Source organism: Thamnophis elegans, chromosome 5 (assembly GCF_009769535.1).
Source record: "Thamnophis elegans isolate rThaEle1 chromosome 5, rThaEle1.pri, whole genome shotgun sequence".
NCBI lineage: Eukaryota > Metazoa > Chordata > Lepidosauria > Squamata > Colubridae > Thamnophis > Thamnophis elegans.
The window spans coordinates 44,592,715-44,695,930 of NC_045545.1; the positions used below are offsets into that span (position 1 = coordinate 44,592,715).

The 103,216-nt window shown below is 40.0% G+C and overlaps 2 protein-coding genes across 4 annotated transcripts; both read left to right on the forward strand.

Moving 5' to 3' along the window:
• Window positions 1-62,056: 62,056 nt before the first annotated feature.
• Window positions 62,057-63,704, forward strand: KCNA10 (potassium voltage-gated channel subfamily A member 10). Its single transcript, XM_032218663.1, has one exon. The coding sequence runs from the start codon at window positions 62,057-62,059 to the stop codon at window positions 63,596-63,598; it is 1,542 nt and encodes a 513-aa protein (XP_032074554.1). The 3' UTR covers window positions 63,599-63,704.
• An 8,050-nt stretch (window positions 63,705-71,754) lies between these two features.
• LOC116509650 (adhesion G protein-coupled receptor E3-like) lies at window positions 71,755-102,941 on the forward strand. 3 transcript variants are annotated; one of them, XM_032218898.1, is made up of 15 exons: window positions 71,755-71,852; window positions 72,926-72,961; window positions 73,626-73,757; window positions 75,001-75,077; window positions 79,708-79,879; window positions 94,621-94,743; window positions 95,451-95,647; window positions 96,091-96,249; window positions 96,646-96,840; window positions 98,003-98,238; window positions 98,407-98,467; window positions 99,299-99,390; window positions 99,549-99,717; window positions 100,848-100,946; window positions 102,293-102,941. In XM_032218898.1, exons 1-15 carry the CDS (start codon window positions 71,819-71,821, stop codon window positions 102,353-102,355), a joined length of 1,845 nt encoding a protein of 614 aa, XP_032074789.1. In that variant the 5' UTR covers window positions 71,755-71,818; the 3' UTR covers window positions 102,356-102,941. The 3 variants fall into 3 exon arrangements, with proteins under 3 accessions (XP_032074789.1, XP_032074790.1, XP_032074791.1); XM_032218899.1 differs by lacking the exons at window positions 75,001-75,077; window positions 79,708-79,879; XM_032218900.1 differs by lacking the exons at window positions 99,299-99,390; window positions 99,549-99,717; window positions 100,848-100,946.
• The last annotated feature ends 275 nt before the right edge of the window (window positions 102,942-103,216 follow it).

Below are 103,216 nucleotides of genomic sequence, written 5' to 3' on the forward strand. Positions count from 1 at the left end.
TTGCAACATATATACAACATCATGTATGTATGTATGTATGTATGTATGTGTGTGTGTGTGTGTGTGTGTGTGTATATATATATATATATATATATATATATATATATATATATATATATATATATATATATATATATATGTAGGTCTCTAGTTGTTCGGGTTTTCTCCCGCGTAGAATTGGAGATGTCTTGGCGACGTTTCGACGAAGTCACATTCGTCATCTTCAGGCTGCTGCTGACTACTTCAGGTTTGGTGTTTCCAGGAGTAGTGTGGAAACACCAAACCTGAAGTAGTCAGCAGCAGCCTGAAGATGACGAATGTGACTTCGTCGAAACGTCGCCAAGACATCTCCAATTCTATGCGGGAGAAAACCCGAACAACTAGAGACCTACATACTAACACCCGCGAAAACCTCAGAAAACATATATATATATATATATATATATATATATATATATATATATATATATATATATATATATATATATATATATATATATATATGTTATATTTGTGCTGATAAATAAATAAATAAAGGGAGATTAGTATAGATCTATTTCAAGCTATTTAGCTCTCATCAGCTAGCCATACCCTTGCTGGGAATCGAACATGTGCTCTATTGCCTCTTAGGCAGATGTGTTAACCATTGAGCTACAGAGCTCGACTCCTTATTAGCCAGGCCAGGGTGAAAGGTATATATTTAAAGTCACAACCCCTGGTATGCCCAAATATGGGAGGAAGATCACACTTCCATTCTCTGTCCTTCGGCTCGTCACAAGAGACCATCCAGACAGAAACCCAATATTTTTTACTGTTGCCTTTTTGTTACATTTGTTATATTTGTGCTGATAAATAAATAAAGGGAGGCTAGTATAGATCTATTTCAAGCTATTTAGCTCTCATCAGCTAGCCATACCCTTGCTGGGAATCGAATTTTATATATATATTATTGTAACATCCTGATTCCAAAGAAACACAATTACCAACCTAATCCAAAAGGAGACACTCCCCAAGAACCGAGACACAGAACAGGACAACGGCATCGCCCTCCTCCCTTGCACCAAAGACACCACAGATAAAATCAGCAAAATTATCCACAAACACAATATCAAAATTATCTACAAACACAATATCAAGACAACCTTCGGCACTGACCAAAAAATAGCCAACATCTTAAGAAACCCCAAAGACAAGATCCAGCTAGAAAACCAAGGAGTCTATGAAATACCATGCAAAATCTGCCCTGCAACATACATTGGACAAACTAATAGGAGAATAAATGTACGCATTGCAGAACACAAGAACACAGTCAGAAAAGAAGAAAAAACTTCCTCCCTTTTCCAGCACCTTAAAGCAACAGGACATGAAATTGATTTTGAAGGAACCAAATTAATCTCCAAAACTGAACACTTCAACAAGAGAATAATAATTATAAAGCCATCAAAATAGAGAAACACCCCCACGAAGGCACCAGCCTGAAGATGGTGAGTGGGACCTCATCGAAATGTCGCCAAGACAATCTCAATCTTACACGGGAAAAGACCCAAATACAATAAGACCAGCATACACACACACACACACACACACACTCCATGTTATTTGAAAGCTAATTAGCATATTTACACAATATAAAATAAGCAACAAAATTTGCAGACTAATTATTGCAACAAGCAAAAATACAAAATCTGCCTCAGTTTATGCAAAATGTCTTTCTACCTTATACTGTGCAGTGGTTGCTCATAACCAATGAGCTTCATAGCTGAGACCAGCTAATTGCCCACACTTGTGATAGGTGACCTACTTTTAGAGCATTTCCTTCCCCAAGCTCTTCCTTCCTTGCTATCAATCACACCAAGAAGACATCCCCACTTCAATCAATAGTGCTCATATCTGTTGAAAAGGTATCTCAGTTAAAATAAAGATCCACACTTATAACATCTGTGAACCAACTTTCACTTACACAACTCCACTTTTCTTTCAGACTCTCTTGTCCAGTGAAGCATTCTGAAATTCTGCAGCAAAGTTATAATAGGAATCTGCTATACAGTACAATAGATGGGTATCAATGATTATAAATAGAGGACTTGATTCTATTGTGAGTCTAATAGGAACCATATCTTTCACATTGCGATCAGTCACTTCTTATGTAAAACTGTCTTTTCAAATGTGGTGCTCAACAGAAGTCTTAAACATCAACTCCCATAATGCCAACCATGTCAATCATGGATCAGAAGGCAAAGAAGAGCTGAAGAAGCTTCTTGGATAAGAAGCAAAACATCTTCAAAATGAGAAAGTCCTATTGCCTTTTGAAAAAGCACCTTTGGGATAACATCTTGAATGTTCTTATGCTACTTAAAGTTGAATTATACAATATTTTGTATTCATCCCCAGAAGATGCTATGCAGTTTGCAAGACCAGAAATGTATCACTTGTCTGTGATACTATCAGGGCAGCCTCTGTCCATTTCCTAGGAAAGAAAAATCCTCAGCTCCATAAATTTAGAGAAAAGTACTTTTACTAGGAACGAACCGAAAGCAAGAAATTCCAGACAAACCAGACAAATTCCAGACAAGTTCTGAGGCAAAGCACTTCAGAAACTTAACTTAAATTTAACTTAACTTAAAAACAGCAATCCTGGGGGAAATGTACCTGCTTTAAGATGTCATAGACAGAGGCTACTTTTACATCCCTCGGTGTTTCTTTGGGTACTCAAATGTGAAGCACTGCATAGACCTACTACTTATTGTTCGCCTAGTACCCATCTCATTTCTGCAAACCACTTTTAATATATTGTCAAAATGATCCAGAAGTTGAATGCTGTACAAGGTTGCAATGAGAAACCTTTCTCCTATGTCTATTTTTGGACAGACAGATCAAATGTTAGAGAAAAACCCTACATTTCTCAACTGCCCTCATGCAATAAGACATTTCCCACCTATTTACCCTTCTCTGCCCTTAAAGAAAGGTACAGTACAATCATCTCAGTCAAAGTAGCAATTGTGTATAAGGGCCACTATGTCTAAAAGATAAATGTGATGGACAACTTCTGTTCTTATCTGCTTCCTGCTAACACTAGAGGAATACCTCTAGTGTTAAAAGGGGCAAAACAAAATGCCACTGTAATCTCTTTCACCAAGAATAACAGAATTAGGGAGTTGGAAGGGACCTTGGAGGTCTTCTAGTCCAACCCTCTGCTGAAGCAGGAGACTTTATACCATTCCAGACAAGTATCTATCCAGTCTCTTCTTAAAATATTACAGTTATGAAGTACTCACAACTTCTGAAGACAAGCCATTCCACTGGTTAATTGTTCCCACTATCAAAAAAATTGTTTTTATTTTTTTCTGGATAATTTGGGGTTTTGGGGTTTTGCACTTTTTATCAGTTTGAACCAAATCATCAGGGAATCTGTGGAATTGGTATTTAATTTTTTTAAAAAAGATTTTCCCTTGATGGTAGCAGATTATTTTCATCTTGTGGCCTGCAAGTGTTGTATTTTTATACATTCTGTCAGATCCTTGTTTTTCTTGTTTCATTGATTCGTAGTTCTTGGATTATTAGATTGAGACAATACTGTTATATACTTTTTTGAACCCCTGAGCTTTTATATTTATAGCTAAAGGAATATTTCTATAGTTTACTTTTCTTTTTAAAAAAAATAAAGTTCAATTTTGTTTATAACCTGTGAGATTTATTTATCTCCCAAATGGAGAACAACTGATACTTCTGTCTATATGCCTTGATACTATATATCCAGGAGGTGGAACTATAGCAATTTCATCTCCTTCCCCCATTTTTACCTAATAATTGCCAGACCCTAACATAGGATAAATTCTCTCTCATGCACTAACACTATGGAGAAGGAGACAGTAGGCAATGGCAGTGAAAACTACCAAGATGTTACTTCAAAGGATAGGAGGTAAGAACAGAATGTGAAGAACCAGAGAGCTTCAGTAAGGTAATTTGAGACCTCCACGCTTCCATCCCACAGATTTCACCTTGCCATTACAATTACAAAGGAAGTGTCAAGGAAGAGGTTACATGTTGACGTTGATAAGCATCTTGATGTATTATGAGGATAAGAATGTTCATTCTTCATGATTAAGTGGCTTTGAAGGAAATGAGAAAACATCTTGACCTTTTCACTGGATGCTTTCCTGCTTGTTGATGATATTTTTAAAAAGGCCTTTGTTAGTATATGTGATTAAAAGTGACAGTGACAAATAAGAGATCTTGCTTTTCCTGATACTTCTGATTTCATGATGATCATGATATTATCCATTCAGTCAAGTCTGACTCTTGGGATATAGGCAAGGTCGCTCCATATCTTCTCATCTTGCACCATTTCTTTGAGTTTTTCTATAGTCTGGCTGGTATCAACTTTTTTTTTTCAAGTTCAAAAGTTTTATTTCTTTTAAAACAAACATTTCATCATTCCTCAATCAGTAAGACATCGAAGTACAATTTTTTGTGTGTCAAAATAGTTCTAGTTTACCACCAAATTCTTGTCTAGCCTAATGTATACCCCTCCCTCCCTCCACCCTCCACCCAACCCCCCCTCCTCCTCCCCCCCCGACTTCCCAGAACCCGTACACGGTATGGATTTTTAACAAACACAGTCTGGCTGGTATCAACTTTGATGGTGTTCTTTGACGTCCTGGTTTCCTTTTATTGCTAACTCTTCCAAATATGATTACTTTCTCCAGTGAATTCCACAGTGTGACATGGCCAAAGTAAGTGAGACATAATTTTGTGATTTTGCTGTCATGTGCTCTAGTTTGTTTGTTAGTTGCCTTTGAAATCCAAAGAATACACAGGAGCCTTCTCTAACATCATAGCTCAAACGAGGTGATTTTATTCCTGTCTTGCTTTTTTTTAAAGTCCAACTTTCACAACCATAGGTAGCCACAGGGAACACAATAGAGTGAACTAGTGTACATTTGGTTGCCAAGCGGCTGTCCTTGCTTTTTTATATTTGTCTCATGTTCATCATTGCTGTGTGACCCCGTGCAAGCCAACATTTTATTTCTGTGCTGTGTTCGCCGCTTTGAGCTATCCGTCATCCCATGAAAGTGACTTTTCCCCCACATTCTATTTCTTCACCATCAATTTCCATTTTGATGTTTCCCTTCCTTGCCCTGGTCATGAGCTTGGTCTTTTTGATGTTTAGAAAGAGGTCAAAAATTTCCCTTTCTTCTTTTATTTTCTTGATCAGATGTTCCAGGCTTTCTTTGCTGATTTCAATCTTTTAGCAAATCTAATCAAAATGTTCAAGGGTAGGGAAACTGAAAACTTTTGTGCCACAACTTGTAGATGATGGTATGGTCCCCAGAACTAGTATAACTAATGGAAGGCAACCACATCTTTTGAAGGTGAATTGCACTATTGCAGAAATTGTGTTGCTCAGGGTTTTATCCTGTAATAGTTTGAGTTAGGTAGAAATGTAATCTGTAGTTTAAAAGACCATTTTCTTTTATGTGTGATATTATTCCACTGTGATTTTGGGTCTACCTGTAAAGGTAAGTAGGAGTAGGAGGCACACTTCATCCATAACTCAGTATTGATTATCTTCTGATTTCAAAAATCCACAGATTTAAACTAGGTACAAGATTTCCCTTTATCTTTGCAAAGTACAGTTTGGGAAAGTATTTCCAACTTCTGTTACCTGACACCTTTCAGCTTTGAATATTTATCTAGACCAGGGAAACATATTAGGACCATGGGTATAAGAAAATAGCACCCTTTTGCCATGCTTTACTTTAGTTTTCTTTTCTTTTTGCAACCCTGTAATCCCTTTTATTGGGTGCAGTAGGGGTGACTCAATGGAGTTGAGCGTTTACTAGCTGGACGCCCTTCCTGATGCCTTCCTGGAGTTCACAACCAATATTTTATCTTTGCATCCTGATAGAGAAACATTTATCGGTGCCTAGGATTGAACTCTCAGCCTCCCAGTTGTGAGGCGAATGTCTTCACCTCTAAGCCATTGTGTCACTCACCATGCTTTATTTTGTGAATATAGAAGTATGTTTATTTACAGTAGTTGTCTAGTCTGAATATAGAGCAGCAACATTTACCCTCTGTCATCCAGTGCCTTCCAAAACTGTATGATAATTTAACAAGTGTACTTTTTCCATCAAGGGAAATACACATTTCTGGTGTTTATTGGTCCTTGAGAACTTTGAACAGATATCAGATTAAAGGTTGCAAATCAAAGGACAAGCCATCCTGGGGCTGTATTCATCTCAATCCATATCACAGCCACGGAAACCAGCAGAAAGAATTTACCTATTAACTGGTTAGTGAATTTCCCCCAACATATTTCTACCCCACTTAATCCGAGCATCAATTTAAATAGTGAAAACAAGAAGGAGTTATCTAGAGATATTCATTCACAATAATCAGAAATGGCATCAAAGGCTATCAGCTGAGAAACTGTAAAACAGGGACACAGATTTTCAATCCAATCGATCTCTAAGAGAGGTAGCATTATAAGTGATTCAGCAGTTCACCATGAATAAAATATGAGGCTTGGCCATCTGCAGCAGCTTTGCCCTTAGCTACCTTGAGTTTCATGTTTAAGGTCTGGGCACCTGCAACTGTCGCATTGGAACTAGACTCCAACTGCTGTGCTTTACACATGAGAGGAGGAGGAAGAGGAGGAGGAGCTTAATTTCTCTCAGCACCTGCTTCTTTTTTGGAAGAACTGCAGATTGCTGAGCATTAGATTTGACTTTTGTGGCTTCACATCTACTCTTTTTCTCTTTGGTTGGCTTAAAAGGTGAGTCAAGGCACATTTCTAGGGGAACAGAGGAGTCGTACTTCTGATTCAATGTGTATCGGAGTATGTATTTCCATACAGGATGTTCTAGTTCTGATTAAAACCATTTAAAATGTATACAACCAATTTCATTGTACAATGACAATAAAGGCTACACTAAGACAAAGACAATCAATGGTTAGAATAAATATGAAAGGAAAGAATACAGTTTTCAGTGTTGGGAATTGAAAATACTAATTGTATTACATCCAGAATAGGCAATATCTGCTACATCACAGATATTTTCTATTTCAGTTTCATCAATCACTGCCAGCAAGAATTTATGGGAATTATAGCTGAAAAATCTAGAGGGCACCAGAATGGTAGTGTCTGTATTTAGAAAACTCCAATTTCTTTCAAATGACATAAGCTGATAGTCTACTCTAGGTTCAAGAAATATTGAAGGCTGATTTTCTGTCAGAACATCTATGACTATGTTTGTACAGAATGATTGTAAAGTAAGGTGACCATCAAGGGAAAAAAAGAGAAACAATAGACAATTTGAGTCAGTAAGATTTATTTTTTTCTCTTCTCCACCCATTACACTTTCCACAGGTTGTCTACAAGTTCTGTAACAAGAACAATACCAAGTTTAGATCCTTGGTTTGTACCTCTCAAGTATCTGAGTATGTTCTGGCATCTCTAAGGGACAAGGAACAAGACTTCTGCCTAAAACTATGGAAAGCCACAGGTAGCCATGATCGGATCAAAGCTGATGAAGATGGATCATTGGTTTGACTTGGTACTAATCATCTTATGAAGGGCATTTGTAAAAGAGATAGAGATTGTTACTATTATTAGATTTAGATGGGCCATTTTGCAGATTTGGGGCCTTTAAGAACTCCATCCCAGTTAAAAGTCTAATAAGAGTAACATTTCCCAACATGCTTTCTGGGTACCTGTTTGATTGTTTTTAGAGGTCCTGGGACTAATTGTTCAGGGTGGAAAGAACACTGCATTTTGTTGTTGGAGAAGATTCTTGAGAATACCATGGCCCAGCCAAGAAAACAAACAAATGGTTTATTAAATAAATCAATCCCAAATTCTCATTTGAGGCACAAATGACCAGTCTTAAATTATCTTTCTTGGACACATTATGCAGAGACTTATCTCTCTGGAGAAGGTTATAATGTTTAGAAAGGTAGAAGGAAAGGAAAGAAAAAGATGACCAGCAGCAAAGGGGATGGACTCAGATTAAATGCTGAAAGATGCACCTGAAAGACCATGTTAGGGGCAGATTTAGTGGTGAAAATCTACCTATGTGGTCACTAAAGGTTGTCACTGACTTGATGGCTAATAATCAATTAACCAACCAACCGGTTGATCAATGAGAGTCAAGGAAAGTAGCAACCAGGAAGAGATGATACACAACAGAAGAAAATGGTTGAGTGTCTTCTCCTGTAACAATTCTGGACTACATCTCCCAGACCATGGGCCCACATGGCCACCACTGCCTGGGAATGACTGCCTTGTCCTCTAAGATATCTGGAGGCAACAGGTTGGATGAATATACCTTAGAAAAATTCAAATAGATAAATCTATATATGCTCAAAAAAATCTTCCATCATATTTCTTCAGGGTTTCTACTGGCAGTGTATTTTTGGAACCATAAAAGCACTTTGATCTTCCTATCCTGTTACATATTGTATCCTCCTTTGATGCTTTCATCATGCCAATCCTGTTTTCAGAGCTTCTGGATGCCATAAATAAAAACTGGCCCTCTGTGCAGTTTTCATTAATGCTGCCACCATAGCTGATAGATGTCATATTTATGCAATTAATAATTATTCCTTAGTACTGTGTTTCTCAGCCTCAGCAACTTTAAAATGAGGGGTTCTCAATTTTGAGGATTCCCCAGTCAGTATTCGCTGAGGAATTTTGGGAGTTGAAGTATTCATATCTTAAACCTTCTGAGCCAGAGAAAAACTGGCCCAATACTGACATTGTTATGGTTATCATGTCTATACTACCTGGGCCGTGGTGGCGCAGTGGTTAGAGTACAGTACTGCAAGCTACTTCTGCTGATCACCGGCTGCCAGCAGTTTGGCAGATCGAATCTCACCAGGTTCAACATTGACTCAGCCTTCCATCCTTCCGAGGTCAGTAAAATGAGGACCCAGATTGTTGGGGGCAATAGGCTGACTCTGTAAATCGCTTAGAGTGGGCTATAAAGCTCTGTGAAGCGGTATATAAGTCTAAGTGCTATTGCTATTGCTATTTCTACAACATTTTAAAATGTAACAGTTTTTATTATAAAAAAAACTTCTTAATGGATGGATAATGCGCTATACAATTTCTCGTGTGACTCTTCATTGCACCAGAGTGCCTTTCCCAAATTAATGCTTTGTCATTTGAAGAAACTGTAACTCATTTTGAAGAAAAGTACCCAGCTTATCCCCAGCACTGGATCTCTCTTCATTTATTTATTAGGCATAGAAACAGGATTTTTTTTTTACTTCAAGTCTGTCTCAGTTTTCTGCTTTTCTATTTTGCTACTCTTAACTGATCATGGTATTGTGGTAAATCATCCACAGGATCATTACAACTGTTAAGCGACTTCAGTGTTCCCCTATTGCCTTTATTTGTTAGAAGCCCCCTGGAAAAGTCAGTAATGGTGATCATGTAACCATAAAGACATGATCATTTTCCAAATACTTGGATTTTGATCATGTGACTATGGGGATGCTGCAATGGTCATAAGTGTGAGGGGCAGTCCTAAGTAACTTTTTTAGCACCATTGTAACTTCAAACAATTGTTAAATAAATGGTTGCAAATTGAGGATTACTTATAGCAAGAACTCAGATTCTATTTCCTTGCACTTTCCCATCACTTTCATGTATTGTTGGACAATGTAATGAAAATGATTCTTTATGCTTACAGTATTTTAGCTGTGACTACATATGCTAGAGTTTGGTAAATTGCTCGCAGTTAAGGAATAAATAAAAATGCAAGCCATTTAGAAAAAAACTGCTTTGTCCATCTCAGTTGGTGTAAGTTCTGGTGGGAGCTCTGACAAAACTGTAGAGTTTTGCCTTAGTGCTTTGTTGGTCAGTTCATGCCAGAGTTTGGCTGTTTTAATTAACCCTTTGGAACCTAACATTATAAGCATTTTGCTGTCTTTCTTAATGTTCACCTTTTTTTGTATCCAATCCACAACCACATTAATGGCCAACACCATACATGTACAAAGTATTCCATAACAAACCCAATTAAGCTTTGTAGAGTTCTCAGCTGGACTGCTTGTGGAGGAGGGAAATCTCCATCTGGTAAGCACGATTCTTGGCAGCTTGCCCAGTTGTCCCCCTCGAATGGAGCTGACATATAATTAATTTATTATACTGGTCTCTATACAGTGTTGGAGATTTTCTTCCTGAGATCACCACAGTGAATCCAACTAATGGTAAGGACAGGATTTTGTGTAAATGACTTATAACTATGACTGGATAAGTTTTATAGCCTTTCATCTTTCTCTTCTCCCAGCCAGTTAGAGACCAGCAAAGGAAGTTTACATAATCAAAGGATTAAATGTCTAGCAGGTATTAGGTGCCTACTAAGAAAAAAAGAGGAAAAATAATTACCTAATGAGGTTAGCATGGAAAATTTGTTACCTGCTTGTGAGAGTAAATAGTTTGTCTAAGCAGTCTCTTTTCCCGGTGTTACTTTTAAAATGCTGGTCAATTACAGGATAAGTAGAAAACAAGAGATTGAAAAAAAATCTTGATATTTCCATATTGTCACTAAGAAATCATCATGGATAGGGTCATGAAATCATCAGGGAGTCACATATGATTTGAGTGAGATTAACTTTTTCACTTATATGATCACCCTAATTCATTTGTCAGATTATATCTCAGTTTTGCTCTAGGAGCTCAAAGTGGCATAAATATTTCTCTCTCCTTCCCTATATTCTAATAACTCTGAAAGTAGGCTGGGAAGAAGGGTAAAACAAATGTTCCTGCATGTACGTTCACAGAGTCATATGTGCATATGCACAAGCAATAGATATAGTTATTTATCAGAGGTCAAAATACTTTTATAATTAATTTGATTATTAATTTAAGTGGGAGATGGTTGGAATTTCACAAGGCATTTCATACTTTCCCCCCTAGTCATCAGGGTAACAGATTTTTTTTAAGGCAACAGATCTTACAGAAATATTTTCAGGCAGTGCTTGAGTTGCTAATGCAACTTTCCCTGACTGTCATGTGATATATTCTCCAGGATGTACAGTACTTTCTGCAATGCTATTTAAGCAAAGAGACATGTTTTATTTCACTAATGAGCATGCAGAACACTTCCTATTCAGTGGCATTGACTCTTTCAATGCTACGTGAAGCAGTAGCCTTTTTTTAAATAAAACAAAAGACACGTTCGTCAGGAATCCACATTCTTTAGAATTTGCAGGGTTTTTGTTTTTTTTAAAGGCTGGAACTTTGGAATGCTGGCACTACCAGCAATATTTTATTTAGATGCTTAAGTCTCTCTCCTCTGAGGAAGCTCCTTATTAAAGTTTCAAAAGATGATTACAGTTCAGAGTAGTTTGGATCAGATCCAACCCTTGAGCCCTGCCTATTAAAAAGAACAAGAAGCCGATGCATTTTCTTCCCGACTCTCACAAATTCACATTGCCCATTCTTTATCTGCCCTACGCTTCCACACAAATAATGCTGAAACACAGTTGAGACCCCCAAACCTCTAAGGCAGAGACTGCATAGCAGTGCTTGAGTTGCCCCCGTCCTTTTCTGAAGGAGTTAATGCTGCCTCTGTACTGCAGCTGCCACTGCAGTCAGCAATGTTCAGGAATGTTCTTCCCTTTGCTATCAGCAGTAGAAGCCCTGCCACCTGCTCAGAATAAAATGCAAAGTCATGGGCTCAGCAGGAGTTGTCCCATGGAAAAAAAGAGGTGCAGAGATAAGATTGCAGGATAACATCAGAACTGTGCCAAGATGCTTTGCACCCTTTTTTTCCACTGTGCCCGTTCTAAGATAATCTTTGCCATTGTGTGAATGAACCCAGCACATATTTTACTCACTGCACATTTTAAAAAGCTTTGAATGCATTGTCACCAGTGACATGCAGTCAGGGGAGGCAGGGGAGGCACAGCCTCACCACTGTCAATCATGAAAAGGAAAAAAATATAAACTGGAAAAGGTGAGTGCTAAGGTTAGGCTAGCTAGCTGCTGCCACACCGTGAATGACTGCCTGTTTAAAAAAGCCTCTAAAAAAGCACCCTCTACTATGAGGCAGGAGAACTGCATGCCTCATCTAGTCTGACTTTTTAGGTGCTCGAGCAGAATTAAACGACGGTTAAAAGCCCCCAAAATCCTGAGGTAGTTGAGGCACGCAGTTCTCCTGCCTCATAGTAGAGAGCGCATTTTAGAGGCTTCAACTCTGTCATTCTGTTTAAAGCTGCAACGTCGCGCTCACTCTTCCTTCTCTCTTTCTCCATTTCTGATGCCCCCACCCTCACCCCATGCTCCCTCTTTTCCTTCCAATTTCCTTTTTTTCTTTTTTCGTTAATAAATGCAATGCTCAGGCATTCTCTCCTCTCCCGTGACACCCCACTGACTAAAGCACTTTCTTTCACCCGCCTGAGCTCGTGGCAGCCCACCTGAGCTCTGTCGCAAGTGCAGGCGGGCAAAAGAAAGTGACTTTCTTTTGCCTGCCTGTGCTCGCGGCAGCCTGCCTACGGCAGCGCTCAGGCAGGCTGCCATGAACACAGGCAGGCAAAAGAAAGTGCTTTAGTCAGTGGGGTGTCGGGGAGAGGACTGCCTCACCAGCCATAAACCTCACCGCACGTCACTGATTGTCACTCACTGTTCTTTTCAAGGATCCTTGCCAGTTAGTTGTTATGTATTTTTCCTCTTCCTTCTCCACTCATGCATTGATTTAGGAGGAAGAAAAGGCTATATTTGAAGGAGGGGGTCCTTGCCAGAATATTGCATTAGTCAAATTTCTCTATATTGTTGCTCTCCAGAACTGTTGGGAATATTAAGAAAACACTGGAATGAAAAAGTCAGCTAAACTCTTTAAGACGCTACAAATTGCTTTGTCTTTTGGGTCAACCAACCTTAATGGAGACCTTGCTGACAGCTATAATATAAATACTAGCTCAAGAAAGATTTACTGTTATGTAGGTTTGTGTACTAAACAAGCAGGTGTTGCATGTCCAACAAAATTAGGAACAAAACCTCTTCTATGCTAGAGGACATTCATGTGATTGCAGAGAATTTACCTTACACAATTCATCATCTGCGGCTCCTTGTGACTAGCCTCTAGCAGAGATGTGACCGTTGCATTCACATCACCTGTTTAACAGATATTATTTGTGTTCATAGATTTACAGATTATGTTGTGTGTTCTTGGAATTCATATACTTAGCACAACACTATTGACATTTGGTGGCTTTCCATAGCTCTAATTCCATGTTAAAATAGCAATACTGTATGCCTGGTCACTCTTCAGAAGTTGCAAAAGAAACTCACCTGATAGATACAGTCATTATTGTGATGATAAATTTACCACTATTGCATAGGCAGTCATTCAGCTGGGCAAGGTGACTGGGGAAAATGGATTGAATGATGAAAAGTTGGGTACCTATAAAACCAACATATTCTGCAGCCAACAATCAAAGAGTTCCAATATGGATCCACTTCAGTTTTCAAAACAATTGCAGCATATGGTACAATTGAGCCCCATAAAGACAGAAAAGCTGCACTAAATACATAGCCAAATAAAAATTGAAAGTTTTTTTTAAAAAATTTCAATGATGGTCTTTTGAATCCATGGTTGACCTGAAAGGATGCTTGAATGAAACTGATCTTGACAAATTTCACTACAAATACAGTATATGACAATGTTTGTTATTTTCAAACAAGTTCATACAGATTGAAGCTTGAGCTATTAATGGATTTCACCTTGCTTTAAACCCCGTGACTGTGTGACACTATTCAAAGGAGCCTGATCTAAATATCTTGAGATGATCAAACAAAGAAAGAAACACGGAATCATGGATTAATTCATACGTGATAAGGGCTAGAGACACATTTTCAGCATTTTCACATTTACATCAGCAACTTCCATGTAGTTCCATGCTATACTTTTCCAAGTCAAGAAAGAATGAATCAAATCTACAGATTTTATGGCTGCTGTTCATGTCTCCAAAGCTTGGTAATTAGTCAGTCAGTCAGTCAATCAATCAATCAATCAATCACTCAACCAATCAAGAATTTTAGATATTGCTGAATCATAAGGTCCTTTTCATAGTCACTCATATATCCTAATCACTTTCTGCTTGGATTACTGTAATATATTCTCTATGGGATTACCTTCGTGACTATTTGCTAGTTGTAGCTAATGCAGAAAATGGCAGCAAGGGTCATGGAGGTTGTGTGCCAGTATACCCAGGTAATCCCATTGCTTAGAGAGGCCGCATTGCTTGTTCATCAGCTCCCAGGGTAGGATTCAAGGTGCTGGTTGTCATCTACAAAGGACTACATGACTCTGGAATTGGTTTGAAGGTCTGCTTTTCCTGTATTCATTTACCCTGCAATGAGATTGAATAGGAGCAGCTCCTACCAGGTCCTGTCCTTTCGTAATGCTATCTAGTGTGGTCTCAGCAATAGGCTTTTGGAATAGCTCTGCTGCCGCTCTGTTTCCCTTCTAACAGAGATTTGGTTTGTCCTTTCTATCCTGGATTTCAGGAAAGCTGTTCAGACCCATGTATTCCATTTAGTATATGAGGAGGAAATGCTTTGATGGATAATAGGATCACAACCATATATCTGATTGCTATTTTTTTATTGATGTTTTATTTGATGATGAGATTGTTAGCTGCCTAGAGGCTTCTAGAACTGAGCATTATGGAAATTTAGCAAGTAAATTATGAAATAAGTAGGATGACGGCAAATTTAAAAAGTCAAACATACAAATATGATTTGCAACTCAAATGACAGGCTTGCAGGAGCATATCAAATGCTCAAACTTCAGTCTGGCACTTTCTCCATATTTTAGACAGGGAGTATATATTGTTATATCACTGTTATTGATAGCTTTTATTTTGATGGATTATCACAATAATAGATTTTATATTCCCCAAGTGTCACCATTGGAATTTTCTCGCTAGGAAAAAAACAAAAGAATTAGAACTTTCTCACCAGAACTTCCCCTTCCTACCACAATTATGATGGCTGCTATTTCAAAACTTTCAGTTCAAGGTCTGGGAGAAAGAAGTGCTGGCCTAAATAAATTATTTCCTGGCAAGTATCGTAACTTTAAAGTCAAGTCTCTGGAAAGTGATACTAAATCATTACCAAGAAAACAAAAACAAATGTGCAAAAGTGCTCATTAGGAACTGAGCTCAGTTCAAGAAATACCTTAGGTTTAGACATTTGGGGTTTTAGGCAAATGATTTTCTCTAAGATGTAGAGTTATAATAGCAATAGCACTTAGACCTAGCTATCGCTTCAAGTGCTTTACAGCCCTCTCTAAGCAGTTTACAGAGTCAGTGTATGACCCCCAACCATCTGGGTCCTCATTTTACTGACCTTGGAAGGATGGAAGGCTGAGTTAACCTTGAGCCAGTGAGATTCGAACTGCCAACCAAACTATATATATCTATCAGGCATGAAATGCTCCAATCTTCGCTACTGATTCAGAACCAGTATGCGCAGAGTGTCTGTGATGAAGTCTGGGTGGGTGGGCGGAGCCTCCCACCACTGCCACTACCGGTTCGCCCGAAACGGGGCAAACCAGCGGAATACCACCTCTGGTATCTGTAGAGAAAAAGTATTACATATAGGTAGCCCTCAACTTATGATCATAATTGAGGCCAACATTTCTGTTGCTAAGTGAGACAGTTATTAAGTGAATTTTGCCCCCATTTTACCACCTTTCTCACCAGAGTGGTTAAGTGGATCACTGCAATTGTTAAGTTAGTAACCCAGTTGTTAAGTAACTGTGGCTTCCTCATTGAATTCGCTTGGCAGAAAGTTACAAAAAGGGATCACAGGACCCTGGGACACTGCAATGAGGAGTCAGTTGTCAAGTGTCTGAATGTTGATCACATGACCATGAGGGTGCTACAATGGTCGTAAGTGGGAAAATGGTCATAAGTCCCTTTTTCATGCCCTTGTAACTTCAAATGGTCACCAAACAAACTTTTATAAGTTGAGGACTACCTGTATCTACAGTACTATACAGTAATAACCACTGTATGATTAGGTAATGTTCAGAGGGCAGTTGTGGAACCCTTTTCCAGGAACTCAAAAATATGATTACGTTTTTTTAATCTCTCCCAGCTCATAATCAGAAATACTTTGAAGCCAATAGAAACTGTAGATATTTGGCAGAAGAGCATAATTATCTAGGATAAGATTTTACTGCAATAGAGGTCACCTGAATCATTCATTCTATTTCTACAGCGTATGTTAAAATGCAGGAATACATCGCCCAATGCTATTGGTGTTTTGAAGCAATAGAGTACAATTATGCAGAATATTTGATTGACGTCTCTTGGGTTTGAACTTGGGTAGTGGAGAGCAAGTAATATTTTAGAACGTAACACTATGCTATTTGTGGAGATTGCATTGTGGGAGTAAGGAAATCTCTTTTACTATAGGGACCAAACAGACTCACAGTTTGAGCAGCATGATTCGTATTGTCCAGTGACAGCTTCCAGACAGATAATTTCAGATCTCCGATATTTTCCTCCTTTATTACACTGTTCTGGCAATCAGTAGATTAACATAATACAGATCTTTTTTGTTTGAAAAATTACATTTTTAAAACATTCCATTTGATAATGAAATGAAATCCAGTAAGTAACTAAACAATCAAATAAAATATTTACATATTATATTTAAGTGATTCAAGCACAGCTCAAAAACCAAAACAGAAATACGTGCAGTTTATCATTTTACAAGCAAAGTGATCTCCTGATGCCAGTTATTCTGTTGTCCCATCCCATCCCAGTCCAATTCAATGATGGTTATGGGCAAACCATTTTGTCTATGCCAAATGTATCCTTTGTAAGCATTCTTTATTAATGCATAAACATAGGGAAATACTGATACACCATAGGAGCAATTATGGTGCTCCAGAGTCCATTTCTCATTGATCCAAGAAACTGCAAATAATTTGTGGTGTGTATCATTGTCCCAAAAACATTGCTCTTTTTCTTCCTCTCTCCTTCCCCCAACTGTTCAATTTAGGGCTAAAATAGATGTTCCACAAGCAAATAAAAATACCATAATAAATGCAGACATTAGCAAGATATCTCTTTGTGCCATTTCTTGTTTACAAGCAATAAGATAACCAATCTGGAGGCCATTTATTGGAAAAGAAAGATGTGATTGCCTTTAATCAATTCTAATATAAGCCATAAGAGTATTGACTGATATATGACCCAGATTGCGAATGGCAACTTGCAATACAGGATATTATGTAAGAAAATATGGTGCAATTTATGTATTGTTGGGTAGACCAGTGATCCCTCATTAAAAGTTTTTTAAAAAAAATTGGGTCAAAGGTGGGATGAAAAATATTACTACACCCCTTTCCTGTATTATTATTTTTTCCTAATGAAGGCATATTTCTCAAACTATCTTTCCATGCAGTAGTAAAAACACAAACATGCTTTTACTTTTTGCCTTTTAGAAAGAAAGCAGCCAAAGCGTGTAGTTTTGAGCAGAAAAAATGGCTAGAGGCCTCCTCCTACTCCGTTTATGAAATGTGTTGCTTCCTGCAGCTGCGTTTCCTTTCTGCACAAAGATGCAGGTCATCTGTCATATTCATCTAATGCGTCCTTTACTTTGTCATTGTCAATTTGGACAGTTTTCAAGTTCTGCTCTTTAAAAATCAAATCAAATTGCGCACATTTCCTTTCCTCCATTTTAGCAGATGACCTCTTGTAGTGAGTATGGAGGATGGCCTTGAAGGCAGAGGAAAGATCTGTTACCAAGGCAACGCTCAGATAAACAAGGCTTGAACCCAGGTTAAGCAAGTGAAATAAAGCCCTCCCCTTCTGTCCATCATTCACAAAGAAGAGGGGGAAAGGGAAGCACTTGCAACAGACTTGCAAAGCTCTGTTACTATAACTATTCTAATAAAAGTAATTTTAAGACTGTACAGGGTGCCTGTTCTCCAGTTTTGTCTACTTTATAGGGCTGACACTTCTTGATTAATTGCATTATTTCATCCAGTGTAATCTGGCACGATTTGTAAATATTTCTTAGTTCACACTTATTTTAAACAAAATAGAGGTCGCTATGACTCTGATGCACAACCCACATTCACTCTCTCAAGTGTCAGCTGTTCATCTTTTTCTAATAATGAAATAGGACCTGATATTCAGAAGAACACAATTCACATAGAATTCCAGGCTTGATGAATACAAGTATAAAATAAAAAGGGAATAAATTTTCTTTATTTATTAAATTTATAAGCTACCCATCTGACTTTTGAAGTGACTCTGACAGCTTGCAAAATTAACTGTTGTTTTGCCTAATTACGTTTTGCTATCCAAAAAATTCATTGACCAGATCCCTTTAGGCAACTGGTATTTAACAGTTTTCCATTAAGCAAAATGTACATACAAATACAAGAAAAAAATTGTGGGGGATTATTTTTTTTTAGGTGAAGTACAGCAATTTACCACCACCAAAATTTTTCTTATCTCGTTCAGGCCTTGTTGGCTGGGAATCTGGGGAGATGCAAATTAACACATGTGAAGGGTTGCAGTTTGAGGACACCTGGCTTGACTCATTCTAGAGCTTCTGCCATCCTGCATCTTGTACAAAGCTGCATCGCAGATGAGTAAAAGAAGCTGAGGCCGAAGGGTTCCATGCAGCCCACGCAAGGCTGTCCATAAAATTCCTCTGAAAATTTCATCAAAATATGATTTAAAATATATATATATATATAACAGAAGAGAAAAATGATTAGCCAAGTAGATTGAAAATGTACGGTATGCAACCAGAGGCCATTATGCAATGTATACACAGTGCAAGGTATAAAACTGCCAAATTAATCTTCATTGAATTGATATAGTATATTCTTCATAGTAAGCCAGAAACTTTCTTCTACAATTAATTGCCATTCATTGAGAATTCTGGCCAGCATAGTGAATTCCATGAGAAGTTACCAGCCTATAAAATAAGGCTCATAAGTTTAAGGACAATATAAATTTAATCAAATTAGATTTTGTCCTTTCCCCTTTAACTCTTGAGAAAGAACAGTGGGAACAAATAACTTTTAATCATTCCCATCCCCTCCTTGTGACTGGAGGATTCTTATTTCCCTGTTTCCATATCTACCTTTAATAGTATTATTCTCCATCTGTTAGAGAGAATTCTCTAAATCCCAAGATAAGCTGCCTTCAGAAAACTGGCCATAACTTTCCTTCTTTCTTGATTTATTTTCTTTCTGTAACTATAAGAGGCTTTTCTAATTTAGACAAAGAACCACTAATGTAACCAGTAAATGAAACAGAATTCCAGAAGAGCTTTAAGTGCTCAGAGGAATTGCTCAATCCAATTGTAGCAGTCCAAATTTCCATCCTTCATTTTGTTTTCTGTGTCTCAGGGGTGGGTTTCTGCTGGTTCTGACATGTTTGGTAGAAGAGCTTCCACAAATCTACTGTACCAGTCAGAAGAGGTTCTACCGGAAGTCGCCTGCTCACTCACCCCGCCCGTTCAGTTGCAGCTCGCTCGCTTCCCTGCCCATCTGCACTAAACTAGCGCACCCCGCCGCTCAATAGTCCAGCCAATCAGTGAGCGGGCTGGAGTCAACCCACCCACCTCTAACATCCGTTTAAAAGTGTGGCGCCAACAGTCAACATTCCTCTTTTGAAAACAGTCTTTCTTGTTCCTGAGCATCTGTCACATCGTGCTTGCTTCCTATCTGTGTCTCTTCTTTGTGCAGGTTATTGGAGCAAGGTAGTGAGGTGGTGGTGCAGAAGACCGACAAGGCAGTAATCTTCCCTCTGTAAGTAGTTGTCTTTATTATTTTGTGTGGTTTCATCCTAATGCAGTGCATGCAATGGAAGAGTTCATTTCTGTGTCTCTTCTTTGTGCAGTCCATTCATTGGAGTCAGTGATACTGAAGACTGGCAAGAAAAGTCATCTTCCTTCTGTAAGTAGCTCTTTTATTGTTTTGTGTACTTATTTTAATCTTACTGTAGTTCATCCATTGAGGCAAAGAATTCAGTGACATCGTCTTGACCACTCCCACACAGTCACATGACTGCCAAGCCACTACCATCCAGTCACATGACTTCCAAGCCACTCCCACCCAGTCACATGGCTGGCAAGCCACTCACACCCGGTCACATAGCCAGCAAGCCACTCCCACCCAGTCACATGGCTGGCAAGCCACTACAAAAAAGCAGGCCACACCTACAGAACAGGTTGCAAAAAATTTTAAAACCCACCACTGCTATGTCTGTGTATGTAGTTGAGACTATTCCAGTGGATTATTTAAAATATATCCTGTATATAAAAGGGTGAAGAGAAAATAGATCAAGATCTAATGTAGTCCATTTGTTTATCAATAGCAACAATAAAGTTAAGGGTAACCAGAAATCTTTCCTGTGTAAAAGTTATGTGTTCCATTCAGTTTTGATGGATGGGTAATTTTGCTCAGATTATGTAAGAAGGTACCTGGGCTTCTAAATTGTAAGCATATGCTTTTGCATTAGTATTTGCATCAATTGATACCTATGATCTTGCTATTAAAATATGGGGTTTCTCTTGCACTAATATAAATAACTATCTATAATATTACTAACATTCTCATTGTTATGATGCTGAATGATGCATCCCAGAGGAACAATTTTTGAAGTAAGACATTTCAAATGGGCCAATGTTCAGAATGAGTCCAAAATCCATGACTCTTGAGAGAATGAAATTTGGGGAAATGATGTCAAGGTGTCATGATGTATACATGGAAGTAGTGTGGAAGGGAGGGAGGGAGGGAGGGAAGGTGTAGAAGAGAAGGCAGGGAGGCAGGGAGGAAGGCAGGCTGGCAGGCAGCAAAAGGGAAGCAGGGAGAAAAGGAGAGGGGAGGGAAGGAGAGAGGGAGGGAGGGAGGAAGGATTTCCAATTTTATCTGAGATTCTTATTAGAAAATTCAATGGGGAAGCCAGCAGGAAGTCAGAAGTCACATCCGTTTTCACTACTTTTTTGACAAATGTAATAATTCTGCTTCTCTGTTTAGATAAGTAAATATCTCTGAAACAATAGCCCAACAGAGTTCAGGTTGTCCAGTAAATATTTGCATCTGCCTCGCACAAGGCAGAAGATCACCCAGCAGTTTGTATATTTTTAAAAAAAACAATAACAGCCTTGAAATAATTAGATTTTAGAATGAAAAAAGCTAAAGCTATGGTATGCAGGTTATTAATGCATTCATCCACAGAATTATAGAGCTAAAAAATGGTTGTTTAAATTCTAGATAGAGGCAGATTGTTGGATAACCTTATGCAGCGGTGTGGTTATCAGATAACACAAGAGAGAACATTAAAATGTCATGAAAACTGGTGGCCCTGATTTGAACCTTTTAGAAATTAACTTATTCGGTTTGGGCTTCTGAGATGCTATCTTGGGTATCACATATATTCATGAACCCATTCTGACCCTAGGGGATGTAATTTTCGAAATAATGTTTACATTAAAATCAGGGAACCACTATATTCAAGCAGCAGCCTGGGCTCTTTTAAAATCATTTAAACATCACTAGCACTTTGAATTCTTTCCATATGACCTGCCCCAGAGGCTGGCATGAAAAGGCATCTGTTGTGGCTTACATCACTGCAAGGGGCTTTTGGCGAACCCCCTGGGCCATGTTGCTCATCCTTGCAGCTGCTGCCACAGAGCCTCCAAATAGAGTCAAATGTTGGGAAAGAGAAGTCACATCCGTCACTTGCCCTGTTTTCTCCCACTGGGTAATTATGTAGTTTGCAGGAACAGATTTCATATTTTTAATGTAAGCATTATTACATTTTTCAAACCCTTTTATTTCTAGTAATTAATATTGCTACTTCAGCACATCTTACAGAAAAGTCCAATGATAATATATGTTTATTTTTACAAGAGCAGTTTTGCCAAGGCAATGAAGCTCTTTTTAGCATCATGCAGTTGATACCAGGTCCACTTACCAAGAAGGCTTCAAAAATACTGGTGCTTTAATTTTGCCAGTTTATGATGACCTAGATTTTGTTTGAGATATTTCCTCCTCGTCTTTGGTGAATGATGAAAATCATCCTCCTACTAGCATTTCTCTCTAGAAGAGACCTTTCAATAATGAGTCAAATTCTGTGGAATTTGTCTGTTTTCCCAGCACTAATCCTCACCTCTTCTCTTTTTCCATGTTTCAATTGCTCAACAAGCCTCAAATATTTCACGTACCAAATATATTTACCTTTGGTCCTTCTGTTTTCTCACAGTACATGTGTCAATGTGGTCTCTTGTGGCCACATCTGATCAAAGAATGTCACTAAAATTGCCCATCTGCTTGTGACTGTAAAAGAGCCTCTGTGGTTGTAAAAGTTCATGTGAAGCCACTGAAGTAGGAAAGCTTGCTAAAAACGTAAGGGAAGATGGTGAGGAAGATGATGAAATAAAAAGCAACTCTATAGTGCAAAACAAGTAACTGAAATAAATTGTAACCATCTTGCACAAGCCAACCATTCCTTAATATACTTTGAAATAATAACAATAGTAATTATTATTATTATTATTATTATTATTATTATTATTATTATTATGTTAATCTTTGGTGAGATTCACAGCCTTTGGGGCTGGTTGGTAGCTCAGCAGCTCAAGTCCTAACCAAGGACCTAGGAACTGTTAAGGTAACGTCGAGGATATAAGCTGTTCCAAGTAGGGTGGTTTTTTGTAGAATTACTACTACTACTACTACTATTACTATTATTATTATTATTATTATTATTATTATTACTATCATCATCATCATCATTATCATGTGCCATCCCATCTGAACTTTTGTGATGCTCATGTCATCTTATTTGGCATTGTATTCCTTCTTGCAGATTGTCTAAACTTCATCCAAACTTCATCATTCCTATCTATAAAGGTAGCACAACCTAGTTATTCTAAACCAGTGAATTCATTTAGTGATTCTGCTGAGCACGATTAGCCAGGATTCTAGTACAGGAATCCACCCTGCTAAAATAAAATTGTCAATGTCAAGATAAAAGGAAAGGTATGAATAATTCAACTCCCAGTCTTTTTTACTCAGCCCTGCTCTAAATATTTTAATAGTTCTGTGCTAGGGGATATCTAGTTATTTTCTCAGGCAAGATACACAATCTATAAGTAAATGATGAGAAAGGAATCTTCTAATACAATATGATGGAAGCAACAATCTTTTCCATTAAATTATGCCACAGATCTAATTTGGGAGATTTTTGAAAATAATGGATGCTAGGCTAAAAACTATTGCCAACTCTAACACGTTGCTTTCATAATGATCTATTGCTTGATCTCCCCATTTATTTTATGTTTAAGAAGACAAAAAAGGCACACTCAAAAGCATTAATTGGATTATATCATGATCAATGCTCATGTAGCTGTTTTCCTCTACATGGTGCCCCCTTGTTAGGCTGCACTTTAATTCCTAGAATTTCTCCCCAGAAATTCAAGAGGCCAGAGTAATGGGATGAAATATTGTTCCTTTGTGACCCCATAGTATTGTTTTTATCTCTGTTCCCGTTGGTTTCCGTGGGGGAGTTAATTATGGCAGCTTCAGTCTAGAATAATTGAAGGGCTTCATCCTTGATTCTTTAAGAACTTTCATTGGAGGTCCTGAATTTCCTGGTTGTACATATTGCTACCTGAGCACAGGAAAATGGAGCACTGTCATTTTCTCCAATTTCATTCTAAGAATTGTGAATCTAGATTGCTCTATTTTTTCACCATAATGAGAATGTAATAAGAGGTTAAGTGTGTATTCATATACCAGTGTAGAAACTATATTTTTTCTCTCTCATGTAATCATTGGAATTATTTTGATTGCACTGTCATAAAAGCTCAATAAGAATTAATAAAAGTTATGTGATTATTGCATTGCCTTGATATTCTTATATTTTTTTAAAAAACCCAGCATCACATATAGAGGTAATTGCTTTCATGGACACACATGCAAGGACACACAATTTCCCTGCATGATCATTTATTACAAATAATTATAATATTACAATGAAGAATCTTTAGTTGTATGCATGCTGCTCAATGTTAACATAAATGCCCCCCTTTACACCTCTTTCAAACCAACAATCCTCTGTATCCAAAATGTGGACTTTGCTGTTTTCAAGAGAGTGATCTTTGTCTTTCAAATGCAGATGGACAACTGAATCTTGTCCTGATGGGTTTGATCTTCTATGTTGTGCACTTGTGAAGTGGTTGTTTTGTTTCACCAATGTACAGATCTGCACAAAACAATCTTAGTTTAGTTTAGTTTAATAAAATTTATATGCCACCCAATCCCGAAGGACTCTGGGTGGCTTACATAAAAGACAATTTAAGAAGTAGTAAAAGTTTAAAAATCTGTACCTATTCTCCATCCTACCACCCACCCACCCCTGCCACCATCACAACTGATGAAGTTTCTTGGATGAGAAATGAAACTTCTTCCTCAAAGAAAAAAAACAATCCGGTTGTCTTTTGAAAAAGTACTTTTGAGATAATTATGACCTGGATGACTGATAATCTCCACAGACGAACTGAAGACTGTAAGTATTGCCAACTTTTAATTAATTAATCCAAATGGATAAACATCAATTGAAAAGAAACATGAAAAATCATGCATACCTCAATTCTTTTCAGCAATGGTGCTTTGCATGATGTAGTGATGTGGAACAGCAAAAAGTTACATTTACTGGAATCACCACTAAGGAAAGAGGAAGCTTATGCTGAAATGTAGTGCATCTATTATTATCTTTTCCCCCTATGTAAATTGGAATGCCATTCTCTGTTCTTTGCTTTCTCAACCTATTTGGTCTATTTTTGGCAATGTGTAAGGGGCCAACCCAGCTCCAAAATCATATTTTTCTGTGCTGAAAAGAATAGAGACATAGAGGCACATGCGCATGTGTGTGTATTAAGAACACGTTTTAAAACAAATTTTAAAAGAAAGATTTTTAAACCTTTAAAAAATGAAGACAACACAGTCCACATGTACAAGAGAGATAGGGCTTTGATCAGTTTGATCAGTACCTCTTTGCTTTGTGGGCCTGTGGATGTTTCTGAAATCATGTTTTTCTAAACATATAATTTTATTGAATTTTCAAAAATGAGAATAAAAGATATGTGAGCAAGAAGGGTAAAATTAGGAAAGGAAAAGGCAGGAAAAAAGCACAATAAAGTACAAAGAGCAACAAAAGAAAAAAAAGTAAAGAGCATAGAAAAGATATGAGTTTTTTTGTACTGACATAGAGAAAAACACATCAAGTTCTTATTTATTTATTTGATTTCTATAATTGCTCATCTCAACAAGTGACTCTTACTCTAAAGTTCATATCAACATTATTTCTATAATCCTATATAATTCTAATCATCAAATTCCAAAATCAAAGTTTCATTTTTTCGAGCTTTTCCTAAAAAGTCCAAAAGTAGTTTTTAGTAGAAATAAATTTGGTTGAAGCCTTTTCTTTAATCAAAGTTGTCAATTTTGTCATCCCCACTAGATCCATTCTTCCATTGTAGGTATTCGTTTGCACCTTTGTGCAAATGGAAGTTTTCCTGCTGGTATCATATATAAAAACAAAGTTCCATAAGATCTTTCAATCAATTTGCCCATTAACCCCAAAAGAACCCAATTGTACACAATACAGTTACTCTACTTTTAAAATCTCCTGAATCAAAATAAGTATTTGATACCAATATTCTCTAGCTTTTGGATATACTATACCCGAGATGACGAACCTATGGCACACATGCCGCAAATGGCACGCAGAACCATCTCTGTGGGCACATGAACTGTTGCCCCAGCTCAGCTCATCCTTGCATGCGCATGCGCCTCCTACTGGTCAGCTGGTTTTCCGGTCCCTGTTGCACATGTGCAGGAATGGAGCGCAGCGCATGCATGGGATGGGCGCATGTGCATGTATGCAGGGAATTGTGGATGCGCATGCACAGGGCGCATGCAGGAGTCATTTGTGTATGCACAGGGATGGGGGAGTGCAGGGGGGTCTTGTGCGCATGCACTAGATGCATGTGAGGGGGGTTGCACTCGTATGCATGAGGGCAGGCCGCGTGCGTGTGTGTGCGTGGGCATTGCATTATGGGTGTGTGCGTGTGTTTTTGGCACGCAGCGACAAAAGGGTTAGCCATCATGTACTATACAATTGGATCAATGGGAGAGTATGTGGAAGAAATGTTTGAGATTTACAATGAATTATAACCCTAAAGAGAACTTTTATAAAATGATGTGTCTCTGGTATTTGATACCAGATAAATTAACAAAAACACTCTATATAGTGAAACTTCAAATATTTGCTGGAAATGTAATCAGATTGAAGGTACTTTTTTCATCCTCATGGCCATGTAAGAAAGCTGAAATCACATATTTTTGTAAGCTCCTATTTTGTCTATGCTGGCTGGGAATATTGGGTGCTGAAATCCAAGCCATGGAACGTTTCCAGAGTAGTCTTGATTTTGTCTCTGACATTGAAGTACCTTTCAACAGGCTCCTATCTATTGAAAACAAAGGAAGATCAAATTTTGATCAACTTATTTTAAATTGCAACTTGTCAATGAGATCACAGGATGAAAGAATGAAACCAAATGAATCAAATACCACAAAGGCAAAAGTGCATTCTTGGGTTCTCATTGTTATCTCTTGTCATCATTAGTCATGCTGCCTGGTAACAAACCAGAAGATCACTAGCAGATCAGAATGCAAATGCCCATAATGGTGATTAAACACAGTAAGCAAAGATGGAAAAGACCTGAAATTATCTTGGACACTAACAGAGAGGAAGAAATATTAGACTGTAGGCGGAATAGTTCTAGGTTGTCCAGGCAGGTCCAAAATTTCAAGCCTAGTGGCATAAGGAATTCTATTGCGAGCAGAAGGGTGGAGTACTCTTCTTGTGAAATACCTCTGGACTCACTCAATTGTATTAATGTCCAATATACAGTGTGGATTCCAAACAGATGAGCTGTATTCAAGAATTGGTCTGGCAAAGGTTTTGTATGCCCTTGTTTGCAGTACAACATTACCAGAGAAGAAGCTTCGCAAAATTAGGTTAAGTAATTATGGATCACTTAATGGCATCATTTTCTTTCTGCCCCACTTTTCATGTATGTTCTAGTGTGTCAGCATTGGTTGGGAGTTTGGCTTTAAGAGGAATAGGAGGGAGGGAGGAAGGGGAAGTATAGATTCTAATTCTCTGTTTCCTGAAACATTTGTCTCTGAGGGGTCCGTGGCACTTTCTGAGTTTGGTTGTTTTCTTGCAGGTGTTTCATTACCCAAACTAGGTAGCATCATCAGTGCTAGTGATAGCACTAGCATTGATGATGTTACTTAGCTTCGATAATGAAACATCTGCAAGAAAACAGCCAAGCTGGGAGAGCACCAAGGACCCCACACTTCAATCTTGAGCTACAAATATTTTCCTTTGTTGGTACACTTGTCTTTGATTTTCAAACATGTTGGGGTTTTAACTTCATAGTTGAATTCATATTTGATATCACATACTCCCAACCAAAAGACACGGTTTCCTTTTGACTGCAGTGGACTGGACCTTATTTTGTGCTCTTGCTATTTATATTTTCAGTTCAACTTTTCACTGATTATATATCATCACTTGTGTTGACACACCGAGAGATGCTTTCTTGTTACAGACCGATGTACTTTGGGGTTTGAGGATGAGTGAATGACTTTAGTAGAATAATTCCTTCAAAGAGACCAAGACTGTTGAAGTTTTTTTGTTTCTTTAATATGTGTAAATATATTTACAGGTATTAGGGGGAGAAAGCAGAACAATATCCATCAGTGTGTACAATCTTCCTAGTACAGTAATGGCGAACGAAAGGGGAGTGTGCACGCACACGGGCGGTACCAAGTGGCGAAAAGGGAGCACTTCATGCGCTTGTCTGGGCTGCGACCAGGAAGAGGAGCTGCCCAGAGGACATTTGTGTGCTGGAAAATGAACTTCTGGTTTCTGGCATGCACATGTGTGCTGGCCAGCAAGTCTTCCAGTTACTGCCACGCATGTGCATGTGCTGATCAGCTGGCTGGCGGGCATGCTCATGCTGGAAAACGGAAGACCAGCTTCTTCTGGTTTCCAGCACTGCTGCACGCACAAAGGCCAGCTGATCATTGTGTGTGCATGCACACCAGAAACAGGAACAGGAAACATCGTGCATGCCAGGCGACATGGCTCCATGTGACACTTCAGGCATGGTTGCCATAGGTTCACCATCATGGCCCTAGTAGAAAGTCTCTCCTTTCCTCCTGTTATGCCCAAGGCACCCACTTTCTCTATCTCTCTCCCAGAACTACTTGCTAGCAACCATCAACTCTGTTTTTAACTACCATTTCTGCCCCCTCCCATAGTTTCTTCTTCTTCCTCCCTGCTGCCCAGTTTTTCATTAAGAGATAAGAAGGGAACTGGCCAAATTATTTTGGAGAATGTTTCAAGGCTTTCATTGTGCATCTTTTTTGGACCTTGTCAGTCTTCTCTCTGCATAGACATTGCGAGATGCACCTCTGTCTGGAGCTTCTGTCCTGCTCTTCCAGGTCTGTGGCTTCCCTAAGATTTCGCGGTGCCCCTCTGCAGGCAGCCAGCTCTCCATCTGCTTTGGGTTTGGGGTGAATCACATCCCTCGGCCTGGTGTTTACTTCTCTTCACCTGGGAAGCCTCCAAGCAAAGTCTTCAGACCTCTTCTCCCTCTAGAGCCAGGAAACAGCAACTGCTCTCTCCAGTGACCCGGTAATTCACAGCCAGTCTCTCTCCAGCCACCAATTTCCTGCACAGTCATTCCAAAAACACTTTCTGCCTTGATGCCTCAGAGCAGCACAACTCAAAACTTGGCAACGTGTCTCCCTTTCTTCTCCCTCCATATGGTTCAAATCCCCAGAATTTCCCATAGCAACTGAAGAGGTGGTTTCCCCCCAGGGCTGTAAAACCCCAAGGCTTGCAATATTACATCTGGCCAATGAGAATCTTGCTTCCATCTGCCCCACAACAGTCCTGGCAAAAAGCCAGGGCAGCTCATCTGTTCTCCTAACAGCACAGATGCCCTCCAAGGTCATACCTAAGGTGACCAGACATCCCGATTTTGGCGGGACAGTCACGATTTCTAACAATTTGTCCCATGCCCTTTTAAAAAAGTCCCGATTTTCTGGCTTCATGTTGAAAGCCCAATGTATTTGCTTAAGAAATCCTAACCGGGGCAAGACAAAAGACACTCTGTCTAACCTCTCTCTATGTCTCAGTACTTTCATTGAAGATATTAAAACGTTAAAGCAAGAAAATGGAACTCCCTTTTACCTCCTTTTATAAGAAAAGATGACCCAGTACCATAGAGCTCCAGGAAATACTTTGGCTAGAGAAGTAGCAACTGTTCCTTTCTGGATTTCCCGGAGGGGAGAGGCACAGAGATTGGAGGTCAGCTCGTGTGGGGAAAATGGTGGCACGGTTTCTTTGAAAAATATTTCCCTGGGACTAATTTCACCATTTTAATTTGCTCAGTTCTTTGTATTAACATCTACATCATTCTGGATTGACTTGGAGTGCCTCCCTACTGGTAAGTGAGCTGGGTTTTTTTCTTTTATTTTTTTAATGTATTTTAAAATAATATTATATTTATTGTGCATAGGATTTTTTTAAATAGTTTTATTCTGTGTGGATTCTTTTTTAAATCGTCTTAGACTATTTAAAAAAAGATTCTAGCCAAAATAAATTGAAGTGAAACCATTTTTAAAAATTCTATGCACAATACTTTGAAATATATTGTGCATAGAATATTTAAAAATAGTTTTACTTCAATTTATTCTGTGTGGAATAGTTTGAAATGTTTTACTTCAATTTATTCTGCGTGGATTCTTTTTTTAAATTGTCTTAGACTATTAAAAAAAAAGATTCTATCCAAAATACAAAATACCAGCTGCAGTTATTCATTTAACAACTGTGGCAAGAAAGGTGGTATAGTGACCTGTTCTGACCCCCCTCTTCGCTATTACACACACGACAGTCAGACAAGGCCTACAAAAGAATGTCTCTATCAGTCCTGGCTCAAGTTGGCTGCGAACTCAAAGATAAACGTAGATAAAGTCTCTGGCAAAAAGTCACACAGCAAATGCAAAACAAAAACTCCTACAGCAAACCAGGTTGACAGAAAGCAAATCACCCATCCAAGTGCCTCTTCGAATCAGGCTCTACAGAAAGCAAATCACCCACCCAAGTGCCTCTTTGAATCACAAAACTGAACTCACGAACAAACCACGATGAACCACGAACCACGAACGACAAACGACAAACGTTGACTTCTGCAACTAAGGCGTGGCACCATCCGTCTTTTATCTGCAGAAAACGACCCTAACGAGCAACAGCTGCTCATCATTCCTGCATTCCGACGCAACTCACAGCAAGCTGCTGCTGAATCACAGCACTATCCCCCACCGCAGGACCCTTTCCCTGGGTTCCGATGGTCTGGATGCAGTCGGAATGGATTGTCTATAAGATGGCCCGCACTCATTTCCTATGGTGCCTCTTTTGTGATTCCCAAATATCTGCAGGAATAGTCCCCTTGAGCCAAGACTCCACAGGTATCCGGTGGCCACCACGTCTCCTTCCGCCCTTTGCGGCGTCGACACCCCGTCCAGGGTCCTCCACCCTCTCCATGGCCGACTCACCAGCCCCTGTATTGTCAGAGTCTGGTGGCCACTCTAACAGCTCCAGCCGAGCCCTAACACCCTATCCAGGGTCCTCCACCCTCTCCAAGGCCGACCCACCAGCCCCTGTACTGTGGGAGTCTGGAGGCCGCTCTAACAGCTCCGGCCGAGCCCTAACACCCTGTCCAGGGTCCTCCACCCTCTCCAAGGCCAACCCACCAGCCCCCGTACTGTCGGAGTCTAGCGGCAGCTCTACCGACTCCTGCCGGGCCACCACACTATCCCCCAATGGGGAGCCCATCCCCCAGTTCCGCCGCTCAAAATGCATCCCGGAAGGGTTGGTGACGGCCCCCATGGAACACAGTCCTAGACACTGGTACCCCACCGATATCCTAGAAACAAAGTCCAGTGCTGCGGGGACCAGGGTTGACAAAGGCTGGAATCTTGGCGAAGCCCTCCTCGCAGACCTGGCCCATTGGCACTGGACACATGACTCCATGCACCTCCGCACGTCATTTCTCAAATGGGGCCACCAAAATTGACAGGAGGCCAGGCACAATGACTGGAAAATACCCCAATGTCTCGATGCAGAAGCGCCATGAACTTGCGAGAGCACCCGTCTACGGATGTGCCCTGCGGGAACATAGAGCTGGCCCCGATACTTCAAAAGATCCCCTTCCACAGTCCTACTTCCGCCTTTCGTCACTCCACCCAGTCGTCACCCCACTGCACATCCCGTATCAGAGACTGTATGCTCACGGGATGACATATGGCAGCGCAGGATGCAACGGGTAGAACAGTCCGAGGTGGAAGCGAGTTCGCAGGGTCAGAGTTCTCTGCTTTACTAGGCAGGGCATCTGCCCTGGGATTCCACACACCCTGAATGCATGCTACCTTGTGAGAATGGGGTATCACGGCCACACAAACGTGCTGGTTGTCCAACACGATAGTTCATTGCTGAGGGACGGCCGCAGTCTGCGCAACCCTTCTGTTCTTCTTGGGGAAACTCCCCGCCAGGTGTCCAAGATCCCCACAGTAGAAGCACAATCCCTCAGCACGTCGACTGTCCATCTCTGTACGTGACACCTGAGGTCTGACATCATCCAACTCCATGGGCTCCTCCCAGTCCACTGCAGTCTCTTGCTGAACCAGCATGCTGGTGGTCTCCTGGAATGCACGGCGAGGCCTTCGCCTCTGCAGCCGGGCGTCCATCCGGAGACATAAGTGGACCAACACGTTGAACGTCAGTGGCCTGTCCACCCTCGCCAGTTCATCCTGCAAGGCCTCAGACAATCCATCTTGAAAGGTGTCCATCAGAGCCGGTCCACCCCACGCTGAATCCTGGCCACGCAGCCCGAACTCACTAACATAGTCTTGTAATGAACTACTCCCCTGCTGCAGTGACTTCAGACGTCTCATTGATGTTTCCCCCTTAATAGGCTCTTCAAACATCCATTTAAAGTATTGACAAGAACCCTGGAAGTCATCCAACAAAGGGCTTAGCCAAGTCAACAAGGGGGTAGCCCAACGGGCAGCTGTGCCCGAGAGCAAACTGATAATAAATCCCACCTTCGTCCGGTCAGTGGGAAAGTCCTCCGCTCTCAAACTCAGGAACAGCTGGCACTGTCCCAGAAACGCGGCAAACATGGCCCGACTCCCATCATATCTATCCAGCATGGCCACTGGGCACTTCCTCCTCAGCCTGGGGAGGGGGGGGGGGGTTGCAGCTCTCTGCAGCTGTGCAATTTGGTCTACCAATATCGCCATCTGTTGGGCCAGTGGCCTATTTTCAGCCTGTAATTGCTCCATAATTAATTAAATGCAGGTTTGTCCGGGCAGAAGTCAAACTGTTCTGACCCCCCTCTTCGCTATTACACACACGACAGTCAGACAAGGCCTACAAAAGAATGTCTCTATCAGCCCTGGCTCAAGTTGGCTGTGAACTCAAAAATAAACGTAGATAAAGTCTCTGGCAAAAAGTCACACAGCAAATGCAAAACAAAAACTCCTACAGCAAACCAGGTTGACAGAAAGCAAATCACCCATCCAAGTGCCTCTTCGAATCAGGCTCTACAGAAAGCAAATCACCCACCCAAGTGCCTCTTTGAATCACAAAACTGAACTCATGAACAAACCACGATGAACCACGAACGACAAACGTTGACTTCTGCAACTAAGGCGTGGCACCATCCATCTTTTATCTGCAGAAGACGACCCTAACAAGCAACAGCTGCTCATTATTCCTGCATCCCGACGCAACTGCTGAGTCACAACAGTGACCAAAGTTACAATGGCATTGAAAAAAGTGACTGATGACCATTTTTCACACTTAGCGACCATTTTCACACTTAGCGACCATTGCAGCATCCTCATGGTCACGTGATCAAAATTTTGATGTTTGGCAACAGTTACAATTTATATTTGTAAATTGTAGCTATGTTGAAGTAAAATAAAATATTACAATACTATTTTTGCATTGTATGAAAATTTTTGTTGCTCCGTATAACATTTTTAATCAAACCCCCCCCCCCCCGCTCCCGGTCAGAGGTGTCCCTCTTTACCAATCTGAAAATCTGGTAACCTTAGTCATACCTGAGCTGCTTCTCCTTGCATTGTTTCATTCCTTCCACCGCCCCGCCCCCGCCTGCCCGTCTCCTGGCTCCCACCAGCAAAGCAACAGCCAAGTCCAGGAACAAAGCCATATAAACTCTTCTCCAGGATATCTGTCTCTACTCTGGCCTGCCAGTCTCCCAAATTGTACCCATCACCATCGTAATCAAGTCTAGTCATCTTGCTGCTGATTATTTTCATCTTTTCCATCCTTCCCAGCCTTATGAACGTCTCCAAAATGATCCAAAGGGCAGACTTTGAATAATATACCGAAAATGAGCCTGGTTGTTTGCATCTGGAGTGATTAATCTAGATTATTTTATTCTATGATATGTCTTGGCAATCTATGGTTTTTGCAAGAGTATTCTCCAACACCCTAACAATTCAAAAGTGTCAATATGCTTTCTACCCTGCTTCTTCAAAGTCATACTTTTTGCTCCCATACAGCATCATGAGGAAAACTACTTGCATAATTCTGATCTTGTAGATATCAACATGTCATTGCATCTCAATATCTTTTTCAGGGCCTTCATGATTACTCTGACAAGTTCTAGTATGCAGCATATTTCTTTATTGTTGGTTCCTTTATTGTTGACGTTGATCTTGAAAGGCAAAAAGTCTTCACCACTTCAATGTCTTTGTTGCCACTTCTAAGACTGGTTGTTCAATCTGTTTGGCCTTCTTTATATTTAACTGTAGTCTCCTTTATTTTATTGTGCCCCTTGAGCAAGTGATTGATGTTCTTTCCTTCAGTTTTAAAGCCAAATTCATTTTCTTTCAACCCAGACTCTCTCAATATATATTTATCATACAGATTAAATAAATAGCGAGAAAGCATGAAACCTTATTTCTGCTCTTTATTGGAGGATATACAATAGCAGAGATTCACAACAAGCAGGTGCAGATTTTTTTTTTTTTACAATGACTGAAATTATTTTCCAGTGTTTCTGCACAATATTGAAACAGACAGAAAAGAAACAGCTCTTGTATGTGTAAAGGAGAATGGGCATTTTGTCTTCTGTTCAACAGATCTGCCACAAGAGGGCACCATACATTCATATAACTCAGATAAAATGCATGGAATTTAGTTTAAACTAGCATTGCTCAATCTCAGGAATTTTAAGATGTATGGACTTCAAGTCCCAGAATTCCTCAGCCAGCATGAAATCCACCTATCTTAAAGTTCCTGAGGCTGAGAAACGTTGACAAGCATTAGCATAAGACAATTTGAGAGGATTCAACGCTCCTAGTGACTTCCTATACTTCTGAAATCAATTGACTTTTAAAATAAAAATATGCATGTTTAAAAAGCATCCAAATTATTCTGAATGATGCCTTTGCGAGTCTTCAGTTAGTCTTCAGTCACTAACTCCTGAGGTAATATCCCAAAGGTTTTTTTTTTTTCCAAGAGACTACTGGACTTTCTTGTTTTTCTTTGAAGACGTTTTGCTTCTCATCGAAGAAGCTTCTTCAGCTCTTGGATGAGACAACCATGACCTGCATCACTGAGACTCTCCATAGACATCTTGAGGTAATGGAAACAGCATAAAATGGATGGCCCTACAGTGTCGATAAAGGCATATGCTGCCTGGCTCTAGTTCATTTACTGTGATTGTTCTTGGTACTCCCTGGCCATTACCCATATTTGTGTGGCTGTCTGTTGTGTTCGGTGTGGATAGAGCTACTTGGGCTTTCCAGCCCATAGGATATTTCAAGAGACTATAGGGATAAATTGGCTGGAAATTCTGGGAATTGCAGGTCCAGGATGGATGGATGTCAGACTGGAGAAGGCTGATCTATGCCTATATGGTCATCCCCCAAAGATGCTGGAGAAGACAATGGCATTTCACTTAGTGGCAGAGCGAGAAAGGGTCTCCTCCAACAATCAGCAAAACATCTCAGTGCAATGTGTCTGTTGCCACAGGTTTGCCAGAGGGTGGAAATTTGTCTAATTTTTATTAACATTAATAAAATAACTAGAGGCTTTTGTATTGACTTTAGCTAGATTAGCTGTACCGTTGCCTTCAAGGAGGAACCTTTCTTTGACATATGGCAGCAAGAGTTAGACAGGTCAACCGCAAACCCTCCATAGGCTGACCACAAACGTCTCTTACAGATTAGCTGGCAGGATGCAGCTTTAACATTGGGCTAAGATAGATTGCAAGCGAGCCCATTACTGCAGGGCTGGCAACCACCCGGCCCACGGGCAGGATGCATCACGCACTGGCCATGCCGACACCAAGTTTAGCGAAGGGGGGGGGGGAGTCCCGATACGTCACATGATGCTGCTGTGACGGTGTGAGTTGGACACCCCTGCATTACTGGAATGAAGGAAGTGTTATTTAGTTTAAGGAGTGGTTGGGGTGTTTGGACAAGGGTCTGGGACAGAGGTGGGTTCTTACTGGTTTGGCTGAATAGGCAGTAACTCGGCTGGACATGTGACTGAACCGGTTCCATCCTCGGCAGCACCATCTTGATTTTCTGTTCTGCACGTGTGCAGAACAATCTTCATTGAAAAAAATGTAATTTCCCCCTTTTTTTAATGCTGCGCGCGCAAATGTGCACACGCACAAAACTTTTCAGGCACCAAACCAGTAGTAATGCCAACAGGAACCCACCCCTGGTCTGGAGGTGAACAAAGTTTATCATTAGCACAGTAAAACATATCTGGGATAGTCAACTTATATGATAAGGAAGTGATATTAAAGTATTATGGGAAGATTTTTCTTTGTGACTGTCATGTAATTTTGTAACCAATGAGCAATTTCTTACTTTTGTTTCCTGTAAGTAAATTGTATAAAAACAACTGTGCCTAGTTTTCAGAGCATTCCTTTGATGTGAAACTCAAAGGATTCCTCTTCTGCTTCTGTACAGAAATAAAAGAATTTTGTCTTTCCTTGACCCTGCGTGGAAATTGGCTTCTTCATAGGTTCCTGTACATCCTTATGGCTTATAGGCTTGTCTGTGGTTTAATGGCCCTTAAAAGGTAAAGGTAAAGGTTCCCCTCACACAAATGTGCTAGTTGTTCCTGACTCTAGTGGGCAGTGCTCATCTCCGTTTCAAAGCTGAAGAGCCAGCGCTGTCTGAAGACGTCTCCGTGGTCATTTTTACATGTTTTCAAACTGTTAGGTTGGCGGAAGCTGGACAATTAACGGGAGCGCACTTTGTTACATGGTACTAGGGATTTGAACCGCCAAACTGCTGACCTTCCTGATCCACAAGCTCAGCATCTTAGCCACTGAGCCACCGCATCCCCTTCTCAATGGCCCACACACTTACTGCTCCATAAAGTTCCTTCTTCTATTGTTTCCCCTAATAGACCCAAATCTTGCCATCTTGTTATTTTGTCATATATCCTTAGTTAACTTTGAAAGATCTCAAAATCTAACAGATCAGACCTGCTTAGTATTTGGATGGGAGACCACCAGGAAATGCCAGGACTGTATTTTATCTATCTATCTATCTATCTATCTATCTATCTATCTATCTATCTATCTATCTATCTATCCCTCTCTCTCTCTCTCTCTCTCTCTCTCTCTCTCTCACACACACACACACACACACACACACACACACACACACACACACCATCCTGTAAGAAGGCAAATGCAAAGAAAACTAGATTGGCACACTTATCAAGTCACTTAGAGTTGCATTTAACTTATGGAAGACTTTTTCTCACCCATAAATTGTGCTTCTTTATTAGGCCAGCCACTAATGTAGGGCCAAAATGAGGGGGGGGGGGAGGACCTGATAACCGCCACACCAAACTGTCTATCTATTTTGCATGTTTTAACGTATATCCTATAATTATATTAAAATAGAAATACAATGTGTGAGGCCATAATGGAGAAGTATTTAATCTAAATGACAAAGATTGAAATGTTGGTGTTATAAACAGCTTGGACAATTTTAGCCATACTTTAAATACTTACATTTGAAATGGGATATGGTACATCCCTCCAATAACACATTTCCAACATTTTATTGTTCTACTCATTTATCTCTAAAATACTAAAACAAATATGTCAATATATGGGAGATGGATACATGCAGTTTCTACAAATCAAATCAGTACATATTAAACATCTTCATTTGATCTTTTTGCAAATTAAGTTATTCAGCAACAACATAACATCCATTTCTTTTCTGTCCTTAATAAAAGTGTTTCCTTTGTATTGAAGCCTGAATCCAAGGACGAGGCGTCAGACTTGCTGAGGTAAACGGAACAGCTTTTTTTTTCAAAAGAAGAAGCTCAAGGCAACTACAGAACAGTTCAGCACCTTGCTCTGCTTGACAGATATTTATACGGAGCTGTCAAGCAGAGCAGCCAATGGCAGCACAGTAAAAAGCCCTCTTCCAGCCAAATGCGTCTTAGCCAATAGGTGCGAGCCTTTGGTTGCCGGGCTGTCAGTCATATGTCAAGGACTTGCGGCCGGTTGTAAGACGAGGACTAAAGACCGGTTGCAAGTCGAGTTCCTAAATAGTAGCTCTAAATCAGGGGTCAGCAACCCACAGCTCTGGAGTTGCATGTGGCTCTTTCATATCTCTGCTGCAGCTCCCTGTTGGATCCACAATTGATAGAGCTTTCGAGGAAAAAGGATGCCATGCTAGGAGGAGACTCTATGGTGGGGGAACTGTACTTCCAGTTGGCTCTAGAATTGAAGGGGTGGGGGTGCTTCCGGTTAGGACCTTTGTGGCTCTTTGAGTGTTTAAGGTTGCTGATCCCTGCTCTAAATTGTCGCTTTAAAATGTGATGTATTTGTTTCCCAATCAAATATTTTACTAAAGAGGTTTGTACTCTCTGGCTGGCCCAAATAAACCTTGATTGTTTAATGAAGTACTTAAACAACTAACCTTAGACATCCCTTAAACTGAATTGATTGTATTAGAATGGCAATTACTGCTACATTGTAGCTTGGTTGGCTTCATTTATGACACCAATTAAACAAGCACCAAATGTTAATGTTATTTGTTCACTCTTTATGAGGTAGGGTGAAACTCAGATAATGTTCATTGCCAGGGAACTGCAAAAGTTAGGAAGTTGGGCACATCTATTTTCCCAGAATCACTTCTGCACTTGTGCATAAAGTGAAACTGAATTGAAGTTGGAATGCATTTTACAATATTGAGGATTACTTTTGAAGTTAGGGTAGCTTTACTGCAGGGGCCAGGATACTGATGCTATGCCAACCAGATGACAAGTCTTCTTTGCCTGCTGCTGCCAGACTCCCTTCTACAATTTGGTCTTGGCATTGAAAACCCTAAAGCCAATGTAATGTTGACTGAGGCAAGGAAGTTCCAGATTCAAGCTTGTCATGGAGCAAACTAAGTAAGTTTGGGTCAGTTAATATTACTCCATCTGTTGTGAAGATCAACTAAAAAGAGGCAACCTTATGTGCTGCATAGCACTTCTGTCCAGATAATAAAAGGGAAGATGGCTACATGAACTATTTGAGACCATGCATATAAGAAGCCAAATTGTCCAGGTTTTAATATTTGCTACAGTGTGATGCTGTTTTGTTTCCTTCCAAAACAAATTGGAATGAGAGAATGCCAACATGCCCTGTGGGGCAAAATGATGGAATGAGGGTGTTTCAAGTGACTGTAGTCAAAGTAAGTTTTTTGTCTGTGTTCAAATTTTTTCCCCCTTATATCTGGCAAGCACTGAATTTGTTTTGATTTCTTAATTATTCATTATGATGACTGCTCTTAATATTTTATACTACTTTGGAAACTATAGCATAGTTTTTACTTTATTGTGTAAACCCTTTTAGGAAAAAATATTTTGAAACACAGCCTGAATCTTAGATATTTGAGAAAATAATACTACTCCTCCTCCATTTTGGAAAAGATTATGGCTGACAGTAATATTTAAACATCTGGCAGACTGTACCAACAACCATAACAATACAAATCCTTTAAATAAAATAAGACTTTCTCATTACTAATACCCAAAATCTTAACATCATCCAGGCAACTCTGTATCACAATCTTACTGTGTTAGAAACTGGAATGATGTAATAAGGTTATGATGGTCCTTCAGAAGGAGCAGTGTAATTATTAACGGCACCCTGTCAATTTGAGGAGAGATGGTGTCTCTTCAGGGTCACAGCTGAGTTCAGTATTAATTACTATATTTTGAAATGAAGAGGAGAAGGAGAAGAGGAGAGAAGGGTTTGTTTCCCTGGTGATATTAAGCTGGGAGGATAGCATGGCAGATCTTGTTGACTGAGAATTAAGACTGAAATGAAGCTTCTAAGAGATTGTCTGTCCTACCAAGGTGAGGCCTAGTAAGCCAGGCCAGCTCTAGACTCTCTAGGCATTTTCTCTTCTTTTCTCACACAAAAATGTAATTTAGAACATAGAATCATAAGGTGGAAGGGATCTCAGAAGGGATCTCCAACCCCCTGCTTAAGGCCAATTTCCCCCAAAGAGTCACAGTTCTCTAATTTTCTGTTATTTTTAATTCTGATTTTTCTTCAGCTGACTAACTTTCTAAAATTTGGATTAACTCCAACCAACCAATGAATTGACCTAAAACTAATGCAGATTTTAAAATTTAAATTACTGTCTATGGTAATTGGGGCGAGCCTGCTAGCCAATCTTACCCCGGGTACCAAAATGTCTAGAATGATTTCTGTAAGCATTTTTTCCTATGTCTGACCAATTCTTTCTTTCTCCTCCTGACAAGGCAGAGAGATTAAAGATGAGAGAGTAAGTAGGTATACAATGCAGAATACACATTGAGCAAAGCATATTTGGGGTTGCTGATGGCTGCTACATTCTTTTTGACATGTATTCCCCCTGTGTGCCTGTTTGTTCTGGTATAATCTCTTCTTCTCCAATGAATATAAATACAAACATAAATTCCCTTCTTGCTAATCTGGAGTGAACACATCAAAATGTAGGGGAGTGAGGTAAATGAAAGCAGCCACAGATATGTGATTTCCCATTTAGCAACTGCTTCACTTAACAACAGAGCTACTGATCCCTATTGCGATTGATAAATGAGGACTACTTGTATATTCTGGGGAAAATAATTTAATTATTGGGTACAAACCGGAGCCTTTAAAAATCCATGTTTGCCACAAATTAGAAGGCCCAGTTTTTATTTAAAATGCTTCCCTTTCTTTTGCAGCAGCTGCAGACACAAACTGGAAGACATATTGATTTTATGATAAAACAGTCTTGAATGCCAGGGCATTTAAGCTATCATCTTATTGTGCCATGCTTCATTTTAGAAAATAAATTTACCTCTTGCTCTTTTTATTTTCAAAGCACTTGAACCAATGAAATATAAAACAACAGTAAAACCTGATCAAGTTATGTGTGCAGAGCGTTTTCTGACTTTCTTGATTTATTTTCATTCTTCAAAAGTTCAAAGATTTCAAAATTGGTTCTGAGGCAAGTCCAAGCTCCAGTTAACTCCTCTTCTTGGATAGAAGAAAACACTTAGCTAAATGAAGACTGAAAACTGATCCTCTTGCCAATGAAGGGGGTTGACCTCTCCTGACCACCCTTCAGCCATGATCAGCTTGCATTATTAACCTCAAACTATGGTCACTGATACTTGTTTCTGGTGCTGATAGGATGATGAGCAATGATACCAGTGAGAGGAAAATACAATTTGATGGATGTGCCCTGCACTTTTTGCATGCAAAAGGAAAAAACAACTTCCTTTTTCAAGTAACATCTACCGCAGATCATATCTCTCTCGACCTCCCCTCTCTCCATGAATTTAGAATGAATGCACTGTATTTTTCGGAATATAAGATGTACCTTTTTCCCTCAAAAAAGAGGCTGAAAATCTGGGTGTGTCTTATACACTGATTACAGCATTTTTTGCCTCCTGAAACCCCACCCCCTTCACCAAAATGGCCATGCATAGCCTTTAGGAGCTTTGCAGAGTGCTCCTGGGGGCTGGGGAGGGCAGAAATGACCAAAAAAATGGCCATTTTTTGCTCAATTTTGCCCCCCCAACCCCCTGGAGCACTCTATAAATCTCCTAAAGGCTATGCATGCAAATATGTTTTTTAAAAAATGAGCCCGTTTTCACAAAAAATGGGCCATTTTTGGGAGGTCTGCAGAGTGCAAAAACTTTTTTTTTAGTTTGCCTCTTCAAAACCTTGATGCGTCTTATACTCCAAAAATACGGTACTTAATTTGCCTTAAGATTAAATGTTTAATAATCTTTACTGAAGAGATTTGTATGATGGTGATAAAGCAACTCCCCATTGTGTTTGGTAACCTGAGAAGTGAAATCTTTAGCACTTTTGGGAAGGGGGAAAAAAGATGTCTTCTAAAAAATTGGCCGGAGTTAATAAAATGCAGGTTGTAGCTTGAAGGTATCAGGCAAGAACCAGGGAGAGCATTTCCCTCAGCCATAGAAGTTCACTAAAATAATTTAGGGCCGATGACTTTGTGTTTCCTCCCCTCACCAGATAAAGAAGAATCAAAGAAAAAAAAAGGAGGATATTAATGTCATAAACCAAACCAACAGCGCATTTGGTCAGCCTGGTTTTCCTGTACCACTGCCCTTCCAGTATGCAGGCAAAAATTTGGAGAAGGCCATATTAATTTATAAACTCACTTCATCATTTGTGGTTACTCCAGTAAAAAATCTCCTCTCCTGATTTCTCCATTTTAATTTTTGAAAGCAAGAAACTAGGTGAGTACGTTCCCCTACTTCTTTCATGAGATTATTCAAATGAGATTGTTTTTGGAAGTCAGCACTATCACACAAATGGATATGGCTATTTTTTCAAGTTTTAAATGGCTTCTTCTTTCCATTGTTTGGTTTGGCTTTGACATTCTGTGACTTAATTCACCGTACATATTTCTGTTTCCCTTGGAAAATGATGGGAAATGTGTGGTTTATTTTCTATGATTTTTCTGCCAAATTTCAGCACCACAATTCCATGGCTGAGGACTGTACACAGCCTAGGGCCCTTGTGTTATGCACTGTTACCCCAGAAATTAATTGTGAATGGCGTCCATCTGGGTTTTACAGAACTGAAATGTGGAATCTCTCATAGGTTTTGCCCATCATCTGACAGGCTTTTTTGGTGCTGCTTCTGTAGAAACTAAAAGATGCAAAACCACCCTCTGACTCTATTCGAATGCATTAAAGCAGAGGTGTTCAAACTTGGGAACTTTAAGACTTATGGACTTCAACTCCCAGAATCCCCATGGCTGGCTGGGGAATTCTGGGAGTTGAAGTCCATAAGTCTTAAAGTTCCCAAGTTTGGACACCCCTGCATTAAAGCAATGAAGGAAATGTCACTGAGCCCATTTTTACATACAGTCTGATGAAAAAAAAGCAAAGCATGTGAGCCAAAATATGTTCATGACCGAGGCACAAAGTTCTAAATTCTTTTCTGCTAGAGACTTGACTCCTGAGGTTACACTCTAATTGCAAAGCATAATGCCAAGCTACTGGCATCCACTTCTTACCAGAATCTACAGCTGTTCTTGTCACCAGATGGTAGGCAGGATATGGTCACAGATAGTAAGTAGGGAAAACTTCATCATACAAAGCTTTTCTGATGCTGAGTATTATTATGACATTTGAGGAGGCAAACACTGCTACAGACAAACCCAGATAGCAGATATCTTAAGCACCTGTGCAAAGGACACTAGTTATTGATATCAATAGTTTATATTCTGATAGTCACATTGCTTCAACCCTATTTGAGTTTTAGTATTGCTATAAATCAACTTTATATTCTGCTTATATTCCTAAAAAGATTTCATTAATCCATAATAAGGTAAAGGTAAAGTTTCCCTCACACATATGTGCTAGTCGTTCCTGACTCTAGGGGGCGGTGCTCATCTCCGTTTCAAAGCTGAAGAGCCAGCATTGTCCGAAGACATCTCCATGGTCATGTGGCTGGCATGACTAAATGCCGAAAGGACACGGAACTCTGTTTTCTCCCCACCAAAGGTGGTTCCTATTTTTCTACTTGCATTTTTACATCCTTTTGAACTGCTAGGTTGGCAGAATCTGGGGCAAGTAACGGGAGCTCACTCGGTTACACGGTGCTAGGGATTTGAAGCACCAAACTGCTGACCTTTCTGATCGACAAGCTCAGCATCTTAGCCACTGAGCCACCGTATCCTTATATTTATCCACAATAGACAATAGTAAATTAAGATAAGGAATCCATTTCTTGATGACCCTATAATGACTTTTCACCTTTTACTAGTGTTACATTATATGGTCATCAACAAATAATAAGGCATGATTGCATTTGGCAAATTAAACAAAACGGGATTCCTTCAAGGTTTCACTGTGGTGATGTGGACACAAACCTGAAGTGGCAGCAATATAAGTTTCCGGAACAGTATCATGATGACAATCACATAAGTGACGCTTGTGATGCCACTTTGTCCCCTTTGGCAGTGATCAAACTTTCTTAAAGCCAAAACAATTTGGAATAATTTTCTATTGGCTCTCTTTCAATTTGACATCCTTTGAAGAAAACAGAACTGGGTGATCTACTTCTGGAAAATATATGTCTCAGTTTTACAAATATGCTTGACTGATAACCTGGGTATTTTTAGGGGAGGAATGGACAAAGAACAAGTGACATCATGTGTGCCAATACACCATCATGCAAATCATTCAAATTATATTATTTGTGGTCATTTGCATAATAACATGATCCACAGGACATGCCTGAAGTTTTTTTTTATGCCTGGGCTGGGAAGCAAAGTGATAAGGGGCCATTTAAGTACAAACATCCAGCTGTTTTTAAAAAGATAGACAGGTCAGCCTGGGTCACTAAAAACAGAAGATACTCTGTCTTATGGTTCAGATGCATCAATAAAACCTAAAGCACAATAGAACCGTCAGTATCTGATGTGTGTATAGACTTGTGGATTGCTTTACATCTCCTGTAACTGGGTGTGGGATTCCAGCTTACTAGACACATAGGTTCCTCTGCAGGGGTGTCAAACTCATGGCCTGGGGGCCGGATACGTCACGTGCTGGCCCCACCCAGTTTAGCAAAGGGGGAAAAAATCCTGATACATCACGTGATGCAGCCATGACCCTGCTCTAGAGTGAATGTTCTTTTTGTAAGTTGCACTTATATTGTAAGCTGTAGGATGAGTTCCAAGTAACCAGACTACCTGGAAATATGCCATTTTATCCCTAGTGCCATGATGGCGAACCTATGGCATGCCTGCCCAAAGGGGCACATGAAGCCATGTCATCCCGCATGCGTGGCTTTGCCTGTTTGTCTTCTGGGTTTCTGGAGCTCATGCGCACATGACAATCAGCTGTCCTTTGCATGTGTGGCAGCACCAAAAACTGATGTGCGCATGCATGCCAGCCAGCCGAGCGTCGAGCATGCATACACGCTAGACACAGAAGTTTGGCTTTTCTGGAGCGTGATGCTTTCGTGCATGTGGCAGTGCCAAAAACCGGCTTGCACATACCCGCCAGCCAGCTGATCATCGGGCACACATGTGCACTAGAACCCAGAAGTTCTGCTTTTCCAGAGCGCAGCCCGCACCAGTGTGCGGGTGCGACGTTTCCGCATGACCTTTTTGGCACTCAGTGATCAAAAGGTTCTCCATCACTGCCTTAGTGTGACTCTCTATGAACTCTTCAGATTGTGAAAAAAATTGTTGTAAACAGAATTGCCTTCTATGTTCTCTCTTATATCACCCAGCTAATGTTCCCCATGATTTTTCTTGGACCATGTTTCCTCCCCATGGACAAAAGAAGCAAGTGACATGTCTTCATATACTATATATTGGTCACATGTTATGAACGGAGGAAAATTTCATAATTCTCATCATATGCAAAAATTATCATCATGCATGGAATGTCATCATGGCTTGTACCTTTGCTTCTCTTAAATTTCTGAAGCTGAGGCTGCCTCCCAATAAAAATGCAGAAAGTAATAATACTGCATATCATTATTTTCTTCCCAATGTGCTTCTAATGACATTAATCAACAAAAAAGAGGCAGTTCAGTGTAGTGGTTAAGGTGCTAGGCTTGAAACTAGGAAAGTGTGAGTTCTTGGCCTCCCTTAGGCATGAAAGCAGGCTGGGTCATTTTCTCTCAGCTCCTGGATTGGGGCTGAAAGGCGAAAGCAGAAGCAGTATGGTCTGTCCCATATTTGGGTAGACCAGGTTGCCTTGGTAGACTGATCTCACCAGAAAAACACTTAATTCCTTTAGCACCTTAAAACATCAACATCTGCCTGTCCCAGATTATTGGGAAGGACTTGATAGGTAGATAGAATGCCAAATTCAATCTGAACATCTGGGTGACTGTGCAACAAACCGTAAAAAAAACAAAGTGTCTATAGAAATAGCGACCTGCAGCATCTTTTAGTGTCATCCCAGCTATGTTGTGCAAAATAATAGAAAGACTTTATATCATTTCAATGTGCTTAGGCGATGCTCTAAAGGCAGGCTATTGGCTTAAGACTTAACTTTTTTTTACTTCTGTAAGGATTGTGTGCCAAAAATTTGGGGGGCTCTTAGATTGCAGCCAAAAGTGTCTTTGGCGTCTCTTTTTCTGCCATTTGGATTTTTTCAGCTCTGATTTGGAAGTCTTAACCTTTCTCCTCTTTCTAATTGTGAATTGGGTATTGCTCAACCCCAAAGGTGCTTTTTCAAGAGGCAACTGGACTTTCTGGTTTTTCTTTAAAGACGTTTCGCTTCTCATCCTGAGTTGAAGAAGCTTCTTGGATGAGTAGTGAAATGTCTTCAAAGAAAAAAAACAAGCAAGTCCAGTTGCCTCTTTAAATAGCACCTTTGGGACAACCATGATCTGGATGACTGAGAATTTCCACAGAGGCATTGCTCAATCATTTATTTTATTTCAGAACAAATCAAGAATATAAAAAAGACGTCTAAGTATTTTAAGGGATAATTCATTGCCGCACCTCCACTTCTCAAAACTGCAAATATCAGAATTCTCAGCTACTATGGGAGTTTAAGGCATAGCAGATCCCTCCTATGAAGTGACTACTAGTTTGGGGAATGCTGTCCTATCTAGATTTCAGTTGCATTATTTGTTTTCCAATCTGGGTAGAATCCAGAAGTGATTGGTTTCTTATTGGATTTATATCGGTTTAGCTCATTTGACTTCCAGTGGATTAACTTCATTGCAATTATGCAGGATTAAGTACTTTGGGCATCAAATTGCCTATCACTTAAGCACCCAAGAAGACCCAGTCTCTGTTTGAGGGCGACTACGTTTTGAGAATGCTTTCTTTTAAAGCCAAGGACAACAAGAGGATAAGATTTCACCTCTGTATTGGATTTCCGAAACTGATTCTTAGCCAAAGCAAACCCTTTCTAATGCTTATCATTGTAACAGAGAAAACAAATAGAAACCTGTCACATCTGGGACAATTGGAAACCTCCCAGTGTTCCCCCATGCATTTCAGTGCCTCTCAGATGAGCTGCTGAACAGTATTTGAGGTGAGTTGCAGAATACTTTTATTGCATTTTTTTTTTAAAAGAGCTTATTTGGAGATTTGAGGTAGCAGAAATGCTACCTCAACAGGACACAATAGGATCATTAAAATAATCCCTCATGGGACAATATAATTACTTTAAACTGAATTTTAATAGTGGATGTTTTTAATCGCCTTCTAAGTTTGACTTTTGTAGATTGTTTATCTGACAATGCCTACACATGTAGACATCAAAACTCTATACCCAATATAGAATAATCCATCTGGCACAGAAATTAAAATAGTTTTTCTTTCTTCTTGATTACTTTGCAGAATTTTTAGTAATTTGCATTCTCTTGGCATTTATTAAAGGATTGCAACCAATGCTTGCTTGATTGATTGATTGATGAAGAAAATAAGGAAACAGATGGAGCAGTTTTTATTATCCTGTGACACAAATTGATCTGGGATAAACAATATAATTAAAATATTCTGTTAATATGAAGATTAATACTTGCATCCCAGTGTTTCTATTAAGAATGCAAAAACCACCTTTACAGTCTTCAATGCCATTTTCTTATCTTTGGTTCGTTCTACTTATCAGTTACAAGTGAGTTAGGATCACTTAGGTTCAAGGACTTAACTGGACTGTTACACACAAAAGAGAAGCAGACAACATACCAATTCATCTAAATTTGGGAAATAATTAGGGATGTTACTGTGAATAATGCCTTTACCATAAGTACCATTCATAGAACATTTGCTGCATTTTCTTACATCCTTAGGATGTAAGTTAGGAATATTTGAAATACTAGTAGGAATGTAGAGGTTTTTTTTTTTTTAGCAACAATAATGGAGGGTATCATGGAAAAGAGAAATTGGGAAAGAAATTAGCCACCTCCTCTCTTTATTTCCAACTGGGAAAACTGTTGGCTGCAATTAACAGGGCTCAAATGTTCCAAAGGGATCAGGGCTAAAATATTTCAATTTATTTCATACAAAATTTCTGAATGAAAGAAAAAAGTTTTAAGTATTTGACCTTAAAATTAAGAAGTATAACAACAACAACAACAACAATTAAAAGGGGGGGGGCTGAGAAATTGCTATATAAAAATGTTTACAAAATGTGACCACATTGTCCCAAGGTTGTTTTTTAGTGGGGTTTTGTGGATATATTTTTTTTGTAGGAAAAAAAAAAGTCTAATTCAAATGTGAGAAAACAGATACTGTATCAACAATCCATTGCTGCAAATGGTGTGTTCATTTATCATTTTAGTGATATATAACAATTCTTCTTCAGACCCTCATATCTGACAAATGAATATTGTAGCTATTAATATCTGATGATTTTCCCCTACTGGGAAAAAAATGACAACACATGGCAGTTGACCAAAAACCATATCAGGGATCTTACTGATGTAGCTTGGATTAGAACAAGACCCAACTATATGAGTTAATATTTTGAGCCAAGGTTGTGCAGTGGTTAGAGTGCAACATTGTAGGCTACTTCAGCTGACTGCTAGCTGCAGTTCAGCAGTTCAAATCTCACCACTCAAGGTTGACTCAGCCTTCCATCCTTCCTAGGTGGATAAAATGAGGACCTCAATTGTTGGGGGCAATATCCTGACTCTGTAAACCGCTTAGAGAGGGCTGTAAAAGCACTATGAAGCAGTATATAAGTGCTATTGCTATTAATGTTCCAACATTCCTCAGTTGCATCTTCATCAGGAAGGGAACAGTGATTCATTAACATACAGCAGAAACAAAGCTTTTTTCTCTCTGTATTTACCTCAATTTAGATTTGTAGGAAATTAACATCGTTAATTAACCAATTTTGTTATAAATAAGTACAATGACAATAAAGATAATACTTATACTTATCATGTTTTTAAAGCAATTCACCACTGCTTTACCAAAAAGGGATATTTGGTCTCCTTAATTTGAAGGTCATATCCAGGTCCACAGACCAAATAAACAAATAAATAATTTTAATATGATTTTTCTGAAAAAAAGGAGTTATTCATTTAATAGCTACAATAAATTTCTTCACAATCTCTGATCATTTTGAAGCAACAATGTCATCTGAACCAAATAGATGGAATAAGAAATCCTTCAATCCGATAGAAATGCAAGGCCTTCTTGCATTTAAATGTTGAAGAAATGCTGAAAGTTGAAGGCCAAGGGAAGAAAGGCAAGGCAAGGCTGAACTCTGCAAGGTGCATCTCAATGGCTGTTCTCTGCCAGGAATATATAAAGTAAAGTACATGCAAAACAAGATACCACTTTCCAAGCACTCAAATGATTCTACAAAATCAGCACCAGCTTCTGGACTGCTAACATTTTCTTGGGAATGGAGGCTTTGCTTACCTGACTGTATCAGCTCTGAAAAGCTACTTTGCTTCCTCCATGAGAGAGCAGGTATAACGTAACAATTCGACTTTGGAAACACAACATTAATTATGTTTATATTGAGAAGAATCTAAATATCACTTCCTAGAAAGGAAGTGGTGAACTGAAGATGGATCCACTTGATCACAGTGGAATGAAAAGACAAAGACCAGCTCCTTGTAATTCAACTCTAGATAGGGTGTAGATCTGAAATCACCCACAACTATTCTATGCAGTTGCTCCTTGCAAGGAGACTGCAAGACAGCCATCTCTGTCAGGTTTAGATTCTTGGAAGACAAAGCAATAGTTATCTTGTTCAACCTAGGGTTTGCACTTTTAAGGACATCAGGTTCCTGTGCTTCCTTTTATAATCACTTTCAGAAATTGCTTGTTAACTCCGTTTCAGCTATTAGGAACCTGTCAGCCCTCCCAGGTTAATCAAACAGGAAACAAAATTAGATGAGCTGATTCTACTTTATTGTAAGTCTACATTAACAGAATATTGCAAGTCTGAAAGTAAAAATCTTTTCCTGCCACCTTTATCTGCCTGATCAATTAAGGCAGGTCCTTCCTAAATGTCTTCCTCTGACCATTAAGCCACTGAGGGTTCCTCTTTCTTTTGTCTGATCATTTCCTAGACAGTATCTCTTCTCTTTATTCCTGAAGGTAATTTCTACTTACTATTAGAGAACATTGTGGATCAACATATTTTATAGTACTAGGTGAGTTTCCTTCAACCCTTAGCAAAAGAACTTTAAAATACAAGTAACAAATAGCAAAAGAGTGACTGAAACTTTGGTTTTAAAAAGTTGCAAATAGACTTAAGGATCCAGATAAATTTGAAACAAGATTTTGGAATTAATTATAAGATTCTTTTCCATAAAAAAACCACTTTCGTTTTGATTTTTTTTAAAATGATAGGCCTGGACTTTGCAAATTGGACACTAGAGGGAACTAAAAGGAACTAGAGTTAAAGAACACTTACATTTGACTTACTAATACAGAATGGAGCAAAATATTTTAACATGGGACCAATTGAAGGATATTTTTTGAACAATGTACCCAGGAGTGAATTTTAACAGGAGTGTCTGCCTCTATAAACAGATTGTGTTCAAAACATGTTTTGGAAGAGGAACAAGATTTTCCAGATAAAACAGACTGATCTGAAAGTGGATTTAAAAATGACAAGCTGCAGGGATAATATAAAAAAGATGCTGTACCTGACATACAGAAGAGACAGACTTATGTTTTAATTGAAAGGGATATGCAAATAATAAATCACAAAAGTGACATGGATAACGTTCATATATTGGATTCACAAAAGAGGCTTTTTAAAGCTTGAAGAATTTTGTGATACAGTACAAAGAAAAATGAAAAGAAAGGGCATTCAGGACATTATTTGAAGGAACTACAGAGCAGGGTTATTAAAAGTAAAAAATGGGACTATAAATTTGGTTTATTTGAATATAAAGTTGACTTCTCCCCCCACTTCTCCCCTTCCTTTGTTTAGACTTTTGCTCTGGCATTTCCCGGCAAAAAGATTAATGGTAGGAAATTACAACAAATATATAAGTATGTCTGCTTTGGTTGGACAATTAGCAGAGATGGGAAAATTGAGAAATTTTAAATTATGAAAATTCTGTAAAAAGTAGTGGGGGAATTACATCAAAATGATATTTGAATATGACAGGCAAAAAATAAAGATGAATGCTGTATGAATAAATTGCTTAAAATGTGCGGTAAAACAAGAAGAGGTAAGAATGAGTATTTGGTGAAATTTGCAAAAGAGGAAACCTCTCTCTTTGACCCCCCCTCCCCCATTGTTGGAGACTTGGCAGTGTTGGCTTTAGTGAATTTTAAAAAAGCTGAGGAACACTTGTGTGGCCATCTCAAGGAAGTCAACTTCCAGGTCTTCGGAAAGCTGCTGTATTAAAGTACTACTGTTGGCAAGTAGCCAGTCTGTTTCAGCTGTCCAGTTTCACATGATTAGCTAGGGCACAATCTGTTTCCTGTTATCTGGATTGTTTTCTCTCTCTCCATAATTTAATTATATGTGTCTACATTACAATCTGTTTTCCCCTGCTCATTTAATTTTTTAACTATAGGCCTATTTAAACTGCTTATGTTAAAATGCAATACAGGTTGTCCTCAACAGTTCATTTAGTGGCCGTTAAAAATTACAACAACATTGAAAAAAGCTACATGAACATTTTCACACTTACGATCTTTGCAGCATCTCCATGGTCACGTGATCAAAATTCAGCTGCTTGGCAACTAACTCATGTTTATGACGGTTGCAGTGTCCTGAGATCATGTAATGACTCTTTGCAGCCTTCTGACAAGCAAAGTCAACGAGAAAGCCAGATTCACTTAACAACCATGTTACTAATTTAACAATTGCAGTGTTTCACTTAACAGCTATGACAAGAAAGGTCGCAAAATGTGGCAAAACTCACCTAACAACTGTCTCGCTTAGAAATGGAAATGTTGGGCTCATTTTGTGGTCATAAATCAAGGACTACCCATATACATTCACATTAAGACCCAGTTCTTACAAAGTGCATCCATTTATAGCATCTGCTGTTTCATTAGCCTACAGTAAACAAAGCAGAACCTTCCCCATAAATCTCTTAAAAAACTTCTCCATGGACTTCTCAAAACGGACACTGGGGAAATATGTAAAACTGCTGGTTTTGCACTGGTTTACATTCCAGGCAGAGATTGGATTGGATTTATTACATTTATATGCTGCGCTTTTCCCCGAAGGGGACTCAGGGCGGCTCACAATTCAGTCAGGGAAGGGGGTACAGACAGGGGGATAAAAAGACAAACATAACAATACAAAATTTAAAAACACACAACAACCATACCATTCGAGAAGGGGGGCAAAAGCTCTTTAGCCCCAGGCCTGTCAGAACAGCCAGGTTTTAAGGGCTTTGCGGAAGGCCTGGAGGGTGGTGAGGGTTCGAATCTCCACGGGGAGCTCGTTCCAGAGGGTCGGAGCAGCCACAGAGAAGGCTCTCCTCCGGGTAGTCGCCAGTCGGCATTGGCCGGCAGATGGAATTCGGAGGAGGCCTAATCTGTGGGATCTGATCGGTCTATTGGAGGTAATTGGCAGCAGGCGGTCTCTCAAGTACCCAGGTCCAATACCATGAAGGGCTTTATAAGTGACGACTAGTGCCTTGAAGCGTATCCGAAGACCAATAGGCAGCCAGTGCAGCTCGCGGAGGATAGGTGTTATGTGGGTGAACCGAGGTGCACCCACGATCGCTCGCGTGGCTGCATTCTGGACAAGCTGAAGTCTCTGAATGCTCTTCAAGGGCTGCCCCATGTAGAGCACATTGCAGTAGTCCAGTCTAGAGGTCACAAGGGCACGAGTGACTGTTGTGAGGGCCTCCCGGTTCAGGTAGGGACGCAACTGGTGCACCAGGCGAACCTGGGCAAATGCCCCCCTGGTCACAGCCGACAAGTGGTGTTCGAGAGTCAGCTGTGGATCCAGGAGGACTCCCAAATTGCGAACCCTGTCTGAGGGGCGTACTGTTTGACCCCCCAGCCTGAGAGATGGAAAACTTGGCCAATTAGTAGGAGGGAAACACACCAGCCACTCGGTCTTATCCGGATTGAGTACAAGCTTGTTAACCCCCATCCAGGCCCTAACAGCCTCGAGGCACTGGCACATCACGTCAACCGCTTCACTGAGTTGGCACGGGGCGGACAGATACAACTGTGTATCGTCCACATACTGGTGGTATTTTATCCCGTGCCGTCTAATGATCTCACCCCAAAGGCAAGAAATCCACCCCTGGTTGCTTAAATTTTAAAAAAAAACATGATTGTGTGTGTGTGGAGAATGAAGAATGTTGGTTGCTGTGCCCAGCCTGGGTCTTGAATTTAGATAATTGAAATGTCTCCCAAAATAAAGGATAGTTTCTGTGTTAAAGCATTGGCTACAGATCCCAATTTTTCAACATTAACCATGACACATTCTTCTCTATTTCTGCCCTGGTATATCCTTCTCTATATTTAATTATATTTGCCTGAGTTACAATCTGCTCATTTAATTTAAATATTATTATAGACATATATTTATGGCTCAGATTGATCTTCCCATATGTTTCTTCATCGTGTCAGATTATTTTTAAGTTGTGAGACACATAAATAGGATGTAGGAGGAGGGACAGACAGCAGCCTCAGAGAAGCAACAAATACGAAATAGTGAAATGTTTAAAAAATGCCCTGATTTGATTTGTCTGCTGGCTGGTTTTGCACCAAGTGAGGGGATGGCAGAAGCAGAAAGCAAAAGAGGGTTTATTTATCAGGAATGCCACTCCTGGAAATCTAAACATTGTTTAGTTGGAAGTCATAACAGTATTAATGAATGCAAAACAGTAGCTAATCTTGTGCTGGAGTTTTTTCATGCCAAGGCATCTATTGGTGGGTAGTGCCTTAAATCAGTAGTGACTGTTGTATACTGAAAGAAAGTCCTCGCAGTTACGAATGACAGCTCGGTAGCATCCAGGAGCGTCTTAGCCAATCAGACGCGCCTGTCAGTTGCCGAGCTGTTGGTATATAAAAGGCAGGCTCTTCCAACTGTCAACTGATTCTTCAACTGGCAGCCGAACATACCAGTCTACCTGGAACTGCTTCGCTGCTTCTTCTCCACAGACTACCGGTCTAATCTTTGTTACAATTGTTTCTACCGTGCTCACAGCCGGTCTTCCTTAGATACTTTGTTAATAGTTGCTGTTATATTAAATTGGTTACAGCGTTACCGAACCAGAGCCTCTTGTCTTCATTCTTAAGTTACAATAGTGACAAGACAGCCAAAGTTATGTTTGAGATATCCAGTATATTGCTTGGGCTTTCAAGTTTCTCTACCTAAATCCAATAAGGCTAAAAATCTTCCTGTTTGTTTTCTTTTCTGAAAGAAGAAAGAGGAAAATGATCTGGATGTCCCTTTATGTCATCTCTTCTTCAGTATTTCAAGTCTCCTTTAGATACAACGTTAAGGAGCAAGGTATACTGTAAATTGTCTTGTTTACTACAGGGAACTAAGGCAAATTTCTTCATAAAGGAATAAGCGTTCCCTCAATATCACTGTTTTTTCCTTCTGCATTTCCTTTCTCTCATTTTTCCTCCCTTACTCCTTAAGAAAACTTTCCACATGGGACTAAGGAAGAAAAATTCTGCCCCAGTTGTAAGATCATGAGTTGGCTAACTAAAATTGTATATCCCTGCCCCACTGCCAATCCCTAGTAATGAGACTAGTGAACCTGTTGTTCTTTAATTATCTACGGCAGGTAGCAAAAGAATTACCAGATTCCCTTGGCACTATTTCCATTCCACCGAGCATCACCTGCCAGGAAGAAAACAACTACTAATTGTTCTAACTAATTTGAGGTGAAGCCAGGTTGGGTAAATTTAGCTGAACACTTTCACTGCTTGTCAGGTTGTATGATTAACAGGTCATAGACATGAAGGAGCTTTGCAAGGTGAAATGGGAGGAAAATATTTCAGTTCTGTCTTCCAATCCTTGAACAGGTAGCCCTTGACTCACAACCACAACTGAGCCTGAAATTTTTGTTGCTAAGTGAGAAATTTGTTAAGTGAGTTTTGCGCCATTTTATGACTTTTCTTGCACATTTGTTAAATAGAAAAGAACAGAAGAGAATAGAATAGAATAACAGAGTTGGAAGGGACCTTAGAGGTCTTCTAGTCCAACCCACTGTCAGACAGGAAACCCTATTCCTTTTCAGACAAATGGCTATCCAACATCTTCTTAAAAACTTCCAATGTTGGAGCACCCACAACTTCTGGAGGCAAGTTGTTCCACTGATTAATTGTTCTAACTGTCAGAACATTTCTCCTTAGTTCTAGGTTGCTTCTCTCCTTGATTAATTTCCATCCATTGCTTCTTGTCCTGCCCTCAGGTGCTTTGGAGAATAGCTTGACTCCCTCTTCTTTGTAGTGAATCATTGAAAGTGAATCACGGCAGTCATTAAATTTGTAACACGATTATTAAGTGAATCTGGATTCCTCATTGACTCTGCTTGTCAGAAAGTCACAAAAAAATGATCACATGACCCAGCACACTGCAACGATCATAAATATGAATCGGTTGTCAACCATCCAAATGTAAATCACATGACCCGTGGGGATGATGCAATGGCCATAAGTTTGAAAAATAGTCATAAGTCACTTTTTTCAGTGCCTTTATAACTTAGAAAGGACATTAAACAAACTATTATAAGTTGGGGACTACCTGTATCTATTAGCCATTACTGAGTGTAGGTGTAGTATTCTTCTGGGGGAAAAAACACTAACCTTGGGTTCAAAAGAAGCTGGAGTCCCTCAAGTATGAACCAAAAGGGTGAGATGAAGAGGTAGAGGGCTGTGGGGTTTAAATCTTTGAGAAGTGTAACACCCAGAAATAGCCAAGAGAAATAGTCATAGGGAGCAAACATGCTGCAGCTGGCTTTGGCATCATGCGCCACTTGGCCTAGACATAGTAACAGTAATAGCTATGGTACTTCATATTGTCAAAACCACAATGCAAAACAGCATTGTACCACCCCCGGGCTCTTCCACCCCAAAACAAGGATATGAGTAATCATGGTGACCTGTTGTAGCCCGGCAGGAGCTGCCGCCAGACTCCAACGGCGAGGGGTCTTATGAGTTGGCCTTGGAGGAGGTGGAGGACCCTGGACAGGGTGCTGTGGCCCAGCAGGAGCTGTTAGAGCTGCTGCCAGAATCCGACAGTACTGGGGCTGGTGGGTTGGCCTTGGAGGAGGTGGAGAACCCTGGACAGTGTGTTAGGGCCTGGCAGGAGCCGTTAGAGCTGTCACCAGAATCCGACAGTACAGGGGCTGGTGGGTCGGCCTTGGAGGAGGTGGAGGACCCTGAACAGGGTGTCAACGCCACACAGGGTGGGAAGAGACGTGGTGGCCACCGGGTGAAGGGGGAGCATTGGATCAAGGGGAATGTTCCTGAAAGTATTTGGGAGTTATATCAGGAGGCAAACAGGCTGAGGGCTACTCAGCATAAGGAACAAAGGAGAAAACACAGGAGATGATTGCGAGCCTATCATACGGACAACCCATCCCGACCGCATCCGGACCGTCAGATCCGGGGGAAGGGCCCTGCGGTGAGGGATAGTGTTGTGACTCGGCAGAAACCTCCTGTGAGTTGTTTTGGGATGCACGCAGGAAAAGGGCTGACCGACTCATAGGAGAGGATAATGAGCAGCTGTTGCTCATTAGGGTCTCCTCCTGTGGATAAAAATGACTGATGGTGCCACACCCTGGTTGCAGAGGTCAATGTTCCATTCCGTTCCATTCCTGTTCTAGTCAAGTTCTCTGTTTGTTTGCAACCATCGAGAAAAAGCACTTGGATAAGTGATTTGATTTATATAATCCTGTTTTGCTGTAGTTTACTTTTGCCAGAGCATTTATCTGTGTTTATTTTGGACTCGCAGCCAACAAGAGCCAGGACTGATAAAAACATTCCTTTGCAAGCTTTGCTTGGCTGTCGTTTCTGAACGGGCAAGGTGGGGGTCAGAACAGTGACCCACACGAGGAGTTGCAGAAACTGAATGAGCAGGTGGTTTGGCCTAGAAACATGGTTCAGTTCAGCTGGGGTTTGTGTGCATGTCTCAGATTTTATAAAAATTACAAAAACGGTTAAAGAATAAAATAAAAATGAAATCACTTGTCAGTGGAAGCACCAGAAAACCTATAATGCACCCCAATGTGCCTACCATAGCTGATAGAACCCAGCCCTCTTTCCTTGTTTCAATCTATCTTCTGTGTCCCACAGGATTACCACTTTTTCAGAAGACCACTAAACCTTTATTTTGAAAAGAAGTCAGACACACTCTCAAAATAGGGGAACTTTGAATTTATGAGGTGCGTCTATAATGAAGCACATCAAAAAGTGCCCAGGCAGGCAGCAGGCAATTTATTCTGCAAGAAGCCAGATGCCTGATTTCTCTAGCACCCCTAGACAAAATGACCCTAGCAGGATCCAGGTTGGAAGGTCCTGCCCACAGAAGCCTATAGTGACCAAAGAAGCTGGGCAGATCTCTGACACAGCCTGCGCCATCAACCAAATTGTGGGTGAAACGTACCAGATTGTATCCCTGGTGAAAATTGTGTCAGGGAGAAGACAGAAAACACCTTTTTAAACATGGAGGAGACCAAAGCATCATCATAGGGATATGGTGGAAAAGAGAGCCTCTCAGGACGCAGTGGGGAGAAGCCAAGCGAGTGAGAGACCAAACTTCAGTGGCATTTTTCCTGTTCCTCTTCTACCAAGGCAGGGTGAAGAGGAATGCTCTTTTTCTTATTTTATGTACTACTAAACCTACTACTTTTAGCTGGTGGAGAAGGTAAGGTGGGTCAGAAGAATACTGTAACCAACTGCTGAACCTTTCAGAATTTTAGAAGTTTCTTAATGCCCACTTTTTCATGAGGGATAGAAAATACATCATCATTACATTTTGATTGTCACAGAAATTAAATATATTTTGAATAATAGAAGCTTTCAATAAAATAAAAGTAAAGAAATCCATTTTTAATGAGTTGGGTCTAGACTAGGTTTCAAGTGTAGGTAAATTAATCCAATGTCTTGTACTGCAAGGTACAATTATTTTCATATCAACTCCTCCTTGTTTCCTAATAATTGTCTCTATGATAGCTATGTGCTATCAACAGGTTGGTGGAACTCCATATTAAGGTGCTTATAAGTAACGTAGTATGTATTCCACAATACTTATTTGCTTATAATTGTAAATATGTGTGTTGTGGTTAAGGCATCAGGCTGAAAACTGGGAGATGATGAGTTCTAGTCCCACGCTACGCACAAGAACAGCAGAGTGACCTTGAGCCAGTCACTCTCTTTCAGTCTTAGGTGAAGGCAGGGGAAAACTATTTCTGAAAAATCTTGTCAAGAAAACTACAAGAATTATATACACATATAACCACATGCCCTATCAATTTCTAAGGGTGCCTATTTGTCAATAATTCTGAGTAGCTTACAAAAAATCAAAAATAGTTGATAACAATACAATACCAGTAGCAACAACAGAGGAGGGACACGGTGGCTCAGTGGCTAAAATGCTGAGCTTGTCAATCAGAAAGGTGGTTCAGTGGTTCAAAACTGCAGAACCATGTAATGGAGTGAACTCCTGTTACTTGTCCCAGCTTCTGCCAATGTAGCAGTTTGAAAGCATGTGAAAATGCAAGTAGAAAAATAGGAACCTCCTTTGGTGGGAATGTAACAGCGTTCCGTGCACTTTCGGTGTTTAGTCATGCTGGCCACATAACCACAGAGACGTCTTTGGACAGCACTGGCTTTTTGGCTTTGAAACGGAAATGAACATTGCCCCCTAGAGTTCGGGAATGACTAGCACATATGTGCAAGGGGAACCTTTACCTTTAGCAACAACAGAAAAAACTGTTCTGGGTGGATGGAGACAGACTTAATTTCATCAAAAATAGTAAGTTCACTGTCATAGAGTGTATAGCAGTGCCTGTAGGAACTGCCAGGGCTTTAAGGCTCTCTTAAAGGTCAGCAGGGGTGGGGAGTGTAGTTTCAAAGGATAGGTGTGGTGCAGTGGGGGGATTCAAATAATTTAACAACCGGTTCTCTGCTCTAATGAACGGCTGGGTGGGCGTGGCTCAGTGGTCATGTGACTGGGTCGGCGTGGCCAACTCAACATCATTCACGTCAATGGGCACTTCGCCTTAGCAGTTACAATGTAATAAGGGTTAACGGGAGAGGCAGTTTCTGTAAGGAGGGCAATAAAGATTAGGCTAGAAACAACACCAGAATGTTTCCTTCCTGCCTTCCTTACAGGAATTAGCCTGGTAAAGTGGAAAGAAACAAAAGGAGATTTTTTCCAACAGCCGGTTCTCCGAACTGCTTAAAAAGTTAACAACCGGTTCTCGGGACTAGGTGCGAACTGGCTGAATCCCACCACTGATGTGGTATAGCCTTGCTTTGTTACTTTAGGATATTCTGCTCCAAATAGAATCTGCCAGACTAATCTTACTGCGTTCTTTGACAAAGTGACAAAACTAGTGGACCAGAGGAATGCCATTGATATAGTTTACTTGGACTTCAGTAAGGCATTTGATAAGGTAGACCTTAACCTACTACTAGATAAAGTAGAAGAACATGGGTTGGACAGCATCACCACTAGATGGATTTGTAACTGGCTGACCAACCGCACTCAACGTGTAGTCCTCAATGGAATTGCATCTACATGGAGGGAGTACCCCAAGGCTCTGTTTTAGGCCCAATACTCTTCAACATCTTTATCAATGATTTGGATGAGGGAATAAATGGGGAACTCATCAAATTTGCAGATGACACTAAGCTGGCAGGAGTAGCCAACACTCCAGAAGATAGGCCTAAGATACAGAAGGATCTTGACAAACTTGAACATTGGGCACTATCTAATAAAATGAAATTCAATGGTGAAAAGAATAAGATTCTACATTTAGGCAAGAAAAATGAAATGCACAGGTACAGTATAGGTGGTACCTTCTTCAATAGTAGTAACTGTGAGAGGGATCTTGGAGTCCTAGTGGACAACCATTTAAATATGAGTCAGCAGTGTGCAGCAGCTGCCAAAAAAGCCAACACAGTTCTAGGCTACATAAACAGGGGGATAGAATCAAGATCACATGAAGTGTTAATACCACTTTATAATGCCTTGGTAAGGCCACACTTGGAAGACTGCATTCAGTTTTGGTCGCCATAATGTAGAAAAGATGTGGAGACTCTAGAAAGAGTGTAGAGAAGAGCAACAAAGATGATTAGGGGACTGGAGACTAAAACATATGAAGAACGGTTGCAGGAACTGGGTATGTCTAGTTTAATAGAAAGAAGGACTAGGGGAGACATGATAGCAGTGTTCCAATATCTCAGGGGTTGCCACAAAGAAGAGGGAGTCAAACTATTCTCCAAGGCACCTGAGGGTAGAACAAGAAGCAATGGCTGGAAACTAATCAAGGAGAGAAGCAACTTAGAACTGAGGAGAAATTTCCTGACCGTTAGAACAATTAATCACTGGAACAATTTGCCTCCAGAAGCTGTGAATGCCCCAACACGGGAAGTCTTTAAGAAGATGTTGGATAGCCATTTGTCTGGAACGGTATAGGGTTTCCTGCCTAGGCAGGGGGTTGGACTAGAAGACCTCCAAGGTCCCTTCCAACTCTGCTATTGTATTTGTATTTGAATCTGTCCATCTATTTTGTGCATTGCTTTACTCTTTAAGGCTTTCAGGGGAGGGGAGTCTGGAAGCGAATCTTTTGGTTGCCTTTCAGTATAAAGACAGTGATCCTTTTTGGTTAATGTTTTTTGAAATAGCTTTTAGAGCCCACCGTGCTACTTGAGTGTGGGAAAACATCTCAGATAAGCTGTTTTTAAGGAAATTGGTAGAATCCTACTTATGACTGGTTTCATTCATGTGTTTTATGAATTATAAGGCTCTTTAAATCTTTGGATGAAGTGTTAATCAAATAGTTAAAGGAACAAGACATAACACATTACACAGAGGGAATATGTATTATTTAATATCATTAGCTGAAGAACAAGCATATTTTCCTTTGTAATCACAGCACAACTACACATGTAATGTGGAGGACATACATTAATGCAAGGAAAATGCTGTGATTCTAAATGGCCCAATAAATTGGAACTGTTATTGTGTTAAAAGTAGTGGCAAAATACTCACTAGGAAGTTTTGCCTTATGTTCAGCACAGAATCACAATTCCCATCAGCCCCTTCCGCTGTAGTGAGATGTTATAGAAAGGGTAGCCCAAAACATTTTCAGAAAACAGCAAACACCCAAATTTTCTATAGCATGAAAATAGTTACAAAATAGTCCTGATAAAGATGGATTTTCAAAATCAGAGCTTAAAATGCTTATATGAACTTCAGAATTTCTACCCAACTCAACATTTGAAGGAATAAATGAAAATTCTTATGTAGAGTAATCCTTTCAGTTTCTAAAATCTGATATTGTTCTTTATTCCAGCACTAAATAGATTTCTTGTGATTCTTTCACAAATGTATTTAATTTAATACTGCAAAGTTTCCATAACTGAGAAGCTTGTTAAATACTGGTATCACTGAATTATCAAACCTATTATTTTACTGTCTACCCTGTGAGTGTTACCTGGAAATTGTCTATGTTAAGAATGCAATGTGTATTAATGCTAAGAACCAGTTCATAGTTTGTAACATCTGCAAACTGAAACATTTTTTTGACCTGTAGTAACCAAAGCATAACCTCCACAGACCCACTTCTCAAAACTGATTCTGTGGAAATGTGGACTTCTGCTTGTGGTCAAGATAAGTATTTCCCATAAACAAGCAATCCATTTCCCCTTACTTAAAAATGAAAAAAGATGCATGCATATGCAAATGTCTGAACTATAAACTGGTAATGGAGGGTAAACATCTATTGCTTATCCCAGGCTATCCCTTGATATCCTATGAATTTAAATAGTAAAAAATACCTGCCATGACAGAATTTAGAATACAAAATAAAAAGCCCCTTATTTCAGTAATCTCACTTGGAATTTTCCATTTGAAACAAGTGTCTACAGTTCTCATGGACCAGTAAAGTTATTACAGTTCATGGTTTTATGGTATCCATCCAAGGACTGTCTTTGTAAAACTTTATAACCTTGGGTATTGTAAATTATGCTGGAAAAACTATACCTATAACAAAATGTGGATTCCAAATATCTACTAGAATCCTCCTTTAGAAAAATTAACCCAGATTTATTTCATTCTTTGCAAGCAAAGCACCCATACATACATACAGACAGACAGACACACATAAACCCTTTCTCCCTCTCCATTTGCAGATAGCGTGGGAAAGACACAGCCTACAGGTATCTAACCTGGGGATTTAGGCTGCTCACCTGCTTGCTCCTATGTGATGGATGTGTCCACGTGGAAAGAAATGGAGGTGGCACTGGTTAATTTTGACAACACTGATGAAATAATGGAAGAGCCTTGTTTTTCAAGTGACCTCAATGCTGCTGAGCAATTACACAAAGGGCGTTCCAGCTGTGCCAGCCTTCTGTCTAACTGGAGAATACTCATCAACAATGAGAACACCAACAATGAGACAATATTCTCCAAATTGTCTGCTGAGTTCTGTGACCACTTGGGGGCTGAGAACGGGGGCATGGATGAGGGTGATCAGAGGGTAATAATCAACATTGCTGGGCTGAAATTTGAGACGCAGCTCAAGACACTTCATCAGTTTCCAGATACCCTACTTGGAGATCCTGAGAAAAGAATGCATTACTTTGATTCCATGAGAAATGAGTACTTCTTTGACAGGAATAGGCCCAGTTTTGATGGAATACTGTATTACTATCAGTCTGGAGGTAAAATTCGGAGACCAGCTAATGTTCCTATAGATATCTTTGCTGATGAGATCACTTTCTATGAACTTGGTGAAGAAGCGATGGATCAGTTCAGAGAAGATGAAGGCTACATTAAGGATCCTATCACCCTTTTGCCATCCAATGACTTTCATAGACAGTTCTGGTTGCTCTTTGAGTACCCTGAAAGCTCAAGTGCAGCCAGGGGTGTGGCTTTGGTCTCAGTTTTGGTCATTGTCATTTCTATTATTATTTTCTGTGTAGAGACTTTACCTGAATTCAGAGATGAGAAGGAGCTAAAGTATGAAAGTAATAATGTAACCAACACTGTTATGGCATCTAATACTTTCACAGATCCTTTCTTCATAATAGAGACTGCTTGCATCATTTGGTTCTCTTTTGAACTAGTGGTCAGATTCATTGTTTGCCCCAGCAAAACCGAGTTCTTCAAAAATATTATGAATATCATTGATATTGTATCCATCATTCCATATTTCGTGACCCTTACTACCGAGCTGATTCAACATAGTGAGCTGAATGGCCAGCAGAATATGTCTTTGGCCATCCTCAGGATTATCCGCCTGGTCAGGGTATTCCGCATCTTCAAGCTTTCTCGGCACTCCAAGGGGCTACAAATCTTAGGACAGACTCTCAAGGCCAGCATGAGGGAACTTGGCTTGCTCGTCTTCTTTCTCTTCATAGGAGTCATCTTGTTTTCTAGTGCCATCTACTTTGCAGAGGTGGATGAATCACAGTCACATTTCTCCAGCATACCTGATGGCTTCTGGTGGGCTGTGGTCACCATGACGACTGTTGGCTATGGAGACATGTGCCCTACCACCCCGGGGGGAAAGATAGTGGGGACTCTGTGTGCTATAGCAGGGGTGCTCACCATCGCACTGCCTGTGCCAGTCATTGTGTCCAATTTTAATTATTTCTACCACAGGGAGACAGAAAACGAAGAAAGACAAGTCCTGCCTAGAGAGATAGAAAAAATACTAACTAGGGCAGCCACAGGGAATGGGAGTATAGATTCCTTGAATATCACAGATGAAAACTTTTCTCAAGAAAAGAAAAAAATGTATTGAACGCTCACACCTTGACAGAATTAAGGGACATTGCCTACCAATGCAGACTGACTGCTATATCATGCCCACACTGTGTAACTCTTCTCCCCTCTCTTTAAATAACATAATTTTGGTTTTCAAGATGTTTATTTTTACGATATCTTGTGACATTCTTAAATAAATAGGTTTCCTTTTCTGTCACCTAACATTCTGATTCATTTTCGTAATCTATCACTCTGGTTTCTTCCTTGTTTGCTTGGATATCAGTGGCTTCCTAATATAAGAATCTGTGAATTGTGTATCATTTCTTTTCAAAAACACGCTACCTTGTAATGCTGCCTGATTCTCACACATTCTTTTAATAACTGCCAGTCCAGATGGAGCAGATGGAAAGGTCTGGAAGAATTACAACAGTGCCAAAGTTGAATTAATAGAGGCAATGACTGACATAGCACCTTGACTGGCTGACTGACACAGCATTTTCAATGAACTGTTTCCTGTTGTTTCTTCTTAGTCTTTCAGTGCTACTGATCCAGGGGTGGGTTCCTGCCATTCTAACCTCTTCTATAGAAGAGGTTCCACAAATCTACAGTGCCGTTTAGAACCAGTTCCAGCTCCTTCCCTCCACCCGTCCGCACATCATCAAGATGAAGAGCGAGAGGAGGAATTCTGGGAGTTGAAGACTATGTCCACAAGTCTTAAAGCTGTCAAGTTTGAACACCCCTGGGTTTTTTTTTCTAAAGGACTAGGGGTGCAAGGGTCTTGTAACTTGACAGTTTTAAGACTTGTGTGCTTCAAATGCCAGAGTTTCTGAGCCAACATTTTGGTTGCTAAGCAAGAGTGTTGTTAAGTGAGTTTCACCACATTTTACAGGTTGGCCACGTCCACCCAGTCACATGACTGCCAAGCCACTCCCACAAAGCAGGCCACACCTACAGAAGAGGTTCTAAAAAAAATTGAAACCCACCACTGTACTGATCCCATACTTGCATATCCCTGGTGTTTGGGAAGAACTCAATATGTGGATAAAAATGCTAAATATCTGGCAGAACAAAATATAAGCATAATAATTAATGAAATAATTGAGATCATATGTAGGACATAGTCTTATATATTCTTAAGTGTTCTCACTGAAATAATTGAAACTGGTTAATTATCATCTTAATGATTTCGATGAGCCTTTTCAAAGAATTAATCCAACCTTATATATAATGCTTGATAATGCAAATAAAATTGGGGTGGGTTTTGATCACATTGGTCACTATCTGACTTTTTTGATATCCTGCCTGTTGGAAAGATAGACGAAAGGTAGAGGAAAGATGCAGAAATTTAGCCTACAGCCCACCACACTCATTCATGTCTGCTTTTCTCAGTCCTTCCATAATCTCTACTCCTGTCCTTGTTTCTGCTCAATTATTTGAGTCATCTGGTCACTTCTTCTCAGGTTACAGTTTTATACATTTTTATCTATGGGGTTAATTGAGTAGACATGTATACAGTCATGCTGAGTCAATTATAGACCTCTTCTTTCCTGCAGTATACATACCAGCTGTTTTACATGTCATTTCACATTTTCCTTTCCTCTTTGGAGGAAATACATGTAAGTTCCATAAATGTGAAGTCTTCGAACAGTTAAAAGCATTGAACATTTGCATGCGGCCAAACAAAATTAATATTAACAAAAATTAAAAAGTTGTTTCAATCATGCACATTTATCATTGAAATGGAGAACCACATTTGTCATTTCTTGACAGCGAGAGTCATGTTCATTTAAGTCAGATGAAGACATTGTAGAATTGGCATGGAAGTAAGCTTCTGTGATAGTCAGAAGTAAAATAAATTCAAAAGAGGCTGCAAGAAAAGTCTTTGCAGCCACACTTTTTTTAATCCATTTAGTCCCTCTTTTATTGTGCCATCATGATTTATTTGACTTCAGTGAATACTTATTGTGCTTTAATGCTATCTTTTCTTACATGTAACCAATTCTTCAAAGTTCTGATTCTTCCCAGCCCACAGAGAACTGGGAAGATGGTAAGATAGAGAGCTATATGCACACCACTCCAAGTGCTTTTATAAATCACACACTGTCTCCTCCTGTAGCTGCAAACATAAATAAATTTGGTAATTATGGTGGCTGCAGTTGATCAGAAGTTGATTGGCAGCCAGACCGTTAATGATAGATTTTTCAAATGATCATTACATGCCCAGTAGCCATCTAAGCTGTTTTTAGGAGATGAATTAAGATGGAAGGAACAAAATTAATATATTTCTCTTTAAAGGATTATTTCTAATCCAGATGTACACTGGACAATAGCAAAAATCTGAAACAAATACCATGGGTATAAAACTGTCTCATAGGAAAGACTGCACTGGAATTTGTGGTTTGCTTCTGTGGTGTCTTCTTTCACTTCTAATTATAATTACAAAAACCTCTCCTTTTCGTATCATCTCATTTTTATTTCAATCTTCTGGAAATCTTTCCCATACAAGATGGTAGAACCCTCAGAAGACAACAGATGTGTATTTAGAATTTAGATTTAAATGATTAGCAGCCTGGCATTATTTACACACACACACATACACACACACACACATATTATAGGTAGGTAGATACAGATATATTTTTCTTAAGAGCTATTTAATTCAACTCTAAATTACAAAAATATACAACTGACTTTAAAAACAATAACAATAAAATAAATGCCTTGTTGGATGTCAAGTATATACTGAAAGCAAATACACAAAGGTCAGCCTAACACCAAAAATTCAATGAATATTTTTAAAAGAAGGGAATGGCAAACATAGTGTCCACCTTACTACTGCATTATGTTTGAGTTTTACTGATTGTAGAATTGTAGAAGTAGAGAAAGCCTAATCAAATTCAATGAACAGCTGTTGAAAAAAAATACTTAGGATAGTGATATCCACACTTCAACTTTGTTATACTGATCCAGAGAAACATCTTATCTATAGAAACTTCCTCTTAAAAGGTCAATAGAAATATTTGTTATCCAGATAAATCTACGTACGCATCTGCCACAGGCTGCTTCCTTTACCCAAACACATCTTAAATAAATCTGCAAGGCAGATATATCTGGAAATGATGGTGACACATAGCCATCTGTTCTTCTGATTTTTCTGGGATTTTTAAATCACATGTATCCATTGCCTATCAATACAGAAGAACAGAAGACTAAACCAGTGCAACATTGCAAACCTGACCTCTAAATTACAAAGATGCAAAACTTGAGTTTTTCCAAAAGTAATACCATAATTGAAATATAACTAAGGACTCGCTTTGGACAAGCACCATGAACAAATAAAGCGTGCTGACTTTCACATACAGAGTAGCATCAAGAGGACAAGTATTAAATAACCTCTTGAAGCAAAGAAATAAGAGTAGGAGAGGCAAATAATCAATCCCACCTCCCCACCCCCACCCTGACACACACACACAATAAAGAGAGATAGACTTAAATTGAGGTCTCACATAATCTTTCAGCTCTGGGCTTGTTGACATGATTTCCAGACCACAGTAGTGATGGTGGCTGCAGCCTTAGTCTACACTCTAGAGGAAAGTTTTGAAAATCAAATCAGAGGAATCAACGCTCATGTGGATCAAACTATTGACCCTTATCCACCCAGTCGCTATTTTTGTAATTTCTCCTTCAGGCAAGGAAAAATGTGAGCGTTCCATGTCAAGGTCTCAAGATATGTGTCAGAAATATGTTGGTTTCTTGGACTACATACAGGCTGACTTCAGTCGGAACTGGAAGTTCCCATGGAGAAAATAAAACAGTACAACCAGGTATGGATTATTGACAGGATGCTGACTGTTGCCCATGTTTCATTTTTTAAATTTTGTTTTCAGACCATTTAGAGAAGATCTTGTAAATTGATGCTGTTTAAACCAGATGTCTCTAACCGTGGCAACTTTAAGACTTGTGGACTTCAACTCCCAGCTTTGTTGGCTGAGGAATTCTGGGAGCTGAAGTCCACAAGGCTTAAAGTTGCCATGGTTGGAGACCCTTGGTTTAAATCTTAAAACCAGATGAAGGAAATGCTCCCAATGCCAGCATAAAATACATTTAACCAGTGCAAATCTCAAATTCATCCATTTTAAGTCATTCTTGGGCAGGGAAGAGTGAGATTTAGCATAAATTCAGCCCATTTATTCCAAGCAGCTAAATCCCAAATAGCTTGGTTAAGTTATTATTATATTTTTGCCATCAAATCAGTCTCGGCTTCACACAGTTTTCCTGGCAGTATTTTTGGAAGTGATTTTTTTTTATTCTGCCTTTTTTCATATAAAATTCAATGCTGTGAATGAACCAATGCTCTTTCCTCCTATTTCCCCACAATAACCCTGTGAGGTAAATTGGGCTAAGAGTGTGTGACTGGTCCAAAGTCTCCAGTTTTCATGCGTAAGATACCACTAGAGGTCATAACCTCCTGGTTTCTGGGTCAACACCTTAACGACAACATCAAGCTGGCTTCTTACCATTGCCTTCCTCCTAGTGCCAAGAGAGAGACTGTCCTAAAATCAGCCATCTGGCTTCCATGCTAAAGGCAGGATTAAAACCACAGTCTCCTGCTTTTTAATACAGCAAATTTAACTATTGCTCCAACTGTTACAACCTTACATGGAATAGCAATATGTAGCAGATCCATGTACTTACTCCCACACTAGGTTCGCATGTTGTGCAAAACTATAATATAGGTTTTATTTTTAATATTTGGAAAATCATATTGTCTGAATGCAACCATGTGGTTAGTAAACTATGATTTATGATTAGCATATAATATGAATTAAACCAATTGTGCTTTCTTCAGAAAGATATAGTATGGCTTAATGCAGTGTGAAAACCCAATTTATATAGGTTCAGTAAAGTAAAAGAATTAAGAATTTTGCCAAAGGCCTGTAAATAGCTATTAATTTTTTAGTTTTCTAGTCTCATAAAATGTTAGAATCAGGTGATCCATTTAGCAAGTCAGTTTCTTAATATGATGCTGAAAAAATGAGAAGTATGCTGTTTATATGTTATATAAATGGCTATGGTATGCCCATGATAATGCTTAATTCCTATATTAATTGACAATCTGTTCATTCATTTATTCATTCATTCATTTAATGAATGTATAGGCCATCTATAAATGTTGAAGCCTTTGGGAAAGTTTCTCATTTGTAAGACTCTTGGTGTATAAATGGGATGCAGTGGCTCAGTGGCTAAGATGCTGAGCTTGTCGATCCGAAGGTTGGCATTTCAAATCCTTAGTACCGCATAATGGAGTGAGCTCCCATTACTTGTCCCAGCTTCTGCCAACCTAGCAGTTCAAAAGCATGTAAAAATGCAAGTACAAAAATAGGGACCACCTTTGGTAGGAAGGTAACAATGTTCCAGGCGCCTTCAGCATTCAGTCATGCTGGCCACATGATCACAGACGTCTTCGAACAGTGCTGGCTCTTCGGCTTTGAAACAAAGGTGAGCACCATCTCCTAGAGTCAGGAACGACTAGCACATATGTGCGAAGGGAACCTTTACCTTTACCAGTGTATAAATCAGCTATGAGATCCTTTTTTTCTAATCCCAACTATTTTTCCAATTGAATACATCTTCAGATATGGTCTTTGACCACTAGAGGCCAATGTAATGTTAATAACTACTGTATTATTTATTGATGGAAAATTAAACACTTTTAGGTAATCTTACTGGTCTATTACTGTAATTATAACCAAATTTTCCAGATTTCTTCAGGGAACATTATTATGTCACTTAGACAGCTCTTCAATTTGTTTCAGGCTTATCTCACCAAATCATTGGCTGTTTTACAATGAAAGAAACAGCCATTCAACTGTTTATACTGCCCTTAGACAGTTCTACAGCATAAAGAGAGTATGCTGTAAAACTGAGTAGAGTAGTAGTTGAAACTCTTTTGCTCAGGTAACTGAGAAAATGGTAAAATGATATCCCTATGGTTTTTTTAAAAAAGCATTTGGAAAAACAAGTTAGCATAGGACAACATGGTGGCCCAGAGGTTAGAATGCAGCATTTCAGGCTAATTCTGTAACTGCCAGCAGTTCAGTCCTCACTAACTCAAGATTGAACTCAGCCTTCTATCCTTCTGAGGTCATTAAAATGACCTTATTGTTGGGGCAATATGCTGACTCTGTAAACTGTTTAGAGAGGGCTGTAAAGCACCATGAAGCAGTATATAAGTTTAAGTGCTATTGCTATTGCTATTAATAGCAACTATTAATCTAGGCTTTATTTGACAACTTTCTGTATTATTGCAAAAAGAATAAAAACCAAAGATTATTTATATTTTAATTTGAAAGGTGATGGTTATTCTTGTGTACATTTGTGTTTAATGTATATAAGCCAAGAAATATGCCTAAACAATAAGGGGTAATTTGGACAGACCTATTAATGTCTTATAAACTGTACTCTTGGGAATCTTTTTCCCTCTTGCTTACAAGATTCCCTAAGTAGCAATTATGCTCTATTGATTTTTCAGTACAATTATATTTCTGCATAGCTGTATATATAACTGTAGCTATTGAACTATGCAGGTACTCCTCAACTTACAGCAGTTCTTTTAGTGACCGTTCAAAGGTACAATGGCACTTTAAGAGAGAACTTAAGATCATCTTCCACACTTACGACTGTTGCAGCATCCCCATCAGAGGTGGTATTCATCAGGTTCTGACTAGTTCTGGAGAACCAGTAGCGGAAATTTTAAGTAGTTTGGAGAACTGGCAAATACCACCTCTGGCTGGCCCCACCACCATGTATTCTCTGCCTCCCGACTCCCAACTCCCAGCTGATCGGGAATGAATGGGTATTTTGCAGTAACCTTCTGCTGGAGTGGGGAGGGAATGGAGATTTTACAGTATCCTTCCCCTGCCATGCCCACCAAGCTATGCCCACCAAGCCATGCCATGCCACGCCCACAAAGCCCCGCCCCACAGAACTGGTAGTAAAAAAAAATGAATCCCACCACTGATCCCCATGTTCACATGATCAAAATTCAGATGCTTGGCAACAAACTCGTATTTATAATTGGTTGCAATGTATCAGGGCCATGTAATCAACCTCTTGGACCTCACAAGCAAAGTCAATGGAGAAACCAAATTCACTTAACAATCATGTTACTAACTGAACATCTGCAGTGTTTCACAAAACAACTGTGGCAGAAAAGGTTATAAAATGAGGCAAAACTTACTAAACAGATGTCTCACTTAACAACAATAATGTCGGGCTTGGTTATGGTTGTAAATTGAGGACTACCTGTATTCTGCACATATTCTTGTTAATTATTTCTACAGAGGTTCTTGGGGAGTTGTATTTTTTTTAATCTACTCTGAAAATGATTTCATAGAAAACTCTATGGGATTAGTAACCTATATTTACAAAAATGAAAAATGCTGGATGCTTATCTTGGAAGCTGTATTGAACAGTTGAGAAACCTGATAAATTCTTACTTTCTCAAAAGTAGAATTTATTTTAAAGATTGATGTTATACTGAAGCCAGAACTTTTCATTTTAGGACAGGTGGATAAACAGAAAAGGGTCACAGAAGATTATTTTAATGTATGACTGCTGGAGAGAGATTATATATCCACAAAGATGGAAAGACTCCCACCATGGGGAAATGGTTAGTGAACTTGCTGAGATGACCAAAGTGACTTCTTTGATTAGTAAAAGGTTATTACTGATGTTCATAAATGACTGGAAGCTGCTTATGGGTTGTTTTTTCGGTATGAAAAAGGAAATGATTTTGAGACTTATGTGTTTGATGATTAGAATAATAGGCTATAGAAATAATGGAATTAAAACATAATCTTAGAGGGGATTGAATAGAAGTGTATGTATAACTGCTGAGAAGAAAGCAGGAAGCCATTTCTTTATTTTTTATCTTTTTTTCTTCTTTTTGGTAATATATTCTGTTGGGAAAGACATTAGGAACATACTGGGGCATTTTCTCTTTTTTAAAAAAATCTTTGAGTGACTCTCATACAGAGCAGGCACAATTCTGGATTTAGTTAATTTGCAATGTCTGTGGATAACACATTATGTTGAATAAGAAAGCTACTTCCTTTGGTGAATGGTACTCCTCCTCCTTTTATTTTAGGAAGTGTACATTACCAAAATATTGTGTTCCTTGTACTTTGTAGTTCCTTTATGCTTTAACTCTGGGTGATTCGCATGAAGCAAGCCATTTGTTCACTCACTCAAGCGGATGATGATGAGCATTTTCAGTTTTCTTATTCTTGGTGAGTAGGCAATTCCCTGGTTAACAAACCCAAGGACAGTGAGAAACAATAGCTTGGGTGGTAGAAGAGATATTTCACAGGTAGAAAATCCCATCTGCTATCTAGTTAAAAGGCACAAATAGCAGAATGATTTTCTGCCTCAGATCTTTGAAAATTGCTACCAAAGTAGATAAGATGCTCTTAGAAAGGCAAAGCATTTGAGTTAATAGACCATGATTATAAGGCGTCTGCTGGCAGTGTTAAATGACTCCTAGGAAATCTATTCTCTTGGAGAACATAGAAGGAAGGATAAAAAGGAAAATGTGTAGGGAGACAGAAGCGAGAAGTCAATTATCTTTAAAGTTCTCAAGAATGCTATGACTAAGTAAAATTGTAATAATTTATTTGATTGATCACATTCCATGTGTAAAATATGACAGTCCAGCTTTATACTTGAGAATCAGATGCAGAATAATGGGTGACTCAATTATTTTTGTATTATAACCGTATGCAAGTTTACAATAACGGCTGTTCTGACTTGAATTGATTCTAAACTCTTCAATGAAAGGTCAGGCTCTGTCAACATTCAATTTTGGATTGAGATTATCAGATGCAGCCAATGGGTGCATTCAGGTCTCAGCAATTAATGTGTTTTAGAAGTATTTTGCAAGATCCCTAGAATTACAATGAATTGTATGACTAACCAGAGGATTTTGTCACAGCCTTTGTGTCTATTGTTTGAAACCCTCTAATTTTTAAAGGTAAATTTACTATGTATATGAAAAAATCAGTATATTTTATTACAGTGCTGATATGATTTGGGGCATAGAGTCTTTTCATTCTGACATAATAATCTACTCCATAAATAATTTTTCTTAAGATTACAACAATCCTATTTCTAGTCCAAATATGGTAGTAGGTATTTCTCTATTGTAACAAGGACAGTTAATGTTTTAATTAAGTCATGGAAAAATTGAATTTCAAATCAAGTTTATGGAAAAGCCATCTGGCATAAATACAAAAAAGCTAGAGAGCCTGACTTGTATTTTGAAGACATTTAATATACTATAAATTTAATATTTCATTTCTTCTAGGTATTGGGTTTTCAATAGTCTGTGCACATGAAAAAGGTAGAATTTACATTATTTTCTGGGAAATAGAATAAAGGGGTGCTATTAAATACTGACTGAGCTATGTTGTGAAGGTCAGATCATCTGTGTCTTTTTTGTAATGAACTTCAGTTTCCATTATGGTATTTACTTATAAGATTTACTTTAAAGACCTTTGTCAACATTGAACAAACATAAGGTGACCAGATGTCCCGCTTTCAGTGTGACAGGCATGCTTTTGTACAATTTGTCCTGCGCCCCACCCAGTTTTCAAAAAGTCCCGCTCCCAGTCCATCAGCTGTCGCTTGCTCCCCCGCCCATCCACACGCTTTCAATGGGGTGCATACTGGGAGGAATCTCTCCTGTCCTCCCAGCTCCCTTTCGCCCGCAGCAGAGATCGGGCGGGCCAGAGGAAGCACTTTAATCAGTGGGATGCGTTTCTATGCTCTGTCGGGTATCAACTTTGATAGTGTTCAGCCATTATATTCTTTGTACCACAGCTGTACAGCAGATAAATGATAAATACTGCATATAATATAATATTTTTTGCTCTTTGTATTTGTATATTTCTAAAATACTTGGGGCAGGGGAAGGTTAATGCCGAATGGTTCTGATGTAAAGTGGGAAGGGAACAATAATGTTTGATTTGAGTTTTTTCATCAAAAAATGCTGTTAATGTTTTCAGAATTTATGTATTCAACCATCCCAAGTGAAAGTTGTTGCTGTTGTAGCAGCTATGATGAAGAATACAGTGGTACTTATGCTTCTTATACTCCTTCACCTGATTCTCCCATATCAAATGTCACTATTAATGAGAGTAAGTATTATTATTCCCCATCTCATTTCAACTGCATATTCTGGAGATTAATTTAATTCAAAGAAAAGAACAGTGATTTTCAGCCATCTCCTATGTCTTGATCAATGACAAGTTTCACTTTCAGTTTCAGTTTATTAAACTTGTATGCCGCCCTATTCCCAGAGGGACTCAGGGCGGCTAACAAACCAAAAGGGAATGGGGACAATACAAAGAAAACAAAACAAGACAAAAAAACAAAATACAGAAAACGGATTAAAAAACTCTCAACAGCCACACAATTCGAGTGGGGTTGGGAACTCATCAGCCCCAGGCCTGCCGGAACAGCCAGGTCTTAACGGCTTTGCGGAAAGGGTGGTGAGGGTCTGAATCTCCACGGGGAGATTGTTCCAGAGGGCCGGAGCAGCCACAGAGAAGGCCCTCCTCCGGATGGTCGACAGTCGACATTGGCTAGCAGATGGAATCCGGAGGAGGCCTAATCTGTGGGATCTAATTGGTCGTAGGGAGGTAATTGGCAGGAGGCGGTCTCTCAAGTACCCAGGTCTGATACCATGTAGGGCTTTAAAAGTAACGACAATATTCCATTATGGGTTGTTCAGCATTATGGATTTCTTGCAATGGCTAACTAGATGCCTCTGATAGCGCTTGATAAACCTCTCTTGTGAACTCTGTGGTGTCACTGTCTACTACTACCCACAGGTTAACTATGTCCACATGAGTATCTCAACAACTACAAAATGACCGTTCTTTCCTGAACCCTGAACTACATTCCACTTTAAAACAGTAATAAAACAGCTTTGATGAAGTCAGATGTACAGGTTAACAATGATGAACTGAATTCTGAAATGAAATCCATGTTTTCATGGATAACATTTTAATGGCCAGGAGCCCCATGAAATAAATATGGGGATGGGGTGCAATTTGCAATATGTTGTGCATTGGTGACAAGTTTCAAAGCTGACTCATTCACATTGACAAATGCTTTTCTTTTTCGTATGTTTGCTGTGAAAATTTAAAAAAGATTAATTGAGCAGAACCTATTTTAGGGCTTGCAACACAAAATGCCAAGGCTTAATACATTGCTCTGAGAAATAATGAACCCCAAACTCAACGTCTTTGAATCTTGAGTCAATATTATTCAACCCAATATGCTTACCTGTATAGCATTATCTGCCATGAAAATATTTTATACTTTTTAAGTAGACAATTTTTCATTGTACTTAAATTTTTCTATTTCCTTTCATAGAAATTCCCCTTTACAACGAACAAGATTCAGGGAGGAAAAATGTCAATTTAAAAATGTGTGAAAAAGAATGGAAACAAGTAAGGAAACCAATATGAGTTAATTTTGTGACTGAGAATTATAGTAATGGGAATACAGGGTAAATGACTGAAAGTAGCTGAAGTATTGCATTATATTGTGTTTTATTTGCTCTTTGTATTAATTTGTTAATTGCTATGATTTGGAATCTTGAAAACATCTAGAGAGAATACTTTTTTATGAAGGAAGAAATGAAACTGATTTTTTAAATTTAAGGGCAATTATTAAATTTTGTGATATAAAGACTTATTAGTTTTCTTAACTCTTCCAGAAGAGGCTAAAGGCTAAAACTTGGAGACTTCATGTCTCCCTCTCTGTTTCCCCCTCTCTCTCTCTATCCCTCCCCCTCCCGCTCCTCCTCCCTCTCCCTCTCCCTCCTATATCAATCATCTATCATCTATCTATCTTGATCTAAGTTAGGTACTGCCCATCTCACTATCAGAATGATTCTAAATAAAATTTATATGCTGTAAAAAGTTTCTGGAATTTGCTGGAAATTTATTTTGAAAAGCGGGTGAAAGTACTTTGTTAACTGAATTATAAAAACAATAGAAACTGAAATTTAGGAGGGAAAAAAGAGCTAAATGATTAGCGGAGTTTTCATTTTATGGGCTAAATGTATGCTAAAAAGGCCAAAGCCCCTGAGTAAACATACTTATTTATGAATTCTAATTGTGTCTGACAAGTGAATCCAGTTAGATATTTTCTTCACCACTATTTTCAGCTTTGCAAGGACTGGATAAAAGGTGGAGATAATAGCACCGATCTCTCTGAATTCATTCTAGGAATGGCTCAAGAATGCGCATTCATTAGTATATAAGTCTCCGTATGGTTATGACGTCTCTCCAGACCATGTTTCCAATTTATGGCAGCATGACTACCTACTTAAAAAAGTGGGGGGGAGGTAGCTTCTTTGTCCACTTGCCAGCTGAGTTTTGAGAAGATCATATAATCCTTTTTTTTCTTTTAGAAAAACAATGCATCTTGTAGAAAGTGTATCCATTGTTTATAGGTACATTTCGTGCGTTTCTTTCACAATCATTACATATATTTCATTCAGTTTGAGTTGTACATTTTAAAATTTATATATTTTACTATCACTATACCACAATTTTCATTTAATTAGGGTTTTAAGGACACAACTACCTACTGGCATTTTTTTTTTCCAGTCTCAATGAATCTGCCATAACTTTACATCTTTATAACATATTCTAAAAGAAAGTCGGCTAATAGGATATCTAACATTCCCTCTCCCTTTCCACCCCCCAACTCACAGATTAACGCTTCTGTCCATTTTACTTTTACTAGTACAACACACCTGTTTGTATCATTAAATATTATCCATTAACATTTTTTGTTATTATTGTAATTAGCTAAAAATTATTTACTATTTTTCTCACCTCTCCTCTCCACAGGCCCAAAAGAGATTTACCTTTATAACCATCTCTAAACAGAAATTTATTAATAAGTGTTAACAAAATAACCATTTAAAATCTAAGACAATCTAAAAGATGTTGACATTTCTAGTTAAAAATCACCAAAAGTATGCATTAACATTTCCTTCTTATTATTATAGTTAAAAGAAGAAGAAAAAACCCAATTGTTTGCTATTTATATCACATCTCCTCTCTTCTGATCCAAATTATTTATACCTTCAGAACAAGATCTAAACAAAAATTTATAAGGTTTATAAGTCTTTTCACCAGATCTCAATTTACAATTTGTGGCCTGGTTATTTATCATAATTAAAGTTATCATTTCATTATTAATATCATAGTAAATTTTATGTTAACGAATAAACATTCAATGATGATCTAAAACAGTCTACAAAATACTAAAATCCCTATTTATTAATCATCAAAAGTTAGCTAATTTTTATCATCGACTAGCATTATCAAGCAGTGTCTTTCCAGTAGCAAAATGGTCCTTTCTCTCTCGCCAGCTGTTGTGTGAATTCTCTTTTTAGCACCTTTTCGGAGTTTAGAACTTCTCTCTGCACTTTGTAGCTTGCGAGATCTCTCATGTAGTTTCATTGCCCTTGAGTTGTTATGACGTAAGCTTAATCTTGGTTATCAAACTTATTTCTGGATGGATTTGTCTTCTTAATTCCATACTTTTCACTCTCTTTTTTTTCTCCTGCATCTTGGAGTTTGGGAATTGTCAAAGTCACTTTTCCAGCTTCCCTTCTTTTCACTTTCACTCACATTTACTCCATTAATGGGTTCATCTAACGTCTTGTCTTTGTTTTCTGTATTTTCATTCTCTTCTTTAATCTCTGGGGCTCCAACCCCCTCCTCTTTTACTGTGGTACCCCATAGCCGGTCCCATTTCTTGTCAAATCTCTCAAATCCTTCTGAAATATTTTGGAGTCCAGCCAGAATGTTTTGGATTATTAAGTTTTCTTCATCTGAATATTGATCCATTTTTCAAAATGTAAAGGAATCTGCCACTCTAGCCTCTGAAATTTTTTTTGAAGGATATATCTATATTTATTTTAAATCTTAAGCACAAGTTCTTTTGTGGTTTTCAAAGTAGAAAGGTTCTTGTCTCTTTCTTTCCTTTTCCTTCTCTTGCCAAAATATTTTCTAAGAACACCTGCAGAACACTGTTCATGCCCTGGAGTCTTTATCAGTTTTTATAAACAAGTTCCAAACCCTTCCATTGCAAAGTCAGTGAAGTCAAGTAGAAAAGAACAAAGAATACATTGTTTCAAAAAAAGGAAAAAACTTCAGGCTCAGGCTTCCAAATGGCAGATTCAATTATTTTTTATGCTTTTTCCTTAAGTATCTTTAGTATGATTTTATAACAAATAGAAGGAGAAATTTGTTAAAGTAAAAAAAAAATTAGTTTAAGCCAATAGAAAATTTTAAGGTAGTAGAAAAAAATAGAGGAAAAAAGATCAGTCTATACACTTCAAGCGGAGAAACAGGAAACGTTGCAATCACTTCAATCCACAAAACATCATTACAAGCAAGAGAAGAAAACTTTCTAAGGCAGTCCAATAAGGATTAAATTTGCCGCTTTATTCTTACTTAAAGGACTAATTTTTTTTTTTTTTTAAAAAGCTTTCTTAGGGCAATCTTCTGAAAGTAAAAAAAACCCTCACCAGATGTAACGCTTTCACTTCTTCTTTTCCTTCGGGAGCTGTCTCCGACGATGTCAGCCTGGGGGCTGCCTGTTTGCCGCCGGTTGGAAGCGCTACCCTTGGGTCGATCAGGGACTTTGTGGTGTCCCTGCAACCAGCAAAGTTTTGTTTTCCCAGTCACTGTCTCTTCGGGAAGGTTAGGTCCTGCTGGACCATCCAAGGACAAAAGTGTCATCGGCAGACTCGAACTGTTGAGTCCGCATGATGTACTGTCAGGATGTTGGCTCCTCCTCTCTCCTGATATCCTCTCTTAACAACTTCATTAGTCCTAAATATATCTCAGAGCTATTTTTTGTTTATAATTAACAAAAATTAAAAGAAATTAAAATTATATTTAATTTAAAAATATAATTAAAATAAATACTAGAACAAATAAAATTCATAAAGTTGATTGTCTACAATAAGAAATCCACAACAACAAAAAGCTGAAAAGCATTGAGAAGAGATTGAGTCAATGATCCAGTATGTGATGAAAATTAAAAAATATAGGGAAAACTATGAAATAGTTTAAAAAAAAAAAAAACAACTGTGACAATTGAGTTATCTTTTTTCCATTAAAAAAAAAAACAGGTGAGGTATTTATGTCACTAAACATAAACATAGGCTCAGCTCCAAGATTTGTTTCAGGGGTGAAATCTGGCAGGTTCTGACAAGTTCTGGAGAACCGGTAGCGGAAATTTTAAGTAGTTCAGAGAACCGGTAGCGGAAATGTTGAGTAATTCAGAGAACCGGCAAATACCACCTCTGGCTGGCTCCAGGAGTGGGGAGGGAATGGAGATTTTGCAGTATCCTTCTCCTGCCACACCCACCAAGCCATGCCCACAGAACCAATAGTAAAAAAAATTGAATTTCACCACAGGTTTGTTTCCATTTTTATTTCGGGAATGAGAGATAATGGCTACAGTCATTCAAACCATCTTCTGGTTATGAATAGCGTATGAACCAATGAAGTGTTTTCTGCATTATTCTCAGAAGAGAATTAATAAAAATGTTTGGGTAAAACTTTTAAAGCTCTGAATGGCTATCGGACCAGATTATTTGTGGATAATTACCTCCCCATTATATCTGCCCCATTAATTGGATTTGACATTTAACATTTCCTTAAATGTTGCTAACTTACAAGAACTAGGAAGTGTGTCTTTCCTGTGACAGTCTCTGCCCTATGGAACATGCTTCTTCCTTACGTCTGACCAGACCCCACAGTTGCAACTTTCCAAAAAATATTTAAGACCAGGCTCTCCACATATGTTGGTATAGGATGAGATTGGCATGACAAGAGTATGTTGTGGATTGCATTGAAATATTTACCTGTGGCATCAGATCTAATGTTTGTGTTGTGTTGTAGATACATATTATTTTATTTGAGAATTGTGAGACACTCACAATTTAGTTCAAGATTGGCAGTTCTATAACTGTTTTAAATAAAATAGATAAATAAGTATGATTTGAATGGTGTAGAGATCTATTTGCTTTTTGTAATCCCGCAGGGTTTAATGAATTCATTTGAAAACATTTCTGACAGCTGTTCCCCCTGGGATATTGAAAGAAATAAACAAATTGTAACAACTTTGTCCTTGTTAATGGAAGGAATAAGCTCAGTTGCCCTATCAATAACTTTTTCAAAAGGAGAATCACAGACCGTGGATCAAAACTCCGTGGGTAAGAACCCCACTACTTGGATAATAGTACAGTTTGAAGAAAAAGAAAGGACTCTATTTTTACTGTATGTTTTATAAGTGATTTTTTTTCCTGAGTCTCCTTTTATTCACCAGCTGTTAGCATATCTATTGTGCTTTATATACGCAAACTATACGCCTAGACGCCTAGAGCACCTGTGGAGGCCCGATAGGTCCATATCGAGCCGAGCACTGTTGACAGCTTGCACCAAGGAGTATATTCGGGCATTGAGAACCGCCAAAAGATCACATATTGCCTCCTTGGTAGCGTCCGCCGAGTCCTGCCCAGCCGCCCTGTTCAGGATAACCCGCTCCCTCCTAAATAGGAGGGAGACGGGGAACCCCCTGCAGGGTAAGGCTGAGGAGTATGGTCAGTTCTTGGCGGACAAAGTTGCTCGGTTTCGATCGGAACTGGACTCCACCCCCGCAGATCCAGCCGAGACACAAGGGAATGACTTGGTAGACCATCTCTGGGTTGAGTTTCAGGATGTTGCCTCCGGGGATGTGGACAAGGCTATGCGAGCTGTGAGTTCCTCCACCTGCATACTGGACCCGTGTCCCTCTTGGCTGACTGCCAACAGCAGAGAGGTGACACGAGGCTGGATCCAGGCGGTTGTTACCGCCTCTCTTCGGGAGGGACACCTCCCCACCGCGCTTAAGGCGGCGGTGGTGAGGCCCCTCCTGAAGAAACCGTCCTTGGATCCAGCAGTTCTTAATAACTATCGTCCAGTCTCCAACCTCCCCTTTGTGGGGAAGGTTGTTGAGAAGGTGGTGGCCTTACAGCTTCAGCGTACCTTGGAGGAAGCTAACTATCTTGACCCCTTCCAGTCTGGCTTCAGGCCCGGTTACAGCACTGAAACCGCTTTGGTCGCATTGACCGATGATCTCTGGAGAGCCAGAGATGGAGGCTATGCGTCCATCCTGGTTCTCCTTGACCTCTCAGCGGCTTTCGATACCATCGACCATGGTATCCTTCTGCGACGACTGCGGGAGGTGGGGGTGGGCGGCACTGTTTTACAGTGGTTCTCCTCCTACCTCTTGGACAGGTCGCAGTCGGTGTTGGTGGGGAGGGAGAGATCGTCCCCGAGGCCCCTAACCTGTGGGGTGCCGCAGGGCTCGGTCCTGTCCCCCCTGCTATTTAACATATACATGAAACCGCTGGGCGAGATCATTCGGAGGCACGGGATTAAGTACCACCAATATGCGGACGATACACAGCTGTATCTGTCCGCCCCGTGCCAACTCAATGAAGCGGTGGACGTGATGAACCGGGGCCTTGAGGCTGTTAAAGACTGGATGAGAGCTAACAAACTGGTGCTCAACCCGGAAAAGACCGAGTGGCTGTTGTGTTTTCCTCCCAAAAATTCGGCTAACGTTCCATCAATCAGGCTGGGGGGGCAAAATTTATACCCCTCAGACAGGGTCCGCAACTTGGGAGTCCTCCTGGATCCACAGCTGAGTTTTGACCACCATTTGTCGGCTGTGACCAGGGGGGCATTTGCCCAGGTTCGCCTGGTGCGCCAGTTGCGGCCCTACCTGAACCAGGAGGCTGTCACAACTGTCACTCGAGCCCTTGTGATCTCTAGGCTGGAATACTGCAATGTGCTCTACATGGGGCTGCCCTTGAAGAGCATCCGGCGACTTCAGCTAGTTCAGAACGCGGCCGTGCGAGTGATCATGGGCGCACCACGGTTCGCCCATATAACACCGATCCTCCGTGAGCTGCGCTGGCTACCTGTTGATCGTCGGGTGCACTTCAAGGTCTTACTTACCACCTATAAAGCGCTCCATGGTAGTGGATCTGGCTATCTGAGAGACCGCCTCCTGCCAATTACCTCCCTGCGTCCCATCAGATCGCACAGGGTAGGCCTCCTCCGAATTCCATCCGCCAGTCAGTGCCGACTGGCGACTACGCGGAGGAGAGCCTTCTCAGTTGCTGCTCCGACGCTATGGAACAACCTCCCCGTGGAGATCCGTACCCTCACCACAGTCCAGGCCTTCCACACAGCCCTCAAGATCTGGCTATCCCGTCAGGCCTGGGGATAGGATTTATTCTCACCCCGCCCGAATGTTGAGTGAATGTTGTGTTTTTATGGTTAATTTTCTTTATTCACATTTTTTCTTTTCTTTTAAGTCTTGTCTTGCACTCCCTTCCCCCCATTGTTGTAAGCCGCCCTGAGTCCCCTCAGGGAAAAGGGCGGCATATAAATGCTCATTAAAATCTAAAATCTAAATCTAAACTATACCGTATTTTTGGGAGTATAAGATGCACCAAGATTTTGAAGAGGCAAATAAAAAAAAAGGTTTTACACTCTGCAGACCTCCCAAAAATGGCACATTTTTCACGAAAACTGGCCTATTTTTTTAAAAAAAAAACAACAACAACATGAATAGCCTTTAGGAGGCTTGTAGAGTGCTCCAGGGGGCTGGGGAGGCAAAATTTCTCAGCCCTCCCTCCAAGAAGCATTCTGAAAGTCTTCTAAAGGCTATGCACGGCCATTTTGATGAAGGGGACAGGGTTTCAGGAGGCAAAAAATGCTGTATTCAGTGTATAAGATGCACCCAGATTTTCAGCCTCTTTTTTGAGGGAAAAAGGTGTGTCTTATGCTCTGAAAAATATAGTAATTCTGACTTCATTAGTCTGGATATTAGTAATCAGAGCTATTTTCAATTTATTCATTTCATTTATTAAATTTGCATCCCATTTTCTATGAACTATTAAAGGTTTTTACTGATGAAAGATATGTTAGAAAACATAAAATAGTTAATAAGAATAAAATAATAACAAAAGAGGAGGTGGAGTTGCATTATATCAGGGGTGTCAAACTTGATTTCATTGAGGGCTGCATCAGGGTTGTATTTGACCTCCGGGGGGTGGGGGGCATGGCCAGCTCTACGTCTCTCCTGTTGGGGATGCCTGTGGTGGCCTGAGCACTCTGTCAGTGAAAATGGGCTCCTGCGCTCCATTTTCGGCTGCGATGGCCTCCTACAACCTTCACCTGTGGCCCTCCCGAGCTCCATTTCTGCTGGCAGAGGCACCACAGGCCAATCCTTTGCTATTTCCAGACCAGACCAGCGGGCCATATCTAAGCACCTTGTAGGCCACATCCAGCCTCGGGCCTTGAATTTGACACCCCTGCACTATATTATGACATGTAGTTCTTATTTGTTATTAACGCCTGGTTAAAAAAATGACCCACATTTGTTAGATCTGTGAGATATTAAAACCCAATTTTTATGCTCACAATTCAAAAGACAAGTCTGGTTCGCAATTCAAAAGTTTTTATTGCGACTTCCTGGGGGCGTGGCCTGTTGCCGAGGAGGGCTCCACCGAGCTCCTCAGAGATCTGGTCTGTATATCTAAATAAGATCATAGATAGCACCCCTTTTTGGCAAAAAAAGGGGCAGGGAGTAGCTCTGTAGGCGAGGGTCTATTCGTAAGCCACAACCCTTTTCCCTTTTTTGGCTGTGGACAGAGATTAGATCCAGCCGGAGCAGAGCTTTTATCTCCAGCCAGTTCTTCTCAGCTGCCTTTTTTTTTTTGGCAGCCCCAGACAGGCTAGCCCCCCCCAGGACAAAACAAAGTTTTTTCAAGCTAGAATTGATACGGGCGGGTCCCACCCCTGTGAGATTTATGCTTTTATTACTATCTTAAATACCAGCACCATTTGTCTTAGAGACTTCTTTGTCTAAATGGACTTCAAAATGGCGATTTCTCTCCGTGGATGATTGATAGTGGATGTACTTAGCCGGTTTTACCTTCCTGCAGACCGCTCCTTAACAAAATAAACTCTTCTTCTTTGGAAATAGAGGGGAGCAAAGCGCTGCTTACTTGTTTATTTATTATGGCACCCAGGTCAAAGAAGCGTTTTGCTACAAATGTGTCTAAAGAATTTAAAGAATTTTTACTGGAACCACAGCCTTTGTCTCCTATGCCCTCTACTGGAGAATTTCTAACACAGGAATATTTCTTTAAAATGTTTAATGCCTTTAAACAAGAAATTAAGGAATTTGTATTGGAACTATATGATGATTTAAAGTCTAAAGTTAATCAAATGAAGGCGAATACGTTTGCAGCCGTGTCTGCCCTGTCAGATTACTCTGCTGAAATAGAGAACAAATTGGAAAGTTTGGAGAAGGCTAATTTTAATTTGACTACCAATATTCAAATTTTACAACAAAAAATTAGAGACAATGAGGAACAGCTCATGATGATAAATTTTAATAGGAAGGCATTTGCAATAAGAGTCAGAGGATTCCGTGAAAAGGAGCAAGAGAATTTGAAACAGACCTTTGCTGAAGCCTTCAGCTATGCGGTGGGAAGCCTGGGACTTAACTTTGATTGGCAGATTCGGAAAATCTATCGCCAGAACTCATTGATAGCGGAACAGCGACAGCTCCCGAGGGATATAATTATACATTTCTCTACAAAAGAATCTAGAAATGCGATTGTGCAAAAGTTTTATAATAACAGTCTCCGAGTTGATGGCCAGAACTTGATTGTCTTCAAAGAAATACCTTTCCAGATGTTAAAGGCAAGAAGGGACTACACCTTTTTAACTAAGGAGCTTAGGAGTCAACAGATTCGATACAGATGGGAGGCCCCTGCCGGCATCACGGTTACATTTGAGAATCAAAGATTTCGTCTTAACTCTGTTTCGGAGGCTCAAGATTTCTATTGCAGGATTCTGAAGGCGGGACTTCCTGACTCGCTTGGAAGAGAGGATAGACAAGCGGAAGGAGAAGGCAAACGGCAGGCCATGTGGTTGCAAGATGGAGGGGGTAGCCCTTCCTCCCTCGGAGAAGCAGAAAAACGGAGATCGAGAATTTAGACATTTTAAAATACTCGCCAAAGTTGAGGACTGAATGGGGGTTTGAGACCTCTCTCCGGTAGAAAAAGCGGACTAATTCTTATTAGAAGGGAAAGCTGGGTGAAACTACTTTGAGCTAGATTTTAAATTAACGTTAGCATAAATTTGATAGTGGTAAACATCAGACAAGCAAGGGATGAGGGTAAAATATATGTGGAATGATTTACGTTGTTTAAGGCTTATTAGAACAGAAAGCCGGTTGGGATTATCTTAAGATAAGTGTAAAAAGAATGCGGAATGATTTATGTTGTTTAAACTTTGTTAGAAGGGATTATTTTAAAACAGAAGGTTAACTGACTCTTGCTGAAAGTATTGTTTGAATATGTGGAATGATCCATGCTATTTAACTTTTATTAGAAGGGAAAGTTGGTTGAAATTGCTTTGAGTTAGATTTTAAACAAATGCTAGTATAAATTTGATAGTGGTAAATATTAGACAAGTAAGGGATGAGGGTAAAATGCATGTGGAATGAACTACGTTATTTAAATCCTATCAGAAGAGAAAGTCGGTTGGAATTATCTTAAGATAGAAATTGATTTCTGTGTAAAGTAATATTTGATCTACGCTGCTTAATTTTACTAAGAAGGGGAAGCTTGGCTAGATTATTTTGAATTACTGTTTGAAAAGGAGGTTAAGAAAGATCACTTACGCTGTTTAAATTTTACTAGAAGGGAAAGTTTGATTACTCTTCTGTAAAGTCATATTTGAATATGTGGCATGAACCACGTTGCTTAAATCTTATCGGAAGGGATCATGAGGTTTAGGAAGAGGAACGGGAGAGTCTACAGAAGGTTGGGGTAAATAGCAAAGAAGTAAGAGACGAGAATAAAATATAGATAGAATGATTTATACTATTTAAGCATAGATAAAGATGGGGGGCTGAGATCAACACAAAGAGTGGTTTCTTTTTCTTTTTTTCTTCTTTTTTCTTTTCTCTTTTTTTTTCTCTCTTCTTTTTTTTCTGTTTTTCTTTCTTTTGACATATTACTTTTATTTTTAATCCATATGTATACAAGATATTTTAGACAGAAGGTAGTGCCAGGTGTGGGCCCTGGGAAGTCGGGAGGATTGGGGATGGGGATTTGTGGGGGGGGGGTGGGGGGGTGTTAAAATAGTCTTAATAAGAATAAGAATGTATTTATATACGGTGGTTTTTTCTTTCTTTTATTTTTTTTTCTTTTTTTTCCTTGGTTCATTTTACTTTTATCAGATCAAACAACACTCGAATAAAGGCATACACCAAGGAGGGAGGTAGAGGGAAAGAAGAGGGAGGAGTAAGGAAGGAGTAAGGGGAATGTAAGGAGGGTGTCTGGGGAGTAAGGGGAGAAAGGTTTGTGGGGAAAGGGAAGTAGGAGGGGAGTGTTAGAGGGAGAAAGGAAAGTTGGAGGGGGTAGATGGGGTGTATGGAGGATGGAAGGGTTAGGTGGGGTTGTGAATGATGAGTTGTGTTTCCTTTTTATTTGTTCGTTTTATTCCCTTTTTCTTTTTTTTCTTTTCTTATAGTAAATACCCTGTATATAAGTGATTGCAAATGGAATGTGAAAAATGAATAAAATATATTTTAAAAAAAAAAGTTTTTATTGCAAAGAAATTGAAAAAGCAGACTCTTCCCAATGGCTTGGGTACAAGGAGCTCAAGGACAGACTTCAAGTAATACAATTTATACCATTCTAATCATTACGCGTGATACCTAAGAAGAAGCCCTCCCCATTTCCAAAATCATTCTTTGAGATTAATTCGTATTTCAAGAGAACAGCATGACTTTTCCTGCAGACCCCTTTATCTTATCTGTGCCACTTTGTTATTTCATTCTAGGCGGCCGGATGTTATCATCTCACCAATTCGTGTCCTTGTCTGTATTTAAATAGTAAAGGAATTTTAGTAAGGTGACCAGAGGTCCCACTTTTGGGGGGACAGTCACTATTTTCTACAATTGTCCCGCGTCCTGCGTCGTTATCAAAAAGTCCTGATTTTTCATTTTTCATTTTGGCACCTTCTCGCTCGCTGGCTCGATCTCCCATTTTTGCCATGTTGCAGCTCGCTCGCTCGCTCCCCTGCCCATCCTCACTAAGTTTAAACCAGCCCAGCCTGCCGCTCACTGATTGGCTGGAGTCCAGCCAATCAGTGAGCTGGCTGGGGGTGGAAAAGTTTAAGCTTCGCGCTGCTTGATTCGAGTCTCCATTTCGCCTTCGCCTTCTTGCTGCTTCAGGTAAGCAACTCCGGCGGCGAGACTTGAGAGGCTTCGGGTGGGCGACGGCACCTTCCCTTGCGAAGGCCTTCCCTAGCGAGAGCGGCGGGCTGGCAGTAGCCGCCGCGGCCTAGCTGTCACAATGTGCAAGTCTGCAAATGGTCATCAGCTTTCTTGCTCCGGCTAGGTAGGCTGACAAAATGCTAAATAACACTGTCGTTTTAGCTGCGAGTCTATATGGGAAGGGGTGCCAATGGTACCGCATGACCCAGGGGACCTGAGCAGGCGACCAGCTAGGGGGTCATCGTTCTTGGCCGGCTCACAGCCCGCACGGTTGCTTCGGCAGTTTCTTTTGCCTGCCGGCAAAGATGGCGCTGCCGCACTGACGGCGCCGCTCCCGGCAGTCTTTAACAACGCCGTTCTTCGGGTTTGTTTTCTGGACTCGGAAGAGCCTTGGACTACACTCAGGAGAGCCTTGGACTACATTAGGACTAGATTAGACACCATCATGCTAGAGGGGAGATGGCTGGTCTGGATGGCGCTGAATGAGATCAGGCGGCTGGCTTGTTGCCACCGCCATGACCCTCCCAAGCCCCCCCTCATTGCCCCATCGGCTTGTGGCGGTTCTGGCGGCTTCTGTCCTTGTTTCTGCGACGGGGAGGCACCCTCGAAGTTACACCAGTCTATCATCATCTTTAGAGAGTGGGATGGTCGACTTGCTGCGGCACAGGACGGAAGTGGACAGCTGACTTTGTTGGTCAACTTTCGGGTGCCCCCCCCCGTCCCATTCGATCGGGGCTTCTCTGTGGCGTGGCCTCTCCTTCGCTTTTTTTTTCCGGCTGCAGGGCCTCCTCTCCTTACCATCTTTACCATCTGGCTCTCTTTGTTTACAGACATTGGACTTTTGGACTTCCAGACTTACAACCTCGCTTCTTTGTTATGACTACTGCCACCCACTACTGCCTCAGGGACACCACCTCAGCCACCCAGACTTTTGCCCCCCTTTCCACGCTGTTTTGGGAAGACGAATTACTCCCTCTATATCACCGTCGATCTGCCATTGACTCGAACTTCATATTTCCACCTTACAAACTTACGAACCTACTTGCACAATATCAATATCAATTTTTAATATCTGCGCGAACTTTCTCTGTATGAGGAGTGTGTGTGTATGCTTGTAATCTGAATGATCCCATGCTTTTTAAAATTAGCTTAATTTGTTCTTCTTTATTGTATTATTGTATTCTTTTAAATTCTATAGTGGGGTATGTATGTGGAGAATGCCTGGTCCAGTACGTATGAGGGGATTGAGAGTGCGGCCTGGAGCCCCCTCCACTGAGTGCAGAAGCAGAAGTGGATGGGGGCCCGGATTCGCCTCTCATCCCAGAGTGTTTGGTATGAATGCCCTGCTGAGAAGAACGGAGGCCGTGGGAGGGAGGGTGGGTCTACGGGGATGGGGATGGGCTGGAGCATCAAGGTCATGACTGGGAGGGGCAGGTATGATGGGAGCTACAGGGCTAGCCATTACCGGGGAAGGAGGGTTCACTACGTCACAGCGATCCCTTGTTCCGGCCCTGAAAGCTCAACTCGGGGACCAGGTGACATGGGAAATCAGGGCCCTGGTCTCAGGTTGCTGTTGCTAAATGCCAGGTCTTTGATTCATAAAACTCCCCTCATCCGGGACTTACTATTAGACGAGGGGGCAGACCTGGCATGTATTACTGAAACCTGGCTGGGCCACGAGGGAGGAGTCCCCCCTCGGAAATGTGCCCAGAAGGGTTTCAGGTGCTCCACCAGCCATGACACCAGGGAAGCGGGGGGAGTCGCAGTTATTATCCAGGAGTCATTAGCTCCTCGCAGGATCCCTGCTCCATAGAACGTTGGGTGTGAGTCCCTCCTTGTGAAGTTGGACCTAGGGGGGTCAAGTGGGTTTGTTTCTGACGTACCTACCTCCCAGCTGCGGCACAACAGCCCTGCCTGTGCTCCTAGAATCAGTAGCTGGACTGGCGGTTGAGTTCACCAGACTTATAGTACTGGGGGATTTTAACCTGCCATCCCTTGGCGAACGCTCTGATGGAGCCCAAGAGTTCATGGCTTCCATGACAACCATGGACTTGACCCAGGTAATTCAGGGTCAGACCCACGTGGCGGGACACACGCTCGACCTTGTATTTCTCTCGGGGCAGTGGAGACGTGATCTGGAACTAAAGGGGATTGAGATCTCGCCCTTGTCATGGTCAGATCACTTCCTGCTGAGGCTTGATTTTCGGAAGCTACTCTCCCACTGCAGGGGGGTGGAACCGATTAAATGGTTCCATCCTAGGTGCCTGATGGACCCATTGGGATTTCAGACGGAGCTTGGGGAGATACCTGACTCCCTTGCCCACAATCCGGCTGAGTCCTTGGTCACTGCCTGGAATACAGCGGCGACTGAGGCATTAGATCGGATTGCGCCTTTGCAGCCTCTGCAGCGGCAGTGGATCCAGGAGGGCACCTTGGTTTACCAAGGAACTCCGGGAGATGAAGCGCCAAAAGAGATGCCTAGAGCGACGCTGGAGGGCTAGTAACTCCAAATCCAACCAAACACTACTAAGAGCCTTTATTAGGACTTATCTAGTGGCGATATGAGCGGCAAAATGTGCACATTTTTCCGCTCTTATTGCGTCCGCAGAATCTTGCCCAGCTGCCCTGTTTAGGATAACCCACTCCCTCCTGAAAGGGAGGGATGCGGGTGAACCCTTACAGGAAAGAGCTGAGGAATTTGTTCAGTTTCTGTCGGACAAAGTCGCTCAGATTTGGACGGACCTGGACTCCACTTGGACAGTGCCAGCAGAGATGCCGAGGGAGGGCCTTGATCAAATTTTGTGGAGTGAGCTCCAGCTTGTCACTCCTGAGGAAGTGGACAAGGCCATGGGAGCGATGAGTGCCGCCATCTGTTTACTGGATCCGTGTCCCTCCTGGTTAGTTTCGGCCAGCAGGGAGGTGACACGAGGCTGGATCCAGAGAATTGTGAACACCTCTCTCCAGGAGGGATCTTTCCCGCAACCTTTGAAGGAAGCGGTGGTGAGACCCCTCCTTAAGAAGGCTTCTCTGGACCCAGCTGCCCTTAAAAACTATCGCCCAGTCTCCAACCTCCCTTTCTTAGGGAAGGTTGTTGAGAAGGTGGTCGCCTTCCAACTCCAACGGACCTTGGATGAAGCGGATTATCTAGATCCCTTTTCAGTCTGGTTTCAGGCCTGGTTACTGCACCGAAACCGCTTTGATCACGCTGACCGATGATCTCTAGTGAGCCAGGGATAGAGGACATTCCTCTATACTGGTGCTCCTTGACCTCTCAGCGGCCTTCAATACCATTGACCATGGTATCCTTCTGCGGCGGCTGGAAGAGGTGGAAGGCACTGTTTTACGGTGGTTCTCCTCTTACCTCTCTGGCAGGTCGCAGTCGGTGTTGGTTGGAGGACAGAGGTTGACCCCTAGGCCCCTTAAATAAGGGGTGCCGCAGAGCTCGGTCCTTTCCCCCCTCCTATTTAATATCTACATGAAGCTGCTGGGTGAGATCATTCACCGGCATGGGATTAAATACCATCAGTACGCGGACGATACCCAGCTGTATCTGTCTGCCCCGTGCCAACTCAGTGAAGTGGTGGAAGTGATGTGCCAGTGCCTGGAAGCTGTCAGGGTCTGGATGGGAATGAACAAGCTTGCACTCAACCCTGGCAAGACTGAGTGGCTATGGATGTTGCCCTCCAAAGAAAGTCCAGATATTCCATCTTTAAACCTGGGGGGTGAAATCTTACACCCTTCAGAGAGGGCCCGCAACTTGGGTGTTCTCCTGGATCCACAGCTGACACTAGAACACCATTTGTAGGCTGTGACCAGGGGAGCCTTTGCCCAGGTTCGCCTGGTGCACCAGTTGCGGCCCTACCTGGACCGGGAGGCACTCCAAATGGTCACTCACACCCTCGTCACCTCAAGACTCGACTACTGTAACACGTTCTATATGGGGCTGCCCCTGAAAAGTGTTTGGAGACTACAATTGGTCCAGAATGCAGCCGTACGAGCGATACTGGGTGTACCAAGGTGACCCATGTGACACCTATCCTCCGCGAGCTGCACTGGCTCCCTATTGGTCTCTGAACACGCTTCAAGATGCTGGTTATCACCTTTAAAGCCCTACATGGGCTAGGACCTGGATATCTCCGTGACCGCCTCCTGCCACATACCTCCCAGCGTGCGATAAGATCTCACAGGATGGGCCTTCTCCGGGTGCCATCGATTACACAATGTCGACTGGCGGCTCCTCGGGGGAGAGCCTTCTCTGTAGCTGCCCCAGCCCTATGGATCGATCTACCCCCTGAGATCCGGACCCTCCCCTCTCTCTCATCCTTCCGAAAGTCTACTAAGACCTGGCTGTACCGGCAGGCCTGGGGCTGTTGATCCTTGATTGAGTTCCAGACCCACTAACAATTGAGTGTATGTTGTGTTCTTTAACTTGCTTGTTCTTTAATTTAAACTTTTTACTATTTTTAAATTGTATTTATGTAAGCCGCCCAGAGTCCTTCGGGATTGGGCGGCATACAAATTTATTAAATCTTAAATCTTAAATCTTTCCTTGCGAAGGACTTCCCTAGCGAGGCTGCAGGCTGGCAGTAGCCGCCGTGGCCTAGCTTTTGCAAGGGAAGGCCTTCTCTTGCGATGGCCTTCCCTAGCGAGGCCGTGGGCTGGCAGTAGCCGCCACGGCCTAGCTTTTGCCTTCCCTAGTGAGACCGTGGGTTGGCAGTAGGTGCCGTGGCCTGGCTTTCGCCTTCCCCAGTGAGGCCGCGGGCTGGCAGTAGCCGCCGTGGCCTAGCTGTCACAAGGGAAGGCCTTCCCTTGCGAAGGCCTTCCCTAGCGAGGCCGCGGGGTGGCAGTAGCTGCCGCGGCCTAGCTTTCGCCTTCCCTAGTGAGGCCGCGGGCTGGCAGTAGCCGCCACGGCCTAGCTTTTGCCTTCCCTAGTGAGACCGTGGGTTGGCAGTAGGTGCCGTGGCCTGGCTTTCGCCTTCCCCAGTGAGGCCGCGGGCTGGCGGTAGCCACCGCGGCCTAGCTGTCACAAGGGAAGACCTTGTTTTTATGTAAGCCGCCCAGAGTCCTTTGGGATTGGGCGGCATACAAATTTATTAAATCTTAAATCTTAAATCTTTCCTTGCGAAGGACTTCCCTAGCGAGGCCGGGGGCTGGCAGTAGCCGCCGCGGCCTAGCTTTCGCCTTCTCTAGTGAGGCCGTGGGCTGGCAGTAGCTGCCGTGGCCTAGCTTTCGCCTTCTCTAGCGAGGCCGCAGGCTGGCAGTAGCCGCCACGGCCTAGCTTTCACAAGGGAAGGCCTTCCTTAGTGAGGCCGCGGGCTGGCAGTAGCCGCCGGGGCCTAGCTTTTGCATTCCCTAGCAAGGCCACAGGCTGGCAATAGCCGCCGCAGCCTAGCTTTCCCCCCGCCCCCTCTCCACACCTGCTTAGTGACCCTAGCCTTGTTGTCCCTCCACAGTCCAGTTCAGTCTCTTACCTGTTCTTGCTGCCTCTCTGCCTGCCTGCTCCCTGTTGCTTCCATCCATCACTGCGAGGATCCATCGCATCGGAGTTCTGCTGATTCTGCCTGCCTGCTGGTAAGTGAGCCAGGTTTTTTTCTTTTATTTTTTTAATGTATTTTAAAATAATATTTTATTTATTGTGCATAGGATTTTTTAAGATAGTTTTATTCTGTGAGGATTCTTTTTTTTAATTGTCTTAGACTATTTAAAAAAAGATTCTATCCAAAATAAATTGAAATAAACCATTTTTAAAAATTCTATCCACAATACTTTGAAATGTATTGTGCATATAATTTTTAAAAATAGTTTTACTTCAATTTATTCTGTGTGGAATAGTTTGAAATGTTTTATTTCAATTTATTATGTGTGGATTCTTTTTTTAAATTGTCTTAGACTATTAGATTTTGTTTCTTTGAACAGCGAAACTTCTGAAATAATTTTCAGTTCCATTATTAATATTTTGGAACAAAACAATTTAAAACATAAAATAATTGCATATTGTGGAGACAACACAAATGCAAATTTTGGAGGAAAAACGAGAAGAGGTATAAATAATATTTTTTATAAATTAAACAAAAACCTTAATCAAAACATTATTGGTGTTGGTTGTGCAGCGCACATAATACATAACACCATTCAAACAGCTGCTGACTTGTTGCCTGTAGATATGGAAAATATTATTGTTAAAATATATTCTTATTTCTATATATACATTGTGTGCGTTGAAATGCTTAAAGAATTTTGTGAAAATGTGGAAGTCAAATATCACAAAATACTTGAATACAGTAAAATGCGCTGGTTAGCTCTTTTGCCAGCCATCGAAAGAATTTTGAAAATATACGATCCTTTGAAATCCTACTTTCTATCACAGGATAAATGTCCTAGAATTTTAGAAGAGTTTTTTGAAAAAGAATCTTCAAAAATTTGGCTAGAGTTTGTACACAATCAAGCAGCTCTTTTTCAAAATACTATAAAACTTACTGAAGGTGACAAAATTTCGGTAATCAAAGTAGCAAATGAAATTAATAATTTAAAATTTCAGTATCAACAGTGCTTAGAAAATATTTTTATTCTGTTAACTATCCGTAATAGTATAAGCCAGCTAGAAGAACAACGTGCAATAAATCATGCAGATATCATGAATCACATTAAAAAGTTCTATAGTAGCTGCATAGATTATTTAGAAGAGTGGATGGTACATTACAATGATATTGAACATTTTCATTGGGTTGCAACAAGAACTTAATTGGAATGATGTGCAAAAATCATTCGATCATATTACTCAAAATTTCCCAAATAGTAATATTTCTGAAAATGATCTTTTTGATGAGGTGTCATTATTAAAAAAATATATTGATAAGGAAAAGGTTAAATCTTGAGCATCAGCAAAAATCACATTAGAGAACAAATGGTTAGAAATATTTCATCATTTTGAAACAAACCATGTTCCATACAATAATGCACTAAAAATTGTGGAATACGTGCTGTTCTTACCAGGAACTAATGCTGCGACTGAACACGTTTTTTCTACAGTAAATAAAGTGTGGACATCAGAAAAATCAGAATTAATTGTTGAGAGTTTGAAAGCCATTTTATGTGTGAAATATAATTTAACAAATTCTTGTGAAAAATTTCATGACCTTTTAAACAACGACAGCAATCTACTAAAAAAAAATTCACTCAAGTGAGAAATATGCCAAAGAATAAAATAATACTGTACATAATTTTTGTAAATATATTTAATAAATATAAATGTAAATAAATGTATTATATTTGTAAATTGTAGTTATGTTGAAATAAAAAAATATTACAATACTACTTTTGCTTTGTATGAAAATTTTTGTTGCTCCGTATAAAATTTTTAATCAAGCCCCCCCCCCCCACCTGGTCAAAGGTGTCCCTCTTTACCAATCTGAAAATCTGGTCACCTTAAATTTTAGCAAGTCATCCTGTATTGACTTTACTGCTTTGTGCTTAATTTACAATCAAGAAAAACAGCGCCAAGAGTCTTACACCTTTGTGTTACATTTTACACTTTATATGAAAGAGTAACTTATTATTTATTTATTTCCTTCAGATCCATTTAGCATTTCTTTGTCATTCCAGGGATCCAAACAGCTCTCATCACTCCAAAATCCTTAGAAAACAATGAAACACTCAGGTTAAAAGCTAAAGGAGATCAAATGGCCATCCACCCAAGAGCAGTGGCAGCAACTGCCACGATCACAGGTATTGCTCTTCGCTTGCTTGGTTTTTCTACAGAGTAGAATCAGAACCGCTTTTACAATCTGCTTTCTTGTTCCCTCTGTGTCAGCTGCACCTCAGGATATTTGAACCTGCAGAAAGTTTCATCACTCTGGTTTGGATTAGGGAAGCTTCAGTTCAAAATCTGTAAAATGCTAAATTGGGAAAAGTGGACTTAAGGGCAAGAAAGTATTTGGTAGCACCTATTTTGTCAGGAAGTAAATATATGGGGACGCGGTGGCTCAGTAGCTAAGACACAGAGCTTGTTGATCAGAAAGATCAGAAGTTTGGTGGTTTGAATCCCTAGTGCCGTGTAACAGAGTGAGCTCCCATTACTTGTCCCAGCTTCTGCCAACCTAGCAGTTCAAAAGCATGTAAAAATGCAAAAATAGGGACCATCTTGGTAGGAAGGTAATAGCATTCCATGCACCTTCGGCATTTAGTCATGCCAGCCACATGACCACGGAGACGTCTTCGGACAATGCTGGCTCTTCGGCTTTGAAACTGAAATGAGCACTGCCCCCTAGAGTCAGGAACAACTAGCACATATTTGTGAGGGGAACTTTTACCTTTACTTAAATATATGGTCCTACATTGATCCTTTCATTATCAAGATTTTGCCAGGTTGGAGAAAATACATACTCTTTATGTGATGTTATCTTGCTCTCTGATCTTCCTCCTGCCACTTGCAGATCCAATTGCTGTGGCTTTTATATCATATGTTGGGCTGAAATCACTCCTAGAAGAGACTTTACTGCAGAATGGAACATTCCTGGGCAATGAAACATTGACAGGTTTCAATATGAACTCTAGACTAGTAAGCGTTTTCACCAGCAACCACACAACAGATATTTCTACTCCCGTCAATCTCACCTTTCAGCATCTCAAGGTATGTAAATGAAGAAGAAACCAATCCTCTTTTTCTATCCATCTTATGAATATAAATTAAGAAAAAAAATCAGAATATTGAGGAAAATGTAAAGTTGAATAATTGCTTTCAGTAGATCTTATTGTCATTCAAGACAAATCTGATAGCACCTTTTATTTTTTAAAAAACCATAAATCTTTGGACTGCCGCTCATTAAAACATATGTCTTTTAATAATATTTGTTATTGGAAATAGTGCTACCAAAATCTTTTTGATTCTATGGTTAGATAGATTAACATGTCACTACAGTATCTGCTCACCAAAACATCTATGATGTATACATTGTTCTTTTAGCTCGTCTTACGCTTGATTCCTTATTAATATTCAATAACTCTGAAGTAGAGTGTAAAGTAAATATGTAGATTTTCTTCCTACCTCCCGTCAATGTTCCTTCCCTCTTGCAGAATAGAGTTGCTCAGGAAAAGGTTCTCTGTGTCCAATGGATTTCTGGTGCTTTGTCCAGTCATGGTTGCCAACAGATCTTTTCTAACATCACACATACAGAATGTAGCTGTCAATATCTGTCCAGTTTTGCTGTACTGATGGCCACAGCTCACAAACAAGTACGTAATTTCTGAAAACATCTAAGAACTGGATCGTGATAAACAGCATTTTTTTTTGTCACTTATTCAAATATCTCTTGTGTCCTGCCCTTGTCAAGGAAGATAATTTTTATCATTGAAGTTGGGATAGAATAGAATTTGTCTACTCAACTGAAAATTTTTCCATAATTATTAATAGCCATTCCTCTTATATACAGTACAGAAAAGTAAACTAAGAAATGCTTGTAATCCTCAAGATTTAAAGATCCTGATGCTTCATTTCCAATCATACAAAAAAAGCAGTCAGGTATTAAAACAGCTTTTATATGTAAGCCAGATCTATGGTCTAGACGAAATGTAAAGATAACTTTCTTATCAAAAGGTGGCTCATCTAATGTTGAGAACTTCTCTTTCCAGGGAGATCTGATCCTCACTATTATTAGCTACCTTGGGTTGTCCATCTCAGTCATCTGTCTCTTCCTGTGTATTGTCACATTCCTCTTCTGCCGCGCCAGCCACAACAGCAGCACCTTCATCCACCTACAACTGAGCTTCTGCCTGTTTTTTGCAGACCTTCTCTTCCTAACTGGAATAGATAAAACAGGCAACAAGGTATTTCAGAAGAATATGTGACTGTTGTGGCACACCAGTAGAGCTGACAGCAGTTTTGGACAGTAAGGAGGCTGGGAAGGAACATGGGCCAGTCCTGGAGTCTGGGGAAGGCTCTGATGAGGGTTCTGTGTCGGAGGCAGAGAGGAGGCCAGAGCCGTATGCCAGTTATAAGCTGACTTCAGAGTCAGACAAACAGCTGGAGCCTGTTCCCAGTGTGTGCATGGGCAGAGTTGCAAGAAAAGGAAACAGCTAACGAACAGGGGTTGGCTTGGGAGTAAGGCCACAAGTGGATGATGAATGGCCCCTCCCAGAGGAAATAAAAAAGGAGCAAAGGGGGAGTGGAATTTGCAGGAGACAATTTGCAGGAGCCGAGGTGGCGCAGTGGGTAGAGTGCAGTACTGCAGGCCACTTCAGCTGACTGCAGTTCAACGGTTCAAATCTCACCGGCTCAGGGTTGACTCAACCTTCCATCCTTCCGAGGTGGGTAAAATGAGGACCCAGATTGTGAGGGCGATATGCTGACTCTGTAAACCGCTTAGAGATGGCTGAAAGCCCTATGAAGCGGTATATAAGTCTAACTGCTATTGCTATTGCTAATTTGTTTACTTAATTGGTTTGTGACTCTGCTTGCCAAGTTTTACAGATATCGGCCAGCCAGTTCTCCAAACCAGATAAGGTCTGTGACTGTAAATCCTCCCTTGAAACACTTCGCTGGATGTGAATGAGCAGAATTCACAGTATATTAATAAAAGGGGTTTTTGTCAGGACAAGGAGTTTGCTTCATGCTCTTTCTGGGAAGCCTCAGTCAGAACATGTGATGCTCTACTCAGTGGAAAGAGAACCCCATCTGTGGTTGCTTCCTACTCAGTTCAAATTAGTCTTCTTTTTTCTTTAGATCAAGTGATTTGAATCAGTTTTCTTTAAAGCTCAATTCTTTTAACCTTTTTTGTATTAGTTTTATAATATTTCCATATATGAAATGAAAAAAAAGCTACTTTGCACATATTTTTTCTTGTAGCTCTATTGCTGGAAAGATGAGGGTCAGAGAAATATGATTTGTTCCATTCCACTGATTTTTGTTGCCCTTTCTTGATTTTCTTTCAAAATCAACAATTGAGGAATCAGATGCTGATAAAGAAATAACATTTTATTTTTGATTCAGATCCTGTGTTCAGTCATAGCTGGAATGCTGAAGTATCTTTTTTTGGCCTGTTTTGTCTGGATGTTCTTGGAAGCTGTCAATCTCTACCTCATTGTCAGAAACTTGAAAGTGGCCAATTATAATGGGGCCAGCAAATATATGAAGATATGCATGTACCTTATTGGTTATGGGTCCCCTGTCCTGATTGTAGCTATTTCTGCAGCCATTAAACCTGGAGCCTTTGGGACTCTGTATCGGTAAGTTAGCATATGGTTAAAAGTTGCTTCCCTAAGCCAGGTGCCACCAAGATATAAACTACATGAAAACAATTGCTAGTATAACTCAGGGAATCCAACTCTGTATGGTACATTGAAGTGTTTGCATATCTGCCCAAATTTCTCCTGATGATATTTCTCTTTCTTTAGCTGCTGGCTTGATAAAGATTTTATCTGGAGCTTTATGGGACCTGTCTGTGTAATAATTGTGGTGAGTAAACATCGCCTCTCTCTTTTTAAAAGCAGAGAAATGAAAGACTCTTACACAACATTTCTTCTAACATGACTAGGAAGAAAAACAAAAGCCTGATATCAATGCAACTAACTCAGATACGCCATCCTTCTTTGATTTTTTAGTCTTTATAAGAGGATGTACCCTGTTTCCCTAAAAATAAAACCTCCCCGGATAATAAGTCCCATTGGGCTTTTGAGCACATGCACTAAAATAAGCCTTCCCCCCAAAATAAGCCCTCTCTGAAAATATTGCAACACAGTAGCAGCCATGAGGTAATGATGCTCACCACCTCCTACACCTCAAAAATAATAAGACCTCCCCGAAAATAAGGCCAAATGCTTATTTCGGAGGTCAGAAGAAAATATGATCCTGTCTTGTTTTTGGAGAACCATGGTATCTTTCACAAGTAACGTGGTAAAAGACTTTGCTTGGAAATCACATTTAAAATAATGTAGGAAAATCTGTTACACAAAGGGAATTCTTGAATTTCAATATTTTGCTAATGTTTGGAATTTTATATTGTAGGAAGAACTTTTTGTGGGGGGAGGAAAGAAAGGATGAACTGGGGGAAAACATTTGGAATCAAGAAAACTTTTGTTTCTTTTTCTCATCTGGAATTAAAATAGAAGTGAACATCTACTTACTTAAAACAATCAATTAGCAAAGTATATGAACACAAACTAACTTTAGTTTTCTTTCCTTCAGCTCATCTAGTCTTAGGGCATGATCTATTTCTTCTTCTTCTTCTTCTTCTTCTTCTTGTTATCATATTTATCTGAGAAGATTTATTCTTCTCCCCCCCCAAAGGTCAACCTAGTGTTTTTCTGTCTTATTCTGAGGACTTTGCGTGAAAAACTGGCCTCTCTCAATTCAGAGATATCTTCAGTCAGAAATACCAGGTAATTTATCAATCATAAAGTATGAAAATAGTAGTTCAGTATGATCCTGGCAATTTGGCCAAAAACTTTTTCAAAATTCTTTTTCATAATATTCTAGACTACATAATGTTTGTCACAATGTAGGACGGTTAATGGTTAATCTTTTGCTATTGTTGTAGATCACTGATGTTTAAGGCCATAGCCCATGTGTTCATCCTGGGTGTGACTTGGTGTTTTGGCCTCTTTCAATATGGCCCTTTGGAAGATGTTATGGCATACATGTTCACCATCTTCAACAGTGCACAGGGAATCTTCATCTTCCTGGTGCACTGCTTACTCAACCAAAAGGTGATGTATAGAAAAACAGAGGTCTACTCTTTGAACAAACAGCACAATTTCAAAAGTTAGATTACAACAGAAAATCTTATGGTCCATGCCCCAAAGGTGCTTTTTCAAGAGGCAACTGGACTTTCTGGATTTTCTTTGAAGATGTTTTGCTTCTCATCCAAGAAGCTTCTTCAACTCTGACTTGATGGTGGAGAATGGAATGGATTCCCCACCATGCAGTCAGTGCTGAAGAAACTTCTTGGATGAGAAGCAAAACATCCAAACATCAAAGAAAAACCAGAAAGTTCAGTTGCCTCTTGAAAAAGCACCTTTGGGACAACCATGACTAGGATGACTGAGAATCTCCATAGACGTTCTTATGGTCCAGGTTTTCAAGACTAGCTTCAAGATTTTGTGAGATCCTAGTATAAAACTACCAGTTTCTCTTTCATTGAAGAAAAAAAGTGTGTGGGTGGGTGTATGTAATGGTTAGGAAGTGAATGTCATCTCCTTATGACCATTTTAAAGATTGATTTGAAGTTGCAACAGTGTAGGAAAAAGTGGGTTATGAACTATCCTGAATTATACTTGTCGCATCATCCCTGCAGTCACATGGTTGCAATTTGGGCACTTGGTCATTAGCTCACATTTTCAATCCTTGCAACATCGCAGAGATGTAATTGTGATTTGCCAATCTTCTCAGCCAGCTTCCCACATGCAAAGTCAATTGGGGAAGCCAGATTTGCTTAACGACCATGCTAATTTGCTTAACAACTGTGTGATTGCTTAACGACCATGATAAAAATGATCATAAAATTGGGTTCAATCATGAAATGTTTTGCATAATTGCCACACGCTTAATGACTAAAATTCAGGTCCCAATTATGGTTGTAAATTGAGGATTACCTTAGTAAAGATTGGGCCAAAATAGATTGAATAGGAGAAAGATAAATTTAAAGAAAAGACAGTGAAGAAAGGAAATCTGATAATTATTAATGTAGTTATTGAAATATTCAGTAATAAATAAGAACACATCTTTTAAAAAATTGTTAGATGTTAACCCACTTTTCATTCTTACAAACAATTCCCAAAGTAGGGGCAATTGCATTGAAGATTCTTCTTCTGAGTGACTTTGTATTTTGGACCTTCAGGTGAGAGAAGCTTACTGGCATTGGATTTATTGCAAGAAAGACATCAGACCTCCTGTTTCTGAGATAACTATGACCTCTGTTCCCATCAGCAACCCTTTGGTAAGATAGATGTGAGACCGATAGATTTAATCAAACTTACAGTGGTAGGGGTAACTAGCCTTGGTACCTATTACAGGCAGTATCTATATGTCCAGGACATCAGTAGAATCATTTTTCTAACCATTTAATACTTACAATGCAAACACCATCTTTCACAAAGAGCAGGCAGTGGAAGAAAGCTGGATTATCTTGAATTGACTACATGAATTTCCTGAAATACCAGTTCTAGGTGTTCTTTTCCTCTTTTGGTGCTATGCCAGAGAAATTCGGAAATACAGGCACTTCATTATTATTTAGAAACCACAATTTGTACTGGCAATTCGGTTGTCAGTACAAAGTTGTGGTTGTCAGTTGCAGTTTCTCTTAGTGATGTAATTACTAAGGGAAACTGCAACTGTGTTTACAACCTTATTTCAGCTTTTCCTTGCTTTACAGACATGCAAATATTATAAATGTAAGGATTTGTTGCAAAGTTACTTTTTCATCACCATCATAACTGCAAACTACAGCAAACTTTTTGTTGTTAGTTGCGAAGTCGTGTCCCACCTATCATGACCCCATGGATAACTTTCCTCCAGGTCTTTCTGTCCTCTACTATGTCCCAGAGTCCATTTAAGCTCACGCCTACTGCTTTGGTGACTCCATCCAGCCATCTCATTCTCTCTCGTCCCCTTCTTCTTTTGCCCTCAATCTTTCCCAGCATTAGGCTCTTCTCCAGTGAATCCTTCCTTCTCATTAGGTGGCCAAAGTATTTGAGTTTCATCTTCAGGATCTGGCCTTCTAAAAAGCAGTCTGTGTTGAACTCCTTTAGGACTGATCAGTTTGATCGCCTTGCAATTCAAGGGACTCGCAGGAGTCTTCTCCAGCACATAGTTCAAAGGCCTCAATTCTTTGGTGCTCAGCCTTCCTTATGGTCCAACTTTTACAGCCATACATTGCAACTGGGAAAACCATAGCCTTTCTGGCTTTAATTCAAATATTTTAGAGAGCTGACATTTTATGGAAAATTATGTAGGGGATGCATTCATTTATTTGTAGATTCTACAAAGTCCTAATTTTTAACTGAACTTTAACTGAAATTGAACTTTTTCTGCCTACCCACAAAAATTATGTAATTTCACTTAAAGGCAAAAAGCATCTAAGCAAGTTGTTAAAAATTGGAGATTGTTGCTAGATTATGATAAAAATATGATACTGTGTAAAGATAGCATTTGTGTTTTCTTTAGTTCAGCTTGCTCAGTAAACAAAGATTTTAGCCCAGTCTTCATTTACTATTGTATATTGTTTTCACCTTTTGCTCATTCTAAAGCAAACTTTAAGAGGGTATTCTCCTCCCCACTCTCCAGGTAAAAGAACCATGTATTAATGAAGTCCATAACAAGAAGATTGAATGGCAAGAACAATCATAGCACACTGTCTCTCCTTTGGACTCTTTGTTCAGTTTGAATGAAACTGAAGAAAATTAGGATATATTCAGTCATTTGTAATTCTTTTTCCTTGCTGCACTTTGGAGTCACATTGTCTCCAAATTATAGTGGAGAACATTCACCACCACCACCCCAAACCCATTCCTTGTTTTAACTCACTTAACCAGAAATATGGTGGTTAAAGAAAATATAGAGGGGGCAGCTATTGTTGTTAACTAAATTGAAAACACAGAGCCTTGAATAACTCTATAATGCAGGATTAATTATCTATTTTTCATATATTGTGTATATGTTATCAGTATTTTTTCTAATGGATTGCCTTCTTACGCATTAATATCTTTGTAGATAAAGTATTGGATAAAATGTTTTTATTTCTGAGGTAGATACACTGTAAATAATGTTCTGCAAATTATTTGAAGAGGCAGTTTCACTTGTGACAACACTGTAAACCAAGCGTCATTCTTTGAACCATCAAATTAACTACTGTATATCTTTCTCAAGATATGGCTCTTTCCTGTGTTATTGGAATGCATAAAACACTGTTCTGCCATGATTTTGCTAGTTTTTAAGGAACAATATATTGCTAAGACATTGAAGTTAAGTGATTTATACTTCACGTAGGTAAACTTTATTGTTTTGCTTTATAATAAGAACAATATATTAAGTAGTTAAATTTATAATTTCACTGGCTGACATTTAATATATTTATTATTTACTTACTTATGTACTTCCCTTCCCTTTCAGGGCTTTTATAAATGTACAATTATATACTTTACATTTGTGTGTTTGCTTTGTAAATTCCCAGTGGTTAATTTAAGAAAGTATCTTGAAGTTTATGGTCCA

Excerpts from the sequence above, each read along its gene's own strand:
- KCNA10 (XM_032218663.1), top strand. The coding sequence starts at position 62,057 with ATGGATGTGTCCACGTGGAAAGAAATGGAGGTGGCACTGGTTAATTTT.
- LOC116509650 (XM_032218898.1), top strand. The coding sequence starts at position 71,819 with ATGATGATGAGCATTTTCAGTTTTCTTATTCTTG. Across the intron at positions 94,744-95,450 it reads AGCAACTGCCACGATCACAG|ATCCAATTGCTGTGGCTTTT; the intron begins GTATTGCTCTTC and ends TGCCACTTGCAG. Across the intron at positions 98,468-99,298 it reads CTGTCTGTGTAATAATTGTG|GTCAACCTAGTGTTTTTCTG; the intron begins GTGAGTAAACAT and ends CCCCCCCCAAAG.